The sequence below is a fragment of the Loxodonta africana genome, chromosome 4, assembly GCF_030014295.1.
Source record: "Loxodonta africana isolate mLoxAfr1 chromosome 4, mLoxAfr1.hap2, whole genome shotgun sequence".
In the NCBI taxonomy this organism is placed as follows: domain Eukaryota; kingdom Metazoa; phylum Chordata; class Mammalia; order Proboscidea; family Elephantidae; genus Loxodonta; species Loxodonta africana.
Genome location: NC_087345.1, coordinates 153,135,427 through 153,279,605, shown reverse-complemented (window position 1 = coordinate 153,279,605; position 144,179 = coordinate 153,135,427). Strand labels below are relative to the sequence as shown.

The window sequence follows — 144,179 nt, the reverse complement described above, 5'->3', positions numbered from 1 at the left end:
GCCTGCATGTGTCAAATAATTTCTTCATTTGTTTCTAAATCTGTTTGTTCATTGTTTTCGGGTAGGCTTAATAAGACTTCACCTTTATCATTAAATTTGAGGTGGCAGTTCCATTTAGATAAAAGGTCTCGCCCTAGTAAATCAACAGGAGTGTCAGGACTTAGAAGGAAAGAATATATACGTTCAGTAAGTTCTTGGGATACTGGTTGTGAATGATATGTTTATGATTTATTGGCAACCCCAACAATTCGTGTAGTTTGTGTACTCCTGGATGGAGGCTTTTGTAAAGATGTGGGATAATTGAGGATAAAGTACCTTCGATATCAATTAAAAATTTACAGTGTTCTTCATTAACAGTTAAAACAGTTTTACCCTGAGAATCCAGTGTTGCTACAGGAAAAGCCTCTGTGTATTTCCCAGAGCCCTTTCATGCAAATTTTGATCTGGGAGGCCTGCACTCGGGCATCCCTTGTTTATTCTTTAAGTTTAAAACATTCATTTTTCCAATGATCTGGTTTCTTGGAATAAAAGCATAATTTCTTTTGGTCACTGCTATTAGGGGACTTAGGCATTGACTGATTAAACTTTCCCTTTTGTTCAGCACATAGCAACTGGTGTAGCTGCAAAGCCATTAATTTGTCTTGTTTTAAATTCTCAGGTGTGCTAACTTTGTTTCAGAATTTAAACCAACGTAAAGGCTAATTCGGTTAACTCAGAAATGGGAGCAATTTCCCAACTGACTCTTTGGTTTTTAACTAGCTCCAATAATTCAAGGTGCAAAGCCTTTAAGAACATAGAATTGAAAGCTGTTTTTTTTTTTGCATCATTCTGTAAATTTAATCTGGAATATTCTGCAAAAGTTCTAGCCAATTGGTCTCCGTAATTTTAAACAGTCTCATTTTTATCTCACAGTTTTGAACTTTGGATCAATCTATTTTGAGGGGAAAGGCCACTTGGATGGCATTTAAAAGGGCCTCTGCTTTCTCTCAAGATTCATTAAGGAGCTTGGCTATGCAGGCAGTAGCCTTCATAGTAAAAGAGTTTTCAGGGTTTTTCCATCTAGCTTTTTGCATTCACAAATAAGCTTCCCCTGGTTCTACTAACATCAGCTCAAGTTGATATAAATCAGAAGTCCTGTTTCATAAGTGCTAATTAAAATTCTAAATTCATCAGTAAATTTCTGTGGGTCTTTGTGCAGTTTAGGGAATTTTTTAATGATTACACAAAGTTCTACCTTGGACCAGTGGGAAAAAGTTACTTGAGGAGATTTACTCACCTCCTCCAGTGGTTCAGCTTTTAAAGGCATATCAGGTACAGGTTTATGAGCACTGCTTTGCTCATTTGAAGAGGAAGGGAGTTCAGACAAAGGTTTCATACCGAAGAAGGGAAGGGTAGAGAAGAGTGGGAACTGTAGGTTCAGCAGGAGGAGCAGAGGGGACAGTAGATGGAGCCATAGTATTAGAAATGGAAACAGAGCTCTGCAGTTCTTTATTCCACTTTGTTAATTTAGAAACAGCATCTTTTAGGTTAGCCATTTTGTTTTCCTGATTTCTGTTAGAAGCTTCAAAATACCAGTTAAAAATGATCTCCATTGGTTTTTTTTTTAATCTTGGAAATGTTTTGTTCTAATTTAATCTATAGAAAAGTTAATTTGGGGAGATCAAAACTCTCAAAAAGGCCAGGTATTTTCTAGGCTGTCTTTAGTTAAATTATGCCAATGGCTAAAAGATGCAAGTAGCAGGACCATAATGTTTGCTCATAAATTCTGCAGGAGTCCCTGAACTTGCAAGCAGAAAATCTTAACCCAAATCTGCAAGCAGACAAGCAGTATTAATCAAAGTACCCAAATTCACAAATGGAAAACTTTAACCTGAAACTCCAAGTGGAAAAACAGTTTTCTCTAATGGCATCTGAGTAGAGGGAGCTCAAGGCTTACATATATATAAACCAAAAACAGGTAGAAATGGAAAACAAATCCAGGCTGAATAAACAAAATGAAAGCGAGCGTATAATAATAAAAATAAGCCAGTAATAAAACTCAGAGAGTCTCAGATGCAACAGGAGGAGGCTCTGAATCCATGAGATTCTCACCCAGGTGGCTCCCAAAGGTCCATGGAAAAAGGAGAGCCCAAAGGACTCGGTGGGATCCAGAGCCTGGTTTCTAGGCTCTCCGGGTTCCCCTGGAGAGAGCTGTCCTTTGGATCCCACCTCTGACATCACGATTGTCATAGTAAAAGAACTACAAGTCTGTTAAGAATTAAAAACAAGGAATTGTGTTACAGGGAACAAAAGTTTCATGAAATGAGAGACACAGTGCTGAGAGAAAGCCAACAAAATGCTCCAAGGAGCCACAGAGTTACAGAAGTTGAGAAACAGCAAGTAAAGTGGTTAGGGGGATACAGATGGAGTACTTCTGATTGGTTGACATTTACGAAGTTGCTGATGGCACCGGTGTTAGCTGACTACCTTTGCAGGGGTTGACTTCTTTTGCAAGGATAGCTCCAGGTGACAGGATTTTTGTTAACCCTAAGTTTACTGGAACAATTTTAAAATATAGATACAAGGTACAGTGAAGGAGGTCTAGGTGCATCTTCTGAGAATCGATCGACCACTGAAGTCACATGTTTCCTGGTGCATTAGGTCACCTAAACTCCTGCAGCCCAGTTTCTGAGGTCAGCAAGGCCAAAAGAGTTTCTAAGAAATGGTCAAGGGAGCAATAATGGAGTCAGATCTGTATTATACTGGTAGACTGTTAAAACAGGAAACCCTGGTGGCATAGTGGTTAAGTGCTACAGCTGCTAACCAACAGGTTGGCAGTTCAAATCCACAAGGTACTCCTTGGAAACTCTATGAGCAACCTATAGGGTTGCTATGAGTCAGAATTGACCTGACAGCAACAGGTTTGGTTTTTGGCTGTTAAAATATGCAAGCAAAGACTTTGTTGAAAGAATAAAATGATTACAAGTGAAAATACTAAGTATTCTTATGCTCAAGGAGAGAAGAAGGGTTTGATACAGAAAAGCTTTAAGCATGTCTGTATTTAACATGAGCTTATTCTAGTCATAAGCACGTCTCTTTGAAGCTTAACCACAATTCATCTTCTTTAACAACTGTGTAAGCAAGGTAAGCAAAATGACATTTTTCTGTAGAATTGCTCATATCTAGGTCAAAGTTGCAGTGGAAATTTTTACATAAGTGACAGATCAACATGGGGGTCTCTTAAAGCAAAATGGAGTGGGTTTGGTTCACAATTTAATTAAAGGCCATAGTTCTGTCAAATGCCTAAATTTTTACTGCTCCTTATTAGTGATTTCACAATGTTCCACTGCTATTCACAAGATTTTCACTGGCCAAGTTTTTCAGAAGTAGACCTCTAGGACCTTCATCCTAGCCTGTCTTAGCCTGGAAGCACTGCTGAAACCTGGCCATCATGGTTGACCCTGCTGGTATTTGAAATACTGGCAGCATGGCTTCCAGCATCACAGCAACATGCAAGCCATCACAGTATGGCCAACTGACAGATGCATGTTGAAGATCATTCAAAAGCAGTTGCAGCAGTACGTTGACAGGGAATTGCCAGAAATTCAATCCAGATTCAGAAGAGGACATGGAACAAGAGATATCATTGGTGATGTCAGATGGATCCAGGCTGAAAGCAGAGAATACCAGAAAGATGTTTACCTGTGTTTTATTGACTATGCATAGGTATTCGACTGTTAGTTAACAAATTACAGATAACACTGTGAAGAATGGGAATTCCAGAACACTTAATTGTGCTCCTGTGGAACATGTACACAGACAGAGAGGCAGTGGTCTGAACAGAACAAGGGGATATAGAGTGGTTTAAAATCAGGAAAGTGTGTATCAAGTTGTAGGCTTTCACCATACTTATTCAATCTGTATGCTAAGCAAGTAATCCGAGAAGCTGGACTATAAGAAGAAGCACAGGGCATCTGGATTGGAGGAAGACTCATTAACAACCTGTGTAATGCAGATGACACAACCTTGCTTGCTGAAAGTGAACAGGACTTTAAGCACTTACTAATGAAGATCAAAGACTACAGCCTTCAGTAGGGATTGCATCTCAACATAAAGCAAATAAAAACCCTCACAACTGGACCAATAAGCAACATCATGATAAACAGAGAAAAGACTGAAGTTGTCAAGGATTTCATTTTACTTGGATCCACAATCAACACCTATGGAAGCGGCAGTCAAGAAATCAGGCAACGTATTAGATGGGCAAATCTGCTGCAAAAAACCTCTTTAAGTGCTGAAAAGCAAGGATGTCATTTTTAAGACCAAGGAGCTCCTGACCCAAGCCATGGTATTTTCAATCACCCCATGTGCATGCAAAAGCTAGACAGTGAATAAAGAAGACTGAAGATCTAATGCCTTTCAGTTATGGTGTTGGTGAAGAATATTGAATATACCATGGACTATCAGAAGAATGAACAAATATGTCTTGGAAGAAGTATAAACCGAATGCTCCTTACAAGCAAGGATGGCAAGACTGCATCTAACATACTTTGGACTTGTTATCAGGTGGGACCAGTCCCTGGAGAAGGACATCATGCTTGGTAAAATGAAAGGTCATTGAAAAAGAGGGAGACCCTCAATAAGATGGATTGACACGGTGGCTGCAGCATAAGCATAGCAAAGATTGTGAGGATGCCACAGGATGAGGCAGTGTTTTGTTCTGTTTTACTAGGGTCACTATTAGTCTGACTTGATGGCACCTAACAACAGCAACAACTACGACATCAGTGATTTGTAATTTTGTGTTTTCAGATAACATAAATTATTAAGGACAACACACGATTACTGTTGAAAGGGTCAAAAACAATAAAATTAAAAAAACATATACCCGTAATTGTACATCCCGGAAATCATGTTCCTGGAGAATATTTACTGATGGACAAATGCTTATGCTATACTAAAAGGTGAACAAAAATGTGATGCATTCAACATGATACCAATTGTGTAAAATATGTATGTATGTATGTATTTATATAGTATATACATATTACAACTGTGTATAAAATTTTAAAAAACACATTAAATTTAATAGTGGTTTTCTCAGCAAGGGCAGAAGCATGAGTGAATTTTAGTTCTTTAAAATTATTTCTGTATTTTCAATTTCTCTACAATACATATGTATTATTTTTAATCACACACATTGTACCATTTAAAACATACACATATATACATGTTGTTGTCAGCTGCTGTTGAGTTGCCATCAACTCAGGGAGACCCCTATGCACAATGGGATATATACATACATATAAATTAATATATTACTAAAATGTAAGTATACACAAAGGGCCATGGTAGCACAGAATTTCCAGCTGAGATTATAAATTCTTTTTCCTCTTCATTTTTGGCAATTTAGAATCACAACAGAAACTTCTGTCCCCACCCCCCAAGTAGTTTCCCTGATTCCAGTCTTCCCTACTTCCGCCCCATCATTCTGCACACACTCCCATGTTCAGAAATTCTTCTAGAGTGTATTGTTAGGCCTTTGCCATTTTCTGCCTTCCTTTTTTTTTTTTAGTGCAACTAGATTGTGAGCCCTTTGCTAACATGGGTCATTTTGTATACCCCGTTCTGTTTTTCCCTATACTTTGTAGACCCAAACCAAACCAAACCCATTGGTGATGAGTTGATTCTGACTCATAGAGACCCTGCAGAATAGAGTAGAACTTCCCCATTGGGTTTCCAAGACTATGATTTTTTTGGTTTCCAAACACAAACTTTGTTTTTTTCATTATGTACTTTAGATGAAGGTTTATAGAACAACCTAGCTTCTTATTAAACAATTAATACACATATTGTTTTGTGACATTGGCCACCAACCCCACAACATGTCAGCACTCTCCCTTCTTGACCTTGGGTTCCCTATTACCAGCTTTCCTGTCCCCTCCTGCCTTCTAGTCCTTGCCCCTCGGCTGGTGTGTCCCTTTAGTCTTGTTTTGTTTTATGGGCCTGTCTAATCTTTGGCTGAAGGGTGAACCTCAGGAGTGACTTCATTACTAAGTTAAAGGTGTCCAGGGGCCATGCTGTCGGGTTTCTCCAGTCTTTTTTTGTGAGTTAAAATTTTCTACATTTTTCTCCAGCTCTGTCTGGGATCTTCTATTGTGATCCCTGTCAGAGTAGTCAGTGGTGGTCACTGGGTACCATCTAGTTGTGCTGGACTCAGTCTGGTGGAGGCTGTGGTAGCTGTGGTCCCTTAGTCCTTGGACAAATATTTCCCTTGTGTCTTTTTTTTTTTCATTCTTCCTTGCTACAGATGGGGTGAGATCAGTGGCAAGCTTTTAAGACCCCAGATGCTACTCACCAAAGTAGAATGCAGAACATTTTCTTTATAAATTATGTTATGTCAATTGAACTAGATGTTCCCCGAGACCATGGTCCCCACAGCCCTCAGCCCAGTAATTCGGTCTTTCAGGGAGTTTGAATGTGTCTGTGGAGTTTCCATGATCTCGCCAAGGCTATAATCTTTATGGAAACAGACTGCCACAGTTTCTTCCATGGAGCAGTTGGTATGTTCGAACCACTGACCTTTCGGTTAACAACTGAATGGTTAACTACTGCACAACCAGAGACACTGGTAGGCAGCCCTACACAAATTAGGTACTTAATAGTCAGCAAAGTTCTGCTGGTTGATTTAACTTCATGTATGCTAGATAATTTACCCTTTTCTTCTTGATATTTTCAATACAAACAATTCTATAAGTGATAATTTTATTCTTTCATCTTTTCCCAGATTAACACATAATGTATGTTTTTAGTTTCTAGTTTATGCTAAAAGATTAAAAATCTCTTTGCACCATACATCGTCTCAATCCTTCAGACATGTTTTTATTATGGGTGACATCAGAAACCAGCTTGGAGGAAATAACCTTGCAGCTCTTTGTTTGGAAATGATTTATATAAAGTTTGTTTTATAACCACAACATACGGCTTAATTATATTTGTACCCAAAGAAATACTTTTATCCTGCTTTTCTTAAATTATTTTTATTAGAGGAAACTATGATCTTTGGAAATGATTTACATAAAGTTTGTCTTATAACTGCAACATACACCTTAATTATATTTGTGCCCTAAGAAATATCTTTAACCTATTTTTCTTAAATTATTTTTATAAGGGAAGACCATGATCTTTATGGGATAGATTCTGAAATTGTAATATAAATCTAAGGGAATTAAAACGAGTGGAAAATGTATTGTGTGGTCTTTTTTTTTTTTTCAATCGTCTTTTCCCTTATTCCACCTTCGCAACAAAATATCATATATCGGTGGTTCTCAACAGGCTGGGAGTGGAGTAGGGGTATATCAAAGTCACCTGGAGAGATTATTTCATAGTACACAATGCCTCCCCTGTCCCACAGAATTCTGATACATTCTGGCATTCTGGGCTGGGGCTTGGGGATTGGAAGCTGCCAGAATCTCCAGCTTTAAAAATGTACTCTAGATGATTGTGAAAGCAGCTCTACCTCCAACAAATAAATTATAACTATCAGGAATTATAACTTCCTAGACCAAAACCTGGTGATGAAGTGGTTAAGTGCTACAGCTGTTAACCAAAAGGTCAGCAGTTCGAACCCACCAGACATTCCTTGGAAACTCTATGGGGCAGTTCTACCCTGCTCTATAGGGTCACTATGAGAATCGACTCAACAGCAACAGGTTTGGTCTCAACAGGTTAGACCAACAATGAAGACATTACAGTGAGCACAATGGTTTTCTTATAATTGTAAACCAATGTTTTTTGAGATCCAAATATTCGTCATCTTAGGCATCATGAGGTCAAGTTATTTTTTATAAACTTATAACATTACAACTGATAACTCCTTAAAGCCACTGCTAACTTAGGTTGAATGAATGGAACCATAGTCTACAGAAGAAAGGAGGCACCAGCCCCACCTACTATGCTCCGTGATTTCTGCAATGACTTAGAAAATCGGCTTACTTGGGTACATGGAGAGTGTAGATCCTGGGGCCTTTGGGCCATTGTGATGATTTTGACTTTTTTCTCTGAGTGAGATGGGAGCCATTGAAGGGCTTTGCACAAAGGAGAGACATGATCTGAGTTACATTTTAACAGAATCAATTTGGTGCTGTGTTGAGAATAGACATCAAGGGGACAAGGACAGAAGACAGGCCAGGCAAGAGGCTATTTCCATTATTCCGGAAAGAGATGATAGTGACTGAGCCAGGATGGTAACTATGGTGGCAGTGAGAAATGGCCAGTTTCTGGGTATATTTGAAGAGAGCGGAAATGAGATTTCCTGATGGATTGCATGCAGATGTGCGGGAAAGAGAGGAGTGGAGGATGACTCCACAGTTTTTGGACTAAGAAACTGGAAGAACTGTTGTCCTTAACTGAATACGTAATGTCATGGATGAAGCAGAGATACTTTGGAGAGGGAAAATCAGTAATTCCATTTCAAGATGTTTGTTAGAAATCCTAGTGATGATGTTTAGTAGACAGAGTAGAATCTGGAATTTAGCAGAGAGCCCAGGCTGAATATATACATTTGGGAACCAACAGTTCATAGATGGAACTTGAAGTTATGAGATTGGATAAGATTACTGAGGAAACTGGTATTTATAGAAAAGAGAAGATGTTCAAGGATTGAATTAAGAGGTCAGGGGAATGAAGAAAAACCAGCAAAGGAGGCTGAGAAGGAGCAGAGAGTGATTTCATGTCACTGTGTTACTGCACCCAAGGCTGCTGGTGGTCAAGTAAGTTGAGGAATGAGAATCAACTGTTGGGTGCTTGACAAGGTGACCACTGATGACTTTGACATGAGCAGCTTCATTGAAGTGATGAGGGCAAAAGATTGATTGGGTTCCAAAGAAAATAGGGGGAAAGAAATTGGAGAAGGTGAATGTTTTATACAATTTTTGCAAGTTTTGCTGAAAAGAAGGAGAAAGGTGTGAGTAGTACCTAAAAGGGAAAGTGGGATCAAGAAGTGGCTTTTATAAGCTAGGAGACTTAACAGCATGCTTGTGTGTTGATGGGGAAAAAAGATCAGACTAAGATGGAAAAGGAGAGGAAAACTGCTGAAGCAAAGTTCTAAAATAGGCAACACAGGGAATGGGAATTAATGTACAGGGGGAGAAATTGGCTTTTGGTAGAGGCATTGAACAGTCCTATAGTAGAAGAGAAGGCAGATAGATGGCAAACGTGTTGAGGGAACTTGCTTCTGTTTGGTACATGAATGAATTAAATGAATCTTAAAATTTTTGATCAAATTATTTGGTCTACAGTCATATCTGATGGCAATGGTGATTCAGTGTTAGAATTCTTGCCATCCATATAAAAGACCCAGGTTAAATTCCCAGTCAATGCACCCCATGTGTAGCCTCACCTGTCTGCATGTTGCTATGATGCTGAACAGGTTGCAGCAGAGCTTCCAGACTAAGACAGACTAGGGCTGAAGGCCTGGTGATTTACTTCCAAAAATTGGTCAGTGAAAACCCTATGAATCACAAAGATCTAATCCCATTGAGCATCGCGTTGTAATGGGCTGACTTCACAGCAACCAACAATAACAGTCATATCTATTCTTCTCAGAAGGGAATGGACATTTTTTAATCTGATATTATTACAAGCAATTTCTCATTCATACAATGGAATTTTCTTAAGTGTGCACAACATGTGAACAACTTAGTCCAAGGTTTTCTTACTTGGTACTTTTCATATTATTTTTTCTTAGCTATTCATATACGGCTGTTATAAAGAAATACTTTTCTTATTTCTTATACACTTGGCAGAAATGTAGATGATTTTGAAAACTGTGTTTCAAAAATTTGCCTTCGAGGTTACTTTCAATATTTAGGTAAACAAAGCACATTTCTTGAAGAGAAAGGAAAGCAAATTCTGAAGTAATTTTCAAAAATTCAACTTAAGGAGGCAGGGCCAAGATGGCGGAATAGACACATGCTCCCAGCAAGCCCTCTTACAACAAAGACCCAAAAAACAAGTGAAACGAGTGTATTTATGACAAGCTAGGAGCCCTGAACATCAAAGGCACAATTAGAAAATGAACTGAGAGGCAGGGGAGGGAAGAGATGGTTCAGAAACGGAGAGGAGTTACTGGACCTAAATCACTGGGAGCACTCAGGCACCATTCCCGGGAGCAGCTACGGTGGGCTGTTACGAGCATTGGGCCACAGTTTCCTCAGGGAGAAGCAGCCAGCCACACAGCCTACTCACACCTCTGGAACCAGGGAAGAACAGCGCTCTCGGCAAAAGCTAAGTGCTTGCATATACTTTACTGCACCCCCCACCCCCAAGCCAATTTCAGTGGCTGTTGATTTCTCTCGACCTGAAATAGATCCTGTTGAGCGCCTAGAACCATCCTCCCAGCCTTGGAGAAGGAATAAACTCACAACTGGGGGAAAGATAATTTGCCAACTCCACTAACATGGGGAGCTCAGGACAGAAGTGGCTTCTGTCCAGGCATAAATGACCCATAGACTTTGAGTACCTTTCCCCTCTACATGGACCTGTGTGGGCCTATTTCAGGAGAATAGGCCCTTCTTGGCAGACTGCAACTGTTTCAGCGGTACGGTAGAGAGGTCAGTGTTTGATGTTTGACACTGCTTTGCCTATTAAATAGGGTCCTCACCTACCCACATCGGGGCCTAAGGACTGGTGGAACCACTCAGTTCACCCAGCCACCCGTGACAGGGGTCTAGGGATAAGTGGTACCTCCCAGTCCTTACAACCAAAAATACTGGGTGTCCATGGTCCATCTGCAGAGCCCACCCACCAGTATGTTGTAGGGAAGAGGGACATGCTTTCCTCAGAGACACTTGGGGGATGATTCTCAGCCCCCTGCCTTGTTCAGAGCATGACCCCCTGCTGCAGCCAGATATGAGTACCTACACCAGTCATCTCTGCCCCTCTAAGACTGTAGGACAGAGCCTGTCCAACACACTAGAAGATCAGCCACCTGGACACTTGAGCTGAATTCATACAAGAAAAGTGAATGGACTCCTAGACTGATATACCTGATAACAGCTCTAGACATCTGGGGACAGGATGTCAGAGCTCCAAAGGCAAAAATAACCAAGCTAGCTCACTCAAGCAACCCATTTGGGCATATCAAAACAAAACAAAGCAAGAAGCTATGATACGGTAAGCAAACATAAAATAAACTAATACGATAACTTATAGATGGCTCAGAGACAAAAGTCAATATCAAGTCACATAAAGAAACAGACCATGATTGCCTCAACAAGCTCTCAAAACAAAGAATCAAGGGGTCTTCTAGATGAGAGTGCCTTCCTGGAATTACCATTTGCAGAATACAAAAGATTAATATACAGAACCCTTCAAGACATCAGGAAGGAATCAGGCAATATGCAGAGCAAGTTAAGGAACAAACAGATGAAGCAGTTGAAGGAATTAAAATGGTTATTCAGAAACATAATGAAAAATTTCATAAGCTGGAAAAATCCATAGAGAGCAATCAGAAATTCAGAAAATTAACAGTAAAATAACAGAATTAGACAACTCAATAGAAAGTCAGAGGAGCAGAATTGAGCAAGTGGAAGGCAGAATTTCTGAAATTGAAGATAAAGCACTTGGCACCAATATATTTGAAGAAAAATCAGATAAAAGAATTAAAAAAGATGAAGAAACCTTAACAATCATGTGGGACTCTATCTATGAGTGATTGGAGTACCAGAACAAGGAGGGATAACAGAAAATACAGAAAGAATTGTTGAACATTTGTTGGCAGAAAACTTCCCTGAAATTGTGAAAGATGAGGAGATGTCTATCCAAGATGCTTATGGAACTCCACATAAGGTAGATTTTAAAAGAAAGTCCACAAGACATAATCAAACTTGCCAAAAACAAAGATAAAGAATTTTAAGGGCAGCTAGGGATAAATGAAAAGTCACCTCCAAAGGAGAGTCCCTAAGAATAAGCTCAGATCACTCAGCAGAAACCATGCAGGCAAGGAGGCACTGGGATGACTTATATAAAGCACTGAGGGAAAAAAAAATGCCAGCCAAGAATCATATATCCAGCAACACTGTCTCTCAGATATGAAGGTGAAGGCAAAATTAGGACATTTCCACATAAACGGAAGTTTAGAGAATTTGTAAAAACCAAACCAAAACTACAAGAAATATTAAAGGGAGTACGCTGGTTGAAAACCAATAATATCAGGTATCAACCCAAGACTAGAACACTGGACAGAGCAATCAGATGTCAGCTGAGATAGGGAACTCACAAAAATAAATCAAGATAAAAAAACACTCAAAACAGGGAAACAGCGATGTCATTATGTAAAAGAAGACAACCTTAAAACAATAAAGAGCGACTGAGAAATGTAGTCACAGATCTTTCATATGGAGAGGAAAACAAGGTGACACAAAGAAATAAAAGTTAGGTTTAATTGTAGAATAATAGGGGTAAATATTAAGGTAACCACAAAGGAGACAAACTATCTTACACATCAAAATAAAATACAAGAAAAAAAAAATAGAGACTCAGCAGAAAAAAATCAACAACAATGAATATGATGAAAAGGCAATATATAAAGATAAACTACTCAGCACAAAAAATTAAGTGGGAAAAAGAAACTGTCAACAACACACAAATAAAGATACCAAAATGATAGCACTAAATTCATACCTACCCATAATTACACTGAATATAAACAGACTAAATGCACCAGTAAAGAGACAGAAATTGGCAGAATGGATTAAAAAACATGATCCGTCTATATGCTGCCTACAAGAGACACACCTTAGACTTAGAGACACAAACTAAAACTCAAAGGTTGGAAAAAATATATCAAGCAAACAACAATCAAAACAGAGCAGGAGTGGCAATATTAATTTCTGACAAAATAGACTTTAAAGTTAAATCCATCATAAAGGATAAAGAAGGACACGATATAATGATTAAATGGACAATACAGCAGGAAGATATAACCATATCAAATATGGATGCACCCAATGACACAGGTGCAAGATATGTAAAACAAACTCTATAAGGACTGAAAAGTGAGATAGACAACTCCACAATTATAGTAGACTTCAACACACCACTTCCGATGAAGGACAGGACATCCAGAAAGAAGCTCAATAAAGACATGGAAGATCTAAATGCCACAATCAACCAACTTGACCTTATAGAAATATACAGAACGCTTCACTCAACAGCAGCCAAGTATACTCTCTTTTCTAGTGCACATTGAACATTCTCTAGAATAGACCACATATTAGGTCATTAACCAAGCCTTAGCAGAATCCAAAACATAGAAATATTACAAAGAATCTTCTCTGACCATAAGGCCACAAAAGTGGAAATCAGTAACAGAAAAAGCAGGGAAAACAAATCAAACACTTGGAAACTGAACAATACCCTGCTCAAAAAAGACTGGATTATAGAAGACATTAAGGATGGAATAAAGAAATTCATAGGATCCAATGAGAATGAAAACACTTCCTATCAGAACCTTTGGGACACAGTGAAAGCAGTGCTCAGAGGTCAATTTATATCAATAAATGCACACATCCAAAAAGAAGAAAGAGCCAAAATCAAAGAATTATCCCTACAACTTGAACAAATAGAAAGAGAGCAACAAAAGAAACCCTTAGGCACCAGAAGAAAGCAAATAATAAAAATTAAAGCAGAATCAAATGAAATAGAAAACAGAAAAACAATTGAAAGAATTAACAAGACCAAGAGCTGGTTCTCTGAAAAAATTAACAGAATTGATAAACCATTGGCCAAACTGGCAAAAGAAAACTGGGAGGGGAAGCAAATAACCTGAATAAGAAATGAGATGGGCGATATTACAACAGACCCAACTGAAATTAAAAGAACTATATCAGATTACTATAAAAAATTGTACTCTAACTAATTTGAAAACCTAGAAGAAACAGATGAGTTCCTAGAAACACACGACCTACCTAAACTAACACAAACAGAGGTAGAACAACTAAATAGATCCATAAAAGAAGAAGAGATTGAAAAGGTAATCAAAAAACTCCCAACAAAAAAAAAGCCCTGCCCGGGGCAGCTTCACTGGAGAGTTCTACCAAACTTTCAGAGAAGACTTAACACCACTACTACTAAGGGTATTTCAGAGCATAGAAAAGGACGGAATACTCCCAAAGTCATTCTATGAAGCCAGCATATCCCTGATACCAAAACCAGGTAAAGACACCACAAAAAAGAAAATTACAGACCTATATCCCTCATGAATGTACATGCACAAATCCTCCACAAAATTCTAGCCAATAGAATTCAACAACATATCAAAAAAATAATTCACCGTGACCAAATGGGATTTATACCAGGTATTTTTTTATGCAGGGATGGTTCAACATTAGAAAAACAATTAATGTAATCCATCATATAAATAAAAGACAAGAATCACATGATTTTATCAATTGATGCAGAAAGGCATTTGGCAAAGTTCCACACCCATTCATGATAAAAAACTCTCAGCAAAATAGGAATACAGGAAAATTCCTCTGCATAATAAAGGGCATTCATACAAAGCCAACAGCCAGCATCATCCTAAATGGAGAACGTCTGAAAGCATTCCTCTTGAGATCGGGAACCAGACAAGGATGCCCTTTATCGCCGCTCTTATTCAACATTGTGTTGGAGGTCCTAGCCAGAGCAATTAGGCTAGATAGAGAAATAAAGGGCAACCAGACTGGCAGGGAAGAAGTAAAAGTATCTCTATTTGCAGATGACAAGATCTTATACACAGAAAACCCTAAGGAATCCTCAAGAAACTACTGAAACTAATAGAAGAGTTCAGCAGAGTATCAGGATACAAGATAAACATACAAAAATCAGCTGGGTTCCTCTGCACTAACAAAAAGAACATCGAAGAGGAAATCACCAAATCAATACTATTTAAAGTAGTCCCCAAGAAGATAAAATACTTAGGAATAAATCTTACCAGAGATGTAAAAGACTTATACAAAGAAAACTACAAAACACCTCTGCGAGAAACCAAAAGAAGCCTACATAAGTGGAAAAACATACCTTGCTCATGGATAGGAAGACTTAACATTGTAAAAATGTCTGTTCTACCAAAAGCGATCTATAGATTTAATGCAATTCTGATCCAAGTTCTAACGACATTCTTTAATGAGATGGAGAAACAAATCACCAACTTCATATGGAAAGGAAAGAGGTGCCAGATAGGTAAAGCATTACTGAAAAAGAAGAACAAAGTGGGAGGCCTCACTCTACCTGATTTTAGAAGCTATTATACTGCCACAGGAGTCAAAACAGCCTGGTACTGGTACAACAACATATACATAGACCAGTGGAACAGAATTGAGAATCCAGACATAAATCCACCCACATATGAGCAGTTGATATTTGACAAAAGCCCCAAATCAGTTAAATGGAGAAAAGATAATCTTTTTTTTTTTTTGGCTTTAACAAACACAAGTTTATTCTCTCACAGTCTAGTAGGCTAGAAGTCCAAAATCAGGGCATCAGCTCCAGGGGAAGACTTTCTCTGTAGGCTCTGGAGGAAGGTCCTTGTCACCAATCTTCCCCTGGACTAGATGCTTCTCTGTGCAGGAACCCCGGGCCCAAAGGACGTGCTCTGCTCCCAGTGCTGCTTTTTTGGTGGTATGATGTCCATACATCTCTCTGCTCACTTCTCTTTTATATCTCAAAAGAGATTGGCTTAAGACACAATCTAATCTTGTAGATCCTATCAACTTAACTCTCCTTAATCCATCTCATTAACATCATAGTGATAGGATTTACAACACAAAGGAAAATAACACCAGATGACAAAACAGTGGATAATCACGCAATACTGGGAGTCATGACCTAGCCAGTTGATGATATTTTGGAGGGACACAATTCAACCCATGACAGTTCCCTTTCTCATACTTTGCACTATTCCTGCCATACAAGCCTATCAGCATAGTTTTATGATTATTTCTTTATGCAGTTGTCTTTTAAATCAGACAGGATAAGAAGTTACAAAAATACAAATACACTGACCTTTATGTTTGCCTATGTAGTTACCTTCACCAGTGCTCTTTATTTACTCACATGGATTCAAATTGCTGTCTAGTGTCCCTTCATTTCAAGTTAAAGGACTCTTTATTATTTCTTGTAGGGCAGGTCTGCTCGTGATGAATTTTCAGTTTGCTTGCTTTAATCTGGGAATACTTTAATTTCTCATTCATTTTTTTTTTTAATAACTTTTATTAAGCTTCAAGTGAACGTTTACAAATCCAATCAGTCTGTCACATATAAGTTTACATACATCTCACTCCCTACTCCCGCTTGCTCTCCCCTTCTTGAGTCAGCCCTTTCAGTCTCTCCTTTCTTGACAATTTTGCCGGCTTCCCTCTCTCTCTATCCTCCCATCCCCCCTCCAGACAAGAGTTGCCAACACAATCTCAAGTGTCCACCTGATATAATTAGCTCAGTCTTCATCAGCGTCTCTCACCCACCCGCTGACCAGTCGCTTTCATTTCTGATGAGTTGTCTTCGGGGATGGTTCCTGTCCTGTGTCAACTGAAGGTCTGGGGACCATGGCCGCCGGGATTCCTCCAGTCTCAGTCAGACCATTAAGTTTGGTCTTTTTATGAGAATTTGGGGTCTGTATCCCACTGATCTCCTGCTCCCTCAGGGGTCCTCTGCTGTGCTCCCTGTCAGGGCAGTCATCGATTGTGGCCGGGCACCAACTAGTTCTTCTGGTCTCAGGATGATGTAGGTCTCTGGTTCATGTGGCCCTTTCTGTCTCTTGGGCTCTTAGTTGTCGTGTGGCCTTGGTGTTCTTCATTTTCCTTTGCTCCAGGTGGGTTGAGACCAATTGCTGCATCTTAGATGGCTGCTTGTTAGCATTTAAGACCCCAGACGCCACATTTCAAAGTGGGATGCAGAATGATTTCATAATAGAATTATTTTGCCAATTGACTTAGAAGTCCCCGCAAACCATGTTCCCCAGACCCCCGCGCTTGCTCCGCTGACCTTTGAAGCATTCATTTTATCCCGGAAACTTCTTTGCTTTTGGTCCAGTCCAATTGAGTTGACCTTCCATGTATTGAGTGTTGTCTTTCCCTTCACCTAAAGCAGTTCTTATCTACTGATTAATCAATAAAAAACCCTCTCCCACCCTCCCTCCCTCCCCCCCTCGTAACCACAAAAGTATGTGTTCTTCTCAGGTTTACTATTACTCAAGATCTTATAATAGTGGTCTTATACAATATTTGTCCTTTTGCCTCTGACTCATTTCGCTCAGCATAATGCCTTCCAGGTTCCTCCATGTTATGAAATGTTTCAGAGATTCGTCACTGTTCTTTATCGATGCGTAGTATTCCATTGTGTGAATATACCACAATTTATTTACCCATTCATCCGTTGATGGACACCTTGGTTGCTTCCAACTTTTTGCTATTGTAAACAGAGCTGCAATAAACATGGGTGTGCATGTATCTGTTTGTATGAAGGCTCTTGTATCTCTAGGGTATATTCCTAGGAGTGGGATTTCTGGGTTGTATGGTAGTTCTATTTCTAACTGTTTAAGATAACGCCAGATAGATTTCCAAAGTGGTTGTACCATTTTACATTCCCACCAGCAGTGTATGAGAGTTCCAATCTCTCCGCAGCCTCTCCAACATTTATTATTTTGTGTTTTTTGGATTAATGCCAGCCTTGCTGGTGTGAGATGGAATCTCATCGAAGTTTTAATTTGCATTTCTCTAATGGCTAATGATCAAGAGCATTTTCTCATGTATCTGTTGGCTGCCTGAATATCTTCTTTAGTGAAGTGTGTGTTCATATCCTTTGCCCACTTCTTGATTGGGTTGTTTGTCTTTTTGTGGTTGAGTTTTGACAGAATCATGTAGATTTTAGAGATCAGGCGCTGGTCGGAGATGTCATAGCTGAAAATTCTTTCCCAGTCTGTAGGTGGTCTTTTTACTCTTTTGGAGAAGTCTTTAGATGAGCATAGGTGTTTGATTTTTAGGAGCTCCCAGTTATCGGGTTTCTCTTCATCATTTTTGGTAATGTTTTGTATTCTGTTTATACCTTGTATTAGGGCTCCTAGGGTTGTCCCAATTTTTTCTTCCATGATCTTTATCGTTTTAGTCTTTATGTTTAGGTCTTTGATCCACTTGGAGTTAGTTTTTGTGCATGGTGTGAGGTATGGGTCCTGTTTCATTTTTTTGCAAAGGGATATCCAGTTATGCCAGCACCATTTGTTAAAAAGGCTATCTTTTCCCCAGTTAATTGACACTGGTCCTTTGTCAAATATCAGCTGCTCATACGTGGATGGATCTATGTCTGGGTTCTCAATTCTGTTCCATTGGTCTGTGTGTCTGTTGTTGTACCAATACCAGGCTGTTTTGACTACTGTGGCTGTATAATAGGTTCTGAAGTCAGGTAAGGTGAGGCCTCCCACTTTCTTCTTCTTTTTCAGTAGTGCTTTGCTTATCCGGGGCTTCTTTCCCTTCCATATGAAATTGGTGATTTGTTTCTCTATCCCCTTAAAATATGACATTGGAATTTGGATCGGAAGTGCGTTAAATGTATAGATGGCTTTTGGTAGAATAGACATTTTTACTATGTTAAGTCTTCCTATCCATGAGCAGGGTATGTTTTTCCACTTAAGTATGTCCTTTTGAATTTCTTGTAGTAGAGCTTTGTAGTTTTCTTTGTATAGGTCTTTTACATCCTTGGTAAGATTTATTCCTAAGTATCTTATCTTCTTGGGGGCTACTGTGAATGGTATTGATTTGGTTATTTCCTCTTCGGTGTTCTTTTTGTTGATGTAGAGGAATCCAAGTGATTTTTGTATGTTTATTTTATAACCTGAGACTCTGCCAAACTCTTCTATTAGTTTCAGTAGTTTTCTGGAGGATTCCTTAGGGTTTTCTGTGTATATAATCATGTCATCTGCAAATAGTGATAACTTTACTTCTTCCTTGCCAATCTGGATACCTTTTATTTCTTTGTCTAGCCTAATTGCCCTGGCTAAGACTTCAAGCACGATGTTGAATAAGAGCGGTGATAAAGGGCATCCTTGTCTGGTTCCCGTTCTCAAGGGAAATGCTTTCAGGTTCTCTCCATTTAGAGTGATATTGGCTGTTGGCTTTGCATAGATGCCCTTTATTATGTTGAGGAATTTTCCTTCAATTCCTATTTTGGTAAGAGTTTTTATCATGAATGGGTGTTGGACTTTGTCAAATGCCTTTTCTGCATCAATTGATAAGATCATGTGGTTTTTGTCTTTTGTTTTATTTATGTGATGGATTACATTAATCGTTTTTCTGATATTAAACCAGCCTTGCATACCTGGTATAAATCCCACTTGATCAGGGTGAATTATTTTTTTCATGTGTTGTTGGATTCTATTGGCTAGAATTTTGTTGAGGATTTTTGCATCAATGTTCATGAGGGATATAGGTCTATAATTTTCTTTTTTTGTAATGTCTTTACCTGGTTTTGGTATCAGGGAGATGGTGGCTTCATAGAATGAGTTGGGTAGTATTCCATCATTTTCTATGCTTTGGAATACCTTTAGTAGTAGTGGTGTTAACTCTTCTCTGAAAGTTTGGTAGAACTCTGCAGTGAAGCCGTCCGGGCCAGGGCTTTTTTTTTTGTTGGGAGTTTTTTGATTACCGTTTCAATCTCTTTTTTTGTTATGGGTCTATTTAGTTGTTCTACTTCTGAATGTCTTAGTTTAGGTAGGTAGTGTTTTTCCAGGAATTCATCCATTTCTTCTAGGTTTGCAAATTTGTTAGAGTACAATTTTTCATAATAATCTGAAATGATTCTTTTAATTTCATTTGGTTCTGTTGTGATGTGGTCCTTCTCATTTCTTATTCGGGTTATTTGTTTCCTTTCCTGTATTTCTTTAGTCAGTCTAGCCAATGGTTTATCAATTTTGTTAATTTTTTCAAAGAACCAGCTTTTGGCGTTGTTAATTCTTTCAATTGTTTTTCTGTTCTCTAATTCATTTAGTTCAGCTCTAATTTTTATTATTTGTTTTCTTCTGGTGCCTGATGGATTCTTTTGTTGCTCACTTTCTATTTGTTCAAGTTGTAGGGACAGTTCTCTGATTTTGGCTCTTTCTTCTTTTTGTATGTGTGCATTTATTGATATAAATTGGCCTCTGAGCACTGCTTTTGCTGTGTCCCAGAGGTTTTGAAAGGAAGTATTTTCATTCTCGTTGCTTTCTATGAATTTCCTTATTCCCTCCTTAATGTCTTCTATAACCCAGTCTTTTTTCAGGAGGGTGTTGTTCATTTTCCAAGTATTTGATTTCTTTTCCCTAGTTTTTCTGTTATTGATCTCTAGTTTTATTGCCTTGTGGTCTGAGAAGATGCTTTGTAATATTTCGATGTTTTGGACTCTGCAAAGATTTGTTTTATGACCTAATATGTGGTCTATTCTAGAGAATGTTCCATGTGCACTAGAAAAAAAAGTATACTTTGGAGCAGGTGGGTGGAGAGTTCTGTATAAGTCAATGAGGTCAAGTTGGTTGATTGTTGTAATTAGATCTTCCGTGTCTCTATTGAGCTTCTTACTGGATGTCCTGTCCTTCTCCGAAAGTGGTGTGTTGAAGTCTCCTACTATAATTGTGGAGGTATCTATCTCGCTTTTCAGTTCTGTTAAAATTTGATTTATGTATCTTGAAGCCCTGTCATTGGGTGCATAAATATTTAATATGGTTATGTCTTCCTGATCAATTGTCCCTTTTATCATTATATAGTGTCCTTCTTTATCCTTTGTGGTGGATTTAAGTCTAAAGTCTATTTTGTCAGAAATTAATATTGCTACTCCTCTTCTTTTTTGCTTATTGTTTGCTTGATATACTTTTTTCCATCCTTTGAGTTTTAGTTTGTTTGTGTCTCTAAGTCTAAGGTGTGTCTCTTGTAGGCAGCATATAGATGGATCGTGTTTCTTTATCCAGTCTGTGACTCTCTGTCTCTTTATTGGTGCATTTAGTCCATTTACATTCAGGGTAATTATAGATAAATAAGTTTTTAGTGCTGTCATTTTGATGCCTTTTTATGTGTGTTGTTGACAATTTCATTTTTCCACATACTTTTTTGTGCTGAGGCGTTTTTCTTAGTAAATTGTGAGATCCTCATTTTCATAGTGCTTGACTTTATGTTAGTTGAGTCGTTACGTTTTTCTTGGTTTTTATCTTGAGTTATAGAGTTGTTATACCTTTTTGTGGTTACCTTATTATTTACCTCTATTTTTCTAAGTAAAAACCTAACTTGTATTGTTCTATATCGCCTTGTATCACTCTCCATATGGCAGTTCAATGCCTCCTGTATTTAGTCCCTCTTTTTGATTATTGTGATCTTTTACCTATTGACTTCCATGATTCTCTGTTATGTGTATTTTTTTTTAATTAATCTTAATTTGTTTTTGTGATTTCCCTGTTTGAGTTGATATCAGGACGTTCTGTTTTGTGACCTTGTGTTGTGCTGATATCTGATATTATTGGTTCTCTGACCAAACAATATCCTTTAGTATTTCTTGTAGCTTTGGTTTGGTTTTTGCAAATTCTCTAAACTTGTGTTTGTCTGTAAATATCTTAATTTCGCCTTCATATTTCAGAGAGAGTTTTGCTGGATATATGATCCTTGGCTGGCAGTTTTTCTCCTTGAGTGTTCTGTGTATGTCGTCCCATTCCCTTCTTGCCTGCATGGTTTCTGCTGAGAAGTCAGAACATATTCTTACTGATTCTCCCTTGAAGGAAACCTTTCTTTTCTCCCTGGCTGCTTTTAAAATTTTCTGTTTGTCTTTGTTTTTGGTGAGTTTGATGATAATATGTTTTGGTGTTTTTCTTTTTGTATCAATCTTAAATGGGGTTCGATGAGCATCTTGGATAGATATCCTTTCGTCTTTCATGATGTCAGGGAAGTTTTCTGTCAGGAGTTCTTCAACTATTTTCTCTGTGTTTTCTGTCCCCTCTCCCTGTTCTGGGACTCCAATCACCCGCAGGTTATCCTTCTTGATTGAGTCCCACATAATTCTTAGGGTTTCTTCATTTTTTTTTAATTCTTTTATCTGATTTTTTTTCAGCTATGTTGGTGTCGATTCCCTGGTCCTCCAGATGTCCCAGTCTGCATTCTAATTGCTCGAGTCTGCTCCTCGACTTCCTATTGCGTTGTCTAATTCTGTTATTTTATTGTTAATCTTTTGGATTTCTACATGTTGTCTCTCTATGGATTCTTGCAACTTATTAATTTTTCCAGTATGTTCTTGAATAATCTTTTTGAGTTCTTCAACAGTTTTACCAGTGTGTTCCTTGGCTTTTTCTGCAGTTATCCTAATTTCATTTGTGATATCATTAAGCATTCTGTAAATTAGTTTTTTATATTCTGTATCTGATAATTCCAAGATTGTATCTTCATTTGGGAAAGATTTTGATTCTTTTGTTTGGGGGGTTGGAGAAGCTGTCATGGTCTGCTTCTTTAAGTGGTTTGATATGGATTGTTGTCTCCGAGCCATCACTGGGAAACTAGTTTTTCCAGAAAATCCGCTGCGTCCAGTCCAAATCCCTGCGGGACGGTTCCCTGGCTCAGACGCTGCTCTTTCTGCTCCAAGACCAGTCACTGCCTCCCGGGGACTTCTCCTACTGGCTGCGTCCCACGCCGCCCGTGGAATCGGCTGGTCCCCCTCCCGGGGTTAGTTCAGGGGGGTGGAGCCGCTCTCTGTGCTTGTGCCGTACCTGACTGGTATGCTGGCTCCAGGCTCTGGAAACAATCGCTGCTTCCCCGTATTAGTTTGTTCTCCATCTCTAAATCTGTGTTTGTTGTTCAGGGTTCGTAGATTGTTATGTATGTGATCGATTCACTTGTTTTTCCGTGTCTTTGTTGTAAGAGGGATCCGAGGTAGCGTCTGCCTAGTCCGCCATCTTGGCTCCGCCAGCAAAAGATAATCTTTTTAACAACTGGTGGTAGCATAACTGGATATCCATCTGCAAAAAAATGAAACAAGACCCATACCTCACTCCATGCACAAAAACGAGCTCAAAATGGATCAAAGACCTATATATAAAATCTAAAACAATAAAGATCATGTAGGAAAAAATAGGGACAACGTTAGGAGCCCTAATACATCGCATAAACAGTATACAAAACAGTACTAACAATGCAGAAGAAAAACTAGATAACTGGGAGCTCCTAAAAATCAAACACCTATGCTCATCCAAAGACTTCACCAACAGAGTAAAAAGACTACCTACAGACTGGGAAAAAGTTTTTATCTTTGACATTTCCGTTTAGCGCCTGATATCTAAAGTCTACATGATACTGCAAAAACTCAACTACAAAAAGACAAATAACCCAATTAAAAAATGGGCAAAAGATATGAACAGACAGTTCACTAAAGAAGACATTCAGGTAGCTAACAGATACATGAGAAAATGCTCACGATCATTAGCCATTAGAGAAATGCAAATCAGAACTACAATGAGATTCCATCTCACTCCAACAAGGCTGGCATTAATCCAAAAAACACAAAATAATAAATGTTGGAGAGGTTGTAGAGAGACTGGAACACTTACACATTGTTGGTGGGAATGTAAAATGGTACAACCACTTTGGAAATCGATTTGGCACTTCCTTAGAAAGCTAGAAATAGAACTCCCATACGATCCAGCAATCCCATTCCTTGAAATATATCCTATAGAAATAAGTGCCTTTACACGAACAGATATATGCACACCCATGTTTATTGCAGCACTGTTTACAATAGCACAAAGATGGAAGCAACCAAGGTGCCCATCAACTAATGAATGGATAAATTATGGTATATTCACACAATGGAATACTACGCATCGATAAAGAACAGTGATGCATCTGTGAAACATTTCTTAACATGGAGGAATCTGGAAGGCATTATGCTGAGTGAAATTAGCCAGTTGCAAAAGGACAAATACTGTATAAGGTCACTATTATAAGACCTGGAGAAATAGTTTAAACAGAGAAGAAAATATTCTTTGATGGTAATGAGAGGGGAGAAGAAGGGATGGAAGGAGAGGGGTACTCACTAATTAGATAAAAACTACTTTCGGTGAAGGGAAAGACAACACACAATACAGGAGAGGTCAGCACAACTAGACTAAAGCAAAAACAAGAAAGTTTCCTGAGTAAACTGAACACTTCAAAGGCCAGTGTAGCAGGGGCGGGTGTTTGGAGACCACAATTTCAGGGGACATCTAAGTCAATTGGCATAATAAAATCTAGTTAGAGAACATTCTGCATCCCACTTTGGAGAGTCGTGTCTGGGGTCTTAAATGCTAGCAAGCGGCCATCTAAGATGCATCAATTGGTCTCAACCCACCTGGAGGAAGGGAGAATGAAGAACATCAAAGACACAAGGTAATTATGAGCACAAGAGACAGAAAGGGCCACATAAACCAGAGACTACATCAGCCTGAAAAAAAAAAAAAACATCAGCCTGAGACTAGAAGAAGTAGATGGTGCCCAGCTACAACTGAAGACTGCCCTGACAGGGAACACAATAGATAACCCCGGAGTGATCAGGAGAGCAGTGGGATGCAGACCCCAAATTCTCGTAAAAAGACCAGACTTAATGGTCTGATGGAGACTAGAAGGACCCCGGTGGTCATGGTCCCCAGACCTTCTGTTGGCCCAAAACAGGAACCACTCCCAAAGCTAACTCTTCAGACAGGGATTGGACTGGACAATGGAATAGAAAAAGGTGCTGGTGAAGAATTAACTTTTTGGATGAAGTAGACACTTCAGACTGTGTTGGCATCTCCTATCTGGAGGGGAGATGAGAGGGCAGAGGTGGTCAGAAGCTGGCGGAATGGACACGAAAAGAGAGAGAGGAGGGAAGAAGTGTGCTGTCTCATTAGAGGGAGAGGAATTATGAGTATATAGCAAGGTGTATATAAATTTTTGTATGAGACTGACTTGATTTGTAAACTTTCACATAAGGCACAATAAAAATTAAAAAAAAAAAAAGTTCAGTTTAAGGTAGGGCAGAGCCAAGATGGTGGACTAGTTAGACATAATAAGCCATTCTGCTTCAACAAAGACCCAAAAAACCAAGTAAAACAGATACAGAGGTCAACCCTGGAACCCTGAACCTTAAATAAAGGGATAAAGTATTAGATCAGAAGCCACTGAGAAGGAGAAACTGATAGAAAATGGTGAAGGAGTAGAGATATGGAGTGGAGGTTCCCAGCCAAATGGCATGGCTCAGCATGGCCATCTTGGAATAAAGCCAACAACCCCACATGCAGAAAGGCACCTCCATGGAATTCCCAGTAGGCGATATAGGTATGGCAATAACACACTAAGGGCTAAGTAAGACCACATTTGCTGGTTGCAATTCAAGATGGAACTCAGATTCTCACACCTGGTAACCCCAGGAGCATGCTCCTACAACCTCCACCTCTCTGGTGAATAGTGGTAGGACCTCCCCCATTCCAGCATCCCTGACTGCTGGGAACCACAGTACCAACCCACTATATTGCTGTTATCCATCTAACTGCCTCTGCCCCTGCCTTCACCCCCGCTCCTGCCTCTCTCCTCTGCCTTGCTAGCTGGACCCCAGACCCTTCCCCACTGGCTTGGCTCCCACCGAGCCATACTCCATGGCCATGAGGAGGTCCAGCCCAGACCCCAGTCTCCAGAACCCCACCCCAGCTGGCTTAGCCCCTACCACACTGTACTTCACAGTCCCGAGGGGGGACTGGCATGGACCTCAGACCCCTCTCCACCAGCTCTGACCCCAGGCCCAGTCCAATTCTCACCACAGACAAACAATCCACCTCTGCCCCTCTTCTCCTTCCCCCTCCACCTGCTGGACCTACCCTGCTGCACTGTAGCTGAGTGGCTGGCCCAGAACACCAGGACAAGGCAGTGAAGAACTACTGTGCCCACGGACGAGCAAGCAACAAAGCACACCCAGTCCGCCTACTCAGACATAACCAAATAAAACAAAAGAGCGGGTTAAACAAACAAACCTACAATCAATGAAGAAAGAAAGAAAAACCTGAATGTCTTGGAGACAGCAGACGATACAAAAGCATATTAAAAAAAAAAAAAAAAGACAAGATGGCTCCAGTAAGTGACTAAATTAAAGCATTAGATGACCTTCTGGCAGAAGAAAAGTCCGTGGAACTACCAGATAGGGAATTTAAAAATCTAATATTCAGTACTTTCCAAGAGATTAGGAAAGAAATCAGGGAAAAAACAGACAAAAACAACCAACTCTAGACAAAACAAAGGAGAAAACAGAAAAAGCAATAGAAGAATTAAGGAAAATAATACAAGAACAAAATGTCAAAGTATATAAACAGTTAGAAATCGTACAAAAAGAGTAATTACAAATTAAAAAGGTAAAAACGAAATTTTAGAAATGGACAAGGCAATAGGAAGTTTTAGTAGGAAATTTGGTACAATGGAAGATAGGATCAGCAAAATTAAAGGCAAATCCTTGGGTACCATGTTGTTTGTGGAAAAATCAGAGGAAAGAATGAAGAAAACCTAATAATTATGTGGGATACAACCAAGAGCAAATATTTGCATGTAATCAGAGTTCCAGAAGGGGGAGAAAATGGAAAACACAGAGAGAATCATTGAAGATCTGCTGATAGAAAACTTCCCTAATATCATGAAAGATAAAAGATGATCATCCAAGAAACTCAATCAACCCCCAAAGAAAGTCACCAATATATATCATAATCACACTTGACAAAACCAAAGAAAAAGAAAGAATCCTGAGAGAAGGTTGAGAAAAATGAGAAGTCACATACAGAGGGGAAACAATGACTGAGCTCTGATTACTCGGCAGAAACCACGCAGGTAAGGAGGCATTAGGATGACATGTATAAAACCTTGAAAGAAAAATTGCCTACCAAGAATAATATATCCTGCAAAACTGTCACTCTCAGATAAACAGAAATCAAGGGGATATGTAAAAACTAAATCAAACTTACAAGAATTATTAAAGGGAGTCCTTGGATTTTTTGTTTTTTTTTGGGTTAGAGAACCAACTACATCAGACAACAACCTGAATCTAAGGCAAGGACAGCATCAGCTAGATACCATTCTAGGCAATGAACTCTCAAGGATAAAAGAAAGCTAAAGGATAAAAGAGAGCTAAAAGATTTACAACAGGAAAGCAGAGATGTCAATCTGTAAATGACAACAACATCAGAATAATAAAAGTAGGAATAAGTGGTGTAGGTACAGAACTTCAAATGGAGAGGAAGTCAAGGCAATATCAAGTAATAAAAGACTGGTTTAAACTTAGGAAAATCGGGGTAAATTTAACCGTAAAGAAAGTTAACAAACCTAATCATCAAAATAAAGAAGAAAAACATAAAGTCTCAGTAAACACAAAACCTACAAAAATGAAAGAAACAGAAAGAAATTCCACAAACAAAAGAAACTCAGCACAGGAGAGTACGAGGAACAAAGAAAACATCAGCACCACAAAGAAAGCACTACGAAATGACAGCAATAAGCTCACACTGAACGTAAATGTTTTAAATGTACCCCTAAAGAGACAGAGAGTGAGAGAATGAATTAAAAAAAAAAAAAGACTCATCAATATTTTGTCTATAAGAGACACACCTTAGAAACAAAAGCATAAATATGTTAAAAAATCAAATGATGGAAAAAAAAAAAACAAGCAAACAGCAACCAAAAAAGAGCAGGAGTGGCAATATTAATCTCAGATAAAATTGACTCTGAGGCAAAATCCATCATAAAAGACAAGGAAGGACATTATATAATGATTAAAGGGACAATCTACCATGATGATATAACCATAATAAATATATATGCATTCAATGGCAGGGCTCCAAAATACATAAAACAAACTCTAACGGCACTGAAAAAAGAAATTGACACTTCCACAATAATAGTAGGAGGCTTCAACACACCACTCTCAGTAAAGGACAAAACATCTAGAAAGAAACTCAACAAAGATACAGAAGATCTAAAGGCCACAATCAATCAACTTGACCTCACAGACATATCTAGAAACACGTCACCCCACAGCAGCAAAGTGTACGCTGTTTTCCAACATGCGTGGAACATTCTCCAGGATAGACCACATCTTAGGCCACAAAGCAACCCTTAACAAAATCCAAAACATCAGGATAATACAAAGTATTTTCTCTGATCATAACACCATAAAAGTAGAAATTAATAACAGAAAGAGCAAGGAAAAAAATAAAAAACATGGAAACTGAATAACATCTTGCTTAAAAACCAGTGGAAACCCTGGTGGTACAGTGGTTAAGCACTATGGCTGCTAACCAAAAGGTTGGCAGTTCAAATCCACCAGGTGCTCCTTGGAAACCCTATGGGGCGGTTCTACTCTCTCCTATAGGGTTGCTATGAGTCAGAATCAACTCGACGGCAATAGAAGAAATCAAAGATGGAATAAAAAAAATTCCTAGAATCAAGTGAGAATGAAAACACATTGTACCAAAACCTTTGGGACATGGCAAAGGCAGTGTTCAGAGGTCAATTTATAGCAGTAGATGCACACATCAAAAAAGAAGACAGACATAAAATCAAAACGTTAGATTTACAACTCAAACAAATAGAAAGAGAACAGCAAAATAAGCCCACAGCCACCAGAATAAAGGAAATAATAAAGATCAGAGTAGAATAAGTGAAACAGAGAATAGGAAAACAGTAGAAAGAACCAACAAAACCAAAAGTTGGTTCTTTGAAAGGATCAACTAAACTGCAAAACAATTGCCAAATTGACAAAAGAAAAATGGGAGCAGAAAAAAAGAACCAAAATAAGAAATGAAATGGAGGACATTAGTAGAGACCCAAATGAAATAAAAAGGATCATAACAGAGTACTATGAAACACTGTACTCTACCAGTTTGAAAACCTAGAGGAAATGGACACATTTCTAGAAACACACCACCTACCTGAACCAACACTAATTGAGGTGGAAAATCTGAACAGACCCTTAACAAGAGAAGAGATTGAAAAGGTAAAAAAACAAAAACAAAACAAAACAAAAACCTCCCAACAAAAAAAGCGTTGGCCCAGATGGCTTCACTGGAGAATTCTACCAAACATTCAGAGAAGATCTCACACCAGTACTACTCAAACTATTTCAGGACATAGAAAAGGAAGGGATACTTCCAAATTCATTCTATGAAGCCAGCATAAACCTGATACTAAAACCAGGCAAAGAGACCACAAAAAAAGAAAATTACAGACGAATACCTTTCATGAATATAGACGCAAAAATTCTCAACAAAATTCTAGCCAATATAATTCAGCGTCATGTAAAAAGAAAAAAAAAATACACCACGACCAAGTGAGATTCATACCACGTATGCAAGGATGGTTCAACATTAGAAAATCAATCAATGCAATCCACCCCATAAATAAAAGGATCACGTGATCATCTGAATCTCTAAAATCTATTGAAAAATCCCGTACCTCTACAACAAAAAGACAAATAATCCAATTAAAAAATGGGCAAAGCATATGAACAGATACTTCACCAAAGAAGACATTCAGACAGCTAACTGACACATGAGGAAATGCTTTCGATCACCAGCCATTAGAGAAATGAAAATCAAAACTACAATGAGATACCATCTCACCCTGACATTACTGGCATGAAATCAGAAAAACAGGGAATAACAAATGTTGGAGAGGTTGCAGGGAGATTGGAACTCGTGTACACACTGCTGGTGGGAATGCAAAATGGTACCACCATTTTGGAAATTGATATGGGGCTTCCTTAAAAAGCTAGAAATACCAAATGATCCAGCAATCCCAATCCTAGGAATGTATCTTAGAGAAATAAGAGCCATCATATAAATAGACATATGCACACCATGTTTACTGCAGCATTATTCACCACAGAAAAAAGATGGAAACAACCTAGACACCCATCAACAGGTGAATGGGTAAACAAACTATGATACATACAAATGATGGAACACTAAAACCTTCGCTGTTGAGTCGATTCTGACTCATAGCGACCCTATAGGACAGAGTAAAACTGTCCCATATGGTTTCCAACGTGCGCCTGGTGGATTTGAACTGCTGACCTTTTGATTAGCAGCCATAGCTCTAAACCACTACACCACCAGGGTTTGAATCTGTGAAACATCTCACAACATGGGTGAATCTGGAAGGGCATTATGCTGAGTGAAATAAGTTGATTTCACTCAGAAAGGACAAATACCGTATGAGACCACTATTATAAAAACTCATGAAAAGATTTCCACAGGTAAAGAAACAATCGTCAGTGGTTACAAGGAAGGGGCGGGGTGGAGACGGAAAAACACTAACTAGATAGTAGATGAGCGGTAACTTTGGTGAAGGGTGAGATAGTACACAATACTGGGGAAGTCAGCACAACTTGACCGAGGCAAAGTCATAGAAATGTCACAGACACTTGCAAATCCCTGAAGGACCAAGTTATTGGGCTGAGGGCTTGGGACCGTGGTCTTGGGAGACATTAGCTCAATTGGCATAAAAGTTTATAAAGAAAATGTTCTATATTCTACTTTGGTGAGTAGCGTCTGGTGTCTTAAAAGCCTGTGAGTGGCCATCTAAGATACTCCACTAGTCTCACCCCTTTGGGAGCAAGAGAGAATGAAGAAAACTAAAGGTGCAAGGGAAAGATTAGTCCAAAGGACTAATGGACAACATCTACCACGGCCTCCACCACACTGAGTCCAGTACAACTAGATGGTGCCCGGCTACCACCACTGACTGCTCTGACAGGGATCACAATAGAGGGTCCCATAGAGCTGGAGAAAAAAGTAGAACAAAATTCGAATTCCCACACACATGTAAAAAGACCAGACTTGCTGGTCTGACAGAGACTGGAGAAACCCCAAGAGTAAGCCCCTTGGTACCCTTTTAACTCATTACTGAAGTCAGTCCTGAGGTTCACCCTTCAGCCAAAGATTAGGCAGGTCTATAGGGCCAATGGAAACGCTGGTGGTGTAGTGTTTAAGACCTACAGTTGCTAACCAAAAGGTTGGCAGTTTGAATCCACCAGGCGCTCATGGGAAACTCTATGGGGCAGTTCTACTCTGTCCTATAGGGTCGCTATGAATCAAAATCGACTTGACAACAACAGGTTTGGCTTTTTTTTTCAAATAGGGTCAACAACGTGTGTTACCTGTGGACCGTGCTTCGTAGGTCAATGATGTATACGAGGCTAATGGGCACACCAGCCCAAAAGCAAAGACAAGAAGGCAGGAAGAGATAGGAAAACTGGACTAATGGAAACACGGAACCCGGAATGGAGAAGGGGAGAGTGTTGACGCATCACGGGGTGGGCAGCCAATGTCACAAAACAATTTGTGTATTCATTGTTTAATGAGAAACTAATTCGCTCTGTAAACTTTCACCTAAACCACAATAAAAAAAGAAAAATCCAGCTTTGGAAGTGAATAATTATCAAATGCCAGAGGAGAAACTGTTACTCTTTTTATAATACTTGTATTCTTTAATGTTTCCTTTCAATAGTTTTAAAATATTTTAATTTTAACAAGAGATTTACTAAATGTCCCTACTTAGGAAATTTTCTAATAATCCAAATAGTTATTAAAAAAAAAAAACTGGTAATATTCAACCAATGACGTTTTAATTCCTCATGTAATTGTAAAAGAAAAAATTTTAAACCCAGTATCCCTCTAATCCCAAAAAGTCGGATAACAATTGGAAGTGTTCAAGGATTCCCTTCATCTCTAGGGTAACAGTCATAAACTTAAACATTTCTTTGTACAAATGCCTTCTGTAGTGAGGTCAAAGATTTTCACATGCTTGTGGTAGGGAAATGAGAGCATTTTGAGAGACCTTTAAAAGTACAGGTAGAAGTAGCTTCATCTCACTCGTGTTTCTGATTGATCAGGAAAGCCAATAACTTTCAGGACCTGTAAGTGAGAAGGTTCTGATCTTTAAATAATTTGAGCGGGAACAAACTGAATTCAAGGAACCCTGGTGGCACAGTGGTTAAGCACTTGGCTGCTAACCAAAAGGTCTGGAGTTGGAACCCATCCAGGAGCTTCATGGGAGAAAAGACCTGGCGATCTAGGAAACCCTATGGGACAATTCTACTCTGTCATGTATAGGGTCACTATGAGCTGGACTCCGCTCGACGACAATTTTTTTTTTTTAATGAGTCAGAATCAACTGGAGGGTACACAACAAACTGAATGGACATGTTGGCTGTTTTTGTTTTTCCTCCTCCCAGTAGTCCCCACTTTGCACCAGGTGAGGGCAGCAAAGAGACCCCTATTTGTCTGTTCTCAGTCCAAACCAAAACCAAACTTGTTGCCAGCGAGAGGATTTCCAACTCACAGCGACCCTGTAGGACAGTGTAGAACTGCCCCACAGCATTTCCAAGGAGCGGTTGGTAAATCGAAACTGCCGACCTCTTCCACTGCGCCACCAGGGTTGCGTTCTCAGTCCAGCAGAGGCTTTTCTCAGCAACAACAACAAAAAAATCAAAACCCGGAAAATTCTCATTCTGCAGTACCCGCCAATGGTCAGAGACTTAACTTTATAGAAACACAAATGTCTCTACTGAAAACCCTCGGCAATCTCAGCTGAGTAGTTCAGAATCAGGCAGGTTCCGCCTGTGGGATGATTAGGCCAGGCAGATGAAGTTTAGAGCTAGTAAGGAAAGTGGCGGATCCAGGGCCCTTGTGCTAACCTAAAAGAATCTGGAACCCTGGGTAAGGTGGAAAAACGGGAAAAGAATAAAGAACCTGAAGATGAAAGCCAGTCCTTGGTCTGGACGTTGACAGTAAACCAAAAACCCAGTAGTAGCTAGTAATTCTGACTTCTGGTCAACCTCTCTCCTTTGACTATTGCAGTGTCACCAAATTACATGAAGATGTCATTTAAGAAATGATAACATGCTTTGGGGGGTGACATTCTGAAAGTAAATCCTTAAGCTAAAGAAAAAATGAAAAACAAGAGGAAAATGCTGTCAATAATTCATGCTCATAGAAAAGAGATCTTACAAAGAGAATTTCTAATTTTTTAAGGGATTTAAAACTAGACTCAAAATGAGAAGAAACAGCTGCAAACATCCATTAATAATCAGAACCTGGAATGTATGAAGTATGACTCTAGGAAAATTGAAAGTCATAAAAAATGAAATGGAATGCATAAACATTGATATCCTAGGCATTAGGGAGCTGAAATGAACTGATACGGGCCACCTTGAATCTGATAAACATATGGTCTACTATGCTAGGAATGACAACTTGAAGAGGAATGGCCTTGCATTCATCATCAAAAAGAACATTTCAAGATCTATCCTGAAGTACAGTGCTGTCAGTGACAGGATAATATCCATACACCTACAAGGAAGACCAGTTAATACAACTATTATTCAAATTTACGCACCAAACACTAAGGCCAAAGATGAAGAAACTGGAGATTTTTACCAACTTCTGCAGTCTGAAACTGATCGAACATGCAATCAGGATGCACTGATAATTACTAGTGATTGGAATGGAAAAGTTGGAAACAAAGAAGAAAGATCGGTAGTTGGAAAATATGGCCTTGATGATGGAAACAATGCTGGAGATCACATATAGAATTTTGCAAGACCAATGACTTCTTCATTGCAAATGCGTTTTTTTCAACAACATAAACGGCGACCATACACATGGACCTCACCAGATGGGATACACAGGAATGAAATCGACTGCATCTGTGGAAAGAGATGAAGAAAAAGCTCAATATCATCAGTCATAACAAGGCCAGGGGCCGAATGTGGAACAGACCATCAATTGCTCATATCCAAGTTCAAGTCGAAACTGAAGGAAATTAGAACAAGTCCACGAGAGCCAAAATATGACCTTGAGTATATCCTACCTGAATTTAGAGACCATCTCAAGAACGGATTTGACGCATTGAACACTAGTGACCGAAGACCAGACGAGTTGTGGAATGACATCAAGGACATCATATATGAAGAAAGCAAGTGGCCATTAGAAAGACAGGAGAGAAAGAAAAGACCTAAATGGATGTCAGAAGAGACTCTGAAACTTGCTCTTGGACATTGAGTAGCTAAAGCAAAAAGAAGAAATGACGAAGTGAAAGAGCTGAACAGAAGATTTCAAAGGGCGGCTTGAGAAGACAAAATATTATAATGACATTTGCAAAGACTAGGAGAGAGAAAACCAAAATGGAAGAACATGCTCTGCATTTCTCAAGCTGAAATAACTGAAGAAAAAATTCAAGCCTCGAGTTGCAATAGAGAAGGATTCTATGGGGAAAATATTAAATGATGCAGGAAGCATCCAAAGAAGATGGAAGGAATACAGAGTCATTATACCAAAAAGAATTGGTTGACGTTCAACCATTTGAAGGGGTAGCATACGATCAGGAACCGACGGTACTGAAGGAAGAAGTCCAAGCTGCACTGAAGGCATTGGCAAAAAACAAGGTTCCAGGAATTGACAAATACCAATTGAGATGTTTCAACAAATGGATGCAGTGCTGGAAGTGCTCACTCATCTGTGCCAAGAAATTTGGAAGACAGCTACCTGGCCAACCAGCTGGAAAAGATCCACATTTATGCCAATTCCCAAGAAAGGTGATCCAACCAAATGCAGAAAGTATTGAACAATATCATTAATATCACATGCCAGTAAAATTTTGCTGAAGATCATTCAAAAATGGCTTCAGCAGTATATCAACAGGGAACTGCAAGAAATTCGGGCCGGTTTCAGAAGAGGACGTGGAACCAGGGATATCATTGCTGATGTCAGATGGATCCTGGCTGAATGCAGAGAATACCAGAAGGATGTTTACCTGTGTTTTATTGACTATGCAAATGCATTTTACTGTGTGGATCATAACAAATTATGGATAACATTGTGAAGAATGGGAATTCCAGAACACTTAATTGTGCTTGAGGAACCTGCACACAGATCAAGAGGCAGTTGTTTGGACAGAACAAGGGGATACTGTATGCTTTAAAGTCAAGAAAGCTGTGTGTCAGGGTTGTATCCTTTCACCATACCTATTCAGTCTATATGCTGAGCAAATAGTCTGAGAAGCTGGACTATATGAAGAACAGGGCATCAGGATTGGCAGAAGACTAATTAACAACCTGCTTTATGCAGATGACACAACCTTGCTTGCTGAAAGCGAAGAGGACTTGAAGCACTTAGTGATGAAGATCACAGAGCACAGCCTTCAGTATGGATTACACCTCAACATAAAGAAAACAAAAATCCTCACAACTGGACCAATAAGCAACACCATGATAAATGGAGAAAAGGTTGAAGTTGTCAAGGATTTCATTTTACTTGGATCCACAATCAACAGCCATGGAAGCAGCAGTCAAGAAATCAAAAGATGCATTGCATTGGGCAAACTGGCTGCAAAAGACCTCTTTAAAGTGTTGAAAAGCAAAGATGTCACCTTGAAGACTAAGGTACACCTGACCCAAGCCATGGTAATTTCAGTAGCATCATATGCATGTGAAAGCTGGGAATGAGTAAGGAGGACAGAAGAAGAGTCGATGCCTTTGAATTGTGGTGTGGCGAAGAATATTGAGTATACCGTGGACTGCCAAAAGAATGAACAAATCTGTCTTGGAAGAAGTACAACCAGAATGCTGTTTAGAAGCAAGGATGGCCAGACTACATCTTACATACTTTGGACATGTTGTCAGGAGAGATCAGTCCCTGGAGAAGGACATCATGCTCGGTAAAGTACAGTGTCAGTGAAAAAGAGGAAGACCCTCGACGGGATGGACTGACAGTGGCTGCAACAATAGGCTCAAGTTAATGATTGTGGGCATGGCACAGGACTGGGCAGTGTTTCGTTCGTTGTACATAGGGTCGCTGTGAGTTGGCACACCGACTCAACAGCACCTAACAACAACAAGATTAGACTGTGTGGATCATACATTTCTGCAAGTCATTGTTTATTTTATAAACATTTCTTATTGACCAGCCAAATGGTTTCTAATATTCCGGATGGAATCCCACTAAATTAAATATCTCTTTTAAATAGCACAGGTCTCTGAGTGGTGCAAACGGTTTACACTTGACTAATAACCTAAAGCGTGGCAGTTGGAACCCATTCAGCAGAGCTTCAGAAGAAAGGTCTGGCGGTCTGCTTCAGTAAAGATTATAGCGAAGAAAATCCTAAGGTGCATTTCTACTCTGTAGTAACACATGGGGTCGCCATGAGTCTGAACTGACTGGAGGGCAACGGGTTTTAACTAGCACATGCTTCTTTTTATTTCTAGCGGTGAAGGAATATCCGCTGGAATAAAAAATACCTAGGCTGTGCAGTAAAGAGTGTGAGTAAGCCTGGTTCGGCCACTTCCAGCTAGGTGACCTTGGCCAAATTACGTATTACCCCTCAGGCCTACTTTCCTCTTCAGCGTCAACAACGGTATTGATTGCTTAGGAACGGTGTGCCTGAGAAGGGAGGTAAACTCCGGACGATGAACTTGTTTGCTGGCTCGGGGCCACGAGGGGGCGTCTCCGCGCATCAGCCCGCAGGGCCGCCCAGCAGAGGCCCAGCTTTCCCCCTCCCGCGCGCCCCTGCTGAGTCTTGCCTTTCCAACGGTCACGTCCCGCCCGTCGCTCGCTCCTGCCGCCCCGGGAGGCGGGGAACCGGAGCGAGTTAAGTAACAAGGCCTACCAAGTCTCGTCTTCTCGCTGCTGCCATGGCCAAGGACAGTGCTCCCGCCCGCCTGCGGATCGTGCTGGGACACCTGGGCCGCCCCGCGCCCAGGACCATCGTATCCTTTGAGGCGTGGGCTGCGCAGAGTTCGGGCTGGGAGGGCGCGGCCACCTCGGCCTCCGCGTCAGGCAGAGGCTCCTGGTGACCCCAGTCAGAATAGTGGCCTTAAGGGCGCAACGCATACCCGCCTAGGCTGGCTCTTCGCCTTCCTCCGCTCCTCCCTTCCCAGTGATGATCACATCTCGTCCAGCCGCTGGGAGGGGTGGGACGGGGGTGCAGCCTTAGTCGCCGGTAGTCCCCAAGAAGGAGTTCTCCTGGTCAGCAGGCTCGTGACTGTCATGGCCTCTGTGGCTTATGTGGCCTCTCTCTACTGTTCTGGGCCTTTTGGAAGCAGATGGCCAGCCTTATCTTCCAAGGCACCTCTGGGTGGGTTCGAACCGCTTGTAGTCCAGCGCTTTACCGTTTGTGCCACTCAGGAACTCCCAGAGGTGTCAGTGCAGTCACACTGTAAACGGTAGCACATTCCTGGAAGGAATGAAGGCAGACAGGCAACAAGGGGCCCTCCTGGAAGTGGACACCAGCATTCGAGTGGGACCTGGAGTACCAGCCACACGTGGGTCATGCCCCGTTCCGCGAAGGAGGTGGACTTAGGACACTGCCCTGGACCCGGCTTCTCCAGGTGGAGTCTGTTCTTGGCCAGCCCCTTCTGCTGCTTCCTTTTCCGAGGGAAATCTGTATTCTGCAGCCTCCAGTGACCGTTCTTACATTGTTTCCTGGGAAAGGATTTAGTGCTGTGTGCCTCCTGATTTGGAGTTCAGAAATTAATCCTGGAGAGAATGTGTGCACTACTGGTGTTGCAGATATGTGGCTCCAGAAAGATGTCAGTACATGATACATAAATGAAATTGTTTTATGGAACTGCTTTTGTCTGCTCAGATTAAGTGTTTTCATCCGGGGCATAGTTTTGGAAGCTCCATAGAACACCCTGCCTGGGAATTTTCCCTGAGAGACCTAATTAGCCTTTGTTCTGCTATATTCAGGATCCTGATATCGCTCATAAAATTGCTCTTGCTTTTACTTGCATTATTGCTCTTGTGGTTGAGTTACTAAGCAGTAACGTATTGTAACTACGTAAGTTTAAAATTCTGTCCATAGAATGATAGGGGGAACCCAGGTGATTATGTAATCTCATTTTACAGATGAGAAAATGGAGAAACTGAGAGATTAAAAAGCTTGATCAAAGTCATTTAACTAAAGGAGTGGTTGGTCAAGTGTGATCCCAGGACCAGCAGCATCAGCCTCACCTGGGAATTTGCTAGAAATGCAAATTCCCACCTCAGACTGAATCAGAATCTCTGGTACTGGAGCTCAGCACTCTGTGTTGTAACTTGGTGATTCTGAGGCTTGCTAAATTTTGAGAACATTGATTTACTGGGGCTAGATATAGTTGGAAACCCTGGTGGCGTAGTGGTTAAGTGCTATGGCTGCTAACCAAGAGATCAGCAGTTCAAATCTGCCAGTTTCTCCTTGGAAACTCTGTGTGGCAGTTCTACCCTGTCCTATAGGGTCACTATGAGTCGGAATCGACTCGACAGCACTGGGTTTGTTTGTTAGACATGACTAGGATTAGAATTGAGGTTTCCCTGTCCAGTCTCTTTTTACTTTTAAAATTTGACTTTCAGATTCTGCTGGTTTTTGTTATAATAGTGTTGAGGTTATTGTTGTGTGCTGTGGGATCCATTCTGACTCACAATTACACTATAGGACCAAATACAACTGCCCCATAGGGTTTCCAAGGCTGTAATCCTTATGGAATCAGACTGCCACATCTTTCTCCTTCGGAGTAGCTAGTGGGTTCCAACCAGTGACCTTTCGGTTAGCAGCTGAGCTTTTATCCACTGCACCATCATGGCTTCTTTGTGTTAAGGTGAAACCAAGCCAAAAACCAAACCTGTCAGTTGTCCAGTTAATAGTGCCCCTATAGAACAGAGTATAACTGCCCCATAGGGTTTCCAAGGATTCGCAACTCTTAACCACTGTGCCACCATGGCTCTGTGGAATACTTTCTACTCAGCCATAACTGTTTCTAAAGAAATGTGGATTATTGAATAAGGAATGCTTGTAATGCAGGAGTAGTGGAGAGGGGGAAAGAACACTGGGTTTGTAAGGCAGAAGTACGACTGTCCTGGCAGCCATATTTTGCTCAGCATAGCTGACCAAGGGCCTTAACTTCTCTGCTTTGGGGAAAACTGGAAGTAGCTAGTAAATCTGACTCCTGGCCTGCCTCTGTCCTTGATTATTGCAGTGTCACCAAATTATATAAAGGTGTCATTTCAGAAATAATAACATGTTTATGAGGAGTGACATTCTGACAGCAACTCTTTAGCTAAAGAAACAATAAGAAGAAAAAAAACAATGAGATGCTATGTCAACAATCAATAATCTGTGGCTAGTGGATAGAAAAGAGATTTTACAAAAAAGAATTTCTAGTTCTTCAGGAAATTTAAAATTATGTTAGAAAGTGTGAATCATACTTTTCTAGGAGACATTATTTACTTTATAGACTTTTTTATTAATGACCAGCCAAACTATTTCTAATATTTTGGATTGGACTCCCACTAAGTTAAATACTTTCTTTTTAAATTCTACTTTAGTTGAAGGTTTACAGAACAAATTAGCTTCTCATTAAACAATTAGTACACATATTGTTTTGTGACATTGGTTACCAACCCCACAACATGTCAGCATTCTCCCTTCTCTACCTTGGGTTCTCAATCACCAGCTTTCCTGTCCCCTCTTGCCTTCTAGTCCTTGCCTCTGGGCTGGCATGCCCCATTAGTCTTGTTTCATTTTATGGGCCTGTTCAATCTTTGGGGGAAGGGTGAAGCTCAGGAGTGACTTCATTACTGAGCTAAAAAGCTCTTGGGATGTCCCCAGTCTCTGTCAGGCCAGTAATTCCGGTCTTTTTTTGTGAGTTAGAATTTTGTTCTACAGTTTTCTCTTCTGTCTGGGACCCTCCATTGGGATCCCTGTCAGAGAAGTCTGTGGTGGTAGCACCATCCAGCTGTGCTGGACTCAGTCTGGCGGAGGTTGTGGTAGTTGCAAACTAAATACTTCTTTCATGTTTATCTTTACTTCTGGAGTTGAACATTTGAGTTTTTATTCCTTCAGCAGCTTAATTGAAAGAACAATCATTTGGAAAAAAGACTTAGTCTATGAAGTAAAGAGTGTGGTCAAGGTCCGCTCAGCCAATTTCTCTTTGGGTAAACTCGGCCCAGTTCCTTAGTCCTCAAGCGTAGGTTTCCTTCTCTGTATTTTAGGAATGATGATAATAATAAAGCTTTTGTTCTTCCTACCAGCCCCCCAGGTTATTGTGAAATGAGATGAAGCAATACAAGTTAAAAGGCTTTAAGCAGTAGTGTATACATGACAGTATTATCTGTGGAATTACACGGGCTGGTATGGGTTCAGGAACAATCCTTCCTCACGAGAACCAGTCAAGGGCAGACAGTTGTTTTTAAGAAAGGTAGGCTCCTAAATTTTACTTTATTTGCCTTAATTCATCTACAAGGTAGCTCACCCCACTTCAGAACCTGTATCTCCTCATCAACAATTCCAGTAAGTAGATCTAATTTTAATTTTTAACTATTTTTTTATGTATGTAAAAATTTTCCTAGTGACAACTAAGATACAAAATAGAAAATACCCTGTTGCCTGATTAGAATTCATTATACAATGCTCAATTTCCAGGACTTGTATGAGTTAGTGCACTTGTAAAGATTGAAAGACCCAGACTTTTATCTTTTATTTGTGTTTTGAAAATTAGAAAGAAAGAAAAATATCAGAGGATTTAGAAATATTCAGGTATGATATATCTTGGTTATATTGACATATTAGCTAGCATCTTTGGTTTATCTTAAATTTCCTTTAAAGCGGAAGACATTGATCCCGTGGAACCTTCTCAGACAGCGACAATTCAGATCTAAAGGAGTGGATTGGGTGATTTGAGTTTGTTGAGCCCTGGTGGCACAGCGGTTAAGAACTCGGCTGCTAACCCAAAGGTCAGCAGGTAGAATCCATCAGCCGCTCCTTGGAAACCCTATAGGGTAGTTCTTCTGTGTCCTATAGAGTCGCTATGAATCGGAATTGATGGCAGCGGGTTTGGTTTTGGGTTTTTAGGTGCATTTATTTGGGTTTTGTTACTTTGATTACTTTTGAGAATGCATTAACTAGACAATTAAAAAAAAGAAAAAACAACAACAATAAAATGTATTGAATTTCCTGTTTGAAAAGTCATACATATCACATATAGAAAAATTGAAAAATAAGAGAAATAGAATTTTTTGAAATATCTGTAATTTCATTAATGAAAGGCAATTAAATATTCTGGTATATTTCTTTGCAACTGTTTTTCTACAAATAATGTGTTTGTTTTAGACAATTGTATTTTACTATAATTGAACATGTTATTTTATGCTTTCCATTTTAATGCCTGAGTCATATTCCACTGAGCGGATGTAATATAATTAGTTAATTCCTGTTGTTTTGTGCTGTTGAGTCAATTCTGACTCATAGCAACCCTATAAGACAGAGCAGAACTGCTCCATAGGGTTTCCTAGGCTGTAATCTTAATTATTCCATTAATGTACATTTTTTGGTGACATTAGTTACTATTTTGGGCTTCATATGTTTTCCAGTTTTTCAGATTATTTCTTTAGAATGAAGTCTTAGAAATATAAATGCTGGGTTCAACAGTATAAACATTTTTCAAGTTTTTGATACATATTGTAAGGCTGGGATTTAACAATTGGAGTTATTTGGGAATTTCTTTTTTCTCCTTTAGGTATACTCTAAATAATAATGTCCTAAGCCTGAAACAGAGAAAATTTTATGAAGAAAATGGATTTCTTGTGATTAAAAATCTGGTATCTGATGCTGATATTCAACGCTTTAGGTACAATAACACTACTATTTTACAAAATATGTTATGTAATGGGAACACAAGTTAGATTAGCTTGTGCATGTTCAAATGTCTTTTTTATAATTTGATTGTTAGGAATGGATAAGAGAATGGGTTCCAGAAGCAGACTGCCTGACTTTATTTTTATAGCTCCAACACTTAGTATTGTGTCTCCTGAGACAAGATACTTAACCTTTCTATGCCTCTGTTTTCTCATCTGTAAAAATGGGGATAATAATGGTAGAGTACTTAAACTCTAGCATTGTTATTTAGAACTAAATGAAGTCAAGTGAATGCAGAATACTATATACATAGTAAGTGCTAAGGAGGTGTTTGCTATTGTTATCATCATGATGATGTAACCAGATGACAAATACTTCCTCACTCGTGTCTTGTGAAACCCTGGTGGCAGAGTGGTTAAAAGCTATGGCTGCTAGCCAAAAGGTCAGCAGTTAGAATCTACTAGGTGCTCCTTGGAAACTCTATGGGGCAGTTCTACTCTGTCCTATAGGGTCACTATGAGTCACAATCGACTCGATGGTAGTGGGTTTGGTTTGGTTCTTTAGTATCTTATGCTAAGGATTATTTTAATTCTGGTAGTGAAACTCCAGCCTGACAGTTAGGAGGCCAGGACTTCAGAGTTGGCCATTGTCTCATCCCTCTCATCAGAAAAATTTCTGCCTAGGATTGAAGGCAGACTTTGTGCAGAGAAACAACCCCTGGAGTCTGTGAATCCTTCCTTAGAGCAGGCCCAAGCAAGCACTTCCAGTAAGCAGTACTGACATCATTTGCAAATTTAATTTTAATTTTCTAGGGATGAGTTTCAAAGGATCTGCAAAGGAGAGGTGAAACCAATGGGATTAATTATAATGAAAGATGTGACCATTGCAAAATCAGAAATTGTTCCAGGAGAAAAAGTGATTTCGAAGATCCAAGATTTCCAAGAAGATGAAGAACTTTTCAGATACTGCACTCTCCCTGAGGTTAAAGACCTTCCTGTACTTTGTTTCTACCTACGTTAATAGCCAGTCTGGCCCCCTGCCTCTAGAATCTGCTGTTTTTACTTTACCCCTTTCTACATGTGGCTCTAGAGGAGTGGTTCTCAACCAGATCGATTTTGACCCCCAGGGGACATTTTACAATGTCTGGAGACTCCCAGTCTCCAGATTGCTCGTGGCATCTAGTGGGTAGAAGCCAGGAATGCTGCTGAACATGCTATCCTTTCACCCCCAACAACAGAGTTATGCAGCCCAAAATGTCGTTAGGTCAGGATTGAGAAACCCTGCTCTAGAGTTTGCTGATTATCTTTCGTGGAGAAAGATGGGGAATTCTGTGTTAGAGAGAGAGCCCTCCTGACACTTGATATGGGCGTATCAACAGAGCTGAAATTGCTGAGGCTCTATCTTTGTAAACCCATTTATTTATTTTTTTCACTTCGTGAATCTGGAGAGTAGAGGTACGAGCTTATTTTTAAATTTAAACTAATTCTTAAAAGCTATTATTCTTTAAAAGTAATTCATATATATGAAAAAAATCCAAGCAGTACAAAAGGGCATAAATTAAAAAGTAAAATCTTCCTCTACCCCAGCCCCACTCACGTTAAGCTTTGTGTGTATTCATCTAGAGTGATTTCATGTCTATGCAAGAACGTTTGTACACCTCTTGGGTACCTACCACGGGAACATACCTTGTTTTGTTCACTTATGGTGGATCCTAGACGTCTTTCCATAGCAGTACCTGTGGATCTATTGATGCCTTTTAAACAACTGCATAGTATTCTGTTGTATGAATGTACAAGGTTGGCAGTTCAAATCTACCAGTTTCTCCTTGGAAACTCTGTGGGACAGTTCTACTCTGTTCTTTAGGGTTGCTATAAGTCAGAATAGACTCGACGGCAATGGGTTTTTAGAATAGTTTTGAAGGAGGCTTTACATATAGTACTTACCAGAAATTATACCCAGGTGCTGTTTGAAAACAACTCAGTGACGAAAGAATGTTCAGGTAAGCACCAGAAGGGAAGTGGCCCTTTGGACCATACGTGCTTCCCAGCCTCCAGTCCTGTGATGGAAATGGAAGTTTTGTGGGTGGATCGTGGATGAAAAGCTTGAAGTCAGAGGTAATAGATTGTTCTCCAGGACTTGTGGTGGATAAAGCACTATCATGACTTCGAAGTTTTCTACATTTCTAAAGTGTGGACCAGGTATCTGGTGGTTCACGCAATGGTTTTAAGAGGTAAACATTGTTTTAACAGTTAGGTATTTATTTTGATATGTATTAGGAAAAAATAACCAGCACATCAAACCTATGATTTCAAGAATATTATTAATTAGGGTCAGACTAAGTAAAAGGAGCTAATTTAAAGAAATTATTGACGGAATAGCACCACAAAGTATGGCAGAAATTGTGAACATGGTTCTTCAGAGACAGTTTAGAAAATACCGGTCTAGGTGAATGCCAAAAAAAATGACAGGCTTTGTGAAAGAAAAAAAAAAAAAGAATGAGGTCTGACTACTCCTAGAATTTTTGTAACATTTCAAGTGCTTCAAATTCAAATTGCCAATATTCCTTATGCACAAGAAATCAAATAGGAAGACGTAGAATGTGCCTCATTTGTTAAAGTCAGGGAGAATCTGAGTTTGAATACCATCTTTTTCATTTAACTGACTTTGGCCACTTATCAGCCTTAGGTTTACTTGTATATATAATGGGGGCAATTATATGTATATATAATGGGGGCAATAATTAGCATAGCACGCTTATAGAAGTATCTGGAGGGAGGGCGCAGTTGGGAGAAAAACGTATAACACACTCGTTATTTGGGTAAAAACACAATCATTGTGAGCCTTCAATGGGTTGATATATAAAGCCCCTGGCACATAATGGGCATTCCATTCTGAATCCTTTCTGTTTTCTACCCCTTCCTGAGCTGGGTTAGATGTGTGAGTGGTCACCCCAACTCCCAGACCCCAGGACTAAGTCAGCCGTCTCCCACATGCTCTCATTGCAGCCCATCCTCAGAGCATGTGTCACAACCACAATTACCCATGTCATGGATTTGTTTAAAATTGTTCTTCCCACCAGACTATAAACTCCATGAGGGCAGGAACCTGCCTACCTTGTTCATTATTTCACCCCTATTTCCTTTCACTCTGCTTGGTTCGTAAAAACCAAACCAGTTGCCATCAAATTGATTCAGACTCACGGCGACTCCATGTATGTCAGAGCAGAAGTGGTGCTCCATAGAGTTTTCAGTGGCTGATTTTTCAGAAGTAGATCACCAGGCCGTTCTTCCAAGGTGCCTCTGGGTGAACTTGAACCTCCAACTTGTTGGTTAGCAGCGTAACTGTTTGCATCACCCAGGGATCAGACCTCAGTAAGGAGTTGTTGAACGAATGGCCACACTGATTGTGAGGCATCCTCTGAGCCGATCTGCTTTCTTCTGGGCTGCTCATGACAGCTGCCAGTAGTGTCAGGCCCTTCCCTGGTCTCTCTTTATGAGGGGTCTCCCTGAAGGAGGAGGAAACAGCCTTCTCACTGGGCAGTCCCTCTGTCTCTTTGGTTGAAGAGCTGTCCCTGTCCTCAGTTGATATCTCATAGAAAATCACATCTTTCTCATAGAAAAAATGATTAGGTATCCAGCTGGCTCAGAAAAGCCTTTTTAACTCAGAGTGTTGTAACACCATGTTATGAATTGAATTGCACTCCCCACCCCCTACCCCCCCAACTCCCTTCACCACCCCCCCACCCCTGACAAATGTGTGTCAATTTGGCTAGGCCATGATTCTCAGTATTGTGTGGTTGTCCACTGTTTTGTGATCTAATGTGATCATCCTGTGTGTTGTAAATCCTAACATTTATATGTTAATGAGGCAGGATTAGAGGCAGTTATGCTAATGAGGCAAGACTCGGTCTATAGGATTAGGTTGTATCTTGAGTCAATCTCTTCTGAGATATAAAAGAGAGAAAGAGAGAGGAGAGGGACCTTAAGTCACCAAGAAAGAAGTACCGGGAGAGATCCCGTGGACCCAGGAACCCTGTTCTGAGACACTCCAAGGCCAGGGGCGATTGATGACAAGGACCTTCTCCCAGAACTGACAGAGAGAGAAAGCCTTCCCTTGGAGCCAGCAGCCTGAATTTGGACTTCTAGACTCCTAAATTGTGAGAGAAAAAATTCCTGTTTGTTAAAGGCTCCCACTTGTGGTATTTCTGTTATAGCAGCACTAGATAACTAAGACACAGCACTATTAGATTTCTAATGATTTCCAATTGCTGAATTTCTCACACAATATTGTCTGCGATATTGTAAATTACCAATTGTTTCGAAACTATTGCCCTTTTGATTTGGGCTCTTGTATAGATAGTTGAACTTTAAGACCGTGCTACTTGCCTATCCCTCTGATTTCCCATAAGGTTATTTTTCTTTTCTTTTTTTTTCCTCTTAGATTCTGAAATATGTGGAGTGCTTCACTGGACCCAATATTATGGCCGTGCATACTATGCTGATAAACAAGCCTCCAGATACTGGTAAAGGGCTCTTATTTGTTAGGGAGAGACAAGGGAACCCTGTTTAATTAAAGTATGTAAGGTTGATGTTCTAACACAGCTGTATGTATACTTGTCAAACTTTGGATGAGTGAGTATATGTACTTTTTTCTAAGTCTTAGAATAGCTTACGTGTTAACAATGTTGAAGAGTAATGGTGACTTCAGATGTTATCTGTAGGGCTATTGCTAACTCTCTAGGAAAATGACTTCTCAAAAAATGCAGTATAAACATTACTGTTCACATATAACCAGTAACAAATAGCTATCAAATTGATTTCAACTTGTGGTGACCTGATGTATTTCAGAGCAGAACTGTGCTCCCTAGAGTTTTCAGTGGCTTATTTTTTAGAAGCAGATCACCAGGCCTTTCTTCCAAGGAGCCTCTGCATGGACTTGAACCTCCAACTTTTAATTAGCAGCCGAGTGCGTTATCCATTTGCACCACCCTGGGACTCCTCATATATCATAAGCTCCTGTTATTCAACATCTCTAAGATTTATTAACCATTCTCACCCATGAGAATGTGAATTTTTCCTTCCTGACTTGAAATTTTTGCTATTACTTACAAAATTTAACCTATTATTAAAACCACATACTACAGCGGTTCTTAAAGTTTCATGTGCTTGGGAAAATGCAGACTTTTATCCTCAGTCCCAGAGAGATTGCTTCAGAAGGTGTAGCCCAGGAAATTGCATTTTAATAAGTATATGCTGAGATTCTAATGCATGTGGCTCTTGGACCACATTTTGATAAACTCTGCTATACTGACAGCAATGAATCAGCAATGAATCAGTTGAGTCGACTGCAACTCATAGTAGCCCTACAGGACAGAGTAGAACTGCCCCATTGGGTTTCCAAGGAGTGGCTGGTGGATTTGAACTGCCAGCCTTTTGGTTAGCAGCCAAGCTCTTAACTACTGCACCACCAGGGCTCTGAATTAGCCATTGGAGAGTCCTTTATCTTTTTCTACTTTTTCTCCCCCCTTATGGCTGGGAGAGAATTATGGAATAGGCCTGTGGCTTAGCATTACCAAGTCTCCCTCTTCCTGGGTGACTTCCCTGAGAAAGCAGGTAGCCCCCAGAACCAGGTTCAGAAAAGAAAACCAGGGGGACACGTAACCATGGTCATGGTGGAGCTACACGATGATTATGCACAGGATGCCTATAGATCTGTGGGAAAAAACCTCTTAGCAGCTTATTTTTGCCTCAGCAACTTAGAAGCCTGTTAACCAGTACCAGTTCCTGTAGAGTAGATTCTGACTCATGGTGGCCCTGTGTGTGTCAGACTAGAAGTGTGCTTTGTATGGTTTTCAGTGGCTGATTTTTCAAAAGTAGATCCTCAGGCCTTTCTTCTGAGGCACCTCCAACATTTCAGTTAGCAGCCAAGCACATAACCATTTGCAACACATAGAGACCCCAGAAGGCTATTGTTGTGTGTCATTGAGTTCATTCCAACTCAGTGACTCTATACAACAAACCCTATATAGGAAGCCCATAGGGTTTCCTAGTCTGTAATTCTCCTTTCCTATGGAGGAATAACTGGTGGATTTAAACCCCCATGGTTTTGGTTAGCAGCCCGGTGCTTTAACCTTTGCACCACCAGGGCTGCCGGGCTGTTAAAAAAATTCCATTGCCGTGAGTCGAATTCCAACTCATAACAACCCTATAGGGCAAAGTAGAGCTGCCCCATAGGGTTTCCAAGGCTGTTAAGTCTTTTTTTTTCTTTTTTTTAAATTGTGCTTTTGATGAAAGTTTACAGAACAAACTAGCTTCCATTGAACAGTTAGTACATATATTGTTTAGTGACATTGGTTAACCACCCCATGACATGTCAACACTCTCACTTCTTGACCTTGAGTTTCCTATTACTAGCTTCCCTGTGCCCTCCTCCAAGGCTGTTAAATCTTTGCAAAGCAGACTGCCATATGTTTCTCCTACAAAGCGGCTGGTGGGTTCTAACCGCAGACCTTTGGGTTAGCAGCCAAGGGCTTAATCATTGCACCACTAGGGCTCCTTAGAAGGCTGTTTTTTTAAAAAAAAAAAAAAAACTAAAGCCGCTGATAAGTTAATTCTGACTCATAGTGACCCTAAGGACAGCGGAGAACTGCCCCATAGGGTTTCCAAGGAGCAGCTGGTGGATTCAAACTGCAGACCTTTTGGTTAGCAGCCTAACTCTTAACTACTATACCACCAGGGGTCCTCTAGAAGGCTATTAGGGGACCTCAAGTTTCTCTATACTACACTCTTCAGTCTAGTTATCAAAGTCTTTTGATACTGACTGCATGCCAGGCACTGTACTAAACACCGAGCTACAAAGGGACAGAGTGTAACAGGGATGAAGACACATGTCCAGCTTGCTAGAAGACAGTGCGCGAAAGTGCTTGGCTACCAGTAACCCAGAAGAAAGTTTAGGATTTGGAGCTGCCTTGTTGATTTGATTTTCCCATTTGGAGCTTCTCTATCGAGGCTGATTTTATATGATGTTGTTTCATTTGTTTGGTTTGTTGCAAGGGATGGTCATTGTTCTGGTTTTTCAGGCAGAGGATAAGAATTCTGAGATTCGAGTTTTATTTTATTGATTTTTTATTGTGGTAAAATATATATAACATAAAATTTGCCATTTTAATCAGTTTTTAAAAAATTTTTTTATTGTGCTTTAGGTGAGAGTTTACAAATCAAGTCAGTCTCCATGCAAAAAGCCATGCACACCCCTCCGTGCTATGCCAGCTGCTCTCCCCGTAATGAGGCAGCACTTTCGTCCTCTTCACGCTGTATTCCCCTTGTCCGTTCAACCAGCTCCTGTCCCCCTCTGCCTTCTCAGCTCAACACCAGACAGGAGTTGCCCACATAGTCTCATGTGTTTTAACCATTTTTAAATGTACAATTCAATGGCATTATATTCACAGTGTTGAGCACCCATTACCACTATTTGTTTCCAAAACTTTATCACCCAAACAGAAATTCAGTTTCTCAGAAACTGGCTGTTCTCTCCCCTCCAGTTCCAGGTAACCACTAGTATACTTGTATCTCTTATACATTTGCTTGTTCTAGTTATTTCATACAAGTGGGATCATCCAAAATTTTCCTTTTATGTCTGGCTTATTTCACTCAGCATTCATTTTCAAGGTTCATACATGTTGTAGCATGTATCAAAATTTCATCTGTCTTTATGGCTGAGTAGTTTCCCATTGTGTGTATATACAAGGTCCCTGGCATAAATGGTTTGCTCTCGGCTACTAACCAAAAGGTTGGTGGTTTGAACCCACCCAGGGGTGCTGGGGAAGAAGGGCTTGGAAATCTGCTTCGATAAAGATTACAGCCAAGAAAATCCTATGGATCACGACTCAAACATATGGGGTCGCCATGAGTCAGACCTGACTCAACAGCAATGGGTTTAGTTTGGATTTTGGGGTATATATATGCCGTATTTTATTCCTTCAGCTTCTTTTAACGGCAGGCTCCATTTTAGGCAAGAAGACGTCCCGCCATCCTTTACACCAGGACCTGCACTATTTCCCGTTCCGGCCCAGCAATACCATTGTGTGTGCTTGGACGGCTATGGAGCACATTGACCGAAATAACGGCTGTCTGGTTGTGCTTCCGGGAACACACAAGGGCCCTCTGAAGCAGCACGACTACCCTCAGTGGGAGGTAGGTCTGCTAGCGGCTGAAGCCTGATCAGAATCTCTTTTACTGTTTTCACTCCACATCCGTATACATCAAGTGCTTTACACAGGAGATGGTATTTCTTATCTTAGTAAAACAATGTCCCATGATTTGGAATTAGAATCAGAGAAAGCTAAAATATGTCAGATAAGACTATTTTTTAAGATAATCGTGGTTTTTGGTCTTTCAACAAGTGTTTAGAAGCCAACCAGTGTGGGGGAATTTTGGCAGGTGTTGCATAGATTTGAGATTGTAAAGCCTAATCGCAGAGGTAGGGCATAAACATTTCAATGTCAGGCATGTGGGGTAAGTGCCAAGTCAGTTTTATGTGCTGGTGGCTCCTGGAGTAAAGAGGAGGGCGGGATCCCCCCTAGCTGGAAAGATGAGTGGAGGCTCTCTGGAGGCTGGTGTTTACATGGAGCCTTGAAGGATAGTGTAGAACGTCCTGTGGTACAGAGGCTGTGGAGGCCTTGGGCTCAAGGGTGAGCACGAGCCTGTGTAAGGAGCAGGAAGGACCCAGGAGCTCCCAGTCTACATGGGCTGGGGTGGGGACACCTTTGGGGGAGTATCATTGGAGATGAGGCTGAAAAGTGCATCAGGACCAGATTGGAAAGGACCTTGCTTCTTGTACTAACGAGTCTGCACTTAATTTGGGCGGACAGGGGATCCTTTTTCCAGGAAGCTGGAATAACTTCTATTTAATTTTTAAAACAGTTTTATTGAGGCATAACTGACATACAATGAACTACATATTTTAAGTGTACAATTTGATAAATTTTGACATATATATGAATATATATTTGAGTGACAATATGTATCAATGTATACCTGTGCTACCATCACCACAATTAAGATAATCCTGTCACCAGCTCCTCCCCCGCCCCAACCTTCTAGGCAACCACTGTTGCTATAGATTAGTTTGCATTTTCTAAAATGTTATTATATAAATGTAATTATACAGTATGTACTCTTTTTTAGTCTGGCTTCTTTCATTCAGCAAAATTATTTTGAGATTTGCTGATTCTGTTGCATGTATCGGTAGTTCATTCCTTTGAATTGGTTGGTAGTACCCTGGTGGCAAAGTGGTAAAGTGTTTTGCTGCTAACCAAAAGGTTGGCTGATGGAATCCACCAGCTGCTCCTTGGACACCCTACAGGGCAGTTCTACTCTGTCCTAGAGGGTGGCTATGAGTTGGAATAGACTCGATGCAACAGGTTTTATAGCAGTTTATTTATCCCTTCAGTTGTTGATGCTGAAGAACTATTCAATGCGTTTTAGCAGATGAGTGATGAGATCTAATTGGTTCTTTGAGAATAATAATCCTGTGGTCTGATACAGAGTATACTGATGCTGTAGGAATTCAGAAACAGAGAAGCCAGAGAGGAGGCAATTTATGTTTTAGGTATAAGGTGATAAGGTCCTGAAATCCCATGATGATGGTTAGAATGGAAAGAGCACCTGTTGTGGATGGAGAAAGAATGATTTGTGGTTCTGCAGGAAGTGATAGGAGCCCTGGTGGCACAGTGGTTAAGAGCTCAGCTGCTAACCAAAAGGTGAGCAGTTTGAATCCACCAGCCATTCCTTGGAGAAATCCTATGGGGCGGTTCTACTCTGTCCTATTGGGTCACAATGAGTCCCAGTCGACTCGATGTCAACGGGTTTAGGAAGTAATAGTGCTAAGTGAAAATATTTGAATCTGGAACCTGATATAAGATCCATAGTTGTGAACTCCATCAATTAGGTTAAAGTTTAGTTAAGGTTTGGTGCAATCAACAGAAGTGGGCTCTGGGTAACTTAAGGCAAAGGGAGTGGGGACTTCGGAAGCAGGTAGTCTGTGGAGGGCAGAAGAGCAGGAGTCATTGCTTGATAGGAACAGGCTGGGGTGGGGTGCCAGGCCTGGGCAGTCTAACCCTGGTGATATTCAGTGTCTGATACTCTGCTCGGATTCAAAGCAGCAGCCATGGGAGGACTGATTGGCCTCGCTTGGGTCACATATTCACCCCGGCCAGGAGAGGTGATGCTGATCAAAGTCCCAACAAACTATCTTTAGGGAAACTGTCATCCCTCAAAGGAATTCAGGGTACTCTTAGGAAGGAGAATGAGGGGAGAACAACCGCCCTATAAAAGCTTGGAAACTTTGATCACTTCTGACTTAAGTTCCTTTAATAAAGACATAACCCATTGCCTAAAGCGGTAACGAACTTTGGAGATAGTTATAAACAAACACAGTGTTATCAATGCCTGTTTGTCTTTCTTTACCCTGGTAGTGGTTTTTGAACTCAGAAAAACTGAGGATTTGCTCTCCCTCATTGGGGGAAAACAATTACCTTCTTAGATGTCCTCCAGAGTAACACAGGAGGAGTGATTTGTTTCCAGGTCTAGGTGAAGGGAATATCATGCGGGGAAAGAATGATTATATATTCAGGCTGGAAGTGCATAAAAGAAAGGTGGTCTCCTGCACTCCCAGCTAATGCCAAGCTGGCCTAGATCTTCCTTTCTAATTCAGTAATGAAGGGTAGGTGAAGATTCCAAATTTTTCATTTGGTCCCCCAAAATCAATGATTTTAAAGTCAACACGTGAATTTCTAAAACCCAACCTCTGAGAGACTTCTGTATATTTTTAAGGAGAACCTGACTTAGATATCTCTTTCTCTGGAAGAACTTAGAGTTTTCCCTGATGGGTCACTGATAAAGTTTGTCGTTCTCATGCTTCTTCGAGCAGAGACTAGGCTACTTGTTATGTGTTCTAGGGAGGAGTCAATATAATGTACCACGGGATCCAGGACTACGACAGAAACAATGCTCGAGTTCACCTTGTGATGGAGAAGGGAGACACCGTTTTCTTTCATCCCTTGCTCATCCATGGATCTGGTCGGAACAAAAGCCAAGGATTCCGGAAGGTACATGTTAACATTGCTGCACTTTTCAAGGATGAATGGGGTTAGATATAAAAACTTTCACTATATTAAAATGTAAAAGATTTGTAAATCTTAACTAAACTGGCCATTAGACTATTTTATTTACCAGGAAGCTGATTTGCCTACCTCATGCTTTTTTCATCTTACCAGTAAGAACCAGGTTACCTCAGAATGCTGCTGATTCTGAGTCATGACCATTCTTGGAATTGTTTTAAAAAAAAAAAATCGCTTACTTTCTTTGTGGCTGACAAAGAAAGTGTGTGTTTTCTAAGGCAAAAAATAATGGCTGAAATAGTAAAATAATAAGATTTGGAGTTTACATAACTCATAGTAACTGTAATAAGAGGAAAGTTTATATTATCTTCACTATTGGGGAAAAAATATTATGGATCCAAAACAAAGCTTATGGATTGGAAGCCCAGAAATCAGATTTCGCATGGAGACTTTTTTTTTTCAATCCTTTAGCCCCCAGAGTGTTTTAAATTTAAAAAATTCCTTACTTACAATTTAAAATTGACAGAATTTCTTGTAAGTATCCACGTTTCCTGCTTCTCTTAAATTCGGAGGATCTGACAGTACTTTGGGCTCACATTTCCTTACAGGAAGATGATTGTCAGTACTAAATCTTGGGAGCTCCTTTGGGACTTAGTGAGGCTTTCTAGTTTGCCACACAGTTCCCACAAATCCCTAATGTCTCCTTGAGTCCCAGGGTAAAGTGCTGCAAGTTCATCTCCCATTCATTCATCTTTCACCAGGCTCACCAGGGCCAAGATTAAGGTGAGGCAAGTGAGACACTTGCCTCAGGTGCAAAATTTGAGGAGGTGCCAAAAAACTCAGTAATCAAGTTAAATACTATTTTAATGCAATATTTAAAAATCAAAATTAATATAATGCCAAAAAAATCATCATACACAAAATACTAAAATTTTCAATAAAGCCAGGATCCAACCCTGCACTTGCAGGACCTCAGAACCATGGAGCAAGGGGCTGTCGGGGGTGGGGGGTGGCAAGCACAATACTATAAAATAATTTTGTGAGTTTTAATATACTAACTTTTTTATTTTTAAATATTTTTTCAAATACCTTAATATCCTGGAAAAACCGTTAAAAATACATTAAAACATGTATATAGGAGTGTACATTTTCAGGCTCCACTATGGCTCATCAAGGCACTGGAGCTTACATAGGAAATAGAGTTTGTGACATCAGTGCAAAGTAGAAAGCCCTTCTGACAGGTGTGATCACCTTAAGATAACTAGGAAGGTGAATTTTAATCACTGCCTGGTAGCGTAGATATGTTTTTTTCAAGAATAGGATGAGTCAAGTAACTTGGGCCTTACCTCTAGAAGGAAACAGTATGTATTATTTTTCAATGGTGTTAGGCTTTAATTGTCCTTTTAACTTGAGAGGAGGTGTAAGTAAGTGTGTGTATTATTTTTTTCAGGGTATTTTCAGATGTTTTCATAATCTATTGCCATTGAAATAACAACCCATCATAAATCTGACTGGGTAACTAATTTTGTGACTAAGAAAATAACGAACTACCATGGAATACATTCCTTTTTAGAATTTTGGGATGTCCGCTCACTAGAAAAATCAAGGATCTCTTAGTTATCCCTCTGCCCTGAATATGCCTTTAAAAAAAAAAATTTTTTTTTTTCTGAATATACCTTTTGAAAAGAAATTTCACAGCTAGTTAAAAACTGCTTGTAATTTCTCAATTATCTTTTAGCTGGAAAAAAAGAGCTGAACTACAAATAGACCGATTTAGAATACAATGGAACGGATTTTAATTTAGAAATCAAATATTCAGTTAAATAATTGACTTTCCCCATAAAGACTCCTTGGTTGGTTGCTGGTATTAATGCGATTTTTTTCCCCCCAATATTAATTGGTTCACTTTGCACAGTCAATTTCCTGCCATTTTGCTAGTGGCAACAGCCACTACATCGATGTGAAGGGCACCGGTCAAGAAAACATGGAGAAGGAACTCCTAAAATTAGTAAATAAACGACATAAAATTGAAGATAATATCACCCTGAAGGTATGTTTGTATGAAATGAAAAGGTAAAGATCTTGGTTGTTAAGCATCTTTTCTGCAGAGAATAATTTCTATAATTATTTTCATAACTAATTTAATTTGAAAGTAGAAAGTGATTATTCCCTTCAGTGTCCAGCTCATTTTAGAAAGGTGGCTGAGACTAAGAATAACAGCAGATTTCAGTTTGTACTTGCCTCCCCAGTGCAGAGGATTTGACAGTTTCGTGTTCCTTCTGTATGTCTGGGGATTGTCCTGTGGAATGCATACAACCTTGTTCCAGACAGAGCAGGTAAGAAAATAAATAGAAAACATTTAGATGAGAGGAAATGAAGGACAGAAGGCTATCCAAATCCTCCTTCGTTTATAAAAGATAGATTATTTATGCATTAGGAAATCCACTAAGACTTCCTGAAAAGCAACTCTTGAACAAGTTTTTGTTTTGGTAAGTTTGTGTCTGGAGCTTTATAAGAGGTATAGATTGCATGTAGCACAGATTAAAGATCACTAATACTTATTGATTGGGGGGGATGAGGCAGTATTTCCTATGCTTTCCTAATTAATACACATCACTTGTAAAATATTTATGTGTAACTCATAGATATTCAATGAATGCTGCTAATGATCAGTAGACAAATGATTAATCAAGGCAAATAAAGAACATACTCACTTGTTCATGGTAACCACTAAGAAAATATATAAAAAAACATTTGCTAAAGGAAAGGAGAAGGGAACCAAAAAGGCTCACTACCATAGACCAACCAGTAGTAAAGGGCAAAGAAGGCTTAAGACACACAGAAGACAAATAAAAAAATGGCAGAAGTGAGTCACTTCTTATCAGTAATTACAGTGAATGTAAATGGACTAAATGCTCCAATCAAAAGGCAGATAGTGGCAGAATAGATTATTAAAAAAAAAAAAAAACATGATCCAGCTATATGCTGTTCACAAGAGACACACCTTAAACCCAAGGACACAAGTAGGTTAAAAGTGGAAGGATAGAAAAAAAAAATTCCACGCACATGATAACCAAAAGAGAGCCGGGTGGCAATCTTAATATCACATAAAGTAGACTTTAAGAAAAAATCTGTTAGAAGAGATAAAGATGGACATTATATAGTGATAATTAATCAAGAATATTTAACAATCGTAGATACATATGCACCCAAACTGAAACCAAAAAAACCAAACCCACTGCCATTGAGTCGATTCCGACTCATAGCGACCCAACATCAGAGCACCTAAACATATAAAGCAAACACTGATAGAATTGAAGGGAGAAACAGATACTAAAAAAAACTCAAAAACCAAACCCGTTGCTATCAAGTCGATTCCAACTCGTAGCAACCCTATAGGACAGGGTAGAAATCTTCATAAGGTTTCCAAGGAGTGGCTGGTGGATTCGAACTGCTGACTACAATAGTAGTTGGAGACTTCAATACAGCACTTTTCAATTTTGGACAGAACACCTAGAAAGAAGATTTACAAGGAAATGGAGGACTTGAATGACACTACAAACCAACTAGACTTAACAGACATATATAGAACACTACACCCAAAAACAGCACAATATACATTCTACTCCAGAGCACATGAATCATTCTCCAGGGTAGACCACATGTTAGGTCACAAAGCAAGTCTTAATAAATTTTAAAAAGATTGAAATCATACAAAGTATTATATCTGACCACCATGGAGTTGTCTTAGTTACCTAGTGCTGCCATAACAGAAATACCACAAATGGGTTGTTTTTAACAAACAGAAATTTATTTCTTACAATTAGGAGGCTAGAAGTGGGAATTCAGGGCACCAGCTCTAGGGGAAGGCTTTCTCTTTCTGTTGGTTCCAGAGGAAAGTCCTTGTCTCTTTTCAGCTTCTGCCCCTGGGCAATTTTCATGTGGCTTGGCATCTCTCTTATCTCTGCTTCTTTGCTTGCCTGTTTAATCTCTTTTATATCTCAAAAGAGATCATCTCAAGACATATCCTACACTAACCCCATCTCATTAATACAGCAAAGACAATTTGTTCTCAAATGAGATTATTACCACAGGCATACAGGTTAGGATTTACAGCACATATTCAATTCAATTTATACACAGTTCAATCCATAACAGCAGTGAAGCTGGAAATAGACAACAGAAAAAAAACCTAGAAAATACACAAACATATGGAAATTAAACAGCACACTATTAAACTACCAACGAATCAAGGAAGAAATCAAAAGAGAAATTAAAATTTTCCTAGAGCCAAATGAAAGCACAACACACCAAAATTTATGGGATGCATTATGCAGATGACACAACCTTGCTTGCTGAAAGTAAAGAGGATTTGAAGCACTTAGTGATGAAGATCAAAGACCACAGCCTTCAGTATGGATTGTACCTCAACATGAAGAAAACAAAAATCTTCACAACTGGACCAATAAGCAACATCATGATAAATGGAGAAAATATTGAAGTTGTCAAGGATTTCATTTTACTTGGATCCACAATCAACAGCCATGAAAGCAGCAGTGAAGAAATCAAAAGACGCATTGCATTGGGCAAATCTGCTGGAAAAGACCTCTTTAAAGTGTTAAAGAGCAAAGATGTCACTTTGAGGACTAAGGTGCACCTGACCCAAGCCATGGTGTTTTCAGTGGCCTTATATGCATGTTGTGGACAATGAATAAAGAAGACCAAAGAAGAATCAACACCTTTGAATTGTGGTGTTGGCAAAGAATATTAAATATAACATGGACTTCCAGAAGAATGAACAAGTCTGTCTTCAAAGAAGTACAGCCAGAATATTCCTTCGAAGCAAGGATGGTGAAACTTTGTCTCATGTACTTTGAACATGTTATCAGGAGGGATCAGTCCCTAGAGAAGGGCATCATGCTTGGCAAAGTACAGGGTCAGTGGAAAAGAGGAAGACCCTCAACGAGGTGGATTGACACAGTAGCTGCACCAATGGGCTCAAGCATAACAATGATTGTAAGGATGGCGTAGGACTGGGCGGTGTTACGTTCTGTTGCGCATAGGGTCGCTATGAGTCGGAACCAACTTGATGGCACCGAACAACAACAACAACAGGATGGTTAAGATTTAAAAAAAAGGAAAATAACAAATGTTGACAAGGATGTGGGGAAATCAGCACCCCTACCCACTGATGATGGGAATGCAAAATGGTACAGTCATTGTGAAAAGCTGTGTGGCAGTTCCTCAAAAAACTAAAAATAGATCTACTATAAAAAAACCAAAAAACTGGTTGCTGTTGAGTCGATTCCGACTCATTTATGACCCAGCAATTCCACTCCTAGGTATATACCCAAAAGACTTGAAAGCAGTGGCTGAAACAAGACTTGTACACCAGTGTTCATTGCAGCACTATTCATGATAACCAAAAGGTGAGAACAACCTAAATGCCCATCAACAGATAAATGGATAAACAAAATGTGGTACATACATACAATGGAATACTACTCAGCCAGTAGGAAAAATGAAGTCTTAGTATGTGCTACAATATGGATAGAGTTAAGTGAAATAAGTCAATCAGAAAAGGACAAATATTGTATGACCTCACTTATATAACAAGACAAGAAAAGGGAAATATATAGAAAACAAAGTTTATTAGTGGTTTCCAGGGGCTAGAGGGAGGAGAAAAAGGGGTTAATGGTGATGGAAATATCACGTTGATTAAGGGTAAGGTTGCACACCTGATTATTATGTGCGTCAGGGTTGTATCCTTTCACCATACCTATTCAATCTGCACATTGAGCAAATAATCTGAGAAACTGGACTATCTGAAGAATGAGGCATCAGGATTGGAGGAAAACTCATTAACAACCTGTATTATGCAGATGACAAAACCTTGCTTGCTGAAAGCGAAGAGGACTTGAAGCACTTACTGATGAAGATCAAAGACCACAGCCTTCAGTATGGATTACACAACATAACACCCCCTAGCTTGGCAATATTGCTTCACCCTTAAAAAGCAAACCAGTTGCTGTCAAGCTGATTAAGACTCATGGAGAGCCTATGTGTATCAGAGTAAAACTGTGCTCCATAGGGTTTTGAATGGGCGATTTTTTTGGAAGTAGATCGTCAGGCCTTTCTTCTGAGGCACCTCTGGGTGTATTCAAATTGCAACCTTTCAGTTAGCAGCCAAGCTTTTACTATTTGCACCACACAGGACTCCCTTCTCCCTTTAGAACCATGAATCTATCCCATATCTGACAATATTCTGATTTTGCATTTGCAGATTCTAGAAATTTCTTGTCCTTTTTCCTTTGTCCAGTACATGAAATGCCTTCTGTAGCCAACATATGTTGTCAGTGGAGGCTTCCATCTAACACACTGAATTTTAAGACACAAAAAACTTATACATTCTGTTTGAAGCTTGGCAAGGTTGTGCTAAATGAATTGCTTCCCATGTTTATTTCAGTTACTCTGTAGGCATAGTTGATGAGGTTTACTTAGAATAACTCACCAACTTCTGTCATATAGTTCTTTGTAAGGTACAAAAGCATTTTCATATCCATTTGCTTATTTTTTTCACTAAAAAGCCAGTGGAGCAGTCATTATGACTCTATCTCGTTAACGGGAAAATCAAGTGTCCAGGAGGTTGGCCTAAGTTACATAAGTGGCAGCACTAGATTTCAGAGTCAGGTGTAAATCCAAAATTGTTTTTTCTATCATTCCTTGCTGTTTACTCAAAAATAGACAAGAAACAAGAAATAAATAAGAAAGCCTGTATTTTTTTAGCGAGAAAAAAACAAAAAAGGTAACCCATGACAACCATTTTCACATTGTGATCTAATCAGAAGTTGTTTCTTGCCAGTAATTCAATTTCAGCTCATGGTGATGACAAGTCAAATGCATGAAATGGGCCAGGAAGGTACAGAAGGTACAGAAAATGTTTCCAGTGTGACTGAGCACAACCTACATGGTTACCTCACCTGTCATCAATAAGTGAGCCAAATAAAACAGGGCTGACAATTTGGGGACCCACTGATTTAGTTTTATTAACACTATTTTAGATGTTGGTAAATAATTGGCATCTCAGAATATGTTTTATTCACGATAACTATTGCAGTGGTTTTATTTTTCTGTGTAGCCATTTTGTAGAGGCTAGAAAGTTCATTTGGCTTGTGACTGGCAAATCGAAGTGTTCTATAAATTTGTTCTGTTTGGTATTATTTGCAGGATCTTTGGTCGTTTCGAGTGCGGCTTGTGAAAGGAGAAAGACTCACCCTTTGAAATAGCCCTTTCCTGCTACCCTTTTAAAAGAAACCAAAACAACGTATGGTGTCTAAGGAAAAAGTTTTCTTAATGAGATGATGTAATCGTTTTCATCACTTGTTAACAAAATCAGAAAGCATGTATCAGGTACTCAGTTGCATATGGGTAATTTTGTGGTGCTTTGACAGTTGTAAATGCCAGCCAAACTCAAACCCATTGCCATTGAGTCGATTCCGACTCAAAGTGACCCTGTGGGACAGAGTAGAACTGCCCCATAGGGTTTCCAAGGTTGTAATCTTTGGGGAAGCAGACTGCCACATTTTTTTCCTCCTTGCGGCTGGTGGATTGGAACCGCCAACCTTTCAGTTAGCAGCGGAACACTTACCCACTGCACCGCCAGGGCTTCTTGATGTAAGAATAATATTTACAGTAAGAGTGAATATTATTGTTTTAAAGAAAACTAATTTAGGGTTACAACTAATAAAGGTGACTGGTTGATTTAAGGGTGTCAAATCAGTTTCTTTCATTCAATTAACTCTTTACCCAAACAGAAACAAAAGCTTTGAAACTCAGGTTATGTTCAGTTTTGCATCTTCTTCCTGGTAAACCCATCACCTACCAATTGCATGTCACGAGTGATTTCTTTTCAAATCTAGAATCATGTATACTGCAGGCACATGCAATGAAGGGCCTCAAAAGGGCATCAGGGAGTAAAATAAGGGTGGACACTCACATTCTGGCAAGGCTCCTTCCATAAGTTCTCCCACCTGACCACCCTCCTTCAAAAATAGGGTTTTCCAAATCCTTCTCCCTGTTCCTGAAGAATGAAGAAGAGGATAACACCGTCTGATTATTTCATGCTGGGTGGGGAAGCTGAAAACCTTCGGCACTTATGAATGAAATCCAACCTCTTGCAAGGTACAGGGAAATTTTTGGATAATTTTGGTTTGGGTTTAGAGTGAGCATGGACTGGGTGAATTTATTTCAATTTAGCACCATATTTCTATGCCAGCTGAGGGTGACATCGCCATTAAAAAAAAAAAAATCTTGTAGTTCGGGCTTTAATAAAGAAATGACAAAGAGTCCCTTTCTTGTTGTTCTGCTGAGCACGTTTTCCTAAGTCTACTTTCACCGTTTTTGTCTATTCCTTTGTGATGACTCTCAACTGAAGCTCAGTTCCAGCTGGAAACTGGGGGCAAGAGGGTCACCAACAGAGTCTAAGGAAGCCGGATTATGGAATGACTGAAAATAAAATGTAAATAAGGAATGCTGGCATGAGCAGCAGGTATGGAGCACTGTTTTGTTCTGGAATAAACTTCAAAATAGTTTGAAATTTAAAATAAATTTGAGAAAATAAACTTCAATAGAAATGACAGGCCACACAATTTATTCTCCATGTGCATTTTGGAGTGAAAGCCATACCAGTTAATCAGGAAACATTCATTTCACATTTCATCTGTGCCCATTTTGTGCATTAATTCATCTAACAAATATTCAAGGAGTCTCTGGGTGGCACAAACATTTAAGCAACTACCAGCCAATAGATTGACTGTTCAAACCCACCCAGAGGTGCTTAGGAAAACAGACGTAGTGATCTGCTTCTGAAAGGTCCCAGCCTTGAAAACCCTATCTACACATGTGGGGTTGCCATGAGTCAGGATCAACTCAGCGGCAACTAACAACAACAAATATCCCAACATCCACTCTGTTTAGTAGGAGTAGACGTGACGGGAAAACAATATCAGGAGGACTTAGGATTGCTCATGTCGACCATGAGGACTGTACCCTGTGGGAGGTGGGAGCCACTGTCACCTGGAAACATGAAGAGATGGAAGAGGACTATTGTGTGACCTTGGCAGTGATGAGGAAAAGCCTGGCTTCTCAGACTGTTGTGATTGGAGGGTGCTGTCAGGTCGATTCTGACTCATGGCGAGCCCAGTTTTGCAGAGTAGAACTTTTCCATAGGGTTTGCAAGGCTGTGATCTTTCAGAAGCAGATTGCCAAGCCTGTCTTCCTAGGTGCTTCCGGGTGTGTTCAAACCACCAGCCTTCCAGCTAGTAGTTGAGTGCTTAACTGTTTGCTCCGTCCAGGGATTCCTTTTCAGAGGGTAGAAGGGAATTCATCCTGGGCTTAAGTTTGCTTCATTGGAGACTAAATTGAAAAGAATATATAAGTTACACAAAGTGCACAATAAAACAAGTAAAAAGGACTCCCTTCTGTAAATTTTGGTAACTGTGTCTAACAGTTTAGGGAACCAGTGGCCTTTGTTTAAGCTCTCTTTTTTAAGCCACAGAGTAAACCACTTTAGTTGAAAAGCTTCTGACTGAATCAACAAAATATGGTAATGTTTCCAAAAGCCTCTTTGAGTAATACTGCCCTGTGGAATTCAAACCAGCTCAAATCTACTTGTGTAAAATCTTTTCTTACCAACTCAGCCCAGCCTGAATTAGTTTCTCCTCAACTAAACTCCTCTACCCACATAGAGTATATACTATCATTTGTCACTTGGCTTCGAGTTACTGAAATCATGACTTTTCCCATATGTAAATACATGGCCTTCCCAAATGGAGGTGGCTAGGTCTTTGAAGTTACTGTCTGTTCTTTGGTCACCTCCACAGTATTTCTTCTAGTGCCCTCACATACTAAAACCCAAAAACCAAACTAGTTGCCGTTGAGTTGATTCTGACTCATGGCACCCCCTATGTGTGTCAGAGTAGAACTGTGCTACATAGAGTTTTTTGTTTTGTTTTGTTTTTTAATTTTTATTGAGCTTCAAGTGAACGTTTACAAATCAAGTCAGTCTGTCACATATAAGTTTATATACACCTTACTCCATACTCCCACTTGCTCTCCTCCTAATGAGTCAGCCCTTCCAGTCTCTCCTTTCGTGACAATTTTGCCAGCTTCCAATCCTCTCTACCCTCCCATCCCCCCTCCAGACAGGAGATGCCAACACAGTCTCAAGTGTCCACCTGATACAAATAGCTCACTCTTCATCAGCATCTCTGTCCTACCCACTGTCCAGTCCCTTCCATGTCTGATGAGTTGTCTTCGGGAATGGTTCCTGTCCTGGGCCAACAGAAGGTTTGGGGACCATGACTGCCGGGATTCCTCTAGTCTCAGTCAAACCATTAAGTATGGTCTTTTTGTGAGAATTTGGGGTCTGCATCCCACTGATCTCCTGCTCCCTCAGGGGTTCTCTGTTGCTACATAGAGTTTTTGATGGCTGCTTTTTTGGAAGTAGATTGCCAAGCCTTTCTTCTAAGGCACCTCTAGGTGGACTCGAACCTCCAGTCTTTCAGTTAATAGTGAGTTTGCTAACAGTTTGCACCATCCAGAATCTCCTCCTCCCATATAGGGCACTTGTTATTTATTGGTTGATCAGTGTGAATACCAAACTTCTCATTTTAGTGACTGTTCCTCACACATAATAGAGGGTCCTTCTGGGCATTTACATGTTTGGTCTGTACAGCCTTGGCATCTATTTCAGGCCCCAGGGATATTTTCCCCTGAGTGACCCAGTCACTTCTAATTCCACTGCACACTTCATCAATATCTCTTCCATAGCATACTTCGTGGGGAGACATTGGGGAAGGAGTTTGGTAACTGATCACCAGCTCCATAAAATGTGTGATAGTGTTGACTTTTATATTTTTTGACCAAAGCAAAATTCTTAGCTTCCATTTCTAAGAACACTTGTAAGTTGACTATAACTTCACAACGACTGAGTTATCCAGCCCATTTTGAGGAAAGTTACATTTAAAAGCCTAGAGGATTAGATGAGACTGAAACATAAATTGGTTTATGAAGAGGGTGATGATAAAAAGCTGTTGTTCATGTTTATAGGTTGAATCTAGTTGTGGAATTCTCATCTTCCATGCAGGAGACCTAGGTTCGAGTCCCAGACAAGGCACCTCAAAAAATCAGCCAGTGAAAATCCTATGGCTCAAAACAGTCTAATGCACAACCGATCATGGGGATGCCACAGGACCAGACAGCATTTTGCTCAGTTTCGCATGGAGTCTAGTTGTGGGCTGACTCCGTGGCAGCTAACAATAACAAAAAGGAATCCCTTGCAAATTAAACATGGGACAACGATTCTACTGAGACTCCTCCCTGAAGAGCTGGTAATCGTCTGTGCATGGATGCTTTAGAAGCAGGGTGATTTCACCGGATGATGCAGGGCTTTAGATTCTGGCTCCACCACTCTCTAGAAAGTTACCTATCTGAGCCTGTTTTCCTTATCTATAAAACAGCAACAATTATGACTACCTCAATGGATGACAAAAATTTTGCACTTCTTTTGTTAAATTTATTCCAAAGTATTCTATTCTTTTTGAAGCTATTTTAAGTGGAACTGTTTCCTCAACTTCATTTTCAAATTATTCATTGCAGGTGTATAGAAATACAATTGATTTTTTTTTTGTATTGATCTTGTTATCTGCAACCTTGCTGAACTCATTTATTAGCTCTAATACCTTTGTGTATGCGTGTCTTTATGTTTATACTGAAATATTTTAAGGTAAGTTACCAACAATATACAGATGATGTATCAGCAAAGACAGACTTGCTTGGTTTTCAAGCGTTCATAGTGAGGACCACCAATCATGCATCAGGCACCTCTATGCAAAACATGAAAAGGGTCCCCTGTGGTAGGCAGAATAATGGCCTCTCATAGATGTCTACTTCCTAATCCCCAGAAACTCTGAATATGTTTTGTGACATAGCAAAGGGGAATTAAAATTGGAGATGGATTAAGGTTGTTAATCAAATGAGATTCTGGATTATCCAGGTAAGTCGAATGTAATCACAAGGATCCTTATGAAGTGAAAGAAGGAGGCAGAAGAAGAATGTCAGAGTGATGCAAACATGAGAAAGATTCAACTGGTCCTGGCTGTCTTTGAAGATGGAGGAAGGTGGCCATGAGCCAGGGAATGTGAGCAGGCTCTAGAAGCTGGGAAAGGCAAGGAGACAAATGAGGGTGAAGTGTGCACAGTTTGACGAAGATAACAATGTCACTAAAATGTACTCAAGAAAAAAGGACATTTTGGTAATTGTTATGGCATATACAATTTTGAAACAAAAGTAACAACAACTGCTGGTATATATACATATATTCACCTACTTCTCACCTATCGGCTATCTAGTTATTTGATATTTTGCATTTATGACAGTAGTAAAAAATCTACTATCTGAATATTTTGCACATTAAAGACTATGTCTGGCAGTAAGGAACATCAAGGTGTGAGGCGAGAGTAACTTTGACTGTGATAGTTAAGGTTGTATGTCAACTTGGCTGGGCAATGATTCTCCGTGGTTTGGCAGTGACATAATGATTTAATTTGGCAGTTACATAATTTGCAGTTAAGGAATAATATGATTTGGTGGTTATGTAATGATGCAGTCATTCTCCATTTTGTGATCTGATGTGGTCATCTTCCATTTTCACATAACATCAATTTTTGTATAAAAACCTGGTCTTTGGAACCTAACCATGTCGATAAGGAGTGGGGGTATGTATATAGACTTATATGTGTATCGATGTGCATACATGAATATATATATGTGTATGCATTTATGCATATGCACATGTATGTGACTGTATGCACATGTATTGATATATATAATAAAGCACATAGGGGACGCAGTTACAGGTATTTCTTAGACATAACCAAAACCTCATGGGATTGATTTCCTGGGTTTGAAGGATTAGGACCATAGTCTTCTGTGCCATTTTGGTCAATTGGCATAGTGTAGTTCACAGAGTTTATGTTCTACATCCTAGTCTGGTGAGTAGTGTCTGGGGGCCTAAGAGTTTGCAAGCAGCCGTCTAAGATACATCTATTGGTCTCTACTCTTCTGGAGCAAAAGAGAAAGACAGAAACCAAAAACTCAAAGAAGAAGCTAGTCTACAGGACTAATAGTCTACATGAACCATGGCCTCATCTACTAGGTGGTGCTCCCACTACTGACAGTTCTGATCAGGGCCACAATAGATGGACCTTGATAGAATGGGAGAAAAATGTGGAACAGAACCTCAAATTCCTAAAAACAAAACAAAACCTCAACTTACTGGACCAGTTGAAACTGGAGGACTCCTTGAGACTAACCCTTGAGGCCAAATTTTAGCTAAATATTGGATTGGCTCGCAAAACAAAGAATACCACCCATGAATACTGTGCTCCTTTAAAAAAAATCATCTATGCGAGACCAAACAGTCAACAATTACTTTAAAAGAAAAATGAGAATGTAAGGGAGCAGGGAAACTAGATTAATGGAAATGGAACAACCAGAACAGAAATATTGAGAATGTTCATGCATTGTGAAGAACGTAACCAACGTCACTGAACAATTGGTACAGAAATCATTGAATGGGAACTTAAACTGCTGTGTAAACCTTCACCAAAACACAATAAAACATTATTATAAAATAAAATACTCTGATCCAAAATTCAGAAGATGCTAGCAAGTAGTACACACTTGGCCTTTTCAGTGTGGTGGAAAAGGCTCTCCACAACTTGGAAAAACTCAGAACAGGCACCTGGAATGAGCTTTGCCATCTTTGACTGGGCCTGTGCATTGACTCCAGGGTTGCTCAAGTCAGTAAGAAATATGGAATCCACTTATTCCTGAACACAGCTCAGCATTGACTCTGGGGACTTTGTGACTCTGGGTGTCTGGTTAAAGGAGATGTGGTTAGCCTCTGAGGAAACACAGCTTTCTCCTCACCAGATGCCTTGGAGAGTCTCCTTCTGTTCTTAAACCTGAGTTTTCTGGTCTGTGGTCATCTCCCAGTCTAATGACAGAGCCGAAACAACAAAACAAAACCAAAAACAGTTCTAAGTTCTTCTGAGGGACTCTAAGGGATCCCCCTCAGGCCATTATTTACTCACTGTGCAAGTCACTTAATATTTCCAAACCTTGATTTCCTCATTTATAAAATGGGCTCCATGTGTGGTTTTGAAGATTTTTAAAAATATGTTTTATTGTTTTTGGTGAAAGTTTACACAGCAAATTATGTTCCCGTTTAACAATTTTTTGTATTGTATTGTTGTCACCGTTCTTATATCTCTAGGATATATACCTAGGAGTGAGATTACTGCATCATAAGGTATTTCTATCTCTAGCTTTTTGAGGAAGTGCCATACCATTTTCCATAGTGGTTGTACCATTTACAATCCCACCAGCAGCACACAAGGGTTTCAATCTCCCCACAACCTTGCTAGCATTTGTTTTCTGTCTTTTTGATCAGTGCCATTTTTGCAAGGGTGATGTGGTATCTCATCGTAGTTTTGATTTGCATCTCTCTAATGGCTAATGGATTGAATAAGTGTGGTGAAAGGATACAACCCTGATGCCCACCTTTCCTTACTTTAAACCACACAGTAACCCCTTGTTCTGTTCGAACGACTGCCTCCTGATCTATGCACAGGTTCTTCATGAGCACAAGTGCATGTTCCAGGATTCCCATTCTTTGCAATGTTATTAATAATCTGTTATGATCCACACAATTGAATGCCTTTTCATAGTTAATAAAACACAGGTAAATATCTTTCTGGTATTCTCTGCTTTCAGCCAGGATCCATCTAACATTGGCAATGATATCCCTCTTCTGCACCCTGTTCTGAATCCAAAAAGCTGGGTTTTATGAAGAAGAATGAGGCATCAGGATTGCAGATGACACAGCCTTGTTTGCTGAAAGTGAAGAGGACTTGAGGCACTTACTGATGAAGATCAAAGACCACAGCCTTCAGTATGGATTACACCTCAACATAAAGAAAACAGAAATTCTCACTACTTGACCAATAAGCAACATCATAATAAACAGGGAAAAGATTGACGTCAAGGATTTCATTTTACTTGGGTCTACAATCAACTCACAGAAGCAGCAGTCAAGAAATCAAATGACACATTGCATTGTGCAAATTTGCTGCAAAAGACCTCTTTAAAGTGTTAAAAAGCAAAGATATTACCTTGAAGACTAAAATGTTCCTGACCCAAGCCATGGTGTTTTCAATCACCTCATATGCATGCGAAAGCTGTAAGGAAGACCAAGGAAAAATTGATGCCTCTGAATTATTGTTGGCAAAGAATATTGAATATACCATGGACTCCCAAAAGAATGAATAAATTTGTCTTGGAAGAAATACAGCCAGAATGCTCCTTAAAAGCAAGGATGGGGAGACCTCATCTCACATGTTATCAGAAGGGATCAATCCCTGGCGAAGGACATCAAGTACAGGGTCATCAAAAAAGAGGAAGACCCTCAAGGAGATGGATTGTCACAGTGGCTGCAACAATGGGCTGAAGCATAACAACCGTTGTGAGGATGGTGCAGGACTGGGCAGTGTTTTGTTCTGTTGTACATAGGGTGCTATGAGTTGGAACTAACTCAACGGCAATGGGAATGGCCCAGGTAGTGCAGTGGTTAAGAGCTGTGGCTGCTAACCAAAAAGTCGGCAGTTGGAATCCACCAGCTGCTCCTTGGAAAGCTTATGGGGCAGTTCTACTCTGTCCTACAGAGTTGCTATGAGTCCAAACTGACTTGACAGCAATGGGTTTGGTTTTTCATTGGAATGGCTAATGATAGTGAGCATCTCTTCCTGTGGTTGTTAGCTGTCTGAATGTCTCCTTTGGTGAAGTGTCTGTTCATGTCCTTTGCTCATTTTTTGATTGGATTGTCTTTTTGTTGTTGAGTTGTTGAAGTTTTCTATATATTTTGGAGATTAGACACTTGTCAGACATGTCATTGGCAAAGATTTTTTCCCAGTCCGTTAGGTTCTCTTTTTACTTTTTGGATAAAGTCTTTTGATAAACATAAGTATTTAATTTTTAAGAAGTCTCAGTTATCTATTTTATCTTCTGTTGTTCATGCATTTTTAGGTGTGTTTGAAAGTCTATTTAGGTTAAAAATTGGGACCCCTAGTTTTGTCCCTGCCAGAATGCTCCTTAGAAGCAAGGATGGTGAGACTTTGTCTCATGTACTTTGGACATGTTATCTAGAGGGACCACTCCCCGGAGAAGGACATCATGCTGGGTAAAGTACAGGATCAGTGAAAAAGAGGGAGACATGTAATGAGACGGATTGAAACAGTTGCTGCAACAACATGTTCAAACATAGCAACGATGGTGAGGATAACGCAAGACCTGGCAGAGTTTCATTCTGTCGTACACAGGGTCACTATGAGTCGGAACCAAACTGACAGCACCTAACAGCGACAGTTTTGATCCTGTTCTCTTCTAGGAACTTTACAGTTTTAGCTTTAACATTTAAGTTTTTGATCCATTTTGGTTTATTTTTGTGTATGGTATGAGGTGTGGATCCTGTTTCATTTTCCTGCAAATGGGTATCCAATTTTACTAGCACCTTTTGTTAAAGAGAATGTTTCTTCCCCATTGAATGGACTTTGACCGTTTGTCGAAGACCAGCTGCTCACAAATGGATAGATTTACTTCTGCACTTTCAATTCTATTCCATTGGCCAATGAGACACTGTTTTGATTACTGTGGCTGTATAGTAAGTTTTGAGATCAGGAAGTGTGAGGCCTCCTACTTTGTTATTCTTCATGTAGTCTTTTTCCTTTTTTTTGCAAACTGTCACTCTCTTTCCCCACAAATAAGTCTTCACATTCACATCTAAGGTGTTTCCTTCTCTTTGCTCTTTGGATGTGAGCATAGTTTCAGGGGTTCCTCCAGTCTCTGTCAGACCAGTAAGGGTGTTGAAAGGCCATATTCTTAATATTAAGTACAGGCAATGATTTTTATATACCTACTTCAGGATAATACAGTTGGGACATGGCATCCAGGGACCTCATTTGCATGGACACACTATCCCTAAGGGTCATTGTCACTTACATGAGTTATGCCTGCAGTCCCTGGTCCCTTGTGGGTCAAGTGGTGGGTTGAGTCAATGCCCTCTAGACAATCTTTCATAAATACACCCTTAAAATTCATTTGCTGCTTGAGAAGGACACAAAACCAGTGATACAAAAATTTGGAAATTTCGGTTCCCTGTTTGGACACCTTCTTATGAATAGCCCTTTGAAATGAGCTCATAAGTGTTTCTTTTTAATGCCTTCACCCAAGAGAATTTCATTAACTAATTCAATAAGCATTTATGAATCATCTGCTCTGTGCCAAGCACTGTATTAGGTGTGAACAAGGTGGAAACTTCCCCTCAAAGAGATCTCCCAGCACTGAAGGAGACAAGTAAATAAGTATTTAAAATATAAAGTGAGAGTTTCTTAAAAAATTAAACCCTAAAACCCAACAATTCCAATCTTAGGTATACACATACTTAAGAAATGAAAACGTATGTCTGCACAAAAACTCATGCTATATAGCAGTATTATGCATAACAGCCCAAAAGTAGAAACAACCCAAATGTTTAACAACTGATAAATGGATAAATAAAATTCTATGGAATGAAATATTATTCAGCCATAAAAGGAATGAAGTACTGATACACACTACAACATAAATGAACCTTGAAAATATTATTCTATGGAGACAAATGTAGAACAAAATTCTAACTCACAAAAAAAGACCAGACTTACTGGCCTGACAGAGATTGGAGAAACCGTGAGAGTATGGCCCCCGGACAGTTCACCTCAGTAATGAAATCACTCCCAGGGTTCACCCTTCAGCCAAAGATTACCATACTGTACCCATTGCCATTGAGTCAATTCCGACTCATAGCAACCCTAAAGGGCAGAGTAGAACTGCTGGACCACCTGGTGGATTCGAACTGCCGACTTTTTGGTAAGCAGCCGTGGGTCTTAACCACTATGCCACCACGGTTTCCAGCCAAAGATTAGACAGGCCCATAAAACAAAATAAGACTAAAGGGGCACACCAGCCCAAGGCCAAGGACTAGAAGGCAGGAGGGGACAGGAAAGCTCGTGATTGGGAACCCAAGGTTGAAAAGGGAGAGCGTTGACATGCAGTGGGGTTGTTAACCAATGTCATAAAACAATAGGTGTACTAGCTGTTTAATGAGAAGCTAGTTTGTTCTGTAAACTTTCATCTAAAGTACAATTAAAAAAAAAAGAAAATATTCTAAGGGAAAGAAGCCAGTCACAAAAGGCGGCATATTGTATGATTCCATTTACACGAAATTTCTAACTCGCCCATTGCTGTCGAGTTGATTCTAACTCACAGCAACCCTATACAATGTCTAGAATAGGCAAAGTCATAGACAACACAGAGGCTGTCTAGGGCTTTGGAGGTTGGGGGAAAGAAGGGAGTAACTGCTAATGGGTTCACGGTTTCTTTTTGCGGTGATGAATATGTTCTAAAATCACCCAGCTTTGCCAACATACTAAAAACTATTGATTTGTACACTCAAAATGTGCTGACGTGACTTTCTCAAATGCTCCAATAACTGCTTCTTTGTAGTACAAATGGAGTCCTTGTTGTCCACACCAAACCAAAATAACCAGTTGCTGTTGAGTCGATTCCAGCTCATGGCAATCCCCTGTGTTTAAGAGTAGAACTGCACTTCACGGAAATTTCAAGGCTATGATGTTTTTAAGGCATGTCACCAAATCTGTCTTTTGAGGAGTCTCTGGGTGGGTTTAAACTGCCAACTTTTTGGTTACCAGTCAGGTGCTTAACTGCACCACCCCGGGACTGAATTTTACACTTTAAGTGGGTGAATTGTAAGGTATGTGAATTCTATCTCAATAAAACTGTTACAAACAGATATACACACCTATGTGTGTGTGTGTTAATTCTGACTCATAGTGACCATATAGGACACAGTAGAACTACCCCAGAGGATTTCCAAGGAGCGACTGGTAGATTTGAACTGCCAACCTTTTGGTTAACAGCCAAGCTTTTAACCACTATGCCACCAGGGCTCCATATCTAATGGTTGAGATGAGTCTTGAAGGACAAGTTTCCAAAGCTCCATTAGAATGGAAGCCATCATCAAAAGACCCAGAAAAGTGAGCTGCAGGCTGTACAGTAATATCAAAGCACAGGAGCACTCCGAGGGACTAGACGCAGGCAGGGCTGAGGTCATGGTAAGAAATTTGGCCTTCATCTTTGTGAGGTGGTATGGTATCATGGCTATAAGCACAGACCCTGGAGCCAGGCTGCGCAGGTCCAATTCCAGCTCTGGATTTAACCAGCTGCATGGCTTTGGCAGGTCATTTTACCTCACTGAGTCCTATTTCTCTCCTCTGCTAAATACACTGATGGATCAATTAGAGTTATGTGTCTAAAGTCCTTGGAAAGGTGCCTGGCACATAGTGAGTCTTGTGTGTTTGCTATCATGACACAATAAAAAGCCAGCAATAATTTTAATCAGGATAACAAGATTTTTATTTATTTAGGAAGACCACCCTCAGAGTGATGTGGAGGGTGGAGGCAGAATGTAGTGAAGCCAAAGTGATACTTAGAGAAAATTCTGTTGCAATAGTTCAGTAGATGATAGTGCAATAGAAATGGAGAGGATGAAGAGAATTTAAAGGGATTTAAGTAACAGAATCAATAGGCTTAATAATTCATTAAAAAGCGGAAGTGAAGGATTGATAGGTGTGCATTTTGGGTAACTCCCAGCTTTCTGGTTTAGATAACTGGGTGGATGGATGGGGAGATCATTCACTGAGGTGGAGAAACAGAAAGGGGTTTTGAAGGACTTGCTGGACAAATCAAGTATGTGGTACTTATGGGATTCAAACCATATCGTCTGACATCATATCCAGTACTCTTTCCACTTACCCACAACCGCTAGACTCATTCATGCCTTTGCCTTGATGTGGTGTGGCTTGTTATACTATGGGGTATAACATTAAAAGGAGGCCACTTCAGCAGCACAACCAGCCATAGTGAGCAGCCCTAGGGAGGGGGCTTGGGAAGTGTGGAAGCCAATGGATTTAGGACAGAACGTTCTGAAGAGACTGAGGGATCATACTTGGAAACCAGCTATAGTCAGACCAATTCCTTGGTGCAGATCCAAGTAGCAGCTAGAAATCTCAAGCCACCAACTTAAAAAAAAAAAAAAATTATGTATGTAAAAAAAAAGTAAATTAATTTTTTAGAACTGCACTTAATTTCCATGTCAAGGCTTTATTCCATTCCTCCGTTCAGTAAATTCTGGATCTACTGCCATTGTTCCCAGGCCTTTCTGGACGGACAGTGGGATGTACAGGGTCCAACTTGGAGTAGAAGGTAATCTGAAGTTGTTGTACAGGTTTATCCAAAGCTGATCAGCAGAGTGACTAGCACCCATGCCTGGCCTAAAGTAGGTGTTCAGTAAATATTCATTGTTAAAGTGAACAAAATTAAAAAGGGAGCAAATGAAATTAGGGTACCAAGGATGTCACAGGTACTTCAGACAGCTACTTCCTCACTCACAATTCCCATTGAAATTGCTCTGTTCCATGCCTCTTCCTCTCCAGGGTGGCATCTAGTCAATGTAGTAGATGCTTCCTTGCTGATGTATCCTTATGCATGCGGCTAACCTGTGTCAATCATGCTCAGGCCCCACCTGTCAAGTACACAGGTCAGCCAGTGTCCAAGGGGGATCCCTACAGGCTCCCCACCAACAAGAGCCGGCATCAGCGCTGGTGGCGCATTCCTCCATTGGAAACCAAAGTGTTTCCTTTGTTTCCTCTGGCTTGGTTACTTTTCTGCCATGAACATCATTTGCCTGGCCAATGGTGCAAGTACATGTGGGATGTCAAAATGCCAGTCTTATGAAAGGTGAGCTATAGGTGGGCTACATTCTAGGTTAAATGGTGATCACCATTCAAAAAACCATTAGACATACCTAAATGATGCCAAAATTTTAACTCTTTGGCCAGTAACACAGAGTTGATGATGGCTCATAATAAGTTACAGTGTCAGGAACACATCTTCAAAGTGAATATGCTCTGATGGCTTCAGAAAGCTCTGCTTTCATTAGTGCTCCCATTTCTAGAAGTACATTTCCTCCTTCCATGAGATATGCCTTCATGTGTTGTTCTACAAAACCATGGTTAGCTGTGGGCTTTTCAGCTCTTGTGCCCCGCCCCTCCCATCCTCTCCCCAGTGGAAGACTGATTGACCCTCTTCCTCCACATCTTTAAAGGGCTCAGGACTCCAGGCCTAGGGCTCTGTGCTTGTTTAGAGTGAGCACCAGCTGGAGGAAAACGTGTCAGGGTGAGGGGTTCTCCAGTTACCATCAGAATGGCCCAGGTGTCCAGGTGAGTGTCACTCTGATGTGGCCATTGCACCATATGGTCCCTCCTTACCCAGTATTTCTCCTACATTCTCCCCCAACACACACACATGTTTCAGCTTTGAGGGACTCTCTTTGAAGCACGTGCTTGGTCTGTTCAATCCTGACTCTCAGGCTGGACATTCTCAACTGCAACTCCTTGAGCGTGGACCTTGGAGAGGCTACATCCAAACTGTCCTGGCCAGGAAGCCCAATGACAAGTTCTTCTCTTCAGAGGTTTGCAAGATGCCAAAAACCTCTCCAGTGCTCCAGCCAGGAGCAGCCAATGGAAGCTGCAGCCAGGACCCCTCCTATTTCCCTCCAGCAGCATCCCAGCCTTCTGCCTCTCTCTTTCCCTGCCTTGCTCTATCTCTCCTGACCACAGAATGAGCAACCAGGCAGCATCTGGGTCTACAGAATGTCTTATCTGTCCTTTGGCTCCCGAACAGATCCTCTTCCTCTCCAGTCTCTCAGAGACTGCGCTTCTGTCTCCTGAGTATGCAGAGGGTCAAGGACAGGCTGGTGTTAAGTGAGTGCTTGCTCAGGTGGCCCAGACAGAAAAGGGTATAATTATAGCTAAGACAGCAGTGCCGCGATGTGCGTGTGTGCGCGTGTGTGTGTAAAATACAATATAGGGAAAACAACTTGCCTTGTGGTTTTGTGGAGAAACTGGCTCTGTGGCTCATAGGTGAGGGATACACGAGGACCTGGCTCAGGATGAGGGCTCCGCTCAGGATATGGGCTGGCCCTCACTCCTTGCTCTCACCCCCAGGTGCATGGAGGAATGTCTTTCCTCCAAAGCTTGAGATGCCGAAAAACAACAGGTGCCATCTGCTGTGCTGGTCTTGAGTTTTTGTTTAGGATTAGTGGAGCTCAGCCTGGGCTTGGGAAGAGCGGAAAAGTTACTAAGTCCGTGGAGATATAAGGGAAGACCTGAGCAGAATATCAGCGGGATAGCAGCTTGCTTAAAACGGCCTGTTCGTGGGCCCACCCCTGGTAAGGCGCGTCCCCTGGGGGTGAGCTGGGACACAGAGCAGCCCTGTTATCAGAGCCGCTTAAGTGAGGCAGGCAGGTCCTCAAGAGGTGGGCATTTCATTAAGACTTCCGTCCTTCATTTCCCCATGAATCGTAGCTGTTTGTGTTTCACACATTTCCTGGACTTTCCTTGGTTCTTTAAAAAGGAATGATAGTAGAAATAAAGTTATTTTGTTTTTGGAGAAAAAACAGTGCGTCTGTGGGCACCCGGCCGGCAGCTGCCGAAGAGGACCGGGGAGGTGTGCTGGTAAAAAAAAAAAAAAAAATTTTTTTTTTTTTTTTTTTTTATCTCAAGTTTCAGGTGCCAAACAGATTTTCACGTAGGAATCAGATGCCTCTAATTTCCTTAAGAAACGCGCGGTAAGCGATCTCCCAGATCGCCAGGTGAGGTCAAGGGTAAGGATACTGGACTCTGCCCACCGTTTGCTTGTACCCTTGGTTTCTTCCTGCTCCCACAGTCGGCCGGGCTGGAGGACCCGTAGGGGACTGAGGGGTAGGTCCAGGCCCTGGGGTATCAAAAAGTTCCTGCAGCTCTGAGTGAGAAATGACACCGTATTTCTTTGATTTTGTCACATCTTTCATTTAATAGGTTATTAAGGTAAGAAACAGAAAGGAACAATGACACACCAAATACTGGTTTTGGGGGAAGTGGATCTCCAGGCCTTTCTTCCAAGGTGCCTCTGGATGGGCTGGAACCTCCAACCTTTCAGTTAGCGCCCAAGCGCGTTAAACATTTACACCACCCAGGGATTCCACATTGAATGTATTTAACAGTTATAAGATGCATTCCAATTTCAGACAGTACAAGTGTAAAGGGGAAAATATGTATATATTTTAGTCTGGAGGGAACAAACTATTTTTGTGCATACTTTTTGGGTATTAACCATAGAGTGCCCTTTCCTGCAAGAGAAATATCATTGCATATGGAGGGATGTAATGAAGGGAAGAGTACCCAGGACTGGCAGCTGGAAAATGTGGGTTTTGGTGACAGCTTACAGCTGAGTGGCCTTGGATCAGCCACTTCCTTTCCTGGGCCCCATAAACCAAAAAACCTATTGCCACTGAGTCAATTCTGACTCACAGCGACCCTGTAGGACGGAGTAGAACTGTCCAATAGGGTTTCCAAGGAGCGACTGGTAGATTCAAACTGCTGACCTTTTGGTTAGCAACCAAACTCTTAACCACTGCGCCACCATGGCTCCCTGGGCCCCATAGGGAATACTTATTTATAAGCAGTGTTTTGTAAAGTTTTAATTTCAAATACATGTGGGCAAAGCTTCCACGTTTGGGAGTTGGTGTCACATACCCTGCGGTAGACTGAGTCCCCACACCTGGTGGGTCACTCACTGTTTTGACCTGCCCCAACCCTGGAAGGCATTTGAGTTTTTGACCCCTGAACTGGATTCTTCCAAGGACTCTGAGCCCTGACTGTCCCTGAGGCTGTGGCTTGATTCATTGCTTGGGAACCCACATCAATAAACTCTTTGCCTCCCTCATCACAGCAGCAGGTAACGTGCACGTGGCAGATGCTCAGTAAAAATAACAGGACTGATTTCAAATGATGGTGAAGGACAGAGATGAAAGTGCTTGGAGATAAAATTCCTTTTTTTAAAAAAATTGGATAATTATAACCACACTAGGAAAATCTCCAGGCCTCATACAACTTTGCATTTAAAAGTTGGCAAACTTTTAGATTTAAAAGCACTGAAAAAACAGCGATGGAGGTTGAGTAGTTCTTGATTGAAATCAGGGAAGCAGCCTTCTGGCCGACTTCCAGTGGAGAAGCAGGCATGAATTTAGGAGGGTCAAAGATTTCCCATCCTCAGAACAATGCGGTGCAAGATGAAGCCTGAGGTTGCTTGGCTCATATGGAAGCTCAGTGTGTGAGACAAAGCCCAGCAGTCATGGGAGACCCCGGCAGCCTGGTGAAACCTGGGGTTGTCTGTGAGTTCATTCTGCTGTCACCTAGTCAACCTCTGTGAATGGGCAGGAGAACTGTGGCCAGTTAGCTCTCAGGCTGGGAAAGGGGCAAGAGACACTTGGATAAACTTGAGTCTGGAACCAGGAAGCAGGCATCTGACATCTCTAAGCTTCTGGAAGAAAAGGTTCAAAGTTACTTTAGAATGAAAGAAGGAACCAATCTGATGAGATGCATGTTCTTGAGAAGGGACATATTCTATGCATAGGGTGTCTACTGTAAAAATGCCATTTTGTCCTGAGAATTAAATTTTTCTTATTCATTGCCAAATCGAAGATTCAATTTGTGGCGCCTCCAAAAAGGCAACTTGAGAGGACTGTTTCCTTTCTGGATTACCTAAACCCAAAAAACCCAGTGCCGTCGAGTCCGACTCATAGCAACCTTATAGGACAGAGTAGAATTGCCCCATAGAGTTTCCAAGGAGCACCTGGTGGATTTGAACTGTCGACCCTTTGGTTAGCAGCCGTAGCACTTAACCGCTATACCACCAGGGTTTCTCTGGATTACCTAGGGGATAGAAAATACTTTATCAGGAATCAGCGGTGGCCCATGAAGCACCTGCTTCCTATACCCCAAGTCCCCTTCCCCTCACTGCAGCTGTCTGGTGCCAAGAACACCAGCAGTGCTCACAGCTGGGCGTGAGGAGAACATTGCCAAGCAAGACATGTTCTGGGCCAGTAGTGGAGTGTGGGAGCTTATGGCTCCAATCCTAGCTCTGCCCCTGACAAGCTGTGTGACCTTGGTTAGGTCATGGCACCTCTCAACGCCTGAATTTCTCTGTGGATGTGGGTGTGAAGGGTGGAGAATGGGGATGGATTGGAGTCCCAGTCACTTCTGCCACTCTAAAAGTTTCCTGCATCTGGGTAGGTAAAAGCAGAAATCTGTGAAGAAACACGGACTCATCTAGGAAATCTGCACAATGACCATTTCACAGATAACTTGATTTTTAATCTGATGCATAGTATTTACATAATTTACTTGTTAACGTAAGCTCCTTGCTTGTAAGGATTTGAGACGGTTTACAGTATTACAGTTTTGCAGAGAAATACTTTTTGTTATTTCTCCCAACACCCCTGTAATGTGGGGTTGGGGGAGAGGGGACTACTGGTTGCTGTGTTTCTCTGTTTTCCTCAACAAACCTCACTTCCTCCTGCACATGGCAGTTGGTGGAGGCAACAATAGTGCCTCGGCCTCCTCCCCTTTGATGTGAGGGGATTGTGAGGAATTCTTAGAGGCCAGTTATTCCTGCACCTGCTGCCCTAAACCAACATGGCCTACCTGCCTTCATGGATTTTTCCATTTGCAGCACATGTTAAAAGAAATACCTTGAAAGTAGAGAGCTTTAAGTAATTTCCTCCATAAAACCACAGCCCTCATACTGAAGAGGTCAAGTGAAGATTTGGGGGCAAAAATTATGAATCCTGGAAACACATTTATTTTATATCTAAACACCGAAAATTTAAAGAGATTTCTCAGGCTAAATTAGAACATGTTTGAGAAAGCTACACCCACTGGTGAAGCATAATATGTTAGTTCAGGGTGTTCCCTCTGAGGGGCAAGGTAGTGTTGGTGAACCTTGAAGTCCAACAGCCAAGGAATGATTACCACCATATTTACTTGTTCTCAGGAACTGTTTTCAGTTACCACTGGGGGTATTTCTTCCAAGCATAGAAGTGTGCCTCCGATTTTATAATATGGAACTCAGATTTCTCATAAATAATGTTTATAACCAGCTTACCTGGAATGTGTTGCCTCTACAACACCTTCCTTTGGCATTCTTCACCAACAAGATGTTGACCAGATCCCCTCGTGCCCTGTGTTTGTTATCTGTTGTGTAACAAATTACACAAAACTTAGCCACTTAAACAAATTACCCTAAAATTTATCACCTTACAATAACAAATGTTTATTGTCTCACAGTGTCTGTGGTCAGGAAGCTGGGGGCCTCAGGCTTAGGGTCTCTCACAGGGTGACAGTCAAGGTGTTGGTAAGGTCTACACAGGTCCTTGCTGACTATTGGTGGAGGATGTAAATTCCTTGCCACGTGGGTCTTTCCACAGAAGAAAGACAGACCAGCTTTAGATGAAACCACAGTCTTTTTTGTAACCTAATCTTGGAAGTGACATCCCATCATTTTTGCTGTATCTCTGTCATAGGTCCATCCCATGATCAAGGAGAAGGGACTATACAAGGCATGAATATGAGAAGGCAGGAACCATGGGGACCCTTTGAAGCTTGTCTACTACACGCTTCATTGTGTCCTGTGTAGATTTCTATCAGAGCAGCCATAGTGCTTGGTGCCACTTGTTTTTATATCTTTCTCCTTTAATGGGACCTTATACCTCTCAAGTTTAAAGACAGACTATTCCTTACTTGCCTTTTTATTCCAGATGCAGGGAAGTTCATTAATAGGTACTCAAAAATATTGAATAGACTTGAAGATATTAATTAATTAATTAATGTAAAGTTAACTTTAAATCAGATTATTTCCTCTTGGAATTCATTTCTGGTCATCAGATTTCTAGCTTTCAATTGGTCTTGTATACTTCGATATACCACTGACTTTATGTGGTGGATATCCTCTAAATCCCTTCACCTTTTGGGGCTTCAGTCTTCCCATTCATAAAATGAGGTGGTTTGACTGAATGATCTTGTAGTCCCTTCAAGTTGTTTTTCTGTTTGGTTTTGTTTTTTTGCAAACAACACCACTATTAATTTCCAAAACATTTGCACCATCCCAAACCAAGGTTTTTAAGTGTAATTCAGGAGTAAACCATTTCAGTGAACCCCCTACCCTTATTACCTCACAACCTTGCTCCCAATCACATTAAACTTAGACAAAATGAGTGGTATCTCCTAAATGCCTGTATTTCTTACTTCTTTCCCTTTCATAGCACGGAACAAGCAGAAGCAGTGGTCTGACAAAATGCTGCACAGTACTATGAGGAATTGAAGGACACCTTTCAGTAATTTGTGGAGGACAAAAGAAATGGTAAGAGCTCAGTCATCATCTTCAGGAAAGTGGGACTTTGTGGAAAAATCACATGATTTGCCTCCACTTCTCAAATTTTAACTGGGTTGGGGGAGGTAAGGAAAGATGTGGTCTCAATTCAGATCCGTGGGATCCTGGAAAAGGAGAAGAAATATGAGGAATCACAAATGACCATGTAGAACTTGAGAAGGTATGGAAGAGGAGAGTTTAACCACTGGCTTGGGGCTGTGAGGATAGGCATTTGTTGCCGATGAAATGATTATAAAACTCTTCTCCCTCACTCCCCCTACTTGGGGAGACCTGTGTTTACTGTCTTATCCCCTAAACTTACCTCTAATAGCATTGGGTTGGGAGGATTTTGAACTCACTTTCAAGTGCTTTGGATGCACATTCATGTAATGCAGAAATGACTTCATCCCGGAAAGCCAAGGGCTTCATTTACCTCTTCACTATAATCAGCATTTTATCTGACTGGAAAGTAAACTCAAAACTGGTCATTGCTGCCCTGCCTTGCATCCTCCCCACTACCAACACTGACAGCTGCAACCACTGCACAGCATCCAGCGCAGCTCCAACTCCAGCTCCAGCTCACCCACAGCATCAGCCAACCTTTCCCCACGCCTTACACAGCTGCTGTTAGTGTCCTCCTTGCTAAGCCTTGGCCTTTTGTCTCTTCTCAACAGAAAAAGGGCAGAAAAAGCCACAGGAGCCCAATGTCTCTCCCCAGGCAATTGGCACATCTCATACCCACTGTCAAGTGGCTGGCAGACAGGGCTCCTGATTCCCATCAGGATGTGCTGGTTGCACCAAGGCTTCAGGGAGGCAGCTGGGTGAGGGTGTATGTTGGTGGGGGAGTGGTCTAGAGGGAGGCTGTGTCCTTGAATCCCTACAAGGTGGTATTTGACTTTGTTAAGTGATTTTTTTGTTGTTAAGTGATTTCAAATGTCACCCACAGCAAGAAGTCATAGTGAATTTAATGGGGGTCAGATGAGCAGGCACTTATGTGTGTGTGGTTTTTTGTTTGGGGGGGCTTTTTAAATTCTTTTTTTTGTCTTTCCCAAAAGTTTGAGATTGAAATGCACCTGGGCAAGATCACCCGGCAGTCCCTGGGTATACACAAGCTTGGCCATAAGGCCGGTTTAGGCTACTTTTGTTAGAGAAAATCAGATATATCAGTTCTGAAGTTGTGAGTCTCTTGGCTTGCTTGCTGTGATGGATTTGGGAGGTAACACTCTCTGAGGGCATCTTTCTTAGTTATTTAGTGCTGCTGTAACAGAAATACCACAAGTGGATGGCTTTAACAAACAGAAGTTTATTCTCTCACAGTTTAGGAGGCTAGAAGTCTGAATTCAGGGCACCAGCTCCCAGGGAAGTTTTTCTCTCTCTGTTGGTTCTGGGGAGAGGTCCTTATCATCTATCTTCCCCTGGTCTCGGACCTTCTCATTGCAGGGACCTCAGGTCCAAAGGACACACTCTGCTGCCTTGCTTCTTTCTTGGTAGTATTGAGGTCCCTCTCCTCTCTGCCTGGTTCTCTCTTCTATATCTCAAGAGATTGACTCAAGATACAACTTAATCCGGTAGATTGAGTCCTGCCTCATTAGCATAACTGTCTCTAATCCTGCCTCATTAACATCATAGGGGTTAGGATTTACAACACATAGGATAATCACATTAAATCACAAGATGGTGGACAACCACGCAATACTGGGAATCAGCCTAGCCAAGTTGATACACATTGTTGGGGGACACAATTCAATCCATACCAGCATTTCTTAGTGAAAAGGATAGGATCATCAGGCGCCGAGGGCTGCGGGGTGCACCTGCTGCTCTGCGGTGTGGCACCTGGCCAGCCCTGCAGGCAGGTGTTGGGCTCAGCTCCTTGCAAATCAAACATTCCTGGGCACATACTTGGGAAAACTTGGGCTGTTGTAATTCACAGGCAAATTCTTCTTTTGGAGACTTGTTTACCTTGTTAGACACTTTAGTGAGAGGCATTGGAAACTGAGCACAAGGCCTCTAAATTTGTCAATGTAATTTGTACTCATATTACTACTAATTGCATTTTATTTTGTGCATTCTTAAATGTTTCAGGCCCAGATCTCTAGCGTCTGGCTAAAAAACTTCCACTGTTTTCCCTTTCATGATGAGTTAGGATGAGGGTATGGGACACTAAAGGGATGACACATCTTAGCAAATTCATAGGATCCCTAGACTCGGGGCTTCATCTTAACAAATTCAGAGGATCCCTAAACTCAGGGCTTCTTGCCTCTCCCAAAGTGGGGAGGGGGTGGAGAAGCCACTGCGGTGCAGGTCACTGGCCTTTGGGGACTGTAGTAACAGCAGCTGTTGTCACTGCTATGCCAGGCACTTCTGTGCTAGGCATTGTTATGCCAAATAATAATAATAAAAAAAGCCCGAAAACCAAACCTGTTGCCTTCAAGTCAATTCCGACTCATAGTGACTCTGTAGGAGAGAATAGGATGGCCCCATAGAATTTCCGAGGAGCAGCTGGTGGATTTGAATGGCCAACATTTTGGTTAACAGCCTGAGCTCTTAATCACTGTGCCACCAGGGCTCCACTGCTATGACAACCAGTGAAAATGTAATCTTTACAGCCAACCTCAGAGAGAGGTCTTACAATATCTGTTTTTACAGTTTGAGAAATCGAGGCTTAGAAAATGGCGTAGCTCATAAGATTAGCCCAAGGACTCAAACTAAGGTTATGTTTGCCAGCAAAGCTTGTGTTCTTGTAAATCAAGGATGATCAATGCATAGAAGTCTTGATGGTCTACATTGATCCAGGAATTGGCCCATGAGGGATGGATGGAGTACAGAAGGTAAACCGTGTATGGTATAACGAACCCCTATATATAACTATCACCCAGAATCAACAATTATCAAGATTTAACCACACTGGCTCCATCTATCCCCCTTTCCAGTTAGTTTTAAAAACATGATTTTATTGTTGTTGATAGATGCCGTCGAGTCAGTTCTGACTCATAGTGACCCTATCTATGTACAGCAGAATTGAAACACTGCCCAGTCCTGAGCCATCCTCACGATTGTTGTTATGCTTGAGCCCACTGTTGCAGCCACTGTGTCAATCCATCTCATTGAGTGTCTTCCTTTTTTTTGCTGACCCTCTACTTTACCCAGCATGATGTCCTTTTCCAGGGACTGGTCCCTCGTTTAGCAAATACAGAACACTAAAGAGGAAAGGAGCCCTTGGGTGGTACAAATGGTTGGTGCAAAGTCAGTTTTGGCTACTAATCTAAAGGTTGGAGGTTTAAGCCCACCCAGTGCCTCAGAATAAAGGCCTGGTGAGCTACTTCCAAAACATCAGCCATTGAAAGCCCTATGGGGCACAGTTCTACTTTGTGACACACAGGGTTGCCGTGAGTTGGAATTGATTAGACAGCAACTGTTTTTATAGAGTAAAAAAGTATTCAAATTCCCACAGTAAAAGTGAACAATTGTATACTCCTTTCCATGATTTTTTTTTCAACGCATAGCCTGTAGTCTACTTCTGTTCCTCAGTTGTTACATCTTCTAGCCTGGGACTGTGCAAGGCTCTTCTCCCATTTGCTGGTTCTGAGGGAAAGAGCACTGAACTGGAATGCCAGGTTCTGGTTTCAGTTCTGTTGGCAAACAGCTCTGTGACCTTGGTCGGCCTTTACTGCCTTATCTGTAAAATGTGGCCTTTGAACTCAATGTTTTCTCAGGTCTGGCATTCGAGGGTCTGAGGTCACAGATGCACATGAGACGTTTGGTTCCTGTCACCCAGAGACATGCAGTTTGGGCTGACGGCTGCTCAGCACCTGTGGCTCTCCTCAGATCAGAGCCCCCATCCTAATACGACGCCTTTACCTTTCCTCCCCAGAACAGGAAGAGAGAAGGCGGGAGGCCATTAAGCAGTGGCGCCAGTGGTATTATGATGGCCTGTACCCACCATATCTCTTTAACCGTCACCACACCTGACCTTGTCTTGAAGCAAACCTAGAAGACAGAGCTTGAAAATACACATACCCATCCCTCCAGGTGTTCAAGCAATCCCTGCCCACACAAACAGGCTCCTTAAAGGATCTCAACTTGGGGTCTGCTGTGGGAAACAGCCCTGGTAAATACATGTACCTCTTGTTCTGACGGATTAAAATGCTCTGGCTTTTGCTTCTTTGAGGATGACTCTCTGAGGTGAGCCATGCCTATGGGACCTGCTAGCACCAAATCTACAATGATTTCCCTCTGCTTAGCCATTGTTCCCAAAGACTCCTGTCTGATAGAACAATTAGAAGAATCACAGTAAAGAGAGTAGATTACATGTTTGCTTATTGCTGACAAATAAAATCGCTGAATCCACGATGCGTACTATCTTCTCAAACCTCAAACTGAGTGGTGTCAACTTGTCTCTCCTGAGTGACAATGATGCTCTGGCTGACTTGCGCTGTTTGAAAGCTTGGGGTGAGTATTGCTCTCTTCTCCTCAGCATGGCTCAGTACCTAGTCACACCGATGAAAGACAAATGCTGATACAATTTTTTTTGGTAAAACCATTCTCCAGGCAGCTTTGCTGAGCCCAGGTGCTGCCTCACATCTCTGTCAAGAGTCTCAAGATTCACCTGTGTTTTCTTAATCTCATCCTTCAGAAGCCAGGGTCACGGACGGCAAGGCCAGTTGTTAACCATACTGTAAAGCAGGTAAAATTCAGTTTGGGTATCATCTTACCTTTCTTCACAGTGCCCCTCTCAACCCCTCTGCCTTCACGTGCCAGGCTCAGCATCTGCCCTACTTCCAGCCTTGGTCTCAGCTGACCTCTAGGAACTCCACACTGAGAAGGCAGGAAAATCAAGAACAAAATAAGCAGGCATCTGCGCTGGGGTCATAGTACTGTAGACCACAGAGGACTCTCGATGGAGAATAAGCATCCACTCTCAGCCACTCTGTTGCTCCTAGCCCTGCGCACTTGGCTTCCCTATGGCTTGGGTCTCTAGTCAGCTAGCCCAGCCTGCTTTTGAGGCTGGGCCTCCAGGGCACTCTAGGCCAACTTTTCATGGGGGTTACTTTGAGGAAAATCTGCCTCAATTCTAATAAAATACTTCACTAGAGGCAGGAGTGATTGATAGTTTTGGGACACTCTACAATGTATGTGTTTGCTTGTTTTATAATAGTCTCCCCTATTTTTTATTCTGGTGAAAATACACACAACAAAACATACATCCATTCAACAATTTCTACAAGTACAGCACAACGACATTGGTTAAATTCTTCAAATTCTGTCACCATTCTCGCCATCTCTACCCGTGTCTTTTCACTGCCGTTGACTTAGACTCACTACCCCCTAAACTTCTCATCAATGCTTTAGAGTTACTGTTGTCCATTTGGTTTCATATAATTCTTTAAAAAAGCGCAATGCTCTTTACTAATTGAGCTAAACTGTTGTTTAGTTTAGAGATGACATCAGGGGATAGTTTTGATTCAAGGTTTAAAGATTATGTAGGGCAATAGATTTGTGGGGGTTTCCGCAGTCTCAGCGGGCCCAGTAAGTCTGGTTTGAATGTATGTGTTTTTAAGTAATTTTAAAAAGGTTGATAAAGTATTTAAAACATTTTAGTGACTAAGCACTTGTGCATATTCGAAATCACCTCATATATAGTCAGCACTGTGTTTCCTCACAGAACTCCAAGTAGGAGCTGAAGTGGCCTTCAGAAGATAGGGTGGGCACTGGGCAAACTGTACCATTAAAACACTGTTCCCTAGGCAGGTAGAATAGAGGCACATTCTCTTCTCAGTGCCAGGAGTTCTGGGATTCATAATTTGGAGATTCAGGTTTGGGGTACAAGTCAAATCCCATCACAACAAAAGCTAAGCAGTGTCCATTTTTTCATTGGCATGATACTGTGTTAAACGTTGCCATTAATGACAGCGGCAGTAGGAGGGACTTAGGAATATTTTTATTAGGCAATGTTGGGGATCACTGAGTCATTTGCTCTAAAGTTAAGTTACCAGTGAATATCTTAGTTGTCTGTTGTTCTTGTTGTTAGGTGCTGTTGAGTTGGTTCTGGCTCATAGCAACTTTATATGCAACAGAATGAAACACTACCTAGTCCTGCTTCATACTTACGATCATTGTTAAGCTTGAGCCCATTGTTGTAGCTACCATGTCAGTTCATCTCCTTGAGGGTCTTCCTCTTATTCGCTGACTCTCTACCAAGCATGATGCCCTTCTCCAGGGACTGGTCCCTCCTGATAACATGTTCAGAGTATGTGAGACAAAGTTTCACCACTCTTGCTTTGAAGGAATATTCTGGCTGTACTTCTTCGAAGACAGACTTGTTCGTTCTTCTGGCAGTCCATGTTATATTTAATACTCTTCACCAACACCACAATTCAAAGATGCCAATTCTTCTTTGGACTTCTTTATTCATTGTCCAGCTTTCTCATGAATATAAGGTGATTGAAAACACCATGGCTTGGGTCAGGAGCACCTTAGTCCTCAAAGTGACATCTTTGCTTTTCAATACTTTAAAGAGGTCTTTTGCAGCAGATTGGCCCAATACAATGTGATGTTTGATTTCTTGACTGCTGCTTCCGTGGCATTGATTGGGGATCCAAGTAAAATGAAATCTTTGACAACTTCAATCTTTTCTCCGTTTATCATGATGTTGCTTAATGGTTCAGTTGTGAGAATTTTTGTTTTCTTTGTGTTAAGGTGTAACGCATACTGAAGGCTGTAGTCTTTGACCTTCATTAGTAAGTGCTTCAAGTCTTCATCATTTTCAGTAAGCAAGGTTGTATCATCTGCGTATCGGAGGTTGTTAATGAGTCTTCCTCCGATCCTGATGCCCCGTTCTTCTTCATATAGTCCAGCTTCTTGGATAATTTGCTCAGCATACAGATTGAATAAGTATGATGAAAGAGTACAACCCAGACACACACTTTTCCTGATTTTACACCACACTGTTCCCTCTTGTTCTGTTAGAATGACTGCTTCTTGGTCTATGTCTGGGTTCCACATGAGCACAATTTAGTGTTCTGGAATTCCCATTCTTTGTAATATTATCCATAGTTTGTTATGATCCACATAGTTGAATGCCTTTGCATAGTCAATAAAACACAGGTAAACATCTTTCTGCTATTCTCTGCTTTCAGCCAAGATCCGTCTAACATCATCAATAATATCCCTTGTTCCATGTCCTCTTCTGAATCTGGCTTGAATTTTTGGCAGTTCCTTGTCGATGTACTGCTGCAACCACTTTTGAATGATCTTCGGCAAAAGTTTATTTGCGTGTGATGTTAATTATATTGTTCGATAATTTCTGCATTCTGTCGCATCACCTTTCTTTGGAAAGGGCACAAGTATCAATCTCTTCCAGTCAGTTGGCCACTTAGTGGTCTTCCAAATTTCTTGGCATAGATGAGTAAGAGCTTCTATCACTGCATCTGTTTGTTGAAACATCTCAATTGGTATTGTCAATTCCTGGAGACTTGTTTTTCAACAGTGCCTTCAGTGCACCTTGGACTTCTTCCTTCAAGCATATGATCGGTTCTCGATCATATGCTACCTCCTGAAATGGTTGAAGTTCAACCAGTTCTCTTTGTACAGTGACTCTGTGTATTCCTTCCATCTTCTTTTGATGCTCCCTGTGTAGTTTAATATTTTCCCCATAAAATCCTTCAATATTGCAACTCCAGGCTTGAATTTTTTCTTCAGTTCTTTCAGCTTGAGAAATGCCGAGTGTATTCTTCCCTTTTGGTTTTCTAACTCTAGGTCTTGGCACATTTCATTATAATACTTTGTCTTCTCAAGCTGCCCTTTGAAATCTTCTCTTCAGCTCTTTTACTTCGTTTCTTCCTTTCGCTTTAGCTAGAACAAGTTTTAGAGTCTCTTCTGACATCCATTTTAGTCTTTTCTTTCTTTGCTCTGGGTGTCTAAATTGGTTCAATTAGAATGCTTCCTTAAGGAACTGAGGAGAATAATGAGAAGTTTCCCCAGGCCTAGAAAACATTCACAAAACATTCAACCTAAAACTGCATTTCACCACGTAAAACATTCTTTGCATTCCTATAAATCCTTGTTGTTAGGTACCACTGAGTTGATTCTGACTCATAGTGACCCCATGTGGCAGAGTAGAACTGTCCCATAGAGTTTCCTAGACTGTAATCTTTACCGAAGCAGATAACCAGGTCTTTCTCCCATGGATCCAATGGGCAGGTTTGAACCACCAACCTTTTGGTTAGCAGCCCAGTACTTAATCATTGTGCCACAAGGGCTTCTTATTCATTCTTACCCCATCTTTTTATATATATAAAATACCAAGATACTCCCACTGTAAAATCATCATCTTATATACAATATGTGCTCATTGTAGCAAATTCAAGTAATATAGAAATCTATTACACAAAAGGAGAGTGTCCTCTTCGCCCCTTCAATTCTACCCTGAGGTGATTTCACCAGCCACCCCACCGCCTCAGGCCAGTTTAAAGAAAAAGGCTGCTCAGGAAGCCATGGTTTGCCAGAGGCCTATCATGTAACTTTAAATTAGAATGTGATGATAACAGATGCTGCAACATTTCATTACTATTTTTACTTATTACCAGATGAGACTGAAATTATTTGAGAGGAATGAGTGTGCTGAAGTTGTGAAGCATAAATCTCAACAGCAAGGAATGGAATTATGCTGGTTGCCTTTCATCCCTCCAATCTCTAATCTAGACTAGAAAAATCAGTGAGTTTGAGCATAGCAAAGGACAGAGATGTTTTCTTTCTGAATAACTGGTTAGAAGACTCATGCACAGATCCCATCTGCTTCCTACGCCCTCCCTCAGAGTGGCAGAATAGGAAGCCTTAGTAAGATGGCAAAATGTACCAATTGATTCAAGGGTTTAATAGCTTGATCCCTAGGACTGTTCTCTTAGGGTGGGGCTCCTCCTAGTAGGTAATCCCAAACACAGATTAGAAATCCTTGCTGACAGCTATATAAGAACAAGAACACATGTCTGTCCTTAACTCCATACCAAGTTAAGTGAGGGACTGATGAGAGCCCACCAGTTGGAGTTGGTAGTTGGGCAGTGTGCAACCTTAGCCGACGGCAGGCTCCGATCTTGAGTCAGGACTGCAGGTTGTTGGCTAGTGATACAAGCCAGCTTGCACTCTACTCACATGAAACTGCCCTCCTGGCTGGCCAGGGGCTGGATGCCAAGCCAGGCCTGAGAACCAGATTCAGTCCCTGACTCTTTAGGTTAGAAACTCCTGCGTTCAAGATTTTTTTTAACATGTGCAGTTGTACAGCAGAGGAAAGGCAAGGCATTGTTTTCTCACCTCAGCCAAGGAACCAGAGGAGCCACAACCTGTCTTATACCAGAAACAGTATCATCTCCAAATGCCTTCTGGCAAGAGAGCCATTTTGCTCTCACACCTGATAGCGTTCAGGTGGATGGCAGCAGATGGATTCTGACTCATGGTCATACCTTGTATCCACCTGTCTCACAAGACTTGCTGTTTGTCCGCAGGATGGGATGTTGGGGCCATACAGATGTCAAAAACCAAGAATGGCTTGGATGAGGGGTCAGTTTAAAAAAAGCAAAGCAAAACAAAAAACAAAACACCGTGTCCTTGCCTTTTCAATGGCCAGGCTTGGCATGTTGGCTCTAGATAACCCCGGCAGAAATGGGCTTAATGAGGATTCTATTACATCATTTTCTACCCCTGTTCTTAACAAGGGATCTATTATACCTTGAGGTTTTCAAATTCCACCTAGAATTCCTTCACTAAAAACCAATAAAAGTCATTTTCTTGGCCGGGAAAAGAATGCCAAAGGTGTCTGGGCAGACACATTAAATAGAAAATGGGTAACAGAGCAATTTGTATTTTTAAAGAAGGCTTACGTTCTTAAGACTTACGTTGTCATAAGTGTGGCCTTTGGGACATTCTTTTACTTAATTCTTCTCTGCTCTTTCATTATCATCCCCTAGCCCGTGAGTCCTTAAGGGGTTCCAGGTAAGTGGTTGAAAGCAAATTTGCCAAAGGATGAATTAGTGGAAAGTTATTATTTTGGATTCACCGGTTTTGCATATACTGGCATCTTTTTTTTTTTTAATTGTCCTTTAAATGAAAGTTCACAATTCAAGTCAGTTTCTCATACAAAAACCCATACACACATTGTTACATGTTCCTAGTTGCTCTCCCTACACTGTGACAGCACACTCCTTCTCTCCACCCTGTATTTCCCGTGTCCATTCAAACTGCTCTTGTCCCCCTCTGCCTTCTCATCTCACCTCCAGGCAGGAGCTGCCCACATAGTCTCATGTGTCTATGTGAGCTAAGAAGCACACTCCTCACTGGTATCATTTTGTGCCTTATTGGGCTGAGAGTCCGGGGGCCATGACCTTTGGGGTCTTTCCAGTCTCAGACCATTAAGTATGGTCTTTTTACTAGAATTTGAGGTCTGCATCCCACTTTTCTTCTGCACCATCAGGGATTCTCTGTTGTGTTCCCTGTCAGGGCAGTCATTGGTGGTAGCCGGGCACCACCTAGTTCTTCCAGTCTCAGACTGATGGGAGTTTCTGGTTTATGTGGCCCTTTCTTGCTCTTGGGGTCATATTTTCCTTGTGTCTTTGGTATTCTTCATTTTCTTTTGCTCCAGGTGGGTGGAAACCAATAGATGCATCTTAGATGGCCACTTGCTAGCTTTTAAGACCCCAGATGAATACTGTCATTTTATTTTCTTAAAAGAAATCTTGTGTATGTTCCTGGGGAGAATTTGCAACTTATTATCACGTGTCTTCATTTATTTAGATTCTTTGGGAGGAGACGGTCACTTTTGTGAGGCCCAGAATGATTTTTAAAACTTAAAAACTTTGTTATATACTTTGTCAGTTTCATTTGGTTGGGTTATTTCATCTCTAATTCATTTTTAGTCAATAATGTTCTAATTCTTTGGCAAGGTTATCATAATTTAAAAGTTCTATCTCTAGCTCTTAAGAGATTCATCCAAAAGCAAATTGGTTAAATATGAATGTTCTAGTTCACAGTTGGTAACTTTGGTATGTTCTATGATTTTATAAGGTAATAACACACTTAAAAAATCAGGGTTTTTATTTTTTAAGAAATTCATAAAGTGATCCTGAAATTTATATTGAAATGCAAAGGACCTAGAATTGCCAAAAACAAAAACACAGTTGGAGGACTGACATTACCTGATTATAAACCTCCTATAGCTACAGTAATTAAGACAGTGTGGTACTAACATAAGATTGCATATAGTTTAAGGTAACATAATCAAGTCCAGAAATAGATTTAAAAAAAAAAGTAAATTGTTGACAAAGGAGCCAAAGCAACTGAATGAGGAAATTATAGTATTTTCATCAAGTGGTGCTGTAACAACTGGTTACCCACAAGGAACACAATGAACCTCAAGTCTTAACCTAGCAGCATATACCAGCATTAACTTGAAATGGATCATAACCTAAAAGTGAAAGCTAAAACTATATAACAATTCTAGAAGGAAATATTAGAGAAAAATTGTCATGACCTTAAAGGAGGCAAAGATTTCTTACCTAGGTTACAAAAAGCATGAACTGTAAAGAGAAGAAATTGATAAAATGGACTTGATCAAGATGAAAAAACTTGTGCTCTCTGAAAGATACTTAAAATGAAAAGGCAAGCCACAGGGGGAAAAAAAGAAATTAACTCTACATATATCTGCAAAACACTTGTATCCAGAATATGGAAAGAACTCTTACAACTCAACCCAATAACAAAAGAGCAAACAAATAATAAAATGGGTGAAGACACTTTGCCAAAGAAGATAAATTATTAAATAAAATTATGTTTTGCTTTATGAAAATTTCTCTTGCCCATCACACTAAAGGTTATCTTATTAAATGTTAGAAATCTATGTGCTGTATAATCACATATACAGTCATGCATCACTTAGCCAGGACACATTCTGTGAAATAGGACGTTATGTGGTTCGGACATTGTGTAAACATGCCTAAATCACAAGCAATAAATAGCATTCACCGATTTTCCACCTTCGTGATGTTTAATAACTTTTTATTTGACTTCCAAATCGATGCTTCTCCTTTGCCTCTTGCTGCTGCTATCACTTGCATTGATACCTGAGTATATGTAGCTTTAATCATAACAGCCCCAAACTGGAAACAATCCAGCCCAAATGTCCATCAAGATGTGAATCAAGCAAATGGTGGATAACCATGCAGTGGAATACTCAGCAATAAAAAGGAATGAACTACTGATACATGCAACATGAATTTCAAAATATGCTGAGTGAAAGGCAGACACAAGAGTATATCCTGTATGATTCCCTTTATATGAAACTGTAGGAAAAACAAATCTATGCTATAGTGATAGGAAGCACACCGGTGATGGCCTGGGGCTGAGGTGGGGACGGATAGTGAAATGGTACTAGGCAACCTTTGGGGGTGGTGGAAGTGTCCTTTATCTTGCTTATGGTGGTAGTTATATGGGTGTGTATACATTTGACAAAATTTATCGAACTGTACACTTACAATGTGTGTCTTTTACTGTAGGAAATTTGTACTTTAATAAAGTTGATTTTAAAAATACCACTAGAGAAGTCTTTATTCAAGCAACATGTTACCACAGACTTGGTTCCAATTCTGATTTCAACCCATATATTCAAATTACTTAACCAATTTCCTTAACTGCAGAATAGGGACATTCCTGATCTGGTCCTGTTTTGGGAAACACTATTACAGTGTATATTTTATATAGAATTATAAGAAGCCTGGTAGTACAGTGGTTAAGCGCTTGGCTGCTAACCAAAAGGTCAACAGTTTGAACCCATCAGCCGCTCCACGGGAGCAAGATGGGGCAGTGGTAGTCAGCATCAGTAAAGATTACAGCCTTGGAAACCCTATAGGGAGGTCTATTCTGTCCTGTAGGGTTGCTATGAGTCAAAATCGATTTGATGGCAAAGGCTATATATAATTCTAGCTCTGTCTGTCCTGTCTTGGGTGAAATGGCTTCCAGCTTTTACCCCCTTCGTTACTGTTGTGTGGCTTTTCTCCACTTTGGCAAACTCTCCAAGGGTGATCTCCAAAATGCAGTTGACAGTGGAGATATGGTCTGACCTACGTAGGACAGCATGGGGCTCTTTCCCACTTTGTTCTGTACCGTCCAGCAGCTCAGCTATTCTGTGGCTCCTCTTAATCTTCAAAAATTTCTACAGTTTTTTCAAAAACTGTATCAACTGAAGCCAACCGATTTCTTGTTTCTTTTGTGCTTCCATATTATTTTCTTTAGATATCTTGCTGATTCTTTCCTTGAAATTGGCAAATACAGTTGGAATTTCATTGTTTGAGCCATTCATCCTTCCTGAGAACTGTACTGTTTCCAAATCTTTACCCATGCAATCAAGATGCCTATCTTCCTTGTAGAGTAAAAGCTCTGATGAGTAGTTATCTGTGACATACTTAGGCAAACAGGTTTACTCTCCAGATTTTTTAAAAATAAATGTCATCAGACACATCTAACCTACTATAAACATCAAGTTTTACTCATTTTTTTTAAAATAATTTTTATTGTGCTTTAAGTGAAAGTTTACAAATCAAGTCAGCCTGTCACATATAAGGTTATATACACCTTACTCCCATTTACTCTCCCCCTAAGTCAGCCGGCTCCCTCCTTCCAGTCTGTCCTTTCATGACAATTTTGCCAGTTTCTAACCCTCTTTACCCTCCCATCTCCCCTCCAGACAGGAGATGTGAACACAGTCTCAAGTGTCCACCTGATACAAGTAGCTCACTCTTCAACAGCATCTCTCTCCTGCCCATTGTCCAGTCCCTTCCATGTCTGATGAGTTGTCTTCGGGAATGGTTCCTGTGCTGGGCCAAGAGAAGGTTTGGGGACCACGACCGCCGGGATTCTTCTAGTCTCAGTCAGACCATTAAATCTGGTCTTTTTATGAGAATTTGGGGTCTGCATCCCACTGTTCTCCTGCTCCCTCAGGGGTTCTCTGTTGTGCCCCCTGTCAGGACAGTCATCGGTTGTGGCCGGGAACCATCTAGTTCTTCTGGTCTCAGAATGATGTAAGTCTCTAGTTCATGTGGCCCTTTCTGTCTCTTGGGCTCATAATTATCTTGTGACCTTGGTGTTTTTCATTCTCCTTTGATCCAGGTGGGTTGAGACCAATTGATGCATCTTAGATGGCCACTTGTTAGCATTTAAGACCCCAGACAGCACACTTCAAAGTGGGATGCAGAATGTTTTCATAATAGAATTTATTTTGCCAAATGACTTAGAAGTCCCCTTAAGCCATAGTCCCCAAACCCCCGCCCTTGCTCAGCTGACCTTCAAAGCCTTCAGTTTATCCCGGAAACTTCTTTGCTTTTGGTCCAGTCCAGTTGAGCTAACCTTCCCTGTATTGAGTATTGTCCTTCCCTTCACCTAAAGTAGTTCTTATCTACTAACTAATCAGTAAATAACCATCTGCCACCCACCCTCCCTCCCCCTCTCTTAACCACAAAAGAATGTGTTCTTCTCAGTTTATACTATTTCTCAAGATCTTATAATAGTGGTCTTATACAATATTTGTCCTTTTGCATCTGACTAATTTCCCTCAGCATAATGCTTTCCAGGTTCCTCCATGTTATGAAATGTTTCACAGATTCGTCACTGTTTCAAGTTTTACTTCTATCATCAGCTTCTACACAGAAAACCAATTCATGCAGTCTCTTCCCATTAGCTCTGCTGTGCCTCAACCTGAAGCTTTTAATGGTTTAAGTTTCCTTTGGGGAAGATTACACGCCAGTCATTCAGAAGTTCTTTATTTGCTATTCTGAATCGTTATTATCTAAAATTCTTCAGTTTTCCTTTCCTTTTGTTTGTTAAGGAAAATCTATTTTATTTTAAAAACGCAAAGATGATGATTTTCTTTAAAACATCATTTATTTCTCTAAACAGAAAAAAGCATGCAAAAAAAAAAAAATCCATTATAAGTATTATAACGTTCAGATCAACCAGATTTCCCGTGACAGCCAGTTTTTGTTAGCTTACTTAGATCACTATGTACGCACCCTGCTCAGGCTTGGGAAACACTATATATATGTATTACAACGTACATTTTATATATTATTTTAAGAAGCCTGATGGTTAAGTGCTTGGCTGCTAACCAAAAGGTCAACAGTTTGAACCCATCAGCCACTCCACGGGAGCAAGATGGGGCAGTGGTAGTCAGCATCAGTAAAGATTACAGCCTTGGAAACCCTACAGGGAGGTCTATTCTGTCCTATAGGGTTGCTATGAGTCAAAATCGATTTGATGGCAAAGGCTATATATAATTCCAGTTCTATCCGTCCTGTCTTGGGTGAAATGGCTTCCAGCTTTTACCCCCTTTATTACTGTTGTGTGGCTTTTCTCCACGTAGTGATCCAAGTAAGCTAAAAAAAATTTGCCATCAGGCCTGTGATTATACAATAAACTCCAGTTATCAAAGACAGGTTATGGGAAAAGTAAACACAGATATTGAATTTATGTGAAAGCAATTAATACACCTTGATAAAGGAGATAGGAATAAGATACTGATCTCACTGGTGAATCATATTTTCGTTGCAAACAAGTAAGACTCCCCCAACTACCCTTACCCTGCCCCCCTGATTTATCCCTGAATGAGTATCTCATAGTGTAAGAAAGTACATACAGAAAGCATTTCAAATAAAATACCACTCCCCACCCCCGCAACCTAGGATCTGGTATAACAGAGAAGTAACTTGAACACATTTTTAAATCATTTAAAAATATTAGATTTTAAAAAGGAAGGCATCCGGATTCAGCTCACCATCAACTTTTATAAGAATATTACACTTCTCATATACAATATACAAGTGATAACAATTCCCAGATAAAAACATATTTCTCATACAGGAAGGGGATCATTCAATTAAAGGGCCTCCTGGTGTTCCAGTTTGGTTGTGACTTACTTCAAATACATAACTCTGTTTTAAATTTCAGGCAAATACATCTACCCGAAATGAACCATTAAAAATAGTCAAGTGGTTTATGGTTTTCATTCAGAATTAAACACCTTAGTCAGTAAAAAAAAAAAAAAAAAAAAGTGAATTACTCCTTTAAGTATAGTTATTATGGTATAACCTTAGGGGAAACACAAGGGTCAGGCACAGCACCTTCTACCCGTATGGGCAGAGTTTTATGAAATCTAAGACACATGAATTTTATTTTTGACTCTTTAAAACCTCCTATACATACTTTGTTCCTAATGTAATGCCATATTGGGGAAAACCTAATCTAACTAGAATTCAAATCTCAATACAATATTCCTACCAATTTACCCAATCTTTAGGTGGTGCTAGCATTCACTTAGGTCAAATGACATTTGGAAAACCAAGTTGTCCAGGCAAGGGAATCTCCTTAGAAGATTTTTTTTGGTAGTAATTTACATGTTGTTTGACCTATAATTATTGATGTGTGCAATAAGGTATCTAAAAATTCCTAACTCCATGGGATTCTGTCCTTATGGGATGTTTGTTTTGCAGTCATGCTTCACAGTTTCTCAAATTCTGCATTCATTTAGGTTTGAGGTTTCCAAGTCTCTTTAAACCATACTTAAATAAAACCATACTTTAAAATTAGATTACAGAGTTCCATAATATTATAAGGGCACAGGGAGCCCATACATACACATACATAAAATAACTGAAATGCAAAGTGGGTTCAATGACTTGATCAATTTCAAAGAACAAAACAGATATAACAGTAGAACAAAAGAAGGTATCTGCCTTTTAATATCAGTACATCAAGACCATAATTAACTAGATGTGAAAAAAGTTACTTTTTGTAGAATCTAAGTTCTAAGAGATCCATTTCAAGATGACTTAGTCCAACCTTCCTTTACTTACAAATAAGGAAACAGAAGCTCAGAACTTGGGCAACTTGCCTGGGGTGAGAGTTAAGATATATTAATTTTTTTTTTTTTTTGCCTCTGGGTGTCCACATAGAACCTTATCCTGATAAAGAAGTCATACTGCACAATTTGTAATTCAGAGATACAGAAATATGGCTCTTGATTTACCTTCAGTTGTGTGGCATTGTGTGAGTGCAGTAATGTAGCCATCAACAGGGAGAAACAGGAAAGACAACGATACCTTGATTTGCTATTCCAATGTCAAAGTCAAATTTGGTATTGTCAAACCAACACGATGGAGGACGGTAAGCAGGCAAAGTTTATGGGCTTAATACGCATTTGTTTTGAATGCATCAATGAGTACGTGGGCAACACAGAGCCAATACCTTGCTTTTTGCTTTTCTGGAACCACCAGACGTAAGGCAAGAGGTGGGAAAATGACTGAAGTTTACGGTTATTTAAGGCTATTTAGAAATTTGGCATGTTCTTCTCCTCTTGGTAACAGGGTTTCTCCTCCTATCTTTGGGCCTTTCTTTTCCTAGAAAAACAAAAATATTTTAATCAGAAATGATTCAATATTATTTGCATGGGTTTCTAAAATTAGTCAGTTTGCAAATGACATACCTTTAGCATTCCGTCCCGTTCCCATTTGAAGAGGCCACAATTACTGCAACAGAAAATGTAGATTTACTCAGCAGGTGACGTACAGGGCCACACATAAAGACAGCACTGCTTAATTCAGGGGAAGAGTATCCAATTTCAAAGAGAATCTGATCAAAGGGACACTCATATTATAGGTCAAATCTCAGGCTATATGGTAATGATACTAAAAATAAATACTCCAATGAGTTGAGATATGGTCTTCAACTCCTTAACAAGCTATAGATACTTCGGAGTTGGAATTCCATATAATATTATAACAAGGCTGTTAACACCGTGTCCCTGGTGGTTGTGTTTGGCAGCTAAGCAGAAACTGGGATATTCGAGTCCACTCAGAGGAGCCTCAGAAGGCCTGGAGAGTTATTTCTAAAAAATCAGTCACTGAAAACCTTATGGAGCACAATTCTAGTCTGACACACATGGGGTCACCGTGAGTCAGAGTCACCTCCGCGTGAACTGGGTTTAACCAACTGGATGTGATGAGTGCAAGCCTGGTTTATGACGGACGGCTGCTGGGGTGAGATTCAGATTTAGGAAGTGAACCCTCTGAGGGAGACTAGCCTGTGGCTTGCCCCTTTCTCCTTTTCTGGAGCTAAAAGGATGCAACAAGAAAGGATGAATCTTCTTTCTAGTCTGGATAATTCTTCTTTTTTCTTCACAACCCAAAAACCTTTACTCTTTTACTACTCAAAGAGTCTAGATACCCTTGCCCTCATTTTTAACACGGTGGGGCAGTCCAACCTAAGAAGGAATGTGGACACAACAGTGAAAGCCCATTTTCTACTAGGTTTACTCTGGGGAAGGAAGATAAAAAGAGAAAAGAAATATAAGTTACAGAAATATGTTTTCCAGCACCCTTGGGTTTCAGAGGTGACCTGGGAGCAGGGGAGTGCCTGGCCTGCCTCATCTTTTTTTCCCTGAGAGTCAGCATGCCATGGTCTCAGCTCTGAGCCTCTCCGCCTTCCCACTGTAGAGGCTGGTTGTTATCCATCTACAAGAGACTTGAACTTCCTGTAACCAGCCCTGAAAGGCTGAGGTACCCTCTATCCATCAGAAGGTTGCTAGGACCTAGATATGTTTCCATCTCTGCCATTCTTCAACTTCCACTCAAGGAAGAAGACCATTCTGTCATTTCTCTACCTAGCTTTTAGCAATTCTCTGACACTTCATTTCTTCCACTTGGCAAAACCCAAGCCCTGTATCCAATTAATGGCCTGCTTCTTCTACACCTACCTCTTGGCTGCTGAGTACAACCCATGCAGACTGGAAACTATAAATTTATAAAGTGCAATGCAGCCCATCAATCCATCCATTATTTCATGAATCAGTACTCTCCTGGGCCCTGCTCCCCACAGCAACTCCTTCAAACTTTCTCCATTCTCCTCAAACTACTCACCTTATAACTCTCTGTCAGCAGATAACCTCATCTCCTTCCTTACAATGAAAACAAGCCATTCGAGAGGAACCCCCTCAACTTACTGCCAAGAAACCTTTAAGCGTACCTGCACAGTACACATCCTTTTCTTTCCTTCCCTCCTTTTAAAGTATGGAAGAGACGTCCCTTTGAAAACCTGACGAACACTTTTCTGTACTTATCACACTTAGTGTTTGGTATGTAACGCAGCTAACCCTTGTTCTTGAAACACTCTCTTCTCTTGGCTTCCACAACACTGTACTCGCTCTTAGTTTCCTTCTACCTTTTCCAGCCATACCCTCCTTAGTCTGCTTCATAGGTTCCACTTGCTTTTTTTATCCCTTAAATGGGGGTGGGTTGTTGTGTGTTAAATCAAATAGCTTCAGAACACTTCTAGATTAATATTCTCCGTCCTGATCATTTCACTGGGCAAAGGAATAAATCACTTCTGCCTCAGCTCTACAGCAGTGATTCTCTGCTTGTAGAAACTCACCTGGTATCTGGGAAACTTTCCCCACCTTACACAGGCTTCTTAGAGATTTACTCATGCTGTTTCTTCTATCTAGACTGCTCACTCCCCTCTTGGCCTCCTTAATTTCCTTCACCATTTACTTATCAGCTCAAAAGTGACTTACTCAGTGACTTCCTCGATCATCTCCCTCTGTGAGACCAAAATCTCCCCAGAAACGCTCATATACCAATAGCACCATATGCCTTTCCTTCAAGCATGTAGACTGATTTTAATTTACACAATTGAATGACTAGTAAATCAATGTCTGTTTTCTTCACTTGGACTTTTTGGGGGTAGGGACCATGTTTGATTTGTTCTTCACAATTTCTGAAGCACAGCATGATGCCCACCATAACCATTTTACTGAATGATTAAATAAGTCTATGAATGGACTCGTGAGGGAATCAAGGGTTGGTGCCCAGGTAGACCACCGCTTCTAATGGGAGAGGTTATTCAGATTCAGGTGGGCTTCGGTGGCATAAACACTGAGGAACTCTACTTGAGAGAAACAAACAGACTATACATTATTGTCCTCTTCATTTTTTGAAGCTTATCTTGAGGCCTATTTGTGAGGAAAGAAATGTCTATTCCAATCGGCCTGTAGATCAATGGCTTGATAATTCTTTACAGAGCCCAGTTCTATTTAAGAACAGAAAAAGATTCCATAGCCCACCTACTCTCTTTGTTCTAAAGTTGGCTTTAAGAACCAAAACGATTTTAAAAAAGGAGAGGGGCACTATATTTTTAGACTGGTTCTATACTAAGAACTTTGCAGCCCACTGATGGATCAACGATGGTATTATGAACAAATCACTGTTCTAGTTAGGTCAGCAAACTATGGCCTGTGGGTCAAATCCAGCCTGTCACTTATTTTTGTAAATAAAGTTTTACTGGAACACAGCTATGCCCATGTTTATTTATAGCTGCTTTTGTGTTACAACAGCAAAGCTGAATGGTTGTGATACAGATCATATGACCCACAAAGTCCAAACTATTTACTCTCTAGCCTTTTATAGAAAAAGTCTGTAGATCTCTCCTTTTGATCAAGAATTAACAAGAAAAATTCCTGACAAAACAGTTGTTCTTACAAAAATAACAGGACTACCTGGAGGCTTAAGAAGCATCTTGCTCCTTGATTTCTGAGTTGTACTTATTGCTTATCCTAAACGAACAGACTTTTTTCTGATACTCTTATGTTTTATATAAGCACTTGCTATTACAACATTTTTAGTAATCTATTTTGGAAAGAAAATTAGGTATCGATCTTCAAATACTTATAAAAATTTATAATCTAGATTATAAAAAAGTCATAAACCAGCTTCTGATTCCTGACAAATTATGGACTACCGTGGGTTCCTGGCTCCCGTCCCCCAAATCAGCCCTGGAAAAACTTTAAGTGCGAGTAATATGGACTCCAGGAATTAAACAAGCAAAGAAAAAAGCTGGTGACAATCTCCTGGTGAGAAAATCCTGAGAAGACTAAAGTCCATCTTGAAATTGCCTACAATTTGAAAGGATCAATATCATACAAATTATGTCCTTTAGGAATAATGCAATAAAATTATAAATTAATAACAAAAAAGATGGCTAGAAACAATTCCATATATCTAGAAACTAAACATTATTACTCCTTAGGTTAAGAAGTAAATCATAAAAAACATTAAGAAATACTTATATTTAAAATACTACATGGCAAACTATGTGGGTAAGTACTAAAGCAGAAGGCTTAGAGGTAAATATTTGGCTTTAAATATATTTATGAGGAAACAAGAAAGGTTAAAAATAATAAGTTGAGTTTAAGCATTCAACTGAAGTTGTCAAAAAGGCACAAAGCAAACTCAAAGAAACAAGGGCAGAAGTTATAAACATAAGTGCAGAACTCAATAAAACAGAAAGAACTCACTAAGATAGAAGATGGCTTTCTGAAGACATAAACAGAATAAAGAGACCTCTGGCAAGGTAGATCTTGAAAAAAAGGAAAAGAAAAACAACAAAAATAGCAAATAATTACTGTCTTAGGCTGGGTTCTCTAGAGAAGCAAAATCAGTAAGCATGTATACATAGGGAGAGAGAGAATAGGGAGAGAGAGAGGTTTATATCAAGGAAATGGCTCATGCAGTTCAGGAGGTAGGAATATCCCAAGTCCATGGGTCAGGCTGGAGGCTTCTTCTGACTTATGAGGCTGCAGGGTCTAGCAAAACTAAGACCAGTGGAGCTGGTCAGACAGCAGGCTGCTGGCTTACAGGCTGCGGAGGCCGACGAAGCCCAAGACTGGCAGGGAAGACAGCAGGCCACTAGTTCACAGGCTGCAGAGGCTGAAGAATTTCAACATCAGCAGGTAAGCTGCTAGCTCAAGTCCCAAGAGCTGGAGGTCAGACGAGGAACCAGCTGCAGGATTCAGAGAGAGCAAAAGCCAGCAAGCTTTGCCAGAAAATCCACATATATTGGATGCAGGTCACACACCCAAGGAAAGTCCCTTTCAAGTGGTTGGCTGCTTACAGCAGATCTTGTCATGGGGGTGATTACATTATATCAGATCTCATTATGGAAGTGATCACATCATTACATAGCTGCCAAACCACATCATAACTGCCACAACGGAGAATCACGGCCCAGCCAAGTTGATACATAACTTTAACTATCACAGTCCAACCCTTGTCAACTTGGCACCCATATGCATCTCCCTAAACCATACACAATCTCTAAAGATAATTATAAAGTCATACTTGTACCTAGCATGAAAACTGACACATGAACAATCGAAAACACACTAGCCCTGTTTACATCTTATATAAGTGAAGAAAAAAAATTCGATGCACATGTACAAGGAAGAAATACTCATAACAAATACAGTCCTTGTTTCTGCACCTGGTCACATGGTCATAACTGGTATTTACAACTACCTTCTTCAACCACCCACCCCGTATTCCCTTTACCCTCAGCAGGTTATAGTTCTTTGTTTGGTTGAGTGACCCAAACCTTCATTCCTGAAAGGTCTGGCCCATTAGTAGTCATGTTGGAATTGGGCTGCTATGGTTCTCCATTGACTTTAATCACAGGGCGTGGTAGTACTAAGAGATATCCTAAGGGATCTCCCATGTTCCATACATACTCTTCTTTACCTCCATTATGTAGTACCAATCTGATCTCCTCTTGGTAATCAGGATCAATCACACCAGCCAATAGAGTAACTCCCTTCTTGGCTTGTTGATCCAGAGGCGTGAGGAGCCCAAAGTGGCCGTGTGGCATTCTTAATTTCCAGTTCAATGGAATCAGTGTTTTGTCTCCTGGTGGGAGCTTTCTTCCCTTTGGAACTAAGACCTCTGGATCCGCACAGCACAGAGTCACGGGAGTAAGAAGCAAAAATTTTGAGAGTGGGTCACTAAGGGTAATAGTGAGTGGTTCCACTCTCATTTCCACACCTCTTGATTCCTGGACCCATGAATCCTGGCTATGGGAGAAACAGTACCACAAATTGGATGCCATAATTATGTCTTTAGAAGGCTGTTCCATTGTTCTATCAAGCCAACTGTTTCAGGATGATGGGAAACATGATAACACCAGTGAATTCCATGAACATGGACCCACTGCTGTACTTCATTTGCTGTGAAGTGAGTCCTTTGATCCTAGGAGATGCTGTATGGGCTTTCATGACAGTGAATAAGGCATTCCTGAGTCCATGGATGGTAGTTCTGGCAGAAGCACTGCATCTAGGGAAGGCAAATCTGTATCCAAAGTGAGTGTCTATTCCAGTAAGAACAAAACACTGCCCTTTTCATGATGGAAGCCAGGTTGCTGGCTGATCACCTCGAGGAATGGTACCATACTGGGGACACGATGTTGGTCTCTGCTGCTTGCTGGCAGATTGGCTCAGCAGTGGCTATACTCAAGTTGGCCTTGGTGAGTGGAAGTCCATGTTGCTCAGCCCGTGTATAACCTCCATCCCTGCCACCATGGCCACTTTGTTCATTAGCTCACTGAACAATGATGGGAGTGACTGGGGATGGAGGATGACTAGTTTCCACAGAATGTGTCATCTCATCCACTTAATTATTAAAGTCCTCCTCTGGTGAGGTCACTCTTTGGTGAGCATTCACATTAGACACAAATATCTTCACTTCTTTGGCCCATTCAGAGAAGTCTATCCACATACCTCTTCCCCATACCTCCTTGTCACTGATTTTCTAACCATGTTCCTTCTAACTCCCCAATCACTGAGCCAAACCACTGACCCCAGCCCAAGAAATTAGTATATAATCACACAGCTGACTATTTCTCCTTCCAAGCAAAGTGAACAAACAGGTGCACTGCACTAAGTTCTGCCCACTGAGAGGATCTCCCTTCAGCACTGTTCTTCAGCGAGGTCCCAGTAAAGGGTTGTACTGCTGCCGTTGTCCACATTGAGTGGTGCCTGCATATTGCACAGAGCTATCTATAAACTTCTTTAGTCAACTGATCATAAGAAACTCCCCATGAAGCCATAGGTACAGACTGGGAGATGGATCGTAATGTGACAGGAGTGGAGACCACGGGCATTTGGGCTACTTCCTCATGCAACTTACTTGTGTCTTCAGGTCCTGCTTGGAGCCCAATCTCCTATATACCACTTCTATTTAATGATGGAATGCTGCTGTGCACATTCAACTTTATGACCCTCTGGGTCAGACAACATTCAGTTCATGATGGGCAGCTCAGGTTGCATGGTGACTTGGTGGCCATGCGTTAAGCGTTCAGACCCTACTAAGGCCCAATAACAAGTCAAAAGCTGTTTCTCAAAAGGAGAGTAGTTATCTGCCCAGGATGGCAGGGCTTTGCTCCAAAATCCTAAGGGTCTGTGCTGTGATTCACCAATAAGGGCCTGCCACAGACTCCAAACAGCATCTCTATCTGCCACTGACACTTTAAACACCACTGGATCAGCCAGATTATTTGGCCCAAATGGCTGACCTCCTTGGACAGCAACCTGCTTTGGGAGCCACTTCAAAAAAGCAGCTTTTCAAGACACTTAATAACTAGGCCAGAGTAGCACACCCAAATGAGGGATATGTTGCCTTCAAACTCCAAAGAGGCCCATGAGCATTGTGCCTCCTTTTTACTTGTGGGAGAGGCCAGATGCAATAACTTATCCTTTACTTTAGAAGGAATATCTTGACATGCTCCACACCACTGCACCTGTAGAAATTTCACTGAGGTGGGGAAAAAAAAAAAAAAATTTTTTTTTTTTTTTTTAAGGTGCCTGAAAGTCTGTTGAATTAATTTCCCATCCTCTAGCACACAAATGTTTTACCAGTAAGTCCAGAATCACTGACACTTCTTCCTTACTAGGTCCAATCAGCATAATGTCAGCAATGTAATGGACCAGTATGATGTCTTGGGGAAAGCAAAGGCGATCAAGGCCCCTGTGGAATAAATTATAACATAGGACCGGAGAATTGATATATGCTTCAGGTAGGACAGTGGAGGTATACTGCTGGCCTTGCCAGCTGAAAGCAAACTGCTTCTGGTGGTCCTTTGAAACAGGTATGGAGAAAATGCCATTAGCCGGATCATTAGCTGCATACTGTAAGATGTATTAATTTGCTCAAGCAATGAAATCACATCTGAAACAGCAGCTGCAATTGGAGTCACCACCTGGTTAAGTTTTTGATAATCCACTGTCATTCTCCAAGATCCATCTGTTTTTTGCACAGGCCAAATACGCTAGTTGAATGGGGATGTGCTAGGAATCACCACTCCTGCATCCTTCAAGTCCTTGATGGTGGCAGTAATGTAATCTCTGCAGTCCCTCCAGGAATGTGGTATTGCTTTTGGTTTACTATTTTCTCAGGTAGGGGCAATTCTAATGGCTTCCACTTGACGTTTCCTACCATAACAGCCCTTACGCCACTTGTCAGGGATCCCATATGGGAGTTATGCCCACTGCTGAGTATATCTATTCCAATTATGCATTCTGGAACTGGGGAAATCACTACAGGATGGGTTCAGGAACCCACTGGACCTACTGTGAGCCAAACTTGAACTAAGACTCCATTAATAACCTGATCTCCATAAGCCAATGCTCTGACTGGTGGGTCACAGTGACATTTTGGGCCTCCCAGAATTAGTGTCAGTTCAGAGCCAGTATCCAGAAATGCCTGAAAAGTGTGATTATTTCCTTTTCTCCAATGAACAGTCACTCTTGTAAAAGGTTGTAGATCCCTTTGGGAAGGCTCAGAGAAAAGATTAACAGTATAAATTCTGGGCACTGCAGCGGGATCCTTCCTCAAGAGGACCCAGCCTCCCCTTCATTCAAGAGGTTGTGGGTCTGTAAACTTGCTCAAGTCTGGGAACTGATTGAGGGGTCGTGACATTCTATTCGTGTAATTTGAGTCAGACTCTTGTTCATTTGACCCAGAATTATTCTGCTTGTACAGATCAAGCAAATTTATTTAGTAGATATCCCATCTATTTCACTTCTAGGGACACCATGACTAAGTTGCCAATGCCAAAAGTCCATATGAATCAGACTTTTCTGGTTACTGCTTTGATTCTGTTGTCCATTATGGTAACCACGCCCACCCTGTCTTTGCCCACTGTTGTTAGGTGTCTTAATTCAGTTAGGGCACTTCCCACTGTCCAATCTGGCTTATATAAAATAGCAATCACAGCAGCCTTCAAGGATGCTGGGGCTCCCTTCACAAATTTCTTCCTCACCATTGTGGTAAAAGGTGTGTCCTCTGGGCACTTCATGTGTGGGTCTAACCTGATAAATCCACTGTAACATGCCAATTTCCCTAAGCCTTTGGATTCTTTCCTCTATAGTATACCAAGACAGGACTGAAATTTCAACTTCATTTAGTGTCGGCCACCATGTAATCCATGCTTCAGTGAGCCAACCAAATAAACTGTTAGTTCCTTTCCTAAGCTCTCAAGCTGAAACAGTGAATGAAGGATCTGTCCTTAGTGGGCACGTATCAGTAAACACAGACTGATCCAAGTTTATGTTCCTTGCACCATTATTCCACAACCTTAATAGCCATTCCCACATATATTCCCTAGGTTTCTGTTGTACATATTAGAAAACTCAAGCAGTTCTTTTGGAGTATAGCATACCTCCTCTTGGGTCATGGTTTGTACTTCACCTTTAGAGGCTCACTGGTACTTAAGTCTAATTATAGGTCTAGAAACAAAAATGGGTGGTAGGAAGTGTTCTGAGAACATTCAGCAATATTTTATAAGGTGTCTGCCTTAGGTGATACCCCAGCCAATTACTCAGACACCTCTCCAGGGGATGACTCAGATAAAAGGCTCTTCGGACGCAGCTGGGTTAATCTCATCAGATGGGGATGGAGGAGATAATGGTTTTACTGGATTGGTGGCTTGGCAAAGATGGAGTAATCTCTTCAGATGGGAGTGAGAGGGCTGCTTCTGTTGGCAGGAGTGATTTAACAGAGTTTAGTGACCCAGCTTCCTTATTACCTGTCCATACATCCCCATGCCAAGTTTCAGGATCCCACTTCTTCCAATCAATGCCCTCACTTTAACTTCAGACACAATTTGAGGTTAGGAATTCAATCAGCATTGTAATTCAGCCATTCTTACTATAAGACTCTGAGTTTGGCTTTTGGCAATATCAGCTCTGTCACAAGAAATAAGGCTTTCTTGTGCTGGAGGTCCTAGCCAGAGTAATTAGGCTAGATAAAGAAATAAAGGGCATCCAGAATGGCAAGGAAGAAGTAAAATTATCTCTATTTGCAGATGACATGATCTTATACACAGAAAACCCTAAGGAATCCTCAAGAAAACTACTGAAACTGAGAGTTCAGCAGAGTATCAGGTTACAGGATAAACATGCAAAAATCAGTTGGATTCCTCTACATCAACAAAAAGAACATCAAAGAGGAAATCACCAAATCAATACCATTCACAGTAGCCCCCAAGAACATAAAATACTTAAGAATAAATCTAACCAGAGACGTAAAAGACCTATACAAAGAAAACTACAAGGTACTACTGCAAGAAACCAAAAGGGACCTACATAAGTGGAAAAACATACCTTGCTCATGGATAGGAAGACTTAACATTGTAAAAATGTCTATTCTACCAAAAGCCATCTATATATACAATGCACTTCCGATCCAAATTCCAATGACATTTTTTAATGAGATGGAGAAACAAATCACCAACTTCATATAGAAGGGAAAGAAATCCCGATAAGTAAAGCATTACTGAAAAAGAAGAACGAAGTGGGAGGCCTCACTCTACCTGATTTTAGAACCTATGATACTGCCACAGTAGTCAAAACAGCCTGGTACTGGTACAACAACAGACACGCAGACCAACGGAACAGAACTGAGAATCCAGATATAAATCCATCTACGTATGAGCAGCTGATATTTGACAAAGGCCCAGTGTCAGTTAATCGGGGAAAATTAACAACTGGTGCTGGCATAACTGGACATCCATCTGCAAAAAAATGAAACAGGACCCATACCTCACACCATGCACAAAAACGAACTCCAAATGGATTAAAGACCTAAACATAAAGTCTAAAATGATAAAGATCATGGAAGAAAAAATAGGGACAACATTAGGAACCCTAACACATGGCATAAACGGAATACAAAACATTATTTAAAATGCCAAACAGAAACCAGATAACTGGGAGCTAATAAAAATCAAACACCCATGCTCATCTAAAGGCTTCACCAAAAGAGTAAAAAGACTACCTACAGATTGGGAAAAAATCTTTAGCTATGACATCTCTGACCAGCACCTGATCTCTAAAATCTACCTGATTCTGCTAAAATTCAACCACAAAAAGACAAATAAACCGATTCAAAAATGGGCAAAGGATATGAACAGGCACTTCACTAAAGACGACATTCAGGTGGATAACAGATAAATGAGGAAATGCTCTCCATCATTAGCCATTAGGGAAATGCAAATCAAAACTACAATGAGATTCTATCTCGCTCCAACAAGGCTGGCAATAATCCAAAAAACACAAAATAATAAATGTTGGAGAGGCTGTTGAGGGATTGGAACACTTATACACTGCTGGTGGAAATGTCAAATGGTACAACCACTTTGGAAATCAATTTGGTGCTTCCTTAAAAAGCTAGAAATAGAACTACCATACGACCCAGCAATCCCACTCCTTGGAATATATCCTAGAGAAATAAGAGCCTTTACACGAACAGATATATATGCACACCCATGTTTACTGCAGCACTGTTTACGAAAACCAAAAAGATGGAAGCAACCAAGGTGCCCAGCAACGGATGAATGGGTAAATTATGGTATATTCACACAGTGTAATACTATGCATCCATAAAGAACAGTGATGAATCTGTGAAACATTTCATAACATGGAGGAACCTGGAAGGCATTATGCTGAGTGAAATCAGTCAGTTGCAAAAGGACAAATATTGTATTAAGACCGCTATTATAAGATCTTGAGAAATAGTTTAAAGTGAGAAGAACACATTCTTTTGTGGTTACGATGGGGGGGGAGGGAGGGAGGGTGGGAGAGGAGTATTTACTGATTAGATAGTAGATAAGAACTATTTTAGGTGAAGGGAAGGACAACACTCGATATGGGGGAGGTCAGCACAACTGGACTAAACCAAAAGCAAAGACGTGTCCTGAATAAACTGAAGGCTTTGAAGGTCAGCGAAGCAGGGGCAGGTGTTTGGGGACTATGGTTTCAGGGGACATCCAAGTCAATTGGCATAATAAAATCTATTAAGAAAACATTCTGCATCCCACTTTGAAGAGTGGCGTCTGGGGTCTTAAACGCTAACAAGCGGCCATCTAAGATGCATCAATGAGTCTCAACCCACCTGGATCAAAGGATAATAAAGAACACCAAGGACACAAGGCAATAACAAGCCCAAGAGACAGGGCTACATGAACCAGAGACTACATCATCTTGAGACCAGAAGAACTAGATGGTGCCTGGCCACAACCAATGACTGCCCTGACAAGGAAGACAACAGAGAACCCCTGAGGTAGCAGGAGAGCAGTGGGATGCAGACCCCAAATTCTCATAAGAAGACCAGACTTAATGGTCTGACTGAGACTAGAAGGACCCACGTGGTCACGGCCCCCAGACGTTCTGTTGCCCCAGGACAGAAACCATTCCCGAAGCCAACTCTTCAGACATGGATTGGACTGGACAATGGGTTGGAGAGGGATGCTAGTGAGGAGTGAGCTACGTGGATCTGGTGGACACTTGAGACTATGTTGGCATCTCCTGCCTGGAGGGGAGATGGGAAGGTAGAGGGGCTTAGAAGCTGATGAAATGGGCACAAAAAGAGAGAGTGGAAAGAGGGAGCGGGCTGTCTCATTGAGGAGAGAGTAATTGGGAGTATGTAGCAAGGTGTATATAAGTTTTTATGTGAGAGACTGACTTGATTTGTAAACTTCACTTAAAGCACAATAAAAATTATTAAAAAAAAAAAGAAATAAGGCTCTCTTTCACGTGGAAACTGCGGTCGTTTATGTGGTGCATAAGCTGTGACTCTGAAGCCCTGAGCTCATTTTCTTTCTTTCGCCACTTTGTCTAGCGAAAGTAGAACTAACCAACCAGCTTCCTTGTACTTCTCATTCTGACAAAGCTATAGAAAGGTATCAAACATGCAATCACTTAGAGCCTCATTTCCCACGAATACCTGATCTATTGGTGGTAATATTTTGTGTATTTCTATTGCTACCTCACACCATGGATTATTACTCAAGAAATAGAAGTTTAACTTCAGAAAAACCTAACAGTTTAATATACTACACTAACAAAGGAAAACAAAATCATACAATGAAGGAAAGGTGTCTGATTATGTTTAGTATGTATTTATGATAAAAAGTCACAGAAACTAGGAATAGAAGAGATCTTCCTTAACTTGGCAAAGATACTTAAAGGAGAAATTTAGAAGCATTTGCTTCAAGATAAAAACAAGAACTGAAAGTCCACTATCATTCCCACTATTTAAAATAGTACTAGAGGTACTACAAATCCTATCAGGATAGAAAAAGAAATAGGGGTATAAGAGTTGAGATAAAACTCTCCTTATTTGCTGATGACCATGTACCTAGAAAAATCTACAAACTATTGGAAAACAGTTCAGTAAGCTTGCCAGAAGCAAGGTCAACTTGCAGAAAGTAGTAATATTTCTTTACACCAATAATTAAAAAATACAATAGGAAATGTCATCATTCACAATAACAGCATACCTAGAACTATAACATGTAACTCTAACATATCTAAGAATTAACTAAGCATCCTCAAGACCTCAATGAAACAGCTTTAAAACTCTAAGAAAAGTTACAGAAAATGATCTAAATAAATGGAGACATTCCATGTTCTAAAAGGGGATGACTAAGTATAAAAAGACATCAGACCCTCTCAAAATTATTTCAGTCATTTACTGCAATCCTACTCAGGGTTTCTGCTTCTGCTTAGAGACGTATGCTTAGACTGCTTCCATCAGGACAACTAGAAAAAGTAAAGAAAGTACAGAAATCTTTTACTGAAAGCATTAGAGAATGTAGAGATAAGAACTAGCAGATCTGAGAAGGGAGAACCTTGGGGAGATGAGCTGACTTCTGTAGGCACTTTTAACTTAAGAGCATTTGCCAATTGTAGGCACAGGCAGGGAGCTGAGAACCTGTATTTTGTTCCGGTGAAGAGCCACCAGTAGAACTTTGGATGTAGACTAGGAGTTCTCAAACAATGGCTGATATTTCCATCGGGGTATCTGTTGAGTTCTGGGGCTGCAGGGACATAGGCAGAAAGTCTTTGAAAAGCAGAGGAAAGTTTTTCTTGATAGTCTTGGAAACCAAAGATTAATATTTGAACACAACAGGCTCTCATGGGAAAACACTGAAGGTCCAGAAGCTAACGAGAAGTAGACTTAGCTTTACCAGGGCTATAACCCAGTGACTCAGCCCAGTCCTGACACAAAGTTAAGGTGATATGCCCAGCTGAAGGAGAGTGAGCTCTTTCAGGAGAAGGACAACCTCAGTGCCAGCCCACAGTTTTTTTGTACATAATGCCCAACATTTATTAATACAACTCTAATCAAAATTCTAGTTGGAATTTTTTGAAGAAGTCAATAAACTCTAAAATTTATGTAGAAGAATATATGAAAATCTAGGTCAATCTTGAAAAAGAAGAGTAAAAAGGAGTGGGAGGAACCTTTGCTGTACCAGTTAAGATATACCACACTACACCGAAGAAATAAAGACCATGTGGAATTGGCTCCAGAACATACAGATCAATGAAACAGAACAGAGATCTCAGACACAGACCCATGGACATATAGAAACTTAAAATACAACCAAGGGACATTACTATCAATGGAGAAAAGCCTGAACTATTTAGTATATAGTGTTGGGAAAACTGGCTCACTATAAGAAGAAAAAGAAAAAGAAGAGTCATTATTTGTAGATGACCCTAAACTACCTATACAAAGGATTTCCAGAATAATTAAAGATACAAAATATGAATGGTAAAAATGAAGTTAAGAGAAAAAAATGTAGGAGAGAATCTTATAATTTGGGCGTGGGGTCACATTGGGAAGAGACTTCTTAAACAGAATAGTTTGGAAAAATATATTTGCAATAATTAAAACTAAAGGGACAAAAATCTTAAATACACAAGAAACTTCTGCAAATAAAAAGATAAGAACCCCAATAGGAAAATGAATAAGATATTAACAGGGAAGAAATTTACAAGGCTAAAAACATATGAAAAGATATTAAAAATATAAATAATCAGATGGATGAAAACGTAAAAACAATAGGATATCACTTTGTACACTGTGACAAAAATTAGAAAGTTGCACAATGCCACGTGTTGGTGAGGATATGATGATCTGGAAGCCCTCACGTACGTCTGGTGGCAGTGTAGATTGGTATGGCAATTCTGGAGAGCAAGCCAGTACTACTTAGTCAATTCCTCTCCTGGGTATATCCCAAAGAAACTCTTATATAGGGCCATAAGGGGACATGTAGGGGGATGGTGGAGGGGCTTTGGATGCAATCTGGGTGTCCATCACGGGGAGAGTAGATAGATGAAATGCGATGGATGCTCACCATGGAGTACTATTTTCAGTTAGAAACAACAGGCTAGATGTATACAGAATGAGCAGATACATCCTAAAAACAGACAGCTGAGTGAAAAAAAGAAATAAAATGAGATATATAACATTATACCACTAGTGTAAATTGAAAATCTTGCTATACGATACACATTTTATGAGAAAACAAACAAAAGGATAACATTAATCACGTGGTTGACTATGGTGTTGGGGGGGTGGGATAGGAGTGAGGAAGGGGATACCTAAATGGGAAGGGCATTGAACGGACTAGTGATAATAATGTATTACAAACTGAGGAGTGATTACTCAACCCTAACTCCAGAGAACATCATTAACATCACATTCTATAGGAACGATGCCCTTGTGAACAGTCTACAACAGCAGCTCTGCCTCTGAATCTGAAGCAAGCTCCCAACAAAAAAACAAAACAGAAGACCTTTAAAAGACACACAAATGTTAATTTTTTTTTAAATGAACAAATAACTCCTTAAAGTAGAATGAAAAAAAGTCCCATATCCTAGTCCCTAACAAATACACATATATTCACCAACCCACCCTTCCCATATGTCGTTTAATTCTTCAACATTTTTTGAGGACCTACTATGGGCCAGGCATTATAGTTAAGTACAGGGAATATGGCAGTGAAGAAGGCAGGATCCTTTCCTTTAAGGAATTTTCATTTAACATTTCTAGTATCGGGATTATGCAGGAACTGTAAGAAGGCTCAGAAATAAGGCTTGAACTTCATAAAACGATTGTCCAACATTCCAGCGGATCTGCATCACCCAAGAATTGGAAAGAACCCTAGGCAATTCTCATACCTGCAGTGCTTTTTAGGGAGCCTGTCGAGGGAGATACTTCTGTTTCCACATGGACACCTGAAAAATCTCTTCACACCATCATGCCAGTGGTAGTCGTGTTGCTCACTGACGCAGGTCTCCAAGGGCTTGAAATGGGTGTAGGCACACTGCATAGAGACCAATAGAAGGACACACAGCCAGTGAAGCCCTCTGACAGAGAAACTAGCTAGCTCTCATTAATCTGCTCAGTGATAACTTACTGTTCTCTTGTCCTACCCAGGTAGCTGCTAGTGGAGCTCGCCACCTTTTCTTCTAACGGCAGTGACCCGTGTGATTTCTTGACTCTCCTGCATACTGATACCACTTTTCACATGCTTGGTCAATTTACAGTCAAGCATGAAGTACATAATAATCTTCTGTGATACTAAGACAATAGTAAGGGCAGAAGAATATCATAAATTTCTAAATAGCTTAGGTTGGTCTGTCCTAATTCACTGTAGTCCCTTGATTTTAAGACTTTATTACACACACACACATACATCCCTGGTGATGCAATGGTTAGGTGCTCAGCTGCTAACTGAAAGGTCGGCAGTTCAAAGCGACCAGCTGCTCCACAGGAGAAAGATGTGGCAGTCTGTTCTCATAAAGATTACAGCCTTGGAAACCATACAGAGCAGTTCTACTGTCATATAGGGCCATTGTGAGTCAGAATTGACTCAATGGCATGCAACAACAACAAACATATACATAAATAAAAAACCCACAAGCATTTAAGGTTGCTCATTAGTTGATCTTAAGATAGGAAGATCATCCTGGATCATCCAAGGGGACCTAACGTAATCATAAAGGTCCTTGTAAGTGGAAGAGAGAGGCAGAACAGGAAGTCAAGAGTGACTGATGTGAGAAAGACTTAACCCATTGGTGCTGGCTTTGAAGATGGGGGAAGCAGGTGATAAGCCAAGGAACACAGGCAGGGCTTAGATGCTAAAAAGGCAAGGACACAGATTCTCCCCTAGAGCCTCCAGAAAGAAATGCAGCCTTCTAGCACCTTGATTTTAGTGCAGTTAGACTTCTGAACTGTAAGATAATAAATCTGTACTGTTTTAAGCCACCAACTGTGTAATAATTTTTTACAGTAGCAACAGGAAACTAATCACCAGCTATATCCTCAGGTTCACCATGTCGTCAGAGGTATAATGTCATCTGAGGTATAATGCAATAGTGACTTTTTTTTCTTCTAAAAATTGTTTGAAATAATCCCCTTTACTTATTCTCCAAGGCATAAACTTGCTAAAGGAAGCCCTGCCTTTTGGTGGCATCTGACTCAAGGCCAACCCCCAAATATAGAGGAGAATCTAAGGTCTTAGAAGGAATAAAAATCCAGGAAAATTATACTTGGTAAACTAGGCCTCTTCCCTTCTCATACATGTTTCTTTGGCTGATTGGCCACCCAGGTATATGTAGAGTAAGTGGTAATGGAAAGAGCAGTGTTCAGCAAGATTCAAAATTTTCCATTTTTTATTAATGCCGGGGATAGAGGACTTAGAATTTTCCAACAGACATAGGGTGAAAATTCTGTAAATATGGAAAAAAGTGCAATTACACTTCGACTTGAGACTTAATTTGGTAGGTTAAGTCATAAGTAGAAAAAGACAACAGTAACTGATCATAACATGAGATGCCAAGTCAAGTAGTTCAACCAAGGTCCCAGGGACTGTGAACTATAGATGGAGGATATATTAGGAACTTGAGAAAGAGAGGTAAGAATAACTTGGATCCAGTAGTCAAGGGGAAAGAGATGTTAGAGGCTTATCTGCAGAGCTGGGAGCTGTGGTCAGATGAGAGGGGAACCTCATCCATTAATGCTCTACCATCAGAGCTCAGCAGCCAAAGCAGGCAGGGAGCCACATCCTTGGTTTCCATAGGTAGTTTGTTTCCAGCCTAATTAAATAACATGTGCAGGGCTTCAGTCACAAGATATGGCCTTGCATCCCACAGACTCTCAATACTAGCAGCACAAACAGGGCCATGAGTCCCAACCATCTCTGTTGCTTACCGTCTTGCATGTCACTACTCGACATTTCACTTCTCTGATGTTTTGCATCTTTTCTTCCATTTGTTCTTTTTTCACCAGTGGCTCAAAATAGCGTTCCTGCAGCTCCGCCTCAGTCTGGAATGATAAGGCATACAGGAGACCTTGTAGCAAATCCAATATATACTCAGGCAGCAGTTCAATAATAATCAAAAAACTAAAAAAAGAGGCTAATTTTATGAAGACACTTGATAAAACCCAAATGATCTGTAAACCAAAGGAAGGTGTAAGTGGAAATAAGCCCTCAGTAGGCATAAGGATAGGAAAGCACTTACTTGGTGATTTTTAGAACACCAAACACAAATCAAAAACACTAACATTCTTAATAGCATCATAATGAGTAAAGTACCCACTAAATTCTTGCTACTGTTCCATTAGAAACTCAACTTATGGAAGGTACTCAATACCTGCCTAGTGATAACAGCCCAGTCTGTTATCAGAATAGAGGACTTAGAATTTTCCAGATCAAGCACTTGGCAGGAGAAATTCCTGGCTGTTTAGAACAACTGGAAGGAGGTGTGAGGGCAGAGAGATGCTTACGGCAGAAGGTGGTCAAGCTCTGCAGTTACTGCAGCTACACAAAGCAAGAGGGCCCAGGTCTTCTGGTGGCTATGTGAGGCAGAGCTCAGTTCTACAGTCCTTCAGGGTGGGCTCTACCATCTCTCCTGACTGAGTTTCAAGTCCAGGAGACAGACATGAGTTCTAACCGTCTTGTGAGTCATTTGTTAACAAAAAGACGAGCAGATCATTCAGAACAGTGGTAACTAAAGGGGGATAGTATTGCCCTGATGGGACCCATTTTGAAACTGTGTGGAGCATTTTTTGTCATCCTAGTGATTGGAGGTCACTACTGGCAGGGACTAAGGATGCTGCACCTTCTGCAACGGTTCAATACTGAACAGTCCTCCACACAACAAAGAATTGTTTCCATGTGGCTTCTGAATGTTGTCTGGGACATCATGTGGCTAAAAAACCTGATTATAACCCCTAGAATCTAACTGTTTTATATACAACCCTAAAATATTTGTGCATGGTTTTAATATACATTGCGTATTCCAGGAGTGCACCTATATTGAGGGACAACTGTACCTTGGTTTGAAAGTTTCCCAGGATTATTCATCGTTAAAAAAAAAAAAAAAAATCACATTGTCTAAGAAATATGCCCAAGAAAACACATGTATTATCAGTCTTCATTTCTATCTATCTCATTTACCCTTACAAATGCAAGTCTCTGACTACGTCATTACTGTTGTCCCTTGGTATTCATGGGGTATTGGTTCCAGGACCCCAACGGATACCAAAATCCAAGATGCTCGAGTCAGCATTTGCATATAACCTATGCACAACTTCTCATATACTTTAAGTCATCTCTAGACTACTTGTAATACCTAATGCAAAGTAAATACTATGTAAATAGTTGTTATACTGTAATTTTAGGGAATAATGACAAGAAAAAAGTCTGTACATGTTCAGTACAGACACAATCATTGTAGGCCTAACTACATAGTACACACCAGTAACGATCCGTGGATGCAGAACCGATGGATATGTATAGAGGGCCAACTGTATTTTGTCTAGTGTAGCTGTGCCCAAGCATCTACATATTGAAATATCTATTATTACTACAGTTTCCTTTTTTAAAAAAATACTTTATTTTTGTTGTTGAGAATATACACCGTGAGAATATACACAGCAAAAACATACACTAATTCATTTCTACATGTACAACTCAGACATATTTATTTTCCTTTTCTGAATTATTTAGGATGTTATACTAGTATTTTTGAAATTACTAGCGTATGTAATTTACATTATCCATGAATTTTACTTAAGGATAATAAGGGAGCAATACAAAATATGTGTTATTAAAAAGGGGCATGGGCGTGTCAGGGCCGGTGACTACTGAATCTACATCATCCCTGGTCTTTTGGGCTCTTACCTCTTTGAGGATCCCTGTGTGCTTAGATTTTGCTTTTAGAATTTTCTGAAATTCTTCAGAATCCAGGTAGGCAAGTTGCTCTCTCCATTTTTTCCTAGCAGGTTCCAACTCATCCTCAGCTAGAGCAGAAAGGGAAAACATTAACCGTTAAGAAAAGAATTTCAGAAAGCCAGCGTGGTCCGCTGACTCAGCCTCCCTTTACCCTTTCTTCCTCTGCCCGCCAGTCCTTCAAGCTTTATTACCCCAGTTGGTACCAGCAGAGAAAAGCTCTTAAGAAGAAATGAGCTGAGAAGTAGAGTCTGGAATATGAGGTGGTGGCAGATTTGGCCACTAGATAAGAATTTCTTTTTCATCTTAAAATAGGGAGCTGACTATGATAATAGACAAAAACAACAAAAATCCTACTTACAAACTGATTTTAAAGTAACACTGCCACATTCAGAGTTTTAAAAATAAAAATAAAGCAATATAAGACAAAGGGATTTTACTTCTTTCAAAAAAAGTCTTTACACTAATCATGTACAGAGATCCAGTGAACAATCCTTTCTCCAGCTACTCACATTGTGCACAATTTCACTGCGATTTAATGTGATTATAAAAACCAATCAGTTCCAGATGGCAGAAATTCTATTTAGGTATCCTATACAGAGGTAAAACAATGACTTCTGATGTCAGGAATGCTGGTTATGGTTTAGAACACGTCCTTTATGAATGGTTTCTCTTTCCCACTGCTAACTTTGAAATCTGCAATACCTTGAGGAGAAAATGTGTTGTTTTTTTCTACACGTTCCTTCACTTCCAGGACATCTTCTGGGTCCATGTGTTTCCTTTTAATGCTGTTAGGGTCTATTTTTGTAAGAATCTGGCCTTTTGCCCTTAATTTGCTTATTGCAGCTAACTAGAAAAAAGAGGAGAGAGATGAAAATGTAAAAGATCAGACAAAAACCAAAAAAAACCAAACCCATTGCCATCGAGTCGGTTCTGACTCATAGCGACCTTATAGGACAGAGTAGAACCGCCCTATAGAGTTTCCAAACAGCACTTGGTGGATTTGAACTGCCGGCCTTTTGGTTAGCAGCCGTAGCACTTAACCACTAGGCCACCAGGGTTTCCAAAAAAAGACGAGATAGGCACCTACAAATCTGTGGCTCTTGAAGTTATTACTCAGTCCACTCTGGCTGTTCTCGAATATAAACTGGCAAAATACGTCTTCATTTTACTTAGGATTATTAACAATTATTAAAATTTCAAAAGCATGGGAGGGAGGTCTATAACAGTTTAACCTCAGCTAGCCTGTAGACCTCAGTGGCAACACTGCCATTTATTAAGATCTTACGCAAGTAGAAATAGACTAGTGAAGAAATTTTAGACTTTCCGGTTCAGTCCCTAAGAATAGCTCTATGGCTTCTAGACACATAAAGGAATCACATTAACATTCCGGAATTTTGTTTTGGAATCAGACAGAATTAGGTTAGCGTTCTAGCGCTGCCACTTACTAGCTTGTAACCTTAGGCAAATTACTTTTCAGCCCCAGTTTCTACATTTATAAAATGGGAATGACGCATTACCTATCTTTTAAGGCTGTGGTTGTACAGATGAAATAACGTATGCAGAGCATGTACCTGTACATGTACCTATATAACAGGTCCTGAGTAATATTAGCAAATACTTGTAATTGTTATTATTATTGTTACTAGTACTATTATTACTACATATAAGGGTTTTGCTTATAGGTAGTCTTTTCCCCTTGATTTGCTTATCTCAGCAAACTAGAAAAAAAAAAAGAGGTTCCAGTGAGGTGGCTCCAGGGCACTCAGGGTGGAGAAGCGGAGAGTGCTGGGTGGTGGGCTTGAGTATCCCCAGCCCCCACTTCAACCAGTGACTTAGCTTTTATCTGAATACAGACTGGGCTCCTGAATAAGATTTCTTTTAAAGGAGTCTAGTGTTAAACAATCTTGAAAAACAGTATTTTACAGTCTTGTCTCAACAATTTCAAGAATTTTTTTCTTATTGCCAATGTCTCTAGCTGTAAAACAGTACCTTCTTCTAAGCTATCTCCTTTAGCCTGACACGAAACAGTGTTGATAATGGCTGTCTTGGATTAAATATCGTATTATGTTGATCTCATTTAAATTTCCTTTGACTGCAGTAATCACGATCAATAAATAGCTATCGGGCATCCGTCTTCCCTGGTAATAAGTATAAAAGCAGAAGGCAAATTCAAGTGTTCAAGAAGATAAATGCCATTTACCTTTTTGGCTTCTGCTAAAGCATTCAGTTTAGGTCTTGGTGGTGGTGACTCATCAAAGAAGAGAACATCATCTCCTTCGGAGATGCCTCGCCCAAGCTTGGGCGTCTGTGGGGCTGGGGCTCCTTCCAGCCTGGGAAACCCAGCTTCCATTCGTGGAGACTGAGAAGGGGGTTGTTGAGAAGAGGATGGAAGAACTGGACTCTCGCCTTTACTTGAGCTTTGGAGAAATCTTTAAAGAAATATCCAGTAACAAAATATACAAACAGGACTTTAGCAGATGTAAAACATGTTTCTAGAACTCAGAGTGGACTGGGAGACTTTACACAGGCCACCAGCTGACAACCAGTTGTTAGTAAAATAATTTCCCCTTCTTGGTTAGTAACTCAAATTAGCACACAATAAGAACAATACTGGCTTCCCAAACTCTTGTGTCAATTGATTTTTCATTGAATAAGCTAAAAACTGTTTTCCAATTTAGCACTGATATTGTTAATTGCCTTTCCGGTGGATCTCTTCTGTAAAACACAGATCTGAAGCTGAGATGCAGACTATGTTCCCAGCCCTACGGGTATCTCTAGGAGCTTTGGGAACTCACTTAACCTCTCTATACATTAGTTTTCTTTACTCTGGTGGGAAGAGACAGTACATGTGACACATTTGGAAGTTCATAATAGAAACCCATTGCTTTTGAGTCGATTCTGACTCATAGCGACCCTACAGAACAGAGTAGAACTGCCCTGGACTGTTTCCAAGGAGCAGCTGGTAGATTTGAACTGCTGACCTTTTGGTTAGCAGCTAACTCTTAACCACCACGCCACCAGGGCCCTCATGAAAGGCACTACAATCTGCATGGTGGTTATTTTTTATACAGTTTTAAGGGCTATTTAAAAATAACAAACCTTAGATATCATCTAGTCCAAATCTTTTTATAGATTTTTATATTTTATAGATGAAGAATTGAGGCCCGAAATCACATTGCGATAACAAGTAACAGGTAATCCAAGGCTAGTACTCTTTACTCCCACATATCCGCCCTCAAGCACTAGGCTGAGCTTGCTAACAGGTGCTCTTTTCCCACAAGGCCCAAAACTCCGTACATAGTGGTACACGTGGCAGCTGTGCATATTCATGGCTCCTGTAGACACACGATAAATACCACTGCAGAGGTCCCATCAGCACCTCAGACCAACCTACCTGAGTCTAAACCCATTCCCTTATTTTTCCAAGAATTTCCTCTTCACTTATAATTGACTTCCCTCTTGGTGGAACTACCTGTCTTTGAGTAGCTCAGATTTGGGACAGCATAATGGTTAAACATCAGAGAGGTGAGTTCAAAACTTGGCTCTCTGACCTTCAGTTTCATTATTCACAAAACAAGGATAACAATACCTGTCTCAGAGTCGTCGTGAGGACTGAATGAGCTACTACCTTTATGCAGTGTATAACACACAGTACTTAGTACATACTAAGCACCTGTAAACAGCAGCTCTTATTACTACTATTCCGACAACCTGAATTTGGGAGTCTTTGATCTGTCCTCCTTCCACATCCATTTCTACTTGGTTTGCCTCTAAAATGACTCTATTTTTAGTGCCTCGTTTTACTGTTTACCTGAATAACTGCAACCTCTACTTGGTGGCTCTGCCCTGTAATTAAAAACCTAATTGTGGCAATACCAAAAAATGGGAGCCAATCAGGTCCAAAGATGCTTTCCCCTTTCACAAAGCATTCGTCACATTTTACTCCTTGTCTTCAGTAATTACCGTATTCCACACTGTAACCTGCACCATTTGCTATCAGGATTCACTAGCACGAGTAAGAAATATATAGCCTAAAATGCTATTTAGGTTATGTTAAAATTATTTAAAAACTTTCAAAGTTAAAACAACAAAAATCTAAAGTCATGTTTTTGAAATCCATTAAGACATTCTGAGGAGTCCCAAGATGGGTTATCTAAACATGGACTATGAAGTCTGCCACTCTTACCGTTTCTGTATTTCCTCTGATTTCTTTTTCCTCATCTCCAACATACATTGCTTCTGTTGCTTCAAGAGGGCTGATGCTGATATAGACTGTATAGCAGGTTTAGGGCTCCCCATGATCCCTAAAACACAAGAGAGGCCAAGAGAACTCATGTATATACCCTACACTAGGCATCCAAGGAGCCCTTGTGGCATAATGGTTAAGCACTTGGCTAACCAAAAGGTTGGCGGTGCGAACCCTCCAGTGGCTCTGCAGGAGAAAAGACCTGGCGATATGCTCCCGTAACGACTGCAGCCTTGGAAACCCAATGGGGCAGTTCTACTGTCTCATATGATCACCATGAGCTGGAATCAACTCGACGGCGCACGACAACGGTAGTCCCTGGGTGGTGCAAACTGTTAACGTGATTGCTGTTAACTAAGAGGTTGGAGGTTCAAGTCCCCCAGAACTGCCTCAGAAGAAAAGTCCCGCAATCTACTTCTGAAAATCGGCCATGGAAAGCCCTATCAAATGCAGTTCTATTCTGACACACACGGGGTCTCCACGAGTCAGAGTTGGCTCGACGGCAACTTGTTATGAACAAGCTGACTGTACCTGATGTCTTGGCTTTGGCCAAATGTTGTCTTAAGTTTCTGGCTCCAAAGGTTGGCAAGTCCATCAATTCTCTGAACTCCTCAGAACAAGACAAGCTCTTCTGTGGTATTCCTGTAATATATAAACATTGGCTTTATAAAACCAAAATTCAGACAGCTTGATGTCCTATGAGTTACCATCTCACGTTTTACACTTTGCATTCATAATTCAGTCATTTACAAATGAAGTAGACAAAACACCAAGGGGGGAAAAAAAAGAATCGTTGCCTCTAACATCAAACTAGTATCACACAAATAAATCTTGTTTCTAGTTATGATTAGGAAACTAAACTAATATGTGCTGGGTCATCTCATACATTGCTTCAGGAATATTCGCTATGGGCAAGGGATCTATGCTGGTCCTCAACCACTACTGATGCACAAAGTCACAAGCACAAGAACAGGGTGGCATTTGTTGAGCTAGATCTGTTTTAACCAAAGATAACTGATAGGTTTGACGAGGAACCTGATACTAATGATTCTAATGCTGGGCATTAAGAGTTAGGTCCAGATATGTCAAGAAATCTTAAAAAAAGTTACTAAGTTAAAACACAGCTAAGATTAATAAATGAGTCCCTGGGTGGCGCAAATGTTTAATGTGCTTGGCTGGTAACCAAAAGATTGGATGTTCGAGCCTACCCAGACACATCTTGGAGGAAAGGCCTGGTGATCTTCCAAATAATTGCCACTGAAAACCCTTCGGAGCACAGTTCTACTCCAACATACATAAGGTCGTCATGAGTTGGAGTTGATTTAATGGCAACCGGTTAAAGACCAGTATGGTATTTTTTCTCAATACACTGCCAACCAGGCTTGGTTCCTTTAGCAAAGGCCACATCACTATAAGTGCTATATATGATGAGTGGATATTTATAACATAGAATATGAGTTATAACCATTGTCCATCCTAAAGACTATATATTTAAACTGGAGGAAAAAATCTAACATGGAAAAAATAATATTACCGAGTTTTTGTTGAGTTTCCTGAATAATCAGGTTTGTGCCCTTAACAACCATATCAGTCAGAGTAGTTTGAATCCTCTTCTTAGGGGCAACGGCTGCTGCACTGAAATGACAAGAGCCACGCCCACCCCCAAAGAGAAATCATTGAACATTAATGCTCTCATGAGGTAAAAAAGGCACACAAATACTCAGTTCAACTATTACAAACTGTCCAAGTTTCTCAAAGCCCTGGAACACAACACAGGCTTTCTTAATGCCACCGTCCTGTAGCATAATCAGCAGGCAAAGGTCACGGAGCCACAAGTTGGCTTGAAGTTGTCCTGGACGGGCAGTGCGGCAATAGAAATCAAATATATGCCAACACTTTGATATAGGAATTTACCTTAAAATATCTGATTCTGCAAAAGTTTAGGATATTAACTGCAGTTTTGTTTATAACGTTAAAAGAAACATCATTAATGGTCATCCACACACAGTTGCTTAAATAAATTATCACAGAGCCATGTAGAAGAATACTGTGTAGTCACTAAAAATAACGCCACAGATAAATATTTGACAAGAAAAATGTTAAATTATTTTGTTTATTTTATGGGGGGAAAAAAAAACCTAGAAACATATATACCAGGAAACTAATCTAAGCAGTGGAATTATGGATGGCTTTTGGCTGGATTGCACACATAACCTATCTATAATGTACGGGTATTGCTTTTTTTTTCCCTATATTTTATTGTGTTATAGGTGAAAATTTACAAAGCAAATTAGTTTCCCATTCAACAAATTGTACACAAACTGTTCCATGACATTGGTTGCAATCCCCACACTGTGTCAGCACTCTCCCAATTTCAGTCCTGAGTTCCTTATTTCCTTTCTTCTAGTCTCCCTACTTCTCCCTGCTTTCTCATCTGTTTTTGAGCAAATGGTGCCCTTTTGGTCTTGTATAACTGATTGTTCTACAGTGCACATTCTTTTCGGGTGTTATTGTTTATTTTATAGGCCTGTCTATTGCTTGGCTCGAAGGTGGTTTCCAGGAATGAGTGCTGTTTTTCAAGTCAGAGGGGTGTCTTAGGGCCACAGTCTCGGGGGTTCCTCCAGTCTCTGTCAGGCCAGTAAGTCTGGTCTTTCTTTCATGAATTTGATTTTTTGTTCTACATTTTTTTCCTGCTCTGTCCAGGATACTCTATTGTGATCCTGGTCAGAATGGGTATTGCTTTTTGCAGTTTGGAAAAATACAGATGCTATTTTATCTTAAAAACGTACTTGATGTTACAAAATAGGCAGGAAATGTGAGTCCTCTTGCCCAATTCCTGCTGGATTGGGAACAAAGTCTATGTTTTATTCTTGGACCAATAGTAGCTCTCTTGTGTCAAGCCTCCGCCTCTTACGTTCTCAGATATACGTTTTACACGACGGGTGACAAGGCCATCAGACACCTACTTCGGGGATTCTATGGAGAGTCTAGGTTCTCCAGATCTCACTTCCCTACGTAATGCTTGACTACGTATTCACTCATTTAATTAAATTTGGGATCTCAGGTCTGCAACCTCACTCAAATGAGTCCTGAGGGAAATGATTTAAAGGATGTTAACACTAACTTAAACATTTCTTTAAAAACTGTTCAACAGAGTTTATTATTTGTTTTCACAATGTTGATGTAACATTAACTTACTTTTTAAAAAATCCGTCGCTGTCGAGTCAGTTCTGACTCATAATGACCCCACAGGACAGAGCAAAACTGCTCCACAGGGTTTCCAAGGAGCAGCTGGTGGATTCAAACTGCCAATCTTTTGGTTAGCAGCAGCAGCATGCTGTAGCTCTTAACTACTGTGCCACCAGGGCTCCAACGTACTTTTAATGGCCATATAATCAGCCCAGGCAAAGCTGCACTATTCATGTTAAAAGTCAAATAGGGAGTGTCTAGGCTCCATGTTAAAGAATATCATGACTTGCCGATTTCTCTCCCTCCGTATGTTCTTTCCTCTACCTGGAAATAAAAGAGGTCCTTATCTATCTTGTTACATGCAGTGAGTTACGAAAGACAGAAACTGGACAAGTATTTTCGGACGATTATAGAAAAGCACAACCACTGGATTCTTACGAGACAAGCAAAACACTCGTCCCAGAAGAAGCCCTGAGAATGTCTTACACCGAGGCTGCATATGACGCAGAAGAAACTCCTCCATAGTAAAAACCATCTTGACACAGCCGTTCCTTTAGGCTAATGCCTTTGCGGGCAAATTTCTTTGGAATTCGTCCTCCGGAGAAGGTGGACTGCAAATCTGCTCGTTTTGCACTGAGCTTCCTGTACTGAGCCTGGACATGATACTGGCAGTACTCGCAGTCATTCTGCAAAAAAAGGAGCAGCAGCACCAGGGTTAGCGCCACAGGCAGGGAAGAGCGTCAGATAGACCACTTCTTCTCTCCCAGCTTCATATAACACTATTCTGCATGTACAGCCCACCCTGCTGACCCCTCAAGACCACTCCCAAAATGGAGGAGCTATACAGTCACTAAGAGGAAAGCTCTTCCCTTAAATTCCTTTTAAAGGACTGATGTGGTGAGAGAAAAAGTAATAAAGTCCACTTCCTTTGCCTTCTTTAGAAAATGGAAATAAAACCAGCTTCTAGTGCAGTTTTTCTAGCCATTTCTCAGGTTGTCTCTTGGGAAAATGTTATTCTTTCAGTGAAAGAAACAAAGAGAAACAACATAGTATTGTTCTACTTGGTGAACTCTGAGATATGGAGACAGTGGATTTTTAAAGACCTAGGTGGCTCAGTGGTAAAATTCTCCACTTCCATGCAGGAGACCTGAGTTCGATTCCTGACCAATGCACTTCATGTGCAGCCACCACCCCTGTCAGTGGAGGCTTGCATGTTGCTCTGATGCTGAACAGGCTTTAGTAGGGCTTCTAGACTAAGATGGACAAGGAAGAAAGGCCTGGTGATCCATTTCTGAAAATCAGCCAATGAAAACCCTATGGATCACAATGGTCCAATCCCCTACTCACTACGAGGCTGGAACAGGACTGGACAGTGTTTCATTCCATTCTGCATGGGGTCAACACGAATCAGGGGCTGACTCAAGGGCAGTTAACAATAACAACTCTTACTCAAACAGCTCCAAGCTCTTACTTGGAAATCTGTCAAGTATTTCACTCTGAGAACTCTCTTCCCATCTAGCTACGTAAACAGATGAAACCCAAACCTGTCACTTTACTCACTTTCAAAGAGCTTTAATATACCCACTAGGGTGGCTACAATCAAAAAGACAGAAAATAACAAGTGTTGGTGAGGATGTGGAGAAACCGGGACCCTTATACATTGTGGTGGGGCTGTAAAATGGTTCAGTTGCTTTGGAAAATAGCTTGCAGTTCTTCCAAATGTTAAACGTAGAGATACACATGACCTAGCAATTCCACCCCTACATAAAAGTCCAAGAGAATTGAAACCACGCATCCACTGAAACACTGTGCATGAACATTCATAGCGGCACTATTCGTAACAGCCAAAATGTGGGAACAGCCCGGTGCCCATCAACTGATGAGTGGATAAACAAACGTGGTCTATCTCTGCGATGGCATACCATTCAGCCATAAAAAGTAATGAAGTACTGACACATACTATATCATGGATGAACCCTGTAAACATGATGAAAAGTGAAAGAAGCCAGACACAAAAGGGCACATACTGGATGATTCCATTTATATCAAATGTCCAGAATAAGCAAATCCAGAGAGATAGAAAGTAAATTAGGGGCCTCCAGGGGCTGGAGGAAAGAAAGAAGGGGGAGTGTCTGCTAATTGGTATGGGTTTCTTTTTGGGGTAATGAAAATGTTCTGAAATTAGATAGTGGTGATGGTTGCACAACTCTTTAAATGTACTAAAAATTACTGAACAGTACACTTTAAAAGGTTGAATTGTATGGTATGTGAATTTTATCTCAATCAAGATTTTTAAAACGATCTCTAGGAAGAGGTGCACTATAGGCTAAAATAAGGTTTTCAGTATATTTTATCATTAGTGTTTGATCTCTGGCACTATAAAGACCTGAAGGCAAACTAAAATTCTGTCTTTCTTATACCTTCTAGTCATTTGGCAATGAAAGATCACTTTCCTTAGAGGTTAAACTCTCCTTGCTCACCCCTACCCCATGACATTTTAACTGGCAATTATTAGCTGCATATGACCATATTACCTCTGAAAATTCATATTCGATTTTCTCATTTTGACCCTGTCTGTTAAGTAGGACACTCAGTTCCAAATTGGTCATTACAGCTAACACACCTACAGTTTATTCCTAACAGTTCCCTACTTTAGCAGAAACCATGCTAAAAAGTCGGAAACCAACCAAATTAACCATCTGTGTGCATGGCTGCCCATTCTTCTTCTTTGCTTTACAGGTTCCCAGGTCAAGAGCTTCACCCATGATCAAGACTTTTTGAGGATGATCAATAGATAGGCACACCTGTAAAAAAGAGGTGGGGTAGGAGATTAAAGCAGGCAAAGTTCTGGCTCTTTATCAGCACCAGTAGATATAAGAATGGTTGATAGTGATTTAAGTCAGAAGGAATTTGAAGTCAGAGGTCATACAACAGCTTAGAAATGGGAGCGTGTTCTCTACTCAATGTCCATTCTTTCCTTCTTAGTGATTTATGTGGCTGGCAAAACGCTCAGCCTCAGGTAACGGATCCTGATCCTGCTTTCCCAGCACTGCTTACAGCTAGTGATGGCCATGTGACTTAAGCCAGTTAAGCGGGGGTTGGTAAAAAAGGTATCTGGGAATGCTTTTGCTTTCTTGATGAAAACAGATAGAACAGGTTGGCTCAAACTTCCTCTTCACTTCCTGCCCTGAATGGAGATACAATGGCTAAAGCTCCAAACCCATATTGTTACCAAGAAAAAAATGCCAAGAGGCTCCAGAAACATTGGCTCTGACATCATTACACCACTTACATCCAGGTTCTTCATTGTGTAAGAAAAATAAACTCCACTTGTTTTAAGACCCTTTGCCATCGAGTCAATTCCAACTCACAGCAACCCTACAGGACAGAGTAGAACTGCACCATAGAGTTTCCAAGGAGCAATATAATCCTGGTGGCATAGTGGTTAAGAGTTCGGCTGCAAACCAAAAGGTCAGCAGTTATCTACCAGGCGCTCCTTGGAAACCCTATGGGGCACTTCTACTCTGTCCTATGTCACTAGGAGTTGGGATCAACTTGAAGGCAACCGGTTTGGCTTTTCTGGTTTGTTTTAAGACACTGTAGTGAGGTTTTTCTGTTAACTGCAGCCAAATACACTCCTAACCAATAGATGATTTGTCACCAATCTCTGGTGAAAGCAAGGAATGAAATGAAATAACTCCGTCTCTCACTCTTCCTGACAGTAACAATAATCTGTCTATAACAGATGACACTTGTTGAAAAACTATGGAAAAGGTCTTACCTCTTCTGAACCATCCTTGGGTTTCATGGGGTTAGCATTAAGTAATCCTATGACGGTACCTTGCTCTGTCTTCCATAGTTCTTTGTGAACTTCTCTAAACAAGAACAACGACACATACCGCGTCAGGTCACGAAGATCATTCAGTCGCCAGATGCTAAATGTTTTCCCCTGGAACAAACATTTATTCTTATTTTAATAATTTTTGAACAATGGGTTATACTGTTTCCACTTATGGCTCAAGGGTTCTAACATGGAAAAATATATAAATATATTCCACATTAAATACATAATCATCAGAAAGTCTTTTCAGTATAAATTAATCCTTTCCCTAGGTTTCAGTATTACCCTTCTTGTTTTAGAGATGAAAGTGAAGTTAGGCAAGGCAGTAGCAAACTTGTCACTACTAGGCTCTGTCAATTCCCAGGTCTGAAATTTAGTCAGTGGGAGAGCAGTGCCTTTCTAATCTCACTCATGCACACACACACACAAGTGCACGCACACACACTCTCACACATGTGTGCACAGTGTTAAAGAGAAAAAGGAAGCTATGCTACTATTTAACAACTTACCAATATGAATAGATATCAGGTAAACAATAAATCTATTATTTGTAATTGATTAATTTAATTATATTATTAGTATTAATTAAAGAGGTGTCAGCTCTATACTATTAAATCTATACTTAGCTTAGAAGATTAACACAAGCATCCTTTAAAAAAACTGCTCTTGCATTTAACTATAAAGTTCCAGAGGTATTATTAAATATCTGAAGAAAGGCAAGTCATAATGCTGACCACTTGTAATATGAACAACTTCTACTTTTACAGATCGTTAAAAAAACAATAATTTCAATGATATTGAATTAAGCTGTTTCACAGAGGCATTTCAGGGTGGGTATGGTTATAAGTTAGGGTGAGCGATTGCCTGAACTCCATTATAATTATTCTTCCATGGGTTTGTACAATGCCTTTCATGGAAGAGTTCAGATAAAATCTCACACCTGTTATTTCAACATCATTATAGTCACTTGTGATGCAACTAAGAATCAAATGCAACCAGATCTGTTCACCGTGATAGGGCTACAACAGCCCAGTAATCCAAAACTCAAATTACCCGTTACCAACCCGAAAAACCAAACCCACTGCTGTCGAGTCGATTCCAACTCATAGCGACAGTATAGGACAGACTAGAACTGCCCCAGAGTTTCCAAGGAGCACCTGGTGGCTTCGAACTGCCAACTTCTTGGTTAGCAGCCGCTGCACTTTAACCACTATGCCACCAGGGTTTCCCCCGCCATCAGATCTCATAAAAATCTAAGGATGGCCAAGATCAAATTAGTGAATGAAATCAGTAATGAGCATGACTGATCATAGTATTTTGGAGTTGAAAGACTTTCAATATAATCAAAGCCAGTTACTTCATTTTATAAACAAATGAGATTCTTCAAGCAAGAATAAGGGTCAACCTAAGCAAGGCCAAATAACTAGTTAAAGGGAGAACCAGGCTTTGAATACAAGTTCTCTGAACTGCCTGGCGACATGATACTTTCTCCACTATGCTTCCGTCAACTGGGATTTATGCAACTTGTTATATCTTTTGTAAAAGCCGTCAAATTAAATACACCATATATTCCAGCATGGGCCAGCAATTCTAGAATGTGTGCAACTGCCATCTTATACCTAATAAGGATCTCCAAAGGATCTATGAATTCAGCCTCTTTGATGCCTGTTCTCCTCCTCCACAGATGCGATTACAGTATCATGGGGTAAGGACATGTGCCACCAAAAACGATGACAAGTGAAATGCAATAAGAATGACCGGGATAATGAAAAGCCCAAGGCCCTGTACAATTAGATCTCCTTAAAGTAGGACATTCTTTACAAATGTCCTCCTTGGATACTAACCCAATGATAGTATGCACTTTTGGAACCTACTAGCAGTTATTTCAAAAAGAAATAGCAATAGGCTCAGCTTAGCAAATTAAGAATGTGAGTGCCCAGTGTTAGTTTGTGGTGAAGCTGCTAAATCAATCAATCAAATGGCTTACATTGTTAGAACTCTGTGGAGTGACTTTCTTCACTATAACCCCAAATGTCACCCAGTCTATTTCTTCCAGTGTCTCACTTGCCATCTTTTCCTTGATCTGAGACAGTCTGATCAGTTTTCGGCCAACCATTTTCTTGTTCATTTCTGTGGAGGACACTCGAGGCCGCCTGGGTGAAAAAACCAGTAACTAGTAGATTATGCTAAGAAATAACATTATCTGGCACTGTACCAGGTGGTAAGAAGCATTGTGGGGCAGAAACCTCCACTGTACCTTTTTTCAGGGGGTTTAGTATATGATATGGACAAGGCACACACTTTTATGGCAGATAAATAAAAATAAAATAATTTTTAAAGCTAGGTTTACTTTTCCTTAGACATAGAAGTGGGCTACATAAGAAATAAGACCACAAATTCTTTAAATTCTGTAAGTTACAGTACATAAGTTATAATATTTTAAAAGAAGATATCATATAACTAAATTGTACTAGAAGATACTATTATCCTGGTTAAACTATATACCTTTATATATTTAAGAAGTCTATTATCACTGTTTCTGTCAATTTCTTATTAAATCTACTACCCATTAATCTATTTCCTTTTTATAGACACATATCTTTTATTCATTATATAAACAAGAGTCTTCCTTAAATTTTGCATGCAACTATATCAAGTCAAACTCTGTGCCACAGCTGATCTTATTGCAAAGTTCTGTCAAGTACCAGAGCTGTTGGTGTTTTATAGATCTGCTGCACAAACATTCTTTCTAAAAGACTCAGTGTTCTGAAAGGAGGGCAAGCCCTCTAGTGGTGCATATGAAGAGAGCAAGAGGGCTGCTACAGTTACTGACCTGAGCCTCAGGCCAGAGAAGGCTTCCACAGAGACCGGCTGAGCCAGTTCCCCAGAACTCCCAGGGCCCCTTCCGATCTGGTCCCTAGGAATCCCATGAGGTTTGTTCCCAGGAAGAGCTCGGAGTGGTTGGGAGGGTTCACTTGTCATCCCTGAAGTTGAGCTTTTGGGCCCTTGAAAATTAACATAAAAATGAAGTCTAAAAGACAATCTTAACGAAAACTACATATTTGCTTTTACAGGATTTTTTATTTCTTAACCAACACAGACAATTACCAAACTATGGGGGATCAAGGAAGCTGGCAAGATCATTTCTGTCCTACCCTCAAAATCTCTGCAGTGTCGTCCGACAGAACTTTCTGCGATGATGGAAATGTTTTATATGTGAGTTGACAATTTGGTAGCCACTAGCCACATGTGGACACTGAGCACTTAAAATATGGCTTGTACTTCTGAGAAATATGTTTTAAATTTTATTTAAATAGCCACATATGGCCAGTGGCTTCCGTATTAGACAGGACAGCTCTGATACAGTCCTGGTTACTCTATGCAATGACATTTACTGAGTATTCACCACACACAGAGCACTGTGGTGGATTTCAGAAAGGAGCTGAGGTGAAGCTCTCTTTCAGGAGTGAACAATTATTGGAGATTTGTATACAGATCAAATTCTACCTGAAGAAAAACCCAAAGCAAGCTCCACTTTCTTTTCTTCTTTCTTGTTGCATTTATTTCATTTCATCCCATTTTATTCGGGGCTGGAGGGGGTGTAGACGGAGCAGGGTATTTTACTATTGCTTGAATATGCTGATGTGGTTACTCTTCATATTTCAGAAGCATAATTCTTCCAAAGGTCAGAAAACTTGGGTATTTAATAAAATAGCACTTTCTCTCTTATATAAGGTGTTGTTTACTTTCAGATGGACACTGTATAAATTCTCCCAAGCTAGGGGTCAAGGCGACCCTTAACCTTAAGAATCTCTAGAAGCCATGCCGATGTTCCACGCCCTCAAAACCAAACTTTGGACATTATGTAGTGAAACACGTTAGTAATGCCAAAGGTCGTAAGGGGATGGACACTCTTCACAAGTGGATAACTAAATATGCAAATTTTGGGGGCAAATAAACACAAACACTCAGCCAGTAGCTGTTTTCTATTACTGTCATATGCCAATGCTGTTTTTGAACCCAAGTGATCAAAAAGCGGCTTACTCTAAGCTACGTCATCTCCAGACCATTTTGTCTTAGGCCTTCTGAAAAACAGTTATCTTGGGGAAATTGACTCAGTACAACAAAATTAATACATGGGGTTTATAAATCTTTTTGATTTTTTATTTTGTGTATATCATGTGTTTGCTGAAACAGAATTTTACTTACATACCATTCTATACTCCTGGCAAGGACATCTTTTCTAAAGAACGGAGCTTCTGGTTTATTACAACATGGCCTCAAATAATACTTGAATATTTTATAAGGGAATCTGTGCCTTAAGCTCACAAGCCTGAAGATTAAATCTCTAGATTTCCAGCATGAGAATTCAATTCAGTGGCTACACCTACTACAATCCAAGTAAAACTGTAGGACTAGAGTTTAAAAAAATTCGATCCACTAAATTTGGTAAACATCTTCTCTGTACCTAAGGATACAACTTGAGATGTCGAGAAAAAGTGTAGCATGTAACGCATGGCTCCCATTCCCAAGACACTTAACTTTTCTCGATTAAGGAGATAAAACAAACCAATACATACAAGCCAGGCGGTGCCAAAATGTATTTGAAGACACAGCCAGAGCAGTGAAAAAATCAGTGATGCACAGAGCACTCTACCTGCAGGCGAGACCTTTGGTGCCTGAGCCACCCGCTTAGCTTTTGGTAGAGTAGGGACATCGAGCTCTGCAGAAAAGCACGGCGACTCCTGTATTCTTTGAACTTTCTTCTCCTTAAGAGGGGGACGTGGAGATTTACCTATTTGATTAAAAGTAAAAGAAATCATGTAGTAAGAAAGGGGCTCAAAGGCTGTTTGACCACAAGTTGGATGCAGAAGTGATGTTATAATTTCTTAGAAAGAGAAACGCATTCTAATATTCCCAGAATCACAGTCTTATTACCAGGGGATTTATGCAGGACTGGACTTGCAGGCTGTTTAATTGTTGCTGCTTTTAGCTGTTCTTGTAAGGACTTCATTTGCTCTTGCAACTTCCTTAACTCATCTAGGAAAGAAAAATATATTAAGAACCAGGCAGAGGAGACTTGTTATACATGAAGGACATGCCATACATGATGAAAATGCTAGAAATACTTTTGGTTCCTCCTGCCTTCCAATATTGAGACCCACAGTACAATCACATCCTGAAATCTCATGATTAGTATTTATACTTCAGAGAGGTCCCTTGGTGAAATAAACTTTGATTTCCTGTAATTAAACCTCTAACATCTAAGCTAGTTATAAATTTGCATTACTGACAGATATCACAGATACACAGCCACAGTTAACAAGTTTTTAGGAGTTAGGAAATCATTATATTTAATAAAGTAGATGTCATAACTAGTACAAAAATGCTGGCTCCTGTATCACAAGACATAGCTAACTAATACATTTTATTATAACTCAAAAATATATAAGAGAAGATGCCAGAAATAAGAAAAAGGCACTCTTCAAAGCTTCTGCTCAGGAGCGGTCTCTTTCTCCAACAGAATATGTAGTATCTTTGTGGTACTGTCTTTGGGTCTGCACGGATATAAATCCCAAAGTAATATTATGCTGTAATAAGCATGAAAAGTGCCAGAGCCATTCTATGGAGAATCAATTATAGCTGGCTGATACTGATATGGAGCCCTGGTGGCATAGTGGTTAAGAGTTATGGCTGCTAACCAAAAGGTAGGCAGTTCAAATCCACCAGCTGCTTCTTGGAAACCCTATGGGGCAGTTCTACTCTGTCCTAGAGGGTCGCTGTGAGTCAGAATTGACTTGGCGGCAATGGGTTTGGTTTTGGACACTGATATAAGGAGGCCTTTGTATGCTAAAATGCTGGCCTTAAATGCATGCTCTACCAACTCATACAATTTTTTATAAAGTCATTTATTTCCATCCTTGAATCAGCAGCTAATTTGATGAAGACCGCCAGAATGGTGGTCACAAAGAAATTAGAGAAGACCAGTAGGTAGTTCAGGGCACCTTGTAATTCTTGATTCGTTTTCTCTTGAGCAGGGGCAGGCACAGGGAGTGTCCTGTTTTCAGCTGACTGCAAAGTAGGAACTTCTTCTTCATCTGTTAAGTCTTCCATATCTCCAAAGAGAGTGGCTAGATTTTCTTTCTGGTCTTCAGTCCTTCCCACTTCTCCATCATCAGCCTCCTCTGAGTAAGATTCACCATCACCATCAGCATCAAAGAGCTCATCAAATTGGTCAGGTTCGCCATCTTGCTGGGCCAAGGAGTTGGCCTCTTCCGAATTACAATCCAAGGCTGATTCATTCTCCTCCAGCAGTGCAGTCAGCAGAGACAAACCATCTTCCTCCCCTGGGAAAAAAGAATAAGACAAAAAGAAAGAAATTAAGGCTACTCAAGAAAAACTGCTGACAAGCACTGTTAATTAAAAATTTCAACATTAACAAGGTAGTTAAAATGTTAACACTGCCCTTTAAAATGGTTTTCAAAAATGGCTCTACAGAGCCACCATTTTACCTGGTACATCTGTTGTGGTCTTGTCTCTAGATTCCTTCTCCCAAGCCCTTCTTATACAGGTCTATGGGGTAAAGAAGGGGCTGATATCTGCTTAGGGATGACAGTGGGTCAGGCACTGGGCTAGATCTTTTTACCTGGATTACTTTAATTAATGAAGGTCCGTGGGTGGCACCGTTTGCTCTAGTCTGCTAGCCTAAAGGCTGGTGGTTCAAATCCACCTAGTGGTACTGCAGAAGAAAAGACCTGACGATCTACTTCCGTTAAGACTACAGCCAATAAAACCCTATGGAACTGTTCTCTACTCTGTTTAACACATGCAGTCACCATGAGTTAGAATCAACTCCACAGCAATCAGCAAAAACAACCTCATTTAATAACTTCCTGCATACCATCTACTGTGAAAGTCAACGAACAAGGGAATAAACTGAAAAACACACCAAACACACATTTAGGGCACCCCTCTCTCCTTTGAAATTGTTTGAGAAAACTTTTAAAAATATATAAAGGTACAAAGAATAACATAAAAAGTACTCATATCCCATCACCCAGAATCAACCATCATTAACACTTTGTCATGTTTGCTTCTGGTCTTTTATGTTAAATAACACTTTACAGATAATGTATATCATAACAAATCTTACCCCAACTCCTTACCACTGCCTCCACTCCCCATTGCAACTACTGTCGTAATTTTGGTATATCATCTCAGCCTGTTTTTCATACTTAAACATATAAGTACTCATAATCAAGGAGTCCCTCGCTGGCACAAATGCTTAAGCACTTGAGTACTAGCCAAAAGGTTGGTGCTTCAAATCCACCCAGAGGCACCTGGGAAGACAGGCCTGACAATCTGCTTCCGAAAGGTCACAGCCTTGAAAAACCCTATGAAGCAGCTCTACTCTGTACACATGGGGTCACCACGAGTTAGAATCAACTCAACAGCAATTAACAACATTCACAGTCAACACAAAGTATTATGTTGTTTTAAAAATATTTACATAAATTAAAACATATAGTTCTAGTTTATTTATCACCATAGCAAGACCATACCATATTTTATTAATCCATTTGCCAATAAAAGACATGCAGGCTATCTCCATTATAAACTATGCTGTCCCTCTTCTTATACCTGTGAGTTTCTGGGGGCTATATATCAGAAGCTGAATTGCTGGATTGCTGGGTATGAATGTTTTCCAATTTTACTTTTTGTTGCCAAATCGTTCTCAAGTGGTTGTGCTTTCACTACATTGTATGCAGCTACATTTCCCCGCCATCTCACCAGGATCTGATATGTCACTAAAATTTTTTTGCCAATCTGTTGGATGACTTAAAAAAGCATCTCACTGCTTTTATTGTATTTCCTGGATTACTAGTGAAGTTAAGAATGGTTTACGTTTATTGGCCGTTCAGATCTTCTTTATTGATTTTTTTCTGTTTATAGTCTTTGCTCGTTCCTCCCCCCACCCCCAATTTGGGCACTATTCCTTCATAAAATCAGAGGGATTTAAATAAAAAATGTTAAGGGTTATCTAAGCCACTCCCCTCATTTTATTTTTTAAATAACATTTTTATTGTGTTTTTGGTGAAAGTTTACACAATTAGGTTCCCATTTAACAATTTCCACACAAATTGGTCCGTGACATCGGTTACATTTTTCCCAAGTGTCAACATTCTCATTAAGTCTGTTCCGGTTGCTTCGTTTCTAGTAACCTAGTTTTCCTGCCCCCTTAACCTTCTCATCTTTGCTTTAGAGTAACTGTTGATCGTGTGGACTCATATAGGTTATTTTTTTAAAGAAGCATAGTACTTACGGGCGGTATTCTTTATTTTATGAACCAATCTGTTATTTAGCTGAAAGGTCCCTTCATTTTAAGGATAGGGACTAAAGCTCAGAGAGGCTAAGGGCTTATTCAGGATCACGCAGTGAAACAAGTCAGTGGAAGCGCCTGGAGCTCTCTAGACCAGCTAACCAATGTCCTTTCCATCATTCTACACTCCCTTACCAGCAGGAAAGAGCCAAGAGCCAAACTTAAGGCTAAAGATTAGAGTTGGATGTTGTTAAAATTTTAAATTTGCATCGCTTAGTCAACAAAGACTCCAAGACTTCAGCGTACACCAAGAGAGGCCACCTCAGCTCCCTGTTTTCCAGGCAAGACAGCCACATCCAGGATGGGAGTAAAGAGGCCCTCCACTAACGCTCGTTCCCAAAAGCCTCAGACAGCACACCCCCAGAGGAGGTCCTGGCCCACACTACTGGGAGATACTGGTGAAAAATGTTGCCTAGTGGTCTCATACTCTTCACCTTGAACTTGTCGTCCTTCATGAGAGTACCAGGGTGAGTCCTGTGATGCCTCATACCTGTTTACCTCGGTCACCACCAAAAACCATCTGCCTTCTCCATATTACTCTGATCTTTCTGCTTCTTTGTTCCCAAACCCCTGGGGTTTGCTCTCTGGAACCCAGAACCTACTATTAGCAAGTCCCTCTATTTATATCCTCAGTGGCTGAGGATATGCAGGGGACAACAGAAATCTGGCTGTCCCCTGCATCTCTCTTGAGTGGCAGTTGTTTAATCTTTCATATTTCACACTGCAATGTCTACAATATTGTCTTCCTCTCCATCTCTACTGCTATCACCATTCTTGCTCACTTCAACACTCACAAGACTTAGCCAACTTCTTGGTCTCTCGGTTTCTTTATCTTCTCAGCTTCAATGACCTTGTCTTCCACCCCATCTTAGCTACCCTTTCCCAGTCATCATAGCAAAGGCACCACTTTGAGATCTTGATTTCAAGCAACCCACTCTCTGATTCCCACCTCCTATCCTTTCTGTCCACTCACTCTAATATTCCCACCCAGGAATTTCTTCAACTTTATTAAGATGTCCAATCCAATGACCTTCCTACATTCTTACTATCATCACCTGTCCCTCAAGTCCTTATCTTGGATTCCACATTCAATCGTTATAATCACTGCCGCCTTCTAAAGGCTCTCCTCCTTCTCTCTCATGCCCTCCAGTTCCTTGACAAAATCTTAACACTGATTAAGTCTACCGAGCCACCTCCTCCATGCCTGCACCCCAGCTGGTGAATGTTCCTGGAGAAAGGCACACTGCCATACTGACTGGTCTAACTTTAAATTTATGCTTACAAACAACAAACAGGCATGTAACCATGTTTGCAAAATCCCATGCTTCCCTAGTATGTTTACTTTATTTTCCAACTATTTCACACCATCTCTCCTGAAATTTCCTATGCTCTCTCTTCCTTCTTTACTCTTAGCTGATGATCTGGTCTCATATTTTACAGAAAAATAGTAAAAGTAATCAGACAGGGACTTCCTCATATTTCACTACCAAACCTGAATACATATTCTCTGCTTTGCCTCCTCTGAAAATGGGTGAACTGTTTTTACTTCTATTTATAGCCAATTCCTTCATTTGTACACTGCATCCTATTCCTCTCAACTTCTCAAAGACTTCATCCTACAATTACCACCTCTCTCTCTCACCAATTCTCCCCTCTCTACTGGAGCATTTCTATCAACACAAAAACTAGTGTCTCCCATCTCACCATCTACCTGTTGTTTTACAGTGTATCCCTAGGACCGCCAAACATTTTTTTTTTTAATAATATTTTATTGTGTTTTTGTGAAAGTTTACAAGGCAAATTAAGCTACCACTTAATAATTTCTATACTTGGTTCAATGGCCACAAGAAATCCAGTGTAGAAAGGGGGAGTGTGCTGTCACATTATAGGGAGAGCAACTAGGGTCATATAACAATGTGTGCATAAATCTTTGTATGCGAAACTAACTTGAACTGTAAACTTTCACTTAAAACACATTAAAAAATAATAATTTGCATACAAATTGTTCAATGACATTGGTTAGATTTTTCACAATGTGTCAACATTCTCATTATTTCCATTCTGGTTGTTCCATTCCCATTAATCTAGTTCCCCTACCCCCTCTTACCATCTCATCTTTGCTTTAGGGTTGGATCTCATATAGACGATTTTTTTTTAAAGGCACACTGTGTGTACTCATGGATAATGCTGTTTATTTTATGTGTCAATCTGTTATTTAGCTGAAAGGTGACCTCTGGGACTTTCAGTTTCCACCAAACTTCTTGATTTGGTTTATACTGGACCAAGTTGTGAAGTTTTACCAATCGAGTGAAATTTTTTACAGAAACTATGATTTTTGAAAGAACACAGATCCATTCACTACTGATTTTCATGTCCATTTCAACATTTGGTTTTACTTTCTTTTTTTTTTTAAAAGGGCAAAGCATTAACAAACTTGAAGGCTATTTTTTGCTTTGTAAATCCAGTTTCAAACAATGAACTCAATCACACAACCAGAAAATAGCATGTTTTATCTGCTAGGGCTTCTTCATAACCATTACAATATTTTTGTATCACTCCAGGGAAAGCTCTGCTAGTTGAAGCAACATCTCTTCACTAGGTAAATATTTCACACACGTCCTTGCAAAAAAAACAAAATTAGAAAAGACTATAAGAATTTAAGTCTAAGACTAAAACCGCTTTCATGATTTCAATGTCAAATGTGAAATCCAAAGTCAGACTGCCAGGTCGTATTCTTGTCCTGAGTGTGTGGCCTGCAAACAAGTGACTGGACATCTCTCTTCCTGCCTATAAAATAGGGCTGCAGGGAGGATTAAAGCTCTTGCAGCACACTGTTAAGGTGCTCAGTACGTTTGTTGTGGTTGTTGTGTGCTGTCCAGTTGGTTTTGACTCACGGCGACCCTACAGGACAGAAGAGAACTGCCCCATAGGTTTTTCTAGGCTGTAATCTTTCTGGGAGCACGTTACCAGGTCTTTTCTCCTGTGGAACCACTGAGTGGGTTTGAACTGCCAGCCTTTAGGTTAGCAGCCAAGTGCTAAACCACTGAGTCACCAGGGCTCCTTGCTCAGTATATGCTAACTATTATTTTAAGACAAACCCTGCTGCCAGAAGGATAAATCTTGCCTGATTAAACCAAGTAACGTTCAGTGATTGAAGTTAGATCTCTTCAACCCTGAGACCTTGGGGCTGGGAAGCTATCATCACTATTTTGCAAGTAGTTAACAAGCCCATGAACAAAAGGATGGTTTCCCATTAAACAAATGGAGAAAACTGCCAGGACTTACCATCCATGCTGTCAAGAGACCAGTTGTATGCAATAGAGAACTTCGAAGGAGGACCTGGTGCCCAGGAAATGAGCGTACTGTAGAGTCTTTGCTGTGTGAAGAAAACATTAGAAAAGTCACCCCCAACTCCTTCGCTCACAACCCATATCCAATCTGTCAAGAATTCCTGTAGGCTCTAACCTCAGAATTTACCCAGAATCCAACCACTTCCCACCCCTTCTTCCACCACCGGGAAACCCTGGTGGCGTAGTGGTTAAGTGCTACAGCTGCTAATCCAAGGGTCGGCAGTTCAAATCCACCAGGCACTCCTTGGAAACTCTATGGAGCAGTTCTACTCTGTCCTATAGGGTCGCTATGAGTCGGAATTGGCTCGACGACACTGGGTTTGGTTTTTTTGATTCTTCGTCCACCACCAACACCATCTCCCTCATCCCCTTTTACTGCCTTCAGACTATGATTATAAAAACTCGCCTGAAGTACAGAGTAGTTTATATGATACTAGATTACATGGATGAGACAAGTTGAGAACAGGAATGATTGAGGCTGGTCTAAATAGGGCTATTATCCTGTCTTATTCTCTGTAACACACTCGATGTCTACATTATTCATAGCAGGCTAGTGTGTGATTCTACTTGTGGTCTTGGTCATATCAGGATTTTTATTCGATGCTAGTTAGCAAAGCTCAAAGGCAGAAAAATAGTTGGCATAGCTAACTAAAATAAATTCATATCATTCTGTGTACTTTCCTTTTTTTAATTTGAAATTATTTTTAAAACTGCAAGTATAAAAATGTAAAAATGTCCAGGCTATTATTTAACTTGGAGTGCCTGGGTGGTGCAGTTAATGCATTTGGCTGCTAACTGAAAGGCTGGAGGTTCAAGCCCACCCAAAGGTACTTCATAAGAAAGGGCTGGTGCTCTACTTCTGAAAAATCAGCCACTGAAAACCCTACGAAGCACCGTTCTATTCTGACACACATGGGGTCGCCATGAGTCAGAGTCTACTTCAGTGGCAACTGGTTTTTAACTCTACAGTTTATGTGATCTTGGTAAGTGTAATGTAAAGGTATTAATTAAAGTGTTTTTATTTATTCAAGAAACATTTCCACGGATCCCATCATGTACCCCACACTGTATTATATACCGAGGAATTCATTAGACTGTAAACTTGTGGAGGATTAGAAGCAAACCGTCTTGTTCATTTCACTCATCTCAGTAATGCAATTCGGAAAAATCCAGAATTCTCCCCTCTCCACGTGGCCGCTTCTTTTCTATCTCTCCACACTTAGGCCACCCACCCAGAGCGCACGCCCCACAGACCCCACCAAAGCTGGGCGCCATCCCTTTTCTTCCCGAGGTCTCCCAGCCCAATTCCAAAGTCTAACCCACCTGAACCCCCAAGGACGCCGCGCCTCTCGCCCTCAGACCACAGCCCTCCTCAGGAGTTTCTCTAAAATCTCCCACAGACGTGCGTGGCGGCCCTGTGTCCACCTCTGCCCAAGAGCACCCACATAACCAGAATCCGCCCTTCTTACCAATTTCCGGCACCCCTTTTCTTTCTACATCTAAACGCGCCAAAATTCCAGCCTGACTCCACCCTGCCTCTGACGTCAGACGCAGGCCAGCCTTGGGGCCGCACTGATTGGCTACGTTTTAAAAACGTACAGGGAAAGCGATCGAACGACTAGTGAAAGAGAGTGAAATACGGTCCTTGTGTCGAGCAATTTGATTGGTACACGTAATCGGGCGCCATCTTTGTTAAGGGTAAGGAGACTTCCGGTCGTTGAGGCTTCTTTAGGTGAACTATGGTGACCTAACGCCCTGGTGACGTAATGGTTGAGTGCTACGACTGCTAACCAAGAGGTCGGCAGTTCAAATCCGCCAGGCGCTCTTTGGAAACGCTATGGGGCAGTTCTACTCTGTCCTATAGGGTCGCTATGAGTCGAAATCGACTAGATGGCAGTGGGTTTGGGTTTGGGTTTTTTTTTTAACACCCTGTAGCACGGAGTTTAAGTCTTCCTGCGTGGTATTTTTACGGAATATTCAAACTTAATTCCAGACTGTGTGGTCTAATAATCCCTCTGTGATTTTCTCATTTTCTCTGTGAGGTGGAGGGTGACGCTTAAAGCAGAGAAACCTGGACATTTACACTTAAACTGCAGGGCACATTTCAAAACGTTACCCTTGACCTCACAAATTTCCTGTGGCTGAATTGATTGTATAGAAGCCTGAACAAGTTGGTTGACTATTTCCCTTAGCTTTGCCAACCTTGTGTTCAGGTGAGGTGTTTGTATTCAAAAACAAATATGATCCACTTTAAGCTCTGTCTGACCCTGAGGAAGTAACTTCATCATCTGTAAAATGAGACGGAAAGGCTAGGAGACATTCTTTGACACAGTAGAAACCAGTTTCCAGAATTACTCATGGTCCATAACCAAAAACCAAACCAATTGCTGTCAATTCCGACTCAGCATATAGGACAGAGTAGGATTGTCCCACAGGGTTTCCAAGGGTGTAAATCTTTACGGGAGAAGATTGCCACACCCTTCTGTGGGGCCACTGCTGTGGGTCAGAACCACTGACCATTTGATTAGGAGCCTAGCGCTTCACCACTATGCCACCAGGGCTCCTTCATGGTCCATGTTGTTGTTAGGTGCCCTCGAGTAGGTTCCCACTCACAGCAACCCTATGTACAACAGAATGAAACAAGACCTTGAGAACTGTCACTAATACCAGAGCTGAGAGTAACATATCAGGAGATCATATTTTTGCAGAATATATTTTAGTAAAATCCAGACCTGTTTATGTATTTATATCCTAAAAACAGTGTTTGTACATAATACTAAAAACACAGTTTGTAATGCAGAGTAATACATTGAGCCTCTACGTAATTTCAAATAACTCAAAGCAGAAGAGTTTTTGATGGGCCAAATGACCATTTTAAATCTTTTTTTCCTCACAAAACTATTTAGGCACTGCATTCTCTCACTAATAAGACAGTTCATATAAGATGCTATCTCTAACCATTGTGTCTACCTTGATTTTCAGAACAATTAAAATCTATTTTAAGATGACTGGAAAATAAACAGTCCTGGTGCCATCTACATTGATTTTTCTGTGTCCTAATGGAACATTAATGCTCCATTTATGAGCTCAGCCCTATTAGTTAAGCCTATTATGTTGACCCAGGAATAGGAACTGCTAGTGTTGAAAAATCCACAGTAATGGTCCTCCATTACTATAGTAATCAAAAGAGTGCTGGTGGCACAGTGGTTAAGCATTTAAGCACTACCGGGTCTGTGGGAGAAAGATGTGGCAGTCAGCTTCTGTAAGGATTACAGCCTTGGGAACCTTATGGGGAAGTTCTACTCTGTCCTACAGGGTCACTATGAGTCAGATCAACTCCATAGCAATGTGTTTATAGTAATCAAATTAAACAAAGGAGTTTAAATGCATTACTACATCCAGTTATAAAGGCTCATCATAGATTCATTCTGAGCCATTCTGCAGAAATTCCTTGACCAATTC

At 40.5% G+C, this 144,179-nt stretch overlaps 3 protein-coding genes across 5 annotated transcripts; 2 read left to right on the top strand and 1 right to left on the bottom strand.

Annotated features, from left to right (window-relative positions):
- Positions 1–36,536: 36,536 nt before the first annotated feature.
- PHYH (phytanoyl-CoA 2-hydroxylase) lies at positions 36,537–61,175 on the top strand. Of its 2 annotated transcripts, none has more exons than XM_003410731.4 (9): positions 36,537–36,768; positions 40,282–40,328; positions 41,554–41,664; positions 42,485–42,653; positions 46,113–46,194; positions 49,683–49,864; positions 52,630–52,779; positions 54,707–54,841; positions 60,019–61,175. In XM_003410731.4, the coding sequence occupies exons 1-9, from the start codon at positions 36,694–36,696 to the stop codon at positions 60,070–60,072; spliced, it is 1,005 nt and encodes a 334-aa protein (XP_003410779.1). In that variant the 5' UTR covers positions 36,537–36,693; the 3' UTR covers positions 60,073–61,175. The 2 variants fall into 2 exon arrangements, with proteins under 2 accessions (XP_003410779.1, XP_023404676.1); XM_023548908.2 differs by lacking the exon at positions 36,537–36,768 and adding an exon at positions 40,644–40,771 and having other exon boundaries at positions 36,813–40,328; positions 60,019–61,173.
- Positions 61,176–74,229: 13,054 nt separating this feature from the next.
- Positions 74,230–84,243, top strand: UCMA (upper zone of growth plate and cartilage matrix associated). The gene is given in 5 exon segments (XM_064285193.1): positions 74,230–74,246; positions 75,488–75,542; positions 75,885–75,893; positions 80,211–80,265; positions 84,146–84,243. Coding segments are annotated over 5 exon segments (234 nt in total).
- Positions 84,244–94,861: 10,618 nt separating this feature from the next.
- Positions 94,862–142,262, bottom strand: MCM10 (minichromosome maintenance 10 replication initiation factor). Of its 2 annotated transcripts, none has more exons than XM_010590724.3 (20): positions 142,041–142,180; positions 140,653–140,743; positions 134,993–135,334; positions 133,926–134,027; positions 133,645–133,782; positions 131,821–131,992; positions 130,975–131,140; positions 128,928–129,095; positions 127,834–127,950; positions 125,633–125,832; positions 123,492–123,592; positions 122,489–122,599; positions 121,898–122,015; positions 119,912–120,140; positions 118,414–118,558; positions 117,661–117,779; positions 115,686–115,799; positions 113,651–113,796; positions 97,790–97,832; positions 94,862–97,703 (listed from the first exon to the last, which is right to left on the bottom strand). In XM_010590724.3, the coding sequence occupies exons 2-20, from the start codon at positions 140,657–140,659 to the stop codon at positions 97,620–97,622; spliced, it is 2,622 nt and encodes an 873-aa protein (XP_010589026.1). In that variant the 5' UTR covers positions 140,660–140,743; positions 142,041–142,180; the 3' UTR covers positions 94,862–97,619. The 2 variants fall into 2 exon arrangements, with proteins under 2 accessions (XP_010589026.1, XP_003410780.1); XM_003410732.4 differs by lacking the exon at positions 142,041–142,180 and adding an exon at positions 142,187–142,262 and having other exon boundaries at positions 94,864–97,703.
- Positions 142,263–144,179: the final 1,917 nt, after the last annotated feature.

Coding starts and splice junctions, on each gene's coding strand:
- PHYH (XM_003410731.4), top strand. CDS start 36,694: ATGGCCAAGGACAGTGCTCCCGCCCGCCTGCGGATCGTGCTGGGACAC. Junction 40,329..41,553: donor TCTCCTCATCAACAATTCCA/GTAAGTAGATCT, acceptor TTTCTCCTTTAG/GTATACTCTAAATAATAATG. Junction 49,865..52,629: donor ACGACTACCCTCAGTGGGAG/GTAGGTCTGCTA, acceptor TATGTGTTCTAG/GGAGGAGTCAATATAATGTA.
- MCM10 (XM_003410732.4), bottom strand. Junction 131,993..133,644: donor ACCAAAGGTCTCGCCTGCAG/GTAGAGTGCTCT, acceptor TTAATTTTCAAG/GGCCCAAAAGCTCAACTTCA. Junction 113,797..115,685: donor GAGTAGTGACATGCAAGACG/GTAAGCAACAGA, acceptor GTCTCTATGCAG/TGTGCCTACACCCATTTCAA.